This window comes from Phaethon aethereus, assembly GCF_964289735.1.
Source record: "Phaethon aethereus genome assembly, chromosome: 8".
Classification (NCBI taxonomy): Eukaryota; Metazoa; Chordata; class Aves; order Phaethontiformes; family Phaethontidae; genus Phaethon; species Phaethon aethereus.
Window position 1 is genome coordinate 33,734,795 of NC_138584.1, and position 140,642 is coordinate 33,875,436.

The 140,642-nt window shown below is 48.8% G+C and overlaps 6 protein-coding genes across 6 annotated transcripts in view; 3 read left to right on the plus strand and 3 right to left on the minus strand.

The window, feature by feature from the left end:
* Positions 1–4,086: 4,086 nt before the first annotated feature.
* Positions 4,087–56,619, plus strand: SGIP1 (SH3GL interacting endocytic adaptor 1; the record flags this gene model as incomplete). The annotated part of the gene is made up of 25 exons (XM_082003090.1): positions 4,087–4,111; positions 5,609–5,653; positions 22,906–22,969; positions 25,350–25,374; positions 26,851–26,928; positions 28,068–28,124; positions 28,641–28,695; positions 29,288–29,463; positions 32,547–32,558; positions 33,361–33,385; positions 34,029–34,080; positions 35,078–35,163; positions 36,436–36,528; positions 37,548–37,622; positions 39,601–40,056; positions 43,164–43,285; positions 44,137–44,263; positions 47,842–47,901; positions 52,945–53,056; positions 53,470–53,625; positions 54,222–54,354; positions 54,647–54,849; positions 55,435–55,499; positions 56,091–56,255; positions 56,597–56,619. The coding sequence occupies 25 exons, from the start codon at positions 4,087–4,089 to the stop codon at positions 56,617–56,619; spliced, it is 2,490 nt and encodes an 829-aa protein (XP_081859216.1).
* Positions 56,620–63,590: 6,971 nt separating this feature from the next.
* DYNLT5 (dynein light chain Tctex-type family member 5) lies at positions 63,591–65,117 on the plus strand (the record flags this gene model as incomplete). Its single annotated transcript, XM_082003091.1, has 3 exons — positions 63,591–63,656; positions 63,905–64,030; positions 64,914–65,117. The coding sequence occupies 3 exons, from the start codon at positions 63,591–63,593 to the stop codon at positions 65,115–65,117; spliced, it is 396 nt and encodes a 131-aa protein (XP_081859217.1).
* A 1,497-nt stretch (positions 65,118–66,614) lies between these two features.
* Positions 66,615–68,470, minus strand: INSL5 (insulin like 5; the record flags this gene model as incomplete). Its single annotated transcript, XM_082002637.1, has 2 exons — positions 66,615–66,844; positions 68,296–68,470. The coding sequence occupies 2 exons, from the start codon at positions 68,468–68,470 to the stop codon at positions 66,615–66,617; spliced, it is 405 nt and encodes a 134-aa protein (XP_081858763.1).
* A 4,192-nt stretch (positions 68,471–72,662) lies between these two features.
* Positions 72,663–89,748, minus strand: DNAI4 (dynein axonemal intermediate chain 4; the record flags this gene model as incomplete). The annotated part of the gene is made up of 16 exons (XM_082002868.1): positions 72,663–72,924; positions 73,695–73,921; positions 74,577–74,675; positions 75,374–75,495; positions 75,695–75,852; positions 76,935–77,086; positions 78,791–78,877; positions 80,223–80,473; positions 81,762–81,950; positions 82,453–82,611; positions 83,805–83,944; positions 85,327–85,483; positions 85,708–85,817; positions 87,909–88,099; positions 88,956–89,118; positions 89,714–89,748. 16 exons carry the CDS (start codon positions 89,746–89,748, stop codon positions 72,663–72,665), a joined length of 2,502 nt encoding a protein of 833 aa, XP_081858994.1.
* Positions 89,749–110,224: 20,476 nt separating this feature from the next.
* On the plus strand, positions 110,225–129,865 carry MIER1 (MIER1 transcriptional regulator; the record flags this gene model as incomplete). Its single annotated transcript, XM_082003008.1, has 11 exons — positions 110,225–110,323; positions 115,435–115,605; positions 118,032–118,164; positions 120,341–120,405; positions 120,729–120,801; positions 123,961–124,112; positions 124,679–124,760; positions 126,093–126,187; positions 126,713–126,840; positions 128,532–128,671; positions 129,540–129,865. The coding sequence occupies 11 exons, from the start codon at positions 110,225–110,227 to the stop codon at positions 129,863–129,865; spliced, it is 1,464 nt and encodes a 487-aa protein (XP_081859134.1).
* Positions 129,866–135,964: 6,099 nt separating this feature from the next.
* The window catches only part of SLC35D1 (solute carrier family 35 member D1), a gene marked incomplete at both ends in the record, with an annotated part of 8,996 nt that continues 4,318 nt past the window's right edge, over positions 135,965–140,642 (minus strand). The window contains 4 exons of the mRNA XM_082003092.1: positions 135,965–136,073; positions 136,904–136,986; positions 137,623–137,701; positions 138,074–138,141. Coding sequence (XP_081859218.1) covers positions 135,965–136,073; positions 136,904–136,986; positions 137,623–137,701; positions 138,074–138,141 — 339 coding nt within the window. The remainder of the gene's footprint in view (positions 136,074–136,903; positions 136,987–137,622; positions 137,702–138,073; positions 138,142–140,642) is intronic.

Below are 140,642 nucleotides of genomic sequence, written 5' to 3' on the forward strand. Positions count from 1 at the left end.
CCATGCTGAAAGCACGCCCGAGGCTGACGCCCTCAGTGATCAAATCCAAAATAGGCTTAATAATATTTAGGACCAGGCGTGCGGCGCGAAGCGGGGCTGCTGGCTGCAAAACCGCACGCCTGTGGGGCGCATGAGGACTTCCTCAGCGTTCCCAAAAGCCTTCTTTCTAGCAAAAAAACCCCAAACAGTTACCAATATTCCCTCTGCGTCTCTTTTCCGAAGTTTGGTTTGTCCCTTTCAGGCCCAGCAGCGGTGACGCCCGGGTGCGCGCAGAGGGTTCGGGCTCAGAGCATCCCGGGGGCAGCCCCCAGCCGAGCCCCGTCCCGGTCGGGGTGTGGTGCTGGGGCAGGTAATTAGCCTGATTAGCCCCTGATTAGTAGGGGTGTGGGCCAGGAGGGGCTCCTGGTGCAGGAGGGCTGCTGAGAGCAAGAGGCGAAGGCAGCAGAGGAAGGTGGGTTTGGCGTGGGGCAGGCGGAGGTGGGTTTCGGTAAATGGGCGTTTTTGAACGTGGCGCCGATCCGCAGCGATACGGAGCGGGAATCCCGGCCGCGCCGGCAGGAGCAGCTCGCGGGGCTCCCGTCCTGCCTTTGCGCCCCAGGGCGTAGCCTAATTACCTCTGCTTACATGATAGCTATTAAATAAGGCAGAGTTGGCTCCGGCAGCGTAAAATCGCTCTTCGAGCGTGCACGTCGTGCCTCGGCTCCGCCAACGCGCCCATGCTGCTCGGCGGAGGGGCCCTGCTCGGCAAAATGTGAGTTTTTTGGGGGCTGCCGGCTCCGGCACGTGGGTGCGTGTCTCCCGCTGTGCCCCGCGTCCAGCTGGCGCCCGGCGATGGAGGCGGTCGGTCCCGCGAGACGCCGCGCCGGGTTTCAGGGGAGCCGGTGCCCGTTTCCAGCCCCGCCGTGCCGCGGTCGTGATTAGGGGGGTCGCTCGCACCGAGGATGGTTTGGGGTCCCGCGGGGTGCTGCCGCGCTGGCTCTCGGCTTTGGGGGGCGCTCGGCAGGGTGCTGAGCATTTTGCAGGGTGCTCCTCGGGGGCCGGCGGCGGTTGCGTGCCCCCCGGGGCTGTTTCCCTGCGCGCCGGCGAGGGCGGGCGCTGGGGTGAAGGCGAGAGGCAGCACGTGGGGGAGCGTGGGCAGGAGCGGGGCTGGCGAGGCTGGGGGCAGCCGGGGGCACAGCGCACGCCTGCGCGGCGCTCCGCTGCTCTCGCATCCCCGGCGAGCCTCCTCCGCGCCAAAGACGGGCTGTCCGAAGCGCCCGGAGGAGAGCCTGCTGCGCCCAGTCTCTCCGTAAACGCACGATCAGCACGTTTTCCCCAGCGCTGCCGGGAAAGCAGGCAGCCCGTCCGGCTCTCCCGCGCCTCCGAGCACGCACCCCCACCGGGCTACGGCCCTGCGGGCGAGGGCTCGCGCCCCCGGCTCTCCTCGGAGCAGCTCACTGAGATGGAAAGGGCTCGGCAGCTCTTTGTGCATGGGAAAACCCGGGATGAATAGAGCAAAAAAACTAATAGAGCAGAAGGTAACGGGCTTTATTGTGGTGCGAGGAGCAGCTGCGTCCTGAAAGGGGCCCTGCGCCCGGGGATGCCGGTGGGTGCTGCTCCTCTCCCCCTCCCAGGCTGGGGCAGCCCTCGGTCCCCGGTGCTCGCAGCCGGGGTGCTGGCAGCGAGCTCCCCGCGACGGGTGGGAGGGGGCGAGCCGGGGCCGGCTCCCCTGACCTCCGGGGGCTGCTCCGGCCCCGCTCCCGCCGGGGCCGTGTGGGGGCCTGTGCAACGCTCCGGCCGTGCAAAACGCGGCGCGGGGTGGCTGAGCCCGGTAGGGTGGCGGGGCGCAGCCTTTTTCGGTTCAGCTTCGCAGGCCGCGGCGTTTCGGAAAAGACTGCAAGGGCGTTCGAGACCCGGCTGCCGGGCCGATCTGCCTCCGCGTCCTCCTGAACCCACTGGAGACTTGGGCGAGATGCTCCTGGCAGGGCCCGGCGCCTCCCAGCCCCCTGCCCGGGTAGGGAGAAGCCTTTCGAGCAAGGAATCTTGCAAAGATGTCACTTCATCAGAGCCCAAATGGCAGCCTATGTGAGGGGTTGGGTTTGTCTCCAGCTTTCCCGCAGCAAAGCGCAAGCGCTCGCAGCTGGACGCCTCCATCCCGAGGTTTATAACCCCCAGCAAACGCGCGCCGACCTCCAGCGCCCTGCACGGAAGGAGCTGATTTTGTAAGGGAACAGGCAAACGGTTGAACTTTGGGAAGTCGCTTTTGCAGCGCTGCGTGGTGACGGGAGCTGCGAGGCTGCCGGGGGTCCGGCCTCGCCCGCTGTGTTTCCACCCGGCACAGATAAATGGATGAGCTTATTTTTAGTGAAGGTTTAATTACGGTTTAGCGAAAGGGTTGTGGAGCTACGTACGCGGGGACGTAAACAATCCACCGGCTGCTCGTTGCCGCCGGTAATGCAGGGGGGATTTGCCAGGGCCAGATCCCGCGCGGGGATGAGGCTGGCGGATTTGGGCTTTATTTAGCAAATCCCCGGCTGCGCTGCGCCCCGCGCTCCTCGCCCGCCCCGGGGGCACCGTGTCCCCGGCCGGCCGGGCGACGAGCCGGGCTCCTCCGCTCCCGCAGCGTCTGTCACATGTACCTAAAGCATGACTCTGCTCACATGTGAGTAATGCACTCTGGTGACTCATTTTCTGCCTTTTTAAGGTTTTTTTTTTTTTTTTAAGGCCATTGACTCTGTCTATTGATGTTTCCTTGCAGCCTCCTAATGCATATCCTTCAGGAGCTGCCTGAGATTTCCAGCGCTTTTGCTGAGAATCGTCCGTGTGTCAGCCAGCGTGGTTAGAAATTGTTTGGAAGTCCATAAATACCAATTTTTACCTTGAAACGAGAGGGGTTTGCTGGCACACTGCCCTCCCCAGGGAGAGGGGTGTGCTCCAGCAACGACCGGGCTCTCCCTGTGCCTGCTGGCGCTGGGAAGAGCCCGTGCAGGGAGCAGGTTCCTGGTGTCGTTAGTGCGGGGTTAGTTTTGCCCTCGGGGAGATGAGTTTCGGTCTTGCCACATGGCAGGAATTATTTCATAAGGTCGAGACATCCCGCAGAGCCGACCAAAGCCGGAGCTGCGCCGTGGTTGGCAATAACCCACGAGCGTCCCACCCGCGCTAACGTGGTATATGCCGGCGCAACGCCATAACTCGGCACTGAAATGGAGGAATTGGGTGAAGAGAACGTCTTTACCTATTGCCCAGCTTGGGAGGGGGGTTTGCAGGGGAAGCTGCAGCTCCTCTCGCTTGTTTGAGGAATATAAGCCCTGCCGAGGAGCGTGACAAGAGCTGTGGGAGGTGGGCTGCCGGCTCTGTCCCAGCTGGAAGCGGAGCCGCCGGCGTGCGGGACGGCTGGAGCAGCCCTGTGCCCTGCTGTGCAGCAGCTGTATGGATTTCAGAGGATAAGTGTTATTTTGGTGCGTCCAGGAGGGATTTGGGCACGGCAGGCGCGTGCCCATCACCTGTGCGTCCTGCCATGTGTGCCAGCCTGGTTCCTTGGGGTGTTTCGGTCCTGGGGGACAGTGGAGCAACGTGCAGTGCGTTGCGCTCACCCTGGGATTACACATGGATCTCCCGGAGGCACGGGGCACCCTTCCCTGTGACCCTGCTGCCCGAGCTGAGGGTGCAGGCAGCCGAGGTGGGTGGCAGGAGCTCCTTGCGGGGATTAAACCACCCATCTCTTAAATAATGGTGTCCCTCCACTGGGCCTGCTCGGCCGGCGGCGTTTCTCGCCAGCTGGGATGGGTGAGGGCCGGGTACACTCGACATGTAAACGTGGCACTTTGGGACATGGTTGAGTGTTGGCATGGTGGTGTTGGGCTGATGGTTGGACTTGGTTATCTTAAAGGTCTTTTCCAGCCTTAATTATTCTGTGATGCCAGAGACTCTGTTGTGTTTAAGCTCATTTCCCCACTGGTGTATCCAAACCCTTGGAGATGCTTGGCTTTTTGTTTTGGTTTGTGTTTTTTTTTTAAGGCGGGGGGGAGTGGATTTTTTTTTTTAATGGGAAAAATGATGCAGGTATTGCTCTCCCTGCTTCCTGAGAAACGTGCGTGGCTGACTGGGATGGTCCTAAAGATGGAGACGCAGGGTGAGAGGTACAAGTTCAGCTTCCACCACAGGCACAAGGTCCTGCTGAAAAGCCGCGTTCGCGGGAGCTGAAATGGGCTGGTCGTGCCCGGGGGGGCAGCGCTGGGGGGAGGCAGCTCCTCCGCGCGCGCAGGTCGGAGCTGATGCTCGGGGTCCCCGTCTCTGCTGGGCGCTGAGCCGCGGTGGCGGCCTCGGGGACGGTCCCACGCGTGCCCCCCGCCTGGGTGCCCTCAGCCCCCGGGGTGGGGCTGTCCCCGCCGTCCCTTGCGGCGGTGGGTGCCGTTTCACGCCGGGGACGAGAGTCCCGCTCTCGCAGCCGCGCGTGGGGACTACTTCAGTGCAAGCGTAAGGGCTTTTAAAGTACCTTTCCTGCCGGCAGAGAAATAATATAACCGAATTCTCGGCGCTGGTTAAAGCCAATTCTGCCAGAACCTGTTTTGTATCTCCCGTATTTCCTGGTGTAATCCCGGTAACCCCTCCAGCCCCCCCCCCCCCGCCCTTCTAGCCGCCCCGACAAACGGGTTTCCAGCCGGCGAGGGTCGCACACCCCGTCGGGGGGCTGGGTGCCGCGGCTGGCAGGCAGAAACGGGGGGACGTGGCAGCTCGTAGGGCAGCGGTGGCACCAGCCGGGCCGGCTGCGGGGGTGGGAGAGCGGGGGTGCCCCAGGCAGAGGCTGGGGGTCGGCTCCCGCAGCCCCCCCCGGCCTCTCTTTTGTTCCCCGCTCCAGCGGCGCTTCGGCTGCTCTTCGCGTGAAACGAGTTCCCAGGCGCTCTCGGGAGGCGGTTGGGGAGAGATTTCTCCCGCATCATCCTTTCGGAGCTAATTGCTGGCGATGTGACGTCAGCCCGGTGGATTTCTCTCTCGAATGGCTGCGGGAGAGGCGAGGAGGGCCCGGCGCGCGCGGATGTGCACCCGAGCTCGCAGCCCTTGAGCGCGCCGAGCTCGCTCCCGGCGCTCGCTCCCGGAGCGCGCTCCGCTGCCTTCGCCAACCTGGGTTTATCTTTTTAGTTTCCCCCCCCCCCCTTCCCAGCCGGTCTCCCCGCACGCTCCTAATCTGACAGCGCCTGGTAATTAATCTGGCTCCCCCAGCCGCTGCAATAGGATTAGAGGGAGGGGAAGTGCGTCACGAGGTACGAAGAGGGGTTATGCTTTTGGTGAAAGTCCGGGGAGGGGGGGAAGGTTTGAGAAAAATGGGAAATAGGTTGGTGTGTTGCTGGGGGGGTCGTGTCGGGAGCGAGCGCGCATGGGAGGCGGGGCGGGAGGGACCGGCGGCGCCGGGGCCGAGCCCGGCTCGTCCCCCCTTTCTCTCAGCATCCTCCGGTGATCCTGGAGGTGATACAGGCACAGCAGCATCCATGGCCTGCCGCTAGCCTCAGCACTTTTTTTTTCCCTCCTTGTTATTCTGGCAGCTAAGCGAGCTGGGGCTCGGAGGCGTTTGGTTGAAGGGCTTGCGTTAAGCATCTGGTAACTGGGATCGTATTCTCCCGTGTTTTTTCAGGCTCCTTGGAAATTGAGGAATGCAATTCTGCCACCATGATGGAAGGTAGGTGATGATCTGAGCATGTCTTTCGGGATCGCTAGAGTTTTAAAAGCAATGGTGGAGGAAGCAGGATGCACTGAACCTGCGCGTGTGAATCCTTTTTCCTTTTTTTTTTTTTTAAATAAAATAATAATAATAATGAAAATAAAATCCTCCCCTCCCCCTAATCCCAATCAAACCGGAGCACCCTGCCCACTGCCGGCGAGCTGGCAAGCTGGCGGATGGTGATATAATACCAAGCCCATCAGATTATTTGCAATTCCATCCCCGGCCCTGCGTAGGCAGCTCGGGGTATGCAAACGCCCGGTGAACCGGCAGAGCCGCCGGCTCCTCCGGCTGGCGAGGCGGCAGCCCAGGCAGGGAGAGGGAGCCCAGGCTGGGATGGGCTGGTTGGTATTTGGGTCCTTTAACCATGATTTTTTCCCTCTGCTGGGAACCCCGCTTTCTCAGCCTGCCGTGATGCAGAGAGGATGAATTTAGGTGTTATCTGTAGGCACGGGGGCTGGGAAGCCTGTCGATGACTGCTAGATGGGATTCTGTGCTTTTACGTTGTAGCCGTATGGATGAGTATCTTTTCAGTAGGAAACAAGGATATTTGAACTTAAGGTAATTTTTGCTGTGTAGTGTCACCGGTTTGAAGGCGCAGGCTCTGGGGAAGGGGGGGGGGTGGATGTTGGGTTGAGGCTTATTGGAATAAAAAAGGAAATGAGAACGAAATACGGGCTCCAGGCACAAGATACTTCAGGGAGTGTTGTGAGACTCTGCGTCTGATCATGTGTGGGAAAAGCCCCTGGGCATTAAAGAAATTTTAACCTATGTCATTTGTCTCAGCCATATGTAAAGCTGGTTTTTTGTGTGTTAATGCCTTCTGGAGTAAGATGCAGGGAAAGGAAGACTTTTTTTATTTTTTTTTATCAGAATAGATACTTCAGTGCCAACAAGATAAAAATATTCTTTGTTTTTTTCATGGCCCTTTGGCCGAGGCAGAAGGGCCCACCTTGGTGAGGGCTGTGCGGAGCCGCATCCAGCGCCGGGCTCGTGGCGCTGCCGGCATGCTAACCAGGCAGCTGCCTGGCCTTCCCCGAGATGACAGGCAGAAATTGGGCTGTCTGTCAGCGTGTCCCTATAAATCACGGTCTGTGGCCCTGTCCAAATTAACCTAGAAAGATGCCGGGCTCCGTGTAACCGACACTTCTTGTATCAACTTAAAATACTTGCTGAACCTTGGAAATTCGGGTGCTGTAATGGCCATGTGTGAACACACAGGAATTGCTGCTTGCTATTTTTTTGATTCCTTGATGTTAAGAGGATGTTGTGCTGCTGTCCTTTGACATGAGGAAATGCCTTCAACGTCTCCTCTGGTACTGATGATAGTCACAAGCAAAAGAGATCTTACTTTTAGACCATGACATCAAACTCCTCACACCATGTTGACATACATGACACATTGGGAACCAGGCACGCAGCCTGGGCAAGAACGGGTGATTTTTGAGAAGATGTCATTAACAACCGTTTTCTCTCAAAAGTGCCTGTATTTGTGAAGGAATTATTGTAGATAAATTGAAGTTGCCCTGCTGTAATTCTTGGTTTGTGTTATTTAACTAGTCTTGAGGCTGGTTGGGAAGGCGGCTGGGTTTCTTGTCAGTTTGGGGTGGGTTTTTTTTGTTTGGTTGGGTTTTTTTCTTCGAGGATTTTTGCCTTGCTTGTGAAATGCCCGTGATGTGCTGCTGTGCAGGAGCCTTGGCTGGCGCCGTGGCCGAGGCAGGTGGGTGCAGGCAAGGAGCTGGCAGGGGCTGCCCTGCCCACACCGGAGAGGTCGGCCAGGGCTGGGGCAGCCGGCTCATCGGGCTCCGGTGGAGTCAGAATTGCCTTTCGTGAACCAGTCTTGCATTTAGAAAAAAAAAAAATAATAATTGGGGGGGGGGCGGAACAAAACAAGCCAAAAAACCAACCTAGCCATAAAAAGTTTCCCCATTACCTGTGATTTAAACTGCTTAAGATGTCGTTCTCCAACTCGCTAATGCGCATGGGAACCTAGAACGGAAGCGAGAAAATGGCATTAGGAGAAATAATTACTGCTTTTGATGAATTTTTAAACAGTTGGAAGCTCTGTTTGTGGAAGAGTGAAACTGTTGTGACCAATATCCTACTGAACCACTGGCACCTTGCAGAGGTGCTTTATTTTAACAGAAGAATGCTTTCAAGTGCGTGTAGTGTAATTTGATCTGGAACCTTTAAAGCTGCACAAAATACCTATAGTTCCCCGCTGTCAGCATGTCAAAGGGTTTTTAGTATTATTATAATTATTGATTTTGCTTGTCTCACCAAAATGTTGGACACTGTGCTGGAAGCTGGGGGGGGAGCCGGGCTGTGCCAGCCTGGCGTGTGCCGGCGCCCACGGGCAGCCCCCGCACCGCTGGGGTGCGGAGCACGGGGGCTGCCCGGCATCACCCATGGCTGGTGGGATGGCCCTGGCTTGGGTGACATTTTTTGGATCCTCTTCTTTGGAAACGAGACAATTTGGCTCCTCGGGGATGATGCAGGATGTGCAATTTGTACTAGTCTGTCCTGCACCCAGCACGGAATATTTCCTCATTCTCCTGGTAGATGGGGAGAAAAAATGAATATTTTTCATCGTGTGCTTAAAAATCATGACGACATCTCAAAAAAAAAAAAAACAACCAAAAAAAAAACCCACCACCAAACCCAAGTGTGGATGCTGTCTCGAGAAACCCGTCCTTGCTGGGAGAACTGGACGCAGGCCACGCGGTATCTCAGCACCGCGGTCCTGCACCGGTGCTCCTCACCCGTGTTGGGGATGGCTCTGCTGTGCTTGGCCTCGCTCACGCAGGTGGAAGGTAGGAGGTGGGGATGGGGACTGTCAGCTTTGCATTGACAAAAATAACCCGCAGCCCAACGCTTGTGTGTCAGCACTAGAGCTGGGACCCAGGCTGCTGCTGGGGACGTCCCGCCGCATCCTGGAAAGGTCTCTGCGTGTGCAGCTGTCGCTGTGAGAGGGGTTTGCGTGTTCCCTCTGGACAATAACTCACCAGTACTCAGAAATGCGCTGGGCACGTCACTAAGGTAAACATCTGTGCACGAGAACAAGTTTATCTCTTTTTTTTTTTTTTATATCCATCTGTTGCATCCCCAATGCTCTGAAGGTATTTAACACGGCTTAATTAAGTTTTGAAATCACTGCTGCAACGTGTCACTCAAGCCAGAAGCTCTGCGATGTTTGGAAAGCCTAGACAACTGTGTGGCTGGTGGTTACACTGGAGAAGGTCGTTTCTTCTTCTGCAGGAGATGGTACCTGCATTTTTCCACAGCCCAAACCAGACGTTTGCTGGGGAAAAGCTTTCCCAGAGTGGAAATTTCTCTGTAATTCTCTTCTCCAGGCTTTTTTGCACCTGCTTCTACGGAGTTTGGTCACTCCGGGGAACTTCCATGGATGTCCGGTCACATCCAAAATGGCAAAAACTTTCTTGCGTCATCTTTTAGCAACGGTTGTTCCCAAGCCTTATGTTCGTCATGCTGAACCGGTAGTACTGGGACCAGAGGCATCTAATGGCACATAAAAAAGCCTTTTTCTCGATTAGGCAAAAAAATTGGCTTTATTATATTTTAGGCGGTCTCGTTTCGGTGAGTGGTGCACTTAAGTGAGCTTTGTGTCGTCCGTGTGACTTGGCAAGGAAATCACCTGGTAGAAACATTTGGGGTTTATTTGAGAAAGCCAATAGCAGGTTTGAGGCAGTTAACGTAAACTCAGGCATGGATGGCAAAACCGTCCCAGAAAATAGGCGAAGACCACAACACCAGGTTGGGACCCGTATTTTCCCAACGCGTGGTTTGAGCAGTAACCCGTGCCTGAGCCTGGGCTTGCCAAGAGGCTCAGGGCTTGGGCTTGCGGGAACATCTCGGAGCCGTGTCCCGAGATGCAAGGGGGGCTTTGCCAGACCTGCTGGAACTGCTGCCTAACCAGCAGACCTGACGCTGGTGGGGAAACTATTTTTTTTTCGTGAAGGCACGAGAAGATGACGTTTAACCCTTCTGTTCCGCCCTGCGTGGCACGGGGCGATGCTGTGCCCAAGCCAGCGGCTCGGCTGCCCTCGTAGCCCGGGGTGGGCACAGGGCTGGGGATATTTTGCTGCTTCTTAAACTCGAAGACATGCATAAAGCCTTTTTGGGACGCGTTTCGGGGGCTGGTCCCACCCTCCGGCGCTGCCTGCACGGGAGGGCTGAGGTTCCGAGCTGCCGAGGCTGAGGCACGTGAAAATGGGGGGTCGGGAAGCAAAGCGTTCGCAACAGAAATAGCGAGGGGCTCTTTAGCTCCTGGGTTTATGGGTTCAAAAGCCAGGGCTGTGGTTAGCGTGTCCAGCCCAGAGCTGCTCCGGGGACAGCGACGCGCTCCCACGTCGCATCGTGGCGCTTCCCGCGACGTCTCGTGCGCTCTGGGGCAGAGTCCAAAACTGCACCCGAAGGGCATCGACATCAATTTTGAGCGAATTTGTTCAGCGGTCCCGAGGTCAGGCAGGTTGCAGTAGCAACCTCTAGTCTATGGGGGGGGGGGAACAGGGGACGGACCCCAACCCTTTTTGCAGGCGTCTGAACCCTTCCTGCTGAGCTGGTGAGGATTTTTCCAGCTCTAGTTCATTGGCAGCTTGTTTCTCCAGGCTGGAGGAGGGAAGGAATAAATGGCTCCAGCTCAAAACCAACAACCACCCAGCAAAAGGCCCCACCCAAACTCTGGGAATTTGGGAAACGGTTTGGAACGGGGCTGGCGGTACCTGCCAGTTAAAACCCGTACGGTGCCAACGTGGTGGCTGAAGCGGTTGGCGTTGAGGGTTTAAACCGAAACACGAGCGAGGCAGCAAAACCTGCCGTTTGCCTCGCACTGAAAATGATGGGTGGGATGTAGCAGCTGAAGCAAAACCCAAATAGTTGTGTGGTTGTGGGTTTTTTTTTGCGGGGCGGGGGTGGAAAGGATAGAAAATATGGCAAAACTCAACAACTGCCTGTGGCGCAGGTCTGCGAAATGCCTCCTTGGAGTGAGCCCCAGTTTAAAGCGTGCCCTTAGGCATCTCGACCTGGTGCCCAAACGCAGAAATTTGGGCTTCTCTGCCAAGGCAGAAACTTTCTGCATGATTCATTGGCCTTTTTCAAATTTTAAAGACATTTTAGGAAAAAACTACAGGTTAAGTCAAGCGTCTATTCTTTTTGAACCTTCATCCCAGGGTCTTAAGCAGTTAAAGGTGGAAAAACCTGGTCGTGTGTGGAAATACCCTTCCCTAAATGCCGGTGTTCAGGCTGCAAAGCTGTAGGTGGAAAAAATTATGATTTACCCAGCGCTTGTGCCTGGGATCCTGACCCGCTGCCGGGATTGGAGAGGGAGCAACGTGGAGCAAAAAGTGGAAAAGAAGGGGAAGGCAGAGCTCCTGTCCAAACCAGCAATCTTAAACTATTTGGAGGGCCAAAACTTGGCCGAGCTAGAGAGACTTGCAAAGCCACGAAAGATCCGTCTGGCTCTGGAAAGCCGCTGGGCTGCGGTGCTGGCTGCTTCCCCGCTCGGGCTGCGAGCGACGCTTGTGCGCGGTAGCGGTCCCACTGTGCTCGTCCAGTATAGCCCTTTTTTTGCTTATTTTACTTCAAGAAGACAGTATATTCGAGTTGCTGCAGGCTCAGCAGGAAAAAAGCAAAGAGCCGGCCGAAGTGCCGTGTGTTCGCTAGCGGAGCGGGTCGTGCATGTGCAAGGCAGTAGCACAGAGTGTGTGTAGCCTCGGCTATTTGTTTTTAATAATTCAGTTGCAGGCTGCTGTTTCTGGGGGCTTTTGAAGGCTTTTTTTGCTTTATCTGTGTGAATGAAAGAGGAATAAGGTTTGCGGTGGTCACCGTTACTGGGTTGTTGGTTGGGGTTTTTGGGTGGTGGGGGTTTTTTTGGTTTTGGTTTTTTTTTTTTTTTTTGCACTTAAGCCTCGCAGAATGATTGCTTTTAATTTTCAGTTTCGGTTTAGGTGTGTTTTAATTTCATAGATGCTCAGCAGGCAGCTGCCAGTGCCAGCGCCGCTGCCTGGGGTGTGCACGCTTTCTCGGGAGCAGGAGGCATGGAGCGGAGGAACAGACGCGGAGCTCCCACCCCGTCCTGCGAACCCCCATCTCCTCCCTGCACGCCAGTGGGCTTCACCGCGGCGGTGGGAAGGGGAAGTTCCCCACCACGTCCCTATTTACACCAGATTACGTTGTTTGCAACCAGTGTTCCAAAGTATCAGGACTGGAAAATCGTACTTTGCAGCCCGCATTATCTGGGAGCTGCTCCTTACCCGTCGCAGCCTTGGAAAAGCATCCCTGCTTTCTTCACACTTAAATTATTGCTTTTTTTGTATGTGTCTTTTTGGGGTGTTTTTTTTGTTTGTTTTAAGGAGAGTTATTGGAGGGGGGGGAATTCTCTTGAAATCCTCCACCTACATGTTACAGGGAACTTAAAACCTCATCTTGAGATTAATGTCATCACCCGTGGGATGTGTGGAAATAATCTGGCGGGGAGGTTTGGGGCAGGTTGAGCCGAGGAGGACGGGAGGAGCGGGGCCGGCTTGGCAGCTTGCTCTCCATCACCCGGCGGCAGCCGCCTGTTCCCGGAGGATTTTGTACAGCCCCGCAAATATATTCGTTTCCTACAGTCAGTTCTACAGAAATCAGTGAAGATGCCCCTTGTTATCAGAGCCAATTCATCGTAAACGGGTATCAGGCTTTTAAACGCACGCTTGCGTGTCGGTGGGCATTTGGTTAGTTTGTGCTTCCCTTAAATTATCGCCCGGCATCACACCCCCCGCCCGGTGGGAGGGGGGAGACGGGCCGTATCCCGTGCCCCACGCTTCTTGCAGACAGCATCAGCTTCAAGAATAAGCTCGTGTCTAAGACATCAGCCTGGATGTGTGGGTGTTTTGGTTTCTTTTTTTTTTTTTTGGATGGCTTAACCAGAAGCTTTTGTATCAGCTGATAATGAAAATGAACTTGGGTATTATGAGACAGTACAAAAAAAATCTGTATCAAAATACTCCCTAATGATCTGAACCCGCCTCCCCGTGAGCAGGGTCTGGGAAGCCAGTGGATGGATGCAGACCCAGCTCTGCATGTGTCTTGAGGGGGCTTTTTTTTTTTTTTTTTTGATTCATTATTGCTGGGAGCAGCATGATTAAAAATAAAATGATCTTCCCCAGTATTTTGCTGTCAGCAAATAAATTAATAAATACAATGAAAGCGGTCCTGTAGGCACCTCGTTACTGGTGGGGTGTGCTCGGAGCTGGTGGCGTTGATAATATACCTGATAATGAGCTCATCTGGGGCACTTTTAGGTCCCTCATAAGGTGCCCTTCCAAATATCAAAGGGGGACTTAATTTTTCGCGTGGTTTATTGGAGTTTTGCAGGGGTTTGGCCTGGTTTGGGTGTTCGTGCCGAAGATGCAAAAGAAACCCGATAAGTTGCTGCTAATAATGTTAATAATAAGGTCATTTATGCTTCATGTTTACCTGGGGCCCTTGAGCTCCTTCCTGCCGCGTGGGTCCCCTGCGGGGAGACCGGCGGGCGGGAGAAGCTCCGTGGGTTTGGTTAAACGCTGCCTGGAAATGAATTTTTTTTTTTTTTTTCCTTTGGGTCAAGCCTCCTGCTCTTATTTTTAGTTGCGCTGTCGCCGCGCTTAATCACTGCTTTAAAATCCAGGTATTAACTTGACAACGGACCGCGGGAGGGACGGGACGGTTCGAGGAACTGGAAAGCAGCGTCTCGTCACCCTTTATTTCGGGCGTGAATCTTCCTCGTGCGGCGCACGTGGACGCTGCGGGTGTTTTGGGGATGAGCAAGTGAGGCTTCTCCCTGGCAGCTCGCCCGGAGCCGTGCCTCATCCCCGAGGAAGCGGCTCCCCGTGTCACGCAGGTGACAAACCCACCCCCCCACCGGGGAGACGGGGCGTGGGAGCTCGCGGGGGGTCCCACGGGCGCTGGCTGGGTCGCGGGGCGGATTTGGGGCGGCGCGCCGAGGCGAGGATTTTGGTGCGTTTTACCGAGTCCTTACGCTCTGCATAAGTAGTCCAACCGTAAGAATCGGCGTGTTTTCCGTAGAAAACTGTCAAAATGGTTGCTGGGAGTCTGTGGCGTGCAGGGAGGTCGCAGGTTTTAAGGAGATGCCTTTTAAACCCGGGCTGCGAGATGGGACGCGCTGCGGAGCGTGGCTCCAGCCGAGGAGCAGCCGTAGCAGCGGAGGAAAGGAGAGGTTTGCACTGGGATTTTTTTTTTTTTTTGGGGGGGGTGGGTCGAGGGGAAGATAGCAGCATGGGGGCTGCGATGTGCACGGGTGTCCCTGGGTGCGCTGGGTGCAGGGAGCTGCCCCACCAGCCAGCTCGGCGCTGGGGGGGGGCGTGTGGGGGCACGTCGCCTCCCGTTCCCAATGACCAAATAACCCCAAACCCCCGAAAAATAGAAATCTGAGTGTTGCTTGGGAGGGAGAACCCGTCCTGGACAACTTCTTAAACAGCGCAGCAACCTTTAGAAACGCATCTGGTGTTTCTGTGCGCCCGCCAGCCGCGGGTGAAAGCCACAACTGTGCCCGGATTCGATTTCCTGACGATATTGGTGGAGATGTTTGTGTGCCGCACGCCCGGCGTCTCTGGAAGTCGATATTAAAAATCTAATCCCTGGGGAAAGCAGGCGGTGAGCGATCCCTGCAGCTGCTTTACCGAGGTTGCCGGACAACCTGCGGGCAACGATTTGCATCCTTCTGATCTGAAGTAGTCCTCGAGTGCTCGGCTCCGTTGCAGAAGAAAGATGATGCCCTGCGCGTCGTGACGTGTGCTGCCGCCGCCGCCCTTGGTTTCAAGGACAAGCTCCAGCCGCTTGCCCCCAGCTTTGCGTCGGGGCTGGGCGCGGGTCCGTGTGACGAGACAGAAACGTTTGGGCTCCTCGCTGCGCCCAGCTGCAGTGATGCTGGTTTCGCCATGGGGAGAGCCTGGACCTATATTTTATATGGGACATAATTATTACAATAATTATAACAGGCAATATATTTATAATATAGCTGTAATTACAATAATTATTAATATAATGAATATATTCCCGTGGCTCAGGGTGTCCCCCCAGGCGCTGAGGCTGCAGCTGAAGGCTGGGGTCTCAGCCGGCGCCGTGGGCGCGTGTTACCTGAACGCAGTCGTGCCTGCGAAGCAAAGGGGCCAGTCCGAAGCCCAGACGCAGGTTTAACCTCGGGCGCGTTTAAACGAGCCGGCGCGTGCCCCCCCGCTGCAGCGGGCGTGTGCCGAGCGGGGGTTTCGGCCCCCGACTGCTGCGGTCAGGATTTGGGCGGTTTGCAAAGGGAATGAGGTGTGGAGCAAAGGGAAAGACGTGAAGGTCCTGGGAGCCCAAACCGCTCCGGGTACGTGGGGTGGGCGCTCGCCACCCGAAGCGGAAGCGGAGCCGTGCGTGGGGCTGCCGCTCCGGGGCGGGCGGGACACGTGTGCCTGTCAGCCACAAACCCAGAGGTGGCCACTTGGCCACAGGGCTTTCTCTTAAGTTCTTTAGAAGCTGGAGTAGGATATGTGTTTTTCGAAAGGTGCTGAATATCAATTCAAAAACTCCTTAGGCAGAGCTCACTGCAGCCTGTTGGGAGGCTTAATTACCCTCACAGCTGAAAACGTGGCTGAATCGGCCACGGGAGCTTGTATTGCCTCTGTCCGTTGGAGCGCCGAACCCTTCACCGCGTTTCTGTTCCTGGGGTGGGTGCTTGGACCCCAACGCAGCTGCTCCCGACGTGGTTTTGGTGCAGCACTGAATAGACGAAGCTCCCGCAGGTGCCCTCCTCCTCCTCCTCCTCCAGCCTTTCCTCTGCCCCGATTGCTCTCCCATCAGCCCCGCGCCAGCTCTGCCGTCGCCCCAGAAGCATTGTGTGCCGGGGTCGGACGCAGCGGCAGAGCAGGACCGAGCCCAGGCGTGATGGCACCTCTCTGCTCCTCTTTGGCACGTCCCCACTTGATGGGGGGTGGAGGGGCTTGGTTTGGGTACAAAGCCTTTGATCTCCTTGATGATGACCAACGGCACCATCGCTGGACACCCCAGTGGAAGGTGGTGTGTCCCACAGCTCAAAACAACATTATTTACAGAACTCAACAGCCTGGGACCTTGAGCCAGGAGCGACCGCTCCTACGGTAGGAGAAAATGATCCCACACCAGCCACTTGTGATGTTTTAATTTATTCAGACTTAATTTAGGCTTGCAAGTGCTGTTAGTCCTTCAATGTCTTCCAACTGAAATTTCTGATAAGAAGCAAACTTCTCAGCATTTATTTTTATTTAAAAAAAAAAACAAACAACCAAAAAAACCCACAACTGTTGTTGCTCACTTTTGTTTTCAAGTATCTCCTTTCCTGAAAGCCACAGGCAAGAAGCCAACAGTGTTCCGCTCCAGCAGAGCGCCACAGAAGTGGCAGTGAGGCCATCATCCCTTTTTCCTCATTTTCTAACAGGGAGAAACTGTTGTAAGCGTGTGGAAGATTGTAATGCGTGTTTGTGGGACTTTGCTAACCAGATAATATTTTCAATAACTTGGATGTGTAACGGGGTAGAATAAATTCCCCTTAATGCCTGGCTAGTTCGTTATCAAAGATGGCTTTGTTAGCCCCCATGGCAAAGCTAAATGTAGTGGTTTAGTGATGGTTTACACTGGAAGCTATAGGTTTACTGGGATGAAATATTAAGTACAGTGAGACCGTGCAGCCGCGGGGCAGAGCTGGATGTTTTTGCAGCACTGCGTGTCTTCGGGGGGGGGGGGGGGATCAACTGTTTGTCTCAAAAATGACTTTTTATGTATTTTGAGGTAGCAGAGCAAGTAGGCTCCCACGCGTGACTCCCCCAGCCTTTTTGAAGGGGTTTTCCAGCAAATTTTCAGAAAGAGGAATTTCCTGACTGGTTAAAACATAGGCTTGGCTTGTGCGGGGAGAGGAGTAAGTCTAGTCCTCACCCTGGGGAGCAGCTGGGTTTTGGGCCCCCAGCAGTTAAATATCAATCAAAATTATCATCATCTAAAATTTTCAATTCTAGGTAAACCTTCCCATTTGGAACCAAGGCTTGTTCAGAGGTCAGAGGTGTATCACACTGGGGATTTGTGTTCTTGCTGGGAAGACACAGCTGCCCCTTGGCCCCATCTCCAAGGGCCTGGTGGTGGTCCCTTCCTCGAGCGGAGGGCGGTGGTTGCCATCAGTGGGGCTTGAGACGAAAACGGCTGCACTTGGTGCTGTTAAAGCCCAGGGGCTGTTCCTGCTCCCTAAGCCATGGCACCTTCCTCCTTCGTCGGGGCTTTGCCCAAGTGGGAACACGCCGTGGTTGTAGTTGATTTGAAGCAAAATAGTCTACTTTGGCCTCAGGACAGACCCCTTGTTGGAAAGAAGCTGTGGGTTACCTTTTTTTTTTTTTGAGACAGGAGGAGCTGAGCTGCAAGAAACACTTGTTTGTTCGAATTGGTAGGAGTATCTTCGTTGTGTGTTTCCCGGGAGCTATGGTCCCGGCGGGCGTCCCTGTGCCGCGAAGGTTGGGGCATCTTGGCCGATGGAGCAAAGCCCTTGAGCAGGACGGCCCCAGCAGACCCATAGGAGAGGCTGGGGGGGAGCAGCGAACCGCAGCTCTGGCTGGGGAGTGTCTTGTCAGAACGTGTGAAATAGTCTAAATTAGCCCTGCTAGGAAAAGGAAACCTTGAGAACTGAGGGGGAAAATGAACGACGAGTCAACTTGAAATAGAGAGGGGTTTTAGAATTATTTCCTCAAGGGGATAAGAAGGGTAACTTACTGACTGAGCCGACAGGCGTTTGGTAAGAAGACCCAGCATGCATTATTTACGTCACTTTGCGCAGAGGATGGGTGGCTGATGCCAGAAATAAATACCCTCAGCAAGGGGGAAAATGAGCAAACGCAAAGCTATTTGCAATACCAGGAGCCTGGCGAAGCCCACAGCCTTGCCTGGGCTGCCGACTGGCACGAGATCGGGAAATACTGCTTATTTTAACCAGTTAATTATATTACTTATATTAACCAGTGCTGCTGGTTAAAAAGTGCATCTTTACTACAACTTAGTCTACCGTGGTGGCGGAGATGCGCCATTTTAAATTAGGAAAGCAACGGGGTAACCCCGGCGGCGACGGTAGCTTGTGAATTGCCTGTGGTGAGCTTTAATGGCGCCGGGTTTGTGGCTTGAGGCCGCGGGGGGAGCAGCAGAAGACCTCATCCCACGAGAGGTCCGTGCTGCAACCCCCGGCCGCGCCCCGCAGGGCCAGGCTGCCGCAGGAGGAGACCCCTCGGGCTGCCGACGCGGCCCGTGCCGTCGGGGCCCGACCGGTGCCCGACCGCCGCGGCTGCTGGGCCGTCCGCTCGTCCCCGGAGCGACGTCCGCGGTTAGACTCGCGAAGGACGGCGGGTGAAATACTGATGACTCTGTCGCGGCAGCGTGCGGGGGGCTCGGCTCCTCGCCGCGTTATTAAGCCTGCGGAAGCTGAAGGGCCGCTAACGAGCTCTAATGCAAGGGTTGGCGTAGGTAAAGCACTCTAAAGGTTCGGAAGATGTACATGAATTTAATTACACATGAGGTGGGCGAAACCAAAAATAACACGGGCCGAAGCAGCGCGGTTACCGAGGCGTGACTCTTCCGCTGGCGAGGCCGTGGCCGTCGGGAATCCCCGCTCTTGCAGCGGGCCAAACGTGCCCGTTGTCGCCTGAAACGTCACCCGCGCGGCGGCTGGGCCCGAGGTGGGCGCCGGCGGCGTCGAAGCAGGGGACCCCCCTCCCGGGCTGACTCGCAGCGAGCGTTTGAGGCGCTGCTGTCGCGTTGTGCACCCGGGGCTCGATGTGGTTACACCCTCGCTGATTAGGCTTTAATTTACCGTTTGACTTTTTCCGCTGGGTGTGACTCAGGGAATTCAGTCGCTTGGTCTTGCCTTTGGTTTTGCCTTGCCGAGCAAAGGGAGGATTTTTTTATTTATTTTTTTAAGTAAAGCAAGCCGAAACCAAATACGAAGTCCTTCGGCTATGAAACGGCAGCGGGTTTCCACGCCTTTGGACCCAGCGAAGTAATTCAGCAAGAGCACCTGCAGGTTTGTGTGCAGTGGGGAAAAGGGGTTCCTCAAACCGGCTGCAAAAAAAAAAATCCACGCAACCAAAACAAAGGAAAACCCAAACCTAATGGCGATTATCTCTTATTCCCCCCAACTTCCCCTCTTCTTCCTTCTTCCCCCCGGTCCCTGCAGGTACTTCGGTGTTGCGCCTCCGGCACGGCGATAGATAACATTTATCTTCATGCACAGACCCAGCAGAACTAATTTCAATGATATTTTTTTTTTTAGTCATCATAAAAGAGCATTTAAGACAAAGATATTCTCACTGACGTCTCCTGTGTGAGAGGTGTGTTGCTTTTACGCGGCCCATCCTCCCGAGCGAGTGGCTCTCCCTCCAGGGACCCCCTCAATATTTGGGGGTCCAGAAGCAGCAGCCGCTCTCACCGGAGGGCGAGGGACTGGGTTTGGGAGAACAGGGCTACTTTTCTGCTAGAGGTGTTACATCTTCAATACAGAAAATAAGATGTTGGCAGGGTTTTTTAAGAGCAAAGTTCAGAAAGCTTCATAGTGTTAAATACTAATTCATATTTCTCAGATGCCAATTCTTAAGTATACCCGGGGGAGGGGGGAATAAAAGGGTAATAGTAAATAAAAGGTGACTAATGCCCCCCGATTCAGAAAGCTGGTCTTGTCAGAAATGAGATCCTGGCACACAACGGTTAGTGCAGCCTTGCCCTGTGGCTGCTCCGAGTCTTGAGCAGGAGCGTTCAAAGCCGTTTGGCTTGACGAGGACTGACTGCAGCCTGTGAAGTTGTCATACCTTGGCGCGGCCGGTGGCTTTCCCCGCGTTCGGCCTCTGCGGGCAGGGCCGGTTTTGTGACCGTTGGTGCGGTTTTAGGCATTCTCGCCGCCGCGCAGGCGCTACCACACCAACGGCGCTGGGCTGTCGTGCGTGGGGCTCGTTGAGGAGCACCTGCTGAAGGAGGCAGCCGAGATGTCAAAGCCGTCGTACGGGGATTCCTGTAAGTTGATCTTGTACGCTTGGGCGCATTAACATTTCTTCTGTGAGAATTATTGGGATTCTCATAAGGTGGGGAGTCCCCAGGGTGCATGGATGGGGAGGGGGCTAGGAAGGCCACGGCTGCACCTTCTCCACCTACGCTGATGTGAGCTGGGTACCGCCTCACACCCATCTTTACCACTCTGGTACTTCCAGGGGGGCCTGGGACGTCATCCCCAGTTTTCTGGCACCTCTGGTAGCCCTGCAGCTGCTGGGAGTTTGGTGGCTGAAGGCTGTGGCACTGCTGGGCAGAGCTAGCGTGGCTCAAAGGAGATGTGTGCCCAGCGTGACCCGTAGGACCTGTGCAGCAAGGTGGGGTGCCTCAGGGCTGTAGGATGTTCGTGCCACTGGAGACCTGCAAGGGGACAGGTCTGGAGGGGTGAGGAACAGTTGGGGGTCTTGCCCAGGAGCCCCGGAGGTGCTGGGTATGAGCGTGGGGACAGCTGAAGGGGTGGGCTGTGTCTTCGGGTGACGCACACGGTCGTTCGTGCTAGAAGATCACCAGGTCTTCCTGCTGGAAAACGGTTTGGATCTGGCACTTCTTGACTGGGAGAAGTGGAATGGATCTCCATTTGGTGCCCCTTTAGAGAGCATCACCCGAGCGGTGATTTCAGCTCCTCCCCGCTCTGCAAGCCATCCCTTGATGCCCCACGTGGATGTGCTCTATTTTCTTCTTTCCTGCCCGTCTTCCGACTGCCTCACTGCCTCTTCTCTGCTTTCTCTCCCACTTAACATCACCTTTTCTCTTCCAGCAGTAAAACTGTCTTGTCCTGTGAGGTTCCCCTGAACCCGTAGTGTTTCCACGTGTCATTCCCTCTGTGGACAAGGTCTTATTATTGTTATTTTATCAGGATGACTCTTACCAGGACTGGTTTTATGGTGCTTCAGCTCCTGAAACCAACTGAAATGAGACTTGAGGACCAGAGCGTGCAGTCCCCTTTCACGCACAACCCTCAGCTCTGCCCCTGTTAATACCCATCAGGGTATTTTTAACAGCTCTCTGGGCTGGGGTTGACCACATCGAGGGAGACGTGAGCTCCTCTGAGCTGTAACCACCCAAAAGCAGAGACGTCCTGGAAAACCACCGCGTTGTCCCCCACCGAACCACTGAGCTCTCTGGCGTCCCCGTCACGGGGCAGGCAGCCCGTGCCTGGCCCCAGTGCGGGCGGTGGGCTTCGGCAGGGGACCCACTCCCAATGGCTCCCAGCAACCATCTCCGATGGAGGCTTTCATTTTTTTATTCTGTCTTTCCTAAATATCCCGTTTTCCCCTCAGTCGTTACCATTTAAAGCAGATGGTGGGCCTATTATATAACCGAGCAGAAGGCTTCGCTACAAAATTTAGCCAAACCGGGCGCTTCTTCAGATAAGACTAAACAACAACTCATTTCTGAGGGTTTTTCAGCCCTCCCTGTTCTACTTTATGTTTGGAGGATGAAGTTATTCTAGGGGGTGAGATTAATGGAAACCTTCCTCAGTTATTAATAACTCGCTTGAGTCTTGAAGAGGCTGTAGGCAAGCTGAAAGCGTGATGTAGGACAAATGAAGCCATCCGTGCAAGGTCGCAGGATGAGCCCGCGGCGTTCAGCATCGCTCCCAGCTGCTTGTGCTGCCCTTAGCAGCTGGGAGCGTATGGATCCCATAGGCTGGGGTTGTATGGGATCCCGTAAAGGATTCCTTCATCCCTAACCATGTATTTCCTGCTTTGGGCAGAGGAGAGAAGTGCACTGGGTGTGAATTTTTTTTTTTTTTTTCAGGATCAGTCCCTTTGTTTCTGATTTCATGGGGGAAATGTCCAACCAAAAGCTCCATGAGCAACACCAAGGAGAGCTGCTGGAGCCTCTCCTGGTCCGACTCTGGCTGGCTTGGTCCTAGTGTTGGCCCAAAACCCGCCCGGTCATGCGGTATCAAAAGCATGAAGCACCCCCTTCTACTTTGAGAATATTTAAATCCAGCGTGATGTGGTGTGCTGCAGAAATCTCGCATTTGTAGTGCTTGTTGCCCGTTTCAGTCAATGCCCAGAAGATTAGGATGCTCCTGGGAAAAGAGAAGATAACTTCCGTTGAAGGGCATGTTCAAAGCAGGAGGCAGACCAGAGGAACCCAGTCTCCACTAAAAGCATGAACTGTGCTGAGGCACACGCCTCCTGGGACGAGTGCTCCCGTGTTCTTGGGGTGTCCAGAGCCGATTTCGGGGGAGCTGCAGGAGACCTGGCTCTGTCAGGACATCGCTTGCGGTAACCCTGGGGGGTTTTCATTGAATCCCAAACAGCGTTTTTTAAGCAAACTGGTTTTAGCGCAAGAGTAGCTCTGTGCTTCTGGTATGGTGCACGTTGCACGAGCTGTATCCCAGCCGCGGCAACCCCGGCTTAAGGGCTGCGGTTAACCACGGCTGTTTAAAATGCTCCAAAATCTCTCCCTTGCTGTGCTGGCTGCAAGCAGGTATTAAAAAAACCCTCTCCTGGCTAGCTCTGAGGCTGGAAAAGAGGGAGAAACTCATGGAAACCCCCTCTCCTCCATCCGTTTTTAAGAGCGGTGCGGCGGTGGCCGCTGCCTCGGTGGGCTCCGTGGCTGGCCGGGCTCCCCGGGTGTCCCGCGTCCCGGCCGGCGCTCCGCAGGTCGGGAGTCGGCACGGAAGATAAGCACCCTCGCGGTTTCAGCTGGGTATTTTTCACACCGAAGAGGGGTTTCCCCACCGTGCATTAGTACCCACACGCAGCACGGCGAAAGCGTTTATAATTGAGGCAGTAAGCTTAGAAATGTTAACTGTGAAATATGTAGTCACACATGCTGAGAGCAGGTTAATAAGTGTTAAGTGAACAAATAAAAGGCATGAGCAAATGTACGTGCTACCTGCAAAGTCCTGCTGGCAGTCTTGTGGGTTTGGGTCTGTCTTTTTTCTTTTTTTTTTTCTTTTTTTTTTCTTTTTTTTTTCTTTTTTTTTCTTTTTTTTTTCTTTTTTTTTCTTTTTTTTTCTTTTTTTTTTCTTTTTTTTTTTCTTTTTTTTTTCTTTTTTTTTTTCTTTGACCTTATTTATGAATTACAACCAATGAGGGAGTAAGGAACCTTTTGGAGGACCTGTTTGAATATTGCATTCTTATTTATATTCTTTCTATCCACAGGACTGAAAAAACGTACAAGGAAGGCCTTTGGTATACGCAAGAAAGAAAAGGATACCGATTCCACGTAAGTCAATGAGATATACGCCGCATTAATAGATGATGACACTGGGGAGGAGTTGATGCCAGTGTGCCAGGACAGGAAGGAAGCTGCCCCATCACAGGCATTTGTCATCCTTGGATCAAGTCTTGTAACAACAAATACATTTAAGCCGTTTCCCCTCGTACATCCAGAGCCAACAAATAAGGTATTTTCTCGGTGGCGCTGCAGAGATAATAAAGCCGGTTCCCCACGTGTTTGTAATTTACGGCGACGGTTAGCGGTGATCAGGAGAAAATTGCTCCTCTGAGAGATTCAGCGGATTAATCTCTGCCCAAACTACTGCTTTGCCTGTCCGCTGCGATCTTTTTAGATGCAAATTCGCATTGAACAGATAGCTGTGCAGGCAGCGAGGCGGCCGGCGAGCGAAGGGCTGTGTTGGGGCGCGCTGGGGACGGCGGGCGTGCGCGGGGCTCGCAGGGCGCACGCCGCTTTGGCTTTGCTGCGAGAGGTGCTTGTGCTTCCCGGGAGAACATCTGGCGGGGGGTGTCGTGTGTGTCCCCCCCCCAGCTGGCAGGGGATGCTGTTCCCGGGCGCAGAACCGCTGGTGGGGGCCCGAGCCTGTCCCAAAGCAGCCTGCGCAGCCCCTGCGCTGGGGACGGAGCGGAGGAAGGGGGGGGAGCCCCGCTCCCGCACCGTCGTCCCGCCACTTCGTGTCTGGCGCAGCGGGAACCCGATGGGTTTTTTCTTCGTTTCTTTTTTTCCTGAGCTATTTTATGTCTCGGCGGTGGTGGGGGAGGTTTCCCACGCGAAGGGACTCTGTGGGTCTGGCCATGCTCCCGCGGCCGCGGCGAGCCCGGCTGTGCCGGCACCGGCGGGGCTTTGCCCACTGCAAAAGGGGGCCCAAAAATGTGGGGGGACACGGGGCATATCCCGAGAGGGCTGTGCAGCACCGAGGGATTGCTCTGGGGGGGCTTCCCGCTGGGAATGGCGGCTGTCCGTCCACCAGCCAGGTGGGCTGCGGGACAGCCGGGGGCTCCCGCGCCAGCCGCGTATGGCGTCATTTATAATTTATCGGAAGGATGGGCAGGAAACGGGCTGCTTTGCATCTTCCTCTTCTGCCAATGGAAAAATCGATGGAGCCACGTCTGGGTCCTGCCGTTAGCCAGCGCTGGGGTTTCCACGCCCGCTTGCGGCAGCCTGCTTTTCCTGGAGGCTGGGGAAGCCGGTGGCGCGGCGAGATAACGAATCCTGGGGCGTTCGCGATGGTAACGAGCTGGCGGAAAGGCCAGCGTGGGGGAGATGTTGCAATTAGCAAGCAACAGTGATTAGCACGTCATGGGGTCGCCTCGCGGTCACCTCCGCAAAGGGCTCTGGGTGCTCTCTGAATCCCCCGTCGGCAGTCGGAGCGGCGAGGGGCGGTGGGCTCAGACAGACCCTCCGGTCCCCCCCCAGGCCCCGGCGGCGGGCACCGCGGCATGGGGTCCCCGGAGCCGCTGCCTGGCTCCTGGGGAGAGGCGGGATGCGAAGGGCTGGCCGAGGGTCCCCGCAGCCGCCTCGGGGAGGTGACGCGCCCCGCGCGTCGGGGAAGCGGGGAAGCAGAGGGGAGCTCTGTGGCTTCCAAAGAATTTCGAAGATTTCGGAGATGAAACGTGAGATGGGAGGTGGGAGGCAGACGTGTGTGAACCGGCCAAGTTCCAAGGTGTTAAACCGGAGCCGGGTGGGCAGCAGCTCCCCGCAGGGTCTCCGTGACACTGACTTGGACATGAATTTATGCGTTGCCAGAGGTTTGACACACAACTCGGGAGCGAGTGGGAGGTGGAGGAGCCAGTCTGGTTTTCATAAACATATCTGTCTTTTCACTAAATAACATTCTTAGACAGCGTTTACATACGGCTGCTGAGCCTGCCGCGCCGTTTGCTGTGACTGAGGTCCAAATCCCATAAGCAGCTGGGGATTAGGAGCCCTGAGGGATCTCATCAATTTTAAAATCCGTTCAGGAAAGAATTGACTGTGCTTCTGGCAGAAGAAAAAAAATCTCTCAATTACTCTACGTATTATTCCTATTGTCTTCTGCAAGCGGATGCACACCCAGGGGAGGGCTGTGGCCATGGGGTGGACACGAGGAGGAGCCTGCCCGGCTCCTCGGCCGGGAGAGCGTGGTCGCCGGCAGGAACGCTTTGTTTAAAAACAAATACAAATTTTGTCACCTGACAAAATGAGGGCAACGGCGCCGAAACCTTTACGCAGCTCTCGCAGGGCGTGCGTGGCGGGTAATTCGGATTTGCTGACAGTTTAATAATCGAAGCCGTCGCTGCGGCGGATTCGTGAAGAAAAACCGCTTCCACAAGCGAATCGGGTGCGGTTCGGGAGCTAACGCAGTTGCCTTTCTTTCTGTTCTTTGCAGAGGGTCACCAGACAGGGACGGCATCGTAAGTATCGCACGGACCCCGCTCCCGCTTTCCTCTCCTGCCGCGGCCCCTTAGATGCCAATTCCTCCATCAGCATTTTGTGACCCTTCTCTGCCGTTTAATATAGAAAATAAATTTCTGTAAGAAGCTCTCTGACATATAATGACGTATACAATATGTCACATGTGTCAAATAATGACATATGCCAGGTTTTCTACAAAATTAACATAAAGAAAATAACAATACGGAAAGACCTGAGGAGCGCCGTGGGCAGAGGGACCAGGTGTCCTGAGAAAACCCCCGGCTTCGCATCCTCGTTTCCACTCCTGCTAATTGGCTTAGGTCAGGTTTGCTGTACGAAGGGGCAAGGGAAAACTGCCAGAATAGCTGTTTCCAATACCTGTTTTCATTTTCTATATTAAACTGAAAATAAGGAGGTGCTTGGTTTTGAATTATTGCTGCTTTTATTTACGGTGCTGGAAACACGCCTGCTAGATCTGGGTAGCAGTCGGCCCGCGTCTCCTTTAGCCCTTTGATTTCAAGTTTCCAAATAAGTATTTTGGGTTCAGACTGGGACTCTGCTGGTTGTTATTTCTTAAGCAAATCCAGACGTTAGAAGCTCATCTTAAAATAAAAGTGAGAGACCCTTGGGAGGCTCGGCAGGGAGAGCGGTGCTGGGCTGTCTTTTACAAAGCCATACAAAAATTGGGGTGCCAAATTCATCCTTTAGAGAGATCACTTTTTTTTTCCCTACATCTGACCCAAGATCCTTGGCTTTGGGCTCGCCCTGTGCTTGTAAGCCACTTGTTAAGAAATAGGAAATTTAAAAAAAAAAAAAAAAAAGGAGTCTGCAGCTCAGGTAGTGCTTTAACCCGGCTCTATTCAGCAGTAATAAATTAATAAAATGCAGGGAGGAGCCCGGAGCCGTTCCCTCCACCGGCAGAAGTGCTGTGGGCAGCTTTTCTTGGCAGGCGTGGGCGCGGGGACCTCGGGCGAGCGCGGGTGCCCTCGCAGTCGGGCTCCGACTCTCGGTTTCCCGGGCAGCCTCGCTGCTGCAGCGCGGCGCAGGGCAGGGTCTCCGGTGCCCCAGCAAGCTGGAGGATGCAGAAATGCAATTTTTTTTTTTTGGGGGTGTGGGAGCATATAACGAAGCCACTGAATGTACTGGAGGCAGGGGAATTGGATGGAGACGTTTAATCTAACTTTTCCTCTTGCAACACGTTTTCACCGTAACGTTTGCAGCCGCCGGAGCGGCCAAGAGGCAAACGCTCTGACTGCTGAATAGAGCTCCCTTACCTGCCCCCGATAAAAACCACGCTTACCCTAAGGGAGCCACAGCTGAGCCCGCCTCTTCTTACAAAACTCCGCAGCCTGTTTGCTAATTCCTTGTAACTTATTTTTGTGGGTTTTTTTTTTTTAAAAAAAAAGATGAAAAAAACCCCCAACCAGCCAGCAGATACTTTAACCCTTTTTCTGCCAAACCCCAATCCCTTCTAGCCGCCCAGCCCTCATCCCTATGAGCCACCTTGCAATAGCAAACCTGAGAGTGTGCGTGAAGGAGGAAAAAAAAATTCGGTAAGGAAAACAGAGCTCGCTTTACAGCTACCAGGGGGTTGTTAAAAACAGTGAGTAACCTTTGTTTTGAAATCCAGAATACAGGAAAATTAGGTTCAGTCAGGTGGATGTACATGAGTTGAATAGAAACGGGGTCAAATACTGGGGGAACTGGGGCTGGGGAAAAGCAGAAGTCCTGCAGAACTGCACCCAGGGTCTGATTTTTCACCCTTGTGCCGCTAACGAGGCTGCTGTGGTCCTGGGCAGCATCATGAGGACTGGGTGAAATGGGGAGGGCGAGGGTGCTGGTGGCTGATCGAGCCCCCGAGCTGCTGCCGCTGCCCCAGGACGGCGTGTCAGACCCTGGGCGAGGGCGCTGGGGTGGGGGGTGCTACCTCTGGCAGCTGCAGGGAACCGGCTTGTCTAATTTAGGTGCCCAAACTTGAGATCCCAGCCTCCCTCCAGTGGCCAGCAGGCGCTTTGGGCATTTTTTGGGTGCCCAGAGCAGACCACCGAAGAGTCCCGCAGGTGATGGGTGCCCTGAGCCCCTTTCCAAACCAGCCCCGCCTCGGCCCGAAGCAGCAATAACCTGCGCGTGTGGTGCCGGTCTGTCGCGACGCGCGCTGACGCCGCATCCCCGCCGGGTCAGCCCGGGCACCTCACGCTGCTGCGAGCCGGCGTCGCTGCCTGGGGATGCCCGGCTCGCTCTGCGGGCGGCTTGGCTGCCGGGGGACAGAAACCGACTCCTGCTCTCGGCGTGTTCTGGGGAGAGGTGTTCATTTCCCGAAAAACAGCGGTGCGACCCGTGCTCGCTTTGGCACTGGGAGCCCCCGCTGCCACCAGCTCTCCCCAGGGGCTGGAACACCCCATCACACGGAGAAATGGCCATTTCATTTCTCTTCCTTAAGAAATGTTCTATGTTCAACTAAGGAATGTGCCAAAAAAAAAAAAAAAATCTTTCAGCTCTCATTTTCCCTTCGGGAAACGGGAAGGGAATCGGGAATGCTGTCATGTGTCGCTGACGTGCCTGCGCAGGCAGCTGTGGGGGCCGCCTCCCCGCCGCCATACCCGGCGGCACCCCAGTCGTGCCTGTAGGATAGGCTGTCGTCTTCTTTCCTAAATTTAAAACGTGGGAATTTTTCTTTTCCGATGTGTTGCAGAAGAAAACGAACGGAGCCCCCAATGGGTTTTATGCGGAGATCGACTGGGACAGATACGTAAGTGTCCGCGGGGCCGCCCCTCCATCCGGCACCCGCGGGGGACCCGCGCTGCGCTCCCGTCCTGACGTTTGGGCGTTATGGGTGGCTGTGGCCATTTTGGGTGATGTCCGGGCGTTAGCTATGTCCAGATAGGTATTTCATTTCCACGTGTCGATTAGATTGTCTAAAACTGCCTAGAAACCGGGTGGCTCCGGAGAGCGCTGCCCAGGCCTACAGGACGCTGCAGCTGCCCGGAGAAAACCCTGGCTTGCAACTGAGCATCGCAAACATTTTTTTTTTATTTTTTATTTTTTTTGCCAAAATTGAGCGTTGCCAAAATCGATGTGGCACAAGGCTGTGCCAGAGCACGGGTGCCCTTTGCTCCCTGCAGCCCCAGGGGCTGCCGGTGGGCTCGGGCTGCGCCGGACACAGATTCCTGCAGGAGAACGGAGCTGCTCCGGCTCTCCAGGGACAGAATTAGCATTCCTAATGCTTCAGGGTTTGGTTTGGTTTTTTTTTTTGTCCCCTCTTCAGAATTCGCCTGAGCTTGATGAGGAGGGATACAGCATCCGACCTGAGGAACCAGGCTATATCCTTTATTGTTGGCTTTGCCTCTCAACTTACAAACTGTAAGATGAGCTGGGATTCGCAGGCAGGCCACGGACTATTTTTATTGATTTATTATTATTATTTATTTTGCCCCTTTTATTTTCCTTTTGAGCTGTTGCTCCACAGCTAAAATTGGCTCCCAGAGGAAATTACCTGAGGCAGTAGAGCCGAAGGTGATTTTTAATTGCTTGTTTTGCTTGCAGCCTCCTCCTGGCAGCTGGAGGAGGATCAGCGGGCAAGCAGAATTTCTTCCTTCCTCTGCGGCCACCAAAAAATGCCGGCTCTCTGCGGGCGACGGGCCAGGGTGGCCCCGACGGGGAGAAAACCCAGCCACTGATGCAAATCACTGCTGGGCTAAACCAGGGCCGGCTTTCTCGCCCTCAGCACCAGTTGCCCGTTTGGGCACCAAACCCACCAGTTGCGGTGGGGGGGTTTGCCACGCTGCTCCCGCCCCTGGGCGTGCGTGGGAATTTCTGGAACACCTATTTCCCACGCTCCGGGGAGGCTGGAGCCATTGAATGCCCAGGCTCTGCCCTTGCAGCGGCAGGAAACCTTCTTTAACTGTGCTCTACCTACCAAAGGAAAGCACTTCTACTCCTCGAGCGAATCCGAGGAGGAAGAGGAGGCTCACAAGAAGTTCAACATTAAGATCAAGCCTTTGCAGGCTAAAGATGTCCTGAAGAGCGCGGCGACGGTGGACGAGCTGAAGGCATCGATAGGCAACATTGCACTTTCTCCGTCCCCCGTGGTGAGTCCTCGTTGTCGGTCTCTTGCTCCGGTTGTGAAAGCAGCGATGCCCCGCGGGGCTCGCCCCCGGCGGGCACGGGGCTCTTCCTCGGGTGCCGGCGGTTAAGTTTGCATTCGCGTCCTTATTTATAGGGTCTCGTCTGTACAGAGGCCGTAATGTGACTGCAGGTAGCGCTCAGGTGTGTTGCAGTGATGTTTCCAGTTCAAAATGCCTTGAATATTCCCTTTCCTGCTCGTAAAACAGGGCAACTGAGATCAGAATAGCGTATTCCCTTATTTTTCTCCTTTTTTCCTCATTTTTCAATGTGGTCGTCACTCAGGACATAAGTCAGGGGGGACTTGCCCTGATTCCGGGGCAAAAAGAGCATCTGTGGGGTTTTCCACACGGCTGCTATGGGACGTTCTAGGGCCATTTCTTACCCAGGGGGTGAATCTGGCGTTCCTGGAAAGAAAGGTCTCTCCTTAGTCCCTCCCGGTATAAATACCATCACCCTCTGGTTTTCCTGAGGCTTGACAAGATTTCTGTCTTCTCATCCCAATCTGTTCAGCTGTGAAAAGACTTGATTTTTGCCTTTCAGTGGGCTTTAGCATCTTTCCTATGGTTTATAATTACCCCGTATCTGAAGTGTGAATGAATCTCACACTCAAAAGCAGAGAGGAAATAAAATTACTGTGGTTTATTTCTTCTTTCCAAACCAACACGTTGCCGATTTTAATGAAAGGTTCTGGGACAGGTCACTGTCCTCAGAAATACCGAGTCTCTCTGGCACGGCTCTGCTTCCCCCAGATGCTTGGTCCCTTTTCTGGATGCTTTTTGCACGGGGACCAGGGAGTTTCTGGCTGTTGGCATTCAAGGGTTCGAAATGCTGCAGTCGGCTGCTTTGGGAAGCACAAAGAAAAAAAGAAATAAAGGGCAGGAGGGGAAAAACCACCCCCCAAAAAACCAACAAAAACCCCCTCAACTAAAATCAGCAAAATAAAGGGGGGAGTGTTTTGGAGGCTGGCAGTTATTTGCCAAGTAGGTGGATAATTTTGATAGGAGGAAAAAAAAAACCAAACCAGAATTTCTTATTGCGACACCAAGGTAACTTTGGTTAGTGAAGTGATGGCCCCAGCAGTTGGGTGCGGACGTGTGTGTGTGTGTATGTATAACGTAGGAGACAACATTATTTTGGCTGGCGAGAGGAAATAGTGCAACACCTTAAAAATGGGATAGGGAAAGCACTGAGACTGTATTTAAGGGGCCAGGTCTCTGTTTGGTGTGCTCTCCTTCCCTCGCGGCTCTGATTTCCGCAGCCCCGGCCGGCCGCGGGCCCTGCCGCGGCGCTCGCTGCCCCGGGCGCCGCCGGGCAGCCGCCCGTCCCGGCGCGTCGCTGGCGGCTCTGGCACGGCCGCGGCGGAGGTGGGCGGCGGCTGCCCGGCAATTCCGTGCTGCAGCCTGCCGTGTAGGGATTTCGGAGAATCTAGCCAAAAAATGCAAAGCGATGTTGTCTCTAGCAGTAAATAAAGGTCTACTAAGAAATGACGGAAGGGTTATGCGCAGCTCTAGCAGCCCCGGGTTCCCGGATTATTTTTATTCTTACTGATGAAATACTTGAACAGTTTTGCGCCGTTGTGCAAGGACCGTCCGGGAAAGCACCGGTGCGCAGGGCGGGGGCTGGATGAGGGGGTTCTGCGCCCACGGCAGTTCCGTGCTTTGCTGTCCGCGTCCCCGCCCTTGTCCTGGGCCCGTCTCCTCTCCAAAACCAGCTGCAAAGCCCTGCTCCGGTGCCCCGTCCCTGCCGTGCACCGGCCCCCCCCGAGGGAGCCGCGGGGGGGGAGACGCCGCTTCCCCCGGCGCCGTCCCCCGGCGCCATCCCCCCCCGTCCCTTGGGGGTGCAAATGACGGTGCCTTGACTACGGCTCGGTGGAAAAACAGTGGCCAGGCAAAGCTGATGGGCCACAGCCTTAAACTTAAGCGCTGAGGCGTAAAATCGTGCTCCCGACGTTCCTTTTTGTACGGACCCTTCCGAGAAATGGAAGGGCTTGGGAAACGGCCCTTGTCCGGAGCTAGCGGGGTCCGCTCGCGGCGCAGCGGATGCCGCTAACGAAGCCTTTGCGCGGGACGGCTCGGATGCGGGTTTTCGTTCCGATACGTCCCCTCTGACGCCGACCCCGTGTCTGAACGAGGGACAGCCTGGCTGGACGCGCGCGCGACTCCGCTTCGCGGCACGTTTAACGGTTGCGCGCGTGATGCTGCCGGTCATAATACACGTCTTCTGGTTTTGTATCATCCCGTTACAGAAAATATCTTATGTTCTCACTTCCTTTTTTTTTTTAATTTGCCTGCATTCTTTCAGAGGAAAAGTCCGGTAAGAAATACAGAGGTTTTCTTAATCTCTGGTAATTTTTTAACACAATCTTGTGTTCTCTTGCTTGCAGGGTCCATGTTTTGCATATGTCTAGAGCTGAGATATAAAATGCCAATAACAAATCCTCCCATTCTGGAAGGCATGCTGTTTACTATTGTCCTTCTCCCTCGATTTAACTTCGAGAATTCTTTTAAAGTAGGGCTAGGCTGTCTTCGCTTCGGATGCGCGTAGTCTGGGGTTACAGGTTGGGTGAAAAAGCTGGTGGTTTTGGACAAGACGTATGTAAGGGCACAGTTTTATCTGGGCACGCTTTACGTACACCGTTGCACATCGAAAGGTACGAGACAGCAGCAAAGCCCCGCAGCGGTCGGCGGCCGCTGGTGCCGCCGTGTGCAATGGTGACGGCTTCCCCGAGGGGACTGGCCTTCAGGCTCTTCCGAGCCCAAAATGAGGACATTCCCCCGTTCCACGGGGTGTGGGTTCCCTCTGGGGTCTCTCTGGGCGCTGCTCTCCCCTCACCTCGTGCCCCACGGCCGGGGTGACCCCCCAGCCCACGAGAGCAAGGCGTTGCACTCCCAGCGGCGCATGCCGGGGCCGGGGGGCCGCGCGGAGGAGGAAACCCACCCGCCGTGGCCCGTGATGGCGGGGTGCGACGGGCGTGGGGGGGCTTGGGGCGCTGACCTGTTGCTCTCTGACCAGGTGTCTCTTCTCTCTTCCTTCTCGCTGACCGCAGCGGCGCAGCCCGGTAAGCGCCCGCGCTTGCCGCCTCTGCCCCGCCGCTCTGGGGACGGGGGTGCCGGCGGGGCTGAGCCGTGCCGGGGCTGCGTGGCGAGCGCGGGGGAAGCGGAGCGGGGTGCCGGTGCCGCCAGCCGCCCCGTTGTGTGACCCCAGGTGACGGTGGGACCCATGTGACCCTGGTGGGGTCCCCGGTGACGGGTGCCCGCCGCGGTCCGACCTGCATCCTCGCCAAAACAACGCCTTGTTTACATCCTTGTAAAAACTCTCTGGCTTTCACACCCCGGAGAGCCTGCCCTTGGCAGACCGGCAGCGCGCGTGGCCCCGGGGTATCCCCGCCGCCCGTCCCCCTCCGGCGGGGCTCCCGCTCCCCGCTCTGCCACGCAGCCCCCGCGCTCGGGGCAGGGGGGTGGGTGGGTGCCGGCCGTCGCTGAGCGCGGGCACGTGTGCGTTTTGCGGCGAGAGCGAGGATCTAGGTCGCTGAAAAGACATTATTTGGCTTAGATCGGTTTGCGGCCCGCCAGACGCGAGGATTTTGGTCCTACGCCACTTTTCAGGGGGTGCGGGTGCCAGCCACCCCCGCGAGCCACTCGCAGTCAGGACGCGGTGAGGGCGGCACGGCCAGGCGACGGCTTTCCGTGGCTCAAAATCCCTGTGGTGGGGTTTTTCTGCTCCCCGTAGGCTGGGAGTAAACGGGATTTCACAAGGCACGTGCGCAGCCGGGCGTATTTCAGCCGCGTTTCCTCGGGTGACAGTTGCCGTGCCGCCATGTCCCTGTGCATCCCGCTCACCTCCTGTGTTTCTAATTCCAGGGGACGATTAAAAGGAATTTATCCAGTAAGTATGTTCTGCAGCCTTCAGGAGCAGTAATTGGTGCTGGCAACGTGGTGGTGGTGGTATCTGGGGAGGGGAAAGGGGGGGGCTACGTTTGCGTTGAAGTGGTCCTGGCAGAAATTATCGCACCCAGATATCTTCTTCGAGGAAGGCCATATGGGACATCGTAGAATCATGGAATGGGTTGGGTTGGAAGGGACCTTAAAAATCATCTAGTTCCACCCCTCTACCATGGGCAAGGGACACCTTCCCCGAGACCAGGTTGCTCAAAGCCCAACCTGTCCTCAACCCCATCCGTCCTCAACCCCATCCGTCCTCAACCCCATCCGTCCTCAACCCCATCCGTCCTCAACCCCATCCGTCCTCAACCCCATCCGTCCTCAACCCCATCCGTCCTCGGGTACCCTATAGAAATGGTGCAGCTCCCTGGTCTCGCCCTCTGCAGAGGTAAAATCTGAATTAATGCAACGGTCCTTTGCCTGCCAGCACCTCCGCAGCAGGCGTGGGGCGGGACGTGTGCTGTGCTGGTGGCACGCAGGGTGCGAGCCCTCCTGCCCACACCGGCTCCGGGCTGGGGGTGATGCTCGGGGGGGGGGGCCGGGGCGGGGAACAGCGTTAACCCCGTGCTGTCCCTCCTGTGCCGCAGGTGAGGAGATCGCGCGGCCCCGGCGCTCCACGCCGACGCCAGACCCTGCCAGGTCAGTACGGCGTCCGTCGGCGTCGTCATCCCGCGCGGCTACGTTCAGACACATCGCACCAAGGCGGTGTTTAAACGTTTCCGTGGGCAATTGCACATGGGCGTCATGGCTCAGTGGGAAGCATCTGTTTCCACCTCCAGGATTTGATCTTTTTTTCATGTCGAGCTGGGTAGGGCAAGCCCGGAGTAACGCAGTGAATTCGCTGGGCATTTAGGGCTGTACATACGTTGCCGAGCTGCCCCGGCTTGGCTGAGCGAAGGCACCGCTGCCGAAATGCCCCTTTTACACCTTTTACACCTTTTACACCTTTTACACCTTTTACACCTTTTACACCTTTTACACCTTTTACACCTTTTACACCTTTTACACCTTTTACACCTTTTACACCTTTTACACCTTTTACACCTTTTACACCTTTTACACCTTTTACACCTTTTACACCTTTTACACCTTTTACACCTTTTACACCTTTTACACCTTTTACACCTTTTACACCTTTTACACCTTTTACACCTTTTACACCTTTTACACCTTTTACACCTTTTACACCTCGCGAGACGCTTTGTGTTTAGTGTTTAAATAAGCTGAGTAAACGCTCCATGCCACGGGACGCCAGAGGCGTGGGCAGCGTGGGGTCCGTCGGGTCTCCGGGCTCTCTGGGACAGTAAATGAGAACTGGGGGGGGGTGCCCAGGCGGTGACGGCGGGTCCCCCCAGAGCGTGGCCGAACAAAAGCGGGCAGAGCTGAAGCGCCGGATGGCAGCGGCTCCGCTGGTTTCGGACGCGCAGCATCCGTACCCCACGGAGGTGAGGACACGCGCCGCTGGCAGCTGCCTCGAGCCCGACCCGTAGCGAGAGCTGGCGAGTGCGTGCTGCGCGTATACGGTGATTTAGGAAAGCGAACGCTCCCTGAAAATACGCGCGTTGCTGCTCAAAACCTGGCGTCCCGCTACCCACCCGAACCTGACGGTCTTCCTCTGCCTTGTCTCGTCCCGCAGCAAGAAAGCCGGGGAGGACCCCGCTGCGCTGGCACCGCTCTTCGGGCCCCCGCTGGAGTCGGCGTTCGAGGAGCAGAAGCTGGACGGTGGGTGGGGGCTGGCCCCGGCGGCGGTCGCCCCCGGCCGTGCCGTGCCCCGCGGCCGGCGCGCGGCGCCCGGCTCTGCCCGCGAGCGGGGCGGCCCTGGTGACCGGCCCCCGGCCCTCCTCTTGGAGGGGGGAAACCCAAAATTAAAGCAGAGCGTGAAGGGCGGGTAGCTGCGTTACAGGCAGCGTGGGGTTGGGCTTTATACGGGTTATACAGCGACCGAGCGAGCGTCGCAGTCGGGTAGGTAATGATGCGGTCTTGAGACAGATCCTGGAAGAGAGCCGCTAACGAGTAGTAAAAGTACCGACTTTCAAATGAAACACTGGCTTTGCCTGTTCAGCAGGCTCCGCCGACGTACCGGGAAGCGGCGCGCGTGTAGCGGCGGCGGCCGTTCGGTTCCGACCCCGCGGCAACGTTGCAGCATCGCGCTAATCCGGTTGGAGCGGGGTGCGGACGGAGCTGCCTGGCAATGCTTCACAGCTCCCCGGGCCCGCGAAGGTGTCACCTCAGTAATGTCGTTTATTTTCCCCAGAAGCAGCATTCCCCTGGACAGGAGTATAGGGACGCTTTACTCCCCTCCAAGCCCATTTTTTCTTTTTTCTTTTTTTTTTTTATTTAAGTCTTTCCCGAGGCGCAGCAATCCTGCAAGGCTCGTTCTCCCCAAAGAAAAACTCCGTTCACCTGCTGGAGCATTTTTTTTTCCCCGGAGACGGCCGGCTCTGCTGGGCTATCTGCCATTTGTCGCTTAGTTATGCCTTGTAATTAATTTTTTCTAATCAAAACTGTGTTTGTGCGCAGTTCCCGACACGTAAGCGAAGGAAAACAGCACAAAAAGTTTAAATGAACTATAGAGGAGGGTGTTTTCCCCTACAACCTCTGTGAATATAATTGCACCTTTTCATTTCAATACCTGGGGTTTTTTCCGCATATCCTAAAATTCCAGACGATTTTTGCAATTAATGCAATGTTTTGCTTAATGTAATAAGCCTCCAAATACATAAATGGCATTGTTTTGTTTGTCAAGCAGCATGAGTGTCAAACTAATTGCATGTCCCGTTTAAAAATCAGGCAAGCTTGTAATTATCGAACATTACAGAAAAAAACCCTGTCTTTTAATTACCGAGAGCTTTCTGTCACTGTTTAGTTTTCTCTCTTTACGAGCCTCAGACGAACGTGTCTCATCTGCGTGTTTTGGTACTTGTAAGAAAATAGTTTTATCCAATGCCCTTGCATGTGTATTTATTTATTTTTTGATTTTTTTTTTTTTTCCAGCTCCTCTGGATCAGCCTGAGATATGGGGTTCGGTCCAGCCCGCCAACGCAAGCGTAGAGTCCCCAAAGCTACCGCGACCCTTTCCAACTGGAAGTAAGTGACCGTGCAGGTTATCAACCGCCTCCCACCTAAAAATTAATGCCCGTAGAAACCAAATCCAGTCTTTTATTTTTCTCACGCAGACTCCCGGCACTGTGCAATTCCGTAACGCTTTAATCGTAGAGCAAGTTAGAGGGGTTTTTCCTTCCCCCGGCTTGGCTCCAGCTGCAGTGCTCTAGGGGGGAGGCGGGATGGGGGGTGACGAGGGACGGACGGGTGGTCCCCAGGCTGGGAGCGGCGCGGCGCATCCCCCCGGGGAGCCGTGCCCCCGCCACGCGAGCTGGCGGAACGTCCCTGGCCGGGGCGCGCGGCCGCGCGGAGCCGGCGGTTAAGGCTGCTGCTTCCCCCCTCACCAGCCGTTGGCGTGAAAGGGGCTGACGCGCCAAGGGCAAGGCAAGCGCTGGCCGCGGCACGAGCTCGCGAGGGGACCGCGACGCTCGTGGTGCGAATGGCCGCTCGACGGTGCCGAGCCGCATCCCGAGCGGCCGCGGGGCCTCCCCGGCGGCTCCTCCGGGAGGTTCGGACTCGGCTGCTGTTCACATCTGCTTTGCAAAACGGCCCCCATAAAGCAGCGCGGGGTCCATCAGCCCCGGCGTTCCTCCCGCCGTGCCAGCCTCCCGTGTCCGCGCCGGCTGGGCGTGGGAGAGACGCGGAGGCGGATGTGTGCCTGGGAGGCTACAGGTTTTAATTAAAATGGTAATCCAGGTTTTTAAAACATGAGTACAATCTAAGATTTAAAAATAAAAAAGCCCCAAAAAGTTTAAAACAAAAAAAAAACAAAAAAAAACAAAAAACAAAGCAAAACAAAAAAAAAAACACTAAAAAAAACCCCAACGAAAAAGGGCCACCGGTGGTTGCTCGTCGCTTGGCGCAGCACCGTAAACTCCTGGGCTGTGGGGATGCTCCCGCTTGCCCGGCGACCATCCCACGCCTGCTGCGCGCATCCCCAGCGGAGGCGTGCGTGCTCCCGAAACCGCTGCAACGGCGTCTTTCCCTCCCCCCCTCTTTTGCAGCGCCTCCGCCGCTCCCACCGAAAAACATCCCGGCCACGCCGCCGCGCACCGGCTCTCCTCTGACGGTGGCAATAGGTAAAAGCTCGGCGCCGCACCTCCTCGCGCAGCCCCGGCGGACCGATCCGGGGCGGGGGGGGGGGGTCCCCGTGGCTGCATTTCGGACGTGGGTTTGGCCCTTGTGCATCCTCTTTCCTTCGCGTTCGCGGCACTTCAGCGGACGCTGCAGTCGGGGCGATGCCGTAGAAGCGGTGCAGACGCCTCTGACCCCCGAGCCGGGGTCACCCCGGTGAATTAGCACCCTCTCCGCCCCTCGCCTTCGGCGGCGGCCGCTTTCGGGGGCGCGACGCCACGCTACCCTCGCGGTCCCGCTCAAAACTGGGACCGGCTGCAGCGCCGTTGCTGCCTGGCGCGGCACAGCGCGGTCTGCGCCTACGAAATCAGGCGGTACGTGGCACCTACCTGTGTCGGGGGGGCTGGTCCTGCCCTCCCAAATTCCTCCTGCTGTCAGGGAAGCGGGAAGAGCCCCCGCTCGGTCCCGCGGCCGGGGCGCGAAGGGGCAGGGGAGGGGGAATGAGGCGGTACCCGAGGGAAAGGACAGCCCGAAGGAAGGGACTGGGAGACGTTGTTGGACGCAGCCAGAGGGTATAAGGTGCTTATAAGCATATAATTCATGTTGCCGGCAGGGTGCTGCCTGCTGGAGCTGCAGGTTTTGGGGAGGGCGGGCGGTCCCTGGCCCTCGGGCGGGGACGCTGTACGGACGCGCGCACGCAGAGCAGCGCGGGCGTTGTTAACTTCGCCGCGCAGAAACCCCCTGCTCTGAGCTCACCGCTCCGTCCATCAATATTTCGTTCACGCTCCCGCGCCTTGGTCTGTGCCTTGATCCACGCCGCCAGGCCGGCGGTGCCCGCCTGCTTACGCAGATTCATCGACACAAGCAAGCGCGAAGCCCAGCCGCGGGCGACGGCTGGCGTGCGGGGGTCTGGCTTGCCGCACGCTTCAGCCGGTGCATCAAGTGAAGCAACTGGCAGAGGTGTTGGTTTTCCCCCGCCCCCAGTTTTAGCAAAGTTATATTTCATTCCCTAAATGTAGCATCCCAGACGGCTCCCCAAAACGCAGGAGCAGGGGTGGGATGCTGACACGAGGAGCCCGGAGGGCACGGTGGTTTTGGCGGGGGCCACGGGCTCCTGCGCTACGCCTGGTGCTGCGGCCACGCGGCCCGGGTCCGCGCCTCGTCCCGCCGTTCCGTCCGTCCAAAACGGAGTCCCCGAGTTCTGGGCAGCCTTCCTGGCGTTAGAGAGCTGCCAGCTCCCCAGGCTCCAGCCCTCGGGCGAGAAAACAGGCAGGAAAGGAAGGAAGGAGGATCTCCCTCCTCTGGATGTGTAGCATCTTGCCGATGAATCCTGGCTCCGTGTTGGTCGGGAAGTCGGATACGACTGTTGGTGTGTGGTAGCTCGGTTAGCGAGTAGAGCCCTGAACTTCTTTTTCCTGCCGCTGCTTGCAACTGAGATACATCCAGCCTGTCTGCTTTCCTGTACTGCATGCCCAGCACCAGTGTGTGAGCGTCAAGCCAGCATGTTTAAATATATATATTTATATGTATGTGTATCTATATATAGTGGAATGTGCAAGAGAGCTTTAGGTTACCGCTCTGAGTGCGTAAATTTATGATCTGCTGATAATTCAGAGTGATGATAATGACACAACGATGCTGTTTCGACAATCCGCAACGAAGGCTGGGAGCCAGCTGTAAATTTTGGGAGGGCACGGGACCCCTGCGTATGAAAGGAGGGAGGAGGAGGTGCGCTTGGCTCGTGGTGCATGCTCGCTCTCATACAGCGTATGTATTTCAAGCCAGTGTGGTGCATTACACATTGCACGTGACCTGACGTAGAACCTTCCTTGCACATGAATTATATTCCCCGGCAGCTTATAAGAAAACGTGTTTTTAAAGCGTGTCCTCTGGAAAGTAGCTGACGTAGAGCCCCGTAGAGAATAGCACGACTGCAGCTCTCTCGGTTAATGCTAAGTGTAAAATAAACTGCTTTGACCACAGGAGGGGACCAGGCAGCAGCAGAGCTCAAAAGTGACAAACTTCCGTCCATCAATGACTTGGACAGCATTTTTGGCCCCGTGCTATCCCCCAAGTCTGCTGCTGGTAACGCAGAAGACAAGTGGGTCAATTTTTCTGATCAATCCCCGGAAAACGTGACGCCGGAGTTGACACCCCAGGAAAAAGCGGCGTCCCCACCGGTGGCAACGGGCAGCCCGGCTGACGCTCCAGCGGCCGAGCCCTCGCGCCCGCTCCCCTCGCCGCTGCACCTGGAGGAGGTTCACAAGAAGGTTTCTGAGCAGCCCCACCTGAAGGATGATAACTTGGAGCCGGTCGCCTCTCCCAAAGATTTTGGGCTGGGACAAAGAGCGACCCCGCCTCCCCCTCCACCACCCACCTACCGGACGGTGGTCTCGTCGCCTGGACCGGGCGCCAGCAGCGGCACGGGAAGCACCAGTGGTACGTCCTGCGGCGTTGGGTGTGCTTCGGTGTGGCCGTGACCGCATCTGCCGTCCCCTCCTGCCTGGTTGTGCCTGTGCCCAGTGCCCACGCTCCCGCCCAGCCATCTTGTGCTTCAACGTCCAGCGTCTGCCCTCAGCCTCCTGTGTCCTCTCCCCCGCTCCTTGCTGCGTGTCTCGTGGTCAGATGGCTCTGACAGCCTTCCCCCAAAGCTCCCGTGAGCAGCCCTTCCCGCCTCCGCTACGCACGTAACTCCCCACCGCAAGATTTGGCATAGGATTGCTATTGCTGCAGCTCTGTCCTCGGTAGGCTTCAGAGTGAACAGAGGTAGAAACATTTCGGGCAAATAATCTGAACAAGCCTCAGAAGCAGGGGGTTTAAACCTGTTGCAGACAGACAGGTCACTGCCTCCTGTCACCCCTGGGCTGCCGAGACCGAAGGACTGGCCCCTCGAGGTGGCACGGCTCGGAACGGTGCGTGGTCCCTCCTGGCGGCGAGCGCAGGGGTGCCCAGCTGGGGCTGGAGAAACAGCCTCCAGGGTGAACCTCTCACGAGGGCAGAACCCAACACGTTTGTCTGGCTGCCTGGCTTCGCCTGCTTAATTATAAATGTCTGCATGCCCGTTAGGGCAAACGAGCTCGCCGGAGGTCAGCTTGCACCAGCTCTTCCAGACTGCCTGAGAAGGTGCAACCTGATGGTGTTATTTGAGGCCGATCCCAGGCCCAGGGCACTTATTGTACTGGTGCGGCCACGCTGTGCGAATCCTTGTCCCCACCAGCCACCGTCCTGCGTCCACGAACGACTATTTTTGAGAGCATTGTCCCCGCGGAGCCGTGCAGGCGGTGCTGGGAGATGGTGGCTGCGCAGCTCCCCAGCCCCGTGCCCGACCGCCGTGAGCGTGAAAGCTGTGTCATCTGCTTTCGGGGGCTTGCCACCTCTGGGGGGGTGTGGGGAGCATCCCCCCCCACACCGCGTGGCTGTCGCTGCGAGTGTGGCTTCGCTTCAGTGGTGGTGGCTTCTCTGTGCCAGCCTGGCGCGGCGGCTGCGGGGGGGGGTGGCGGGTGGGGGTCCAGCTGCCGGCGGCACTGGTCGGGGCCGGGACTTCTCCGGGAGATCAGCAGCAGGAAACGTGTCTTCCTCCACCGCTCCCCACCCCGGTGCCAACTGAGCAACTGCCTTGCGTGAGCGCAGGTCTGCAGGACGGGGACATGCCGGTGGCTGCGCACGTGGGGACGGATGGAGAAACCCCCCTCGGCCAGGCAGCGCTGCCTCTTTGGGAAGACCGGTGTCTCTTCCCCAGGAATTCTCTCCCGTCTCTGCTCGGGGTGCTTTGCAGCCAGCCGACGCCTCCACCTTACCCAGCCCCACGCAGGACAGCAAGCTGCGGGGAGCCAGAGCGTTGCAACGCGCACGCAAAAGTCACGCACCTCTTCAGAAAGCCGCAGCCCGCGGCGGCCGGTCCGGGTGTGCGGTGAGGATCCGGCACTCCTGCCCTCCCCACCTTTCCGAGGTCCCTGCTGTCACAGCTGGCCCCGGGGACGCCCGGCGTAGGGATGCCGCGGGGCAGAGCCGTCCGGGATGCCCTCCTGCCTTCGCGTCCCGCGGCAGCCCGGGCTCGCGGTGTCACCGCGGCGGGGCCGGGGACCGGCGTCCCAGCGGGCTCCTGACTTGGTGCCGATTTCCGACACGCTGCCACGGTTTCTTGCTGCAGAAAAATATCTAGAGGTACATCGGTCTCCCAGGGACCTGAAACAGCCGAAGAATAAAGCTCCCGGGACGAGCGCTGGCGTCTGGCAGGGCTGTGGCTAGCTGGTGGCCGCTCCTGAGCCGCGGTCAAACGCACCCTCGAAGTCTCCGTCTTGTGACGTTTGTTCGGTGCTGCTAGGTTACCTCCCCTGAATAATTCCTATTTTGTCAGGCTTTTACTGGGATAAGGGAGGAAAAATTCAGATTTTGGTTCCCAAGTTAGGCTTCTAAATAAAAATGGCTTGAATTTCAGAGGTGCGAATGAATGGACAGGATTTACTGCCTTTAAGCAAGCCCAGCTCTTGTCTCGGCCATCTGACGTTTACACCTGAGTCTCATTTCTACAGATGTAGCTTTGGGGTTTCCTTAGTCTGAGCTATCACCCAAAAAGCTTTAGTAAACCGCTTCTTTCATAAGCGGGGGAAAACGAAGCTGAACACATCGCCTTACATTATTGCCGCTGTGAGCAGAACACGCCGCTCTCCAGAGCGGAGCAGGCGGCCGTGCTCCACGAAGACTGGTCGCGAACGCCAGCGCAGCCGTCCTGCGAAACGGGGTCCGCGTCCCCCCCGGCTCCTCTTGGCTCGATGCAAGTCACCAACTTAACGCAGCACCGGTTATTGCTGAACTTACCCCGCAAGGAGTTTCTGTGCGTGGAGAAAAACAGTCTGCTGGGAATCTTCTTAAGTGTCCGCTGAAGCGTCTGTTGTCTGACGGCAAGAAGCCGACCGTGGCGGCGAGGCAGCGGCCGCCGGGGCGCACGTGAACCCCGCCGGTTCACCCTCGCGCTCTGACGCTCTTCCAGAGGGCTGGGAAATGCTTTTTGCTCCCATCAAATCCCATGACCTTGCTCTCCCCCCCTTCCTCTTCTTCGCTCGGACCAAGCTTTGCCCCTCCCGCCAGGACCCCTCCTTCCCACGGCGGGGACTGACCCCGCTGCGCGGCCCCAGGAGCTCGCGGAGCCCCGGGAGCTGCGGCGTCGGCACCGGCTGCTGCAGGGGTTAAACTCGTTCTCGGCACGTCATTTTTCTCCCACCCGTGTCGCTGGTTTTCAGGTAAAGCCGTAAGACTCCGACGACGATGATTTTGCCCAGCGCTGCTGGCCGAGGGGGCCGGGCACGTGGCGCAGCGCGGTGGGCAGCCCCGGCGCGAAACGCGTCGGCGCGAAACGCGTCGGCACAAAACACGTCGGCGCCAGCAATGCCACAAAGGCTCTTCTCGCGGCCAAGGGGAGCTTGTGCCGGGGCGCGCGCGGGCACCCGCGCCGGCTCCCGGGGGAGCCGCCTCTGCTCTGCGCGCGGGGGCCTGGGGGGGCTGCGGGGGCCAGCCTGCGCCACGCTCACGGCTCCCGTTCCTTGCAGGTTCCTCGTCCCCGGCTCGCCCCGGCACGCCGCTGGCCGCCTGCGGCACCCCACCGCCGCCGCCGCCCCGGCCCCCTTCCCGGCCCAAGCTGCCCCCCGGCAAGCCCGCCGTCGCCGACATGGTACGTTCGCGGCTGCGAGCGGGAGCGTGGCGTGCGCGGGGGGTGCGTGTGCCGGCGGGTGGGACGGGTTCGGGGAGCGGAACGAGCGACGAAGAGCAAGTCACCCACGGGCGCTGCCTGGGCTGGTTCAAGTTTTCGATAATTGTTCCCCGAGACAAACTGCGCCTGGAACAGCGGCCGCGGGCACCGCCTGCTCGCCGGTGGGGCCACGCGTGGGCGAGCGGCGGTTCGCCGTTACGGCAAAGGCGGAAAATGGGTGCGAAGAGCGTGCCCGTGGGAAGGGTCCGGCCGTGCCCCGCCACCCGGGGGTGAGGCAGCGTGGGGCCGGCCGGCCCGGGAAGGGCGTCTGGCAGTCCTTGGTGGGGTTCCCCACCGCCGCGCTGTGCCGGCTGGGCTGCCGGGCTCTGCCCTGCCTCTCCGGGCTGCTTCAGGTAAGTCATGGAGAATTTTGTGCATCGATGTTATGGATATGGAATTATCCCCCGAGGATCCGTAAGGACCCAGGGAGCCGCTCCCCGGTGAGCCGGCACGTGGCGGGCGCCGCTGCCGTGCCGATGCCGGCTGCGTTAAAGCCATCCCGCGGCCCCTGGAGCGCCCGTGCGCGGTGCGGGTGGGGAGCTCAGATGCCCAGACCTGCAAGATGGTGGGAGTCGTCTGCCATTTTTCTAGGTCCAGACTAAAATGCCGTCGGTGCTAAAAAAACCTAGAGTTGTTTGGTTTTGCGCTAGCCCGGCGGCGCTGGCCTGGAGGTGCAGAGGGGTACGGCTTCAGGCAAAAGCTTCTGTTTGTTTGATGGGAATGTTGCTGTGCATATTTTCTTTAACCTTTTGTTATTTTATGTTTTTCTACAGTCCAGGCCTTTTAGCCCTCCTATTCACTCATCCAGCCCTCCTCCGATAGCACCTTTAGCCCGTGCTGAAAGTACTTCCTCCATATCTTCCACCAATTCCCTGAGTGCAGCTACCACTCCCACCGTTGGTAAAAACATACAGCACTGCTGTTCTTTCACCTTTCCTACCTCTGAACGTCCTTAAAAGAGTCCTGAAACCTTTTCATTTGCTGGATTGTTCTTCGGGTTTGCATCCCTTAATTCTCATCAGGTTTTTAGAGGCGAAAACGGATTTGGGGGCGGGGGGTGGATCATGAATGTGATGCTGCTAGGGAGGATTTCTGTTTGCGGCGGTTCCAAGTGTTGTGAAAAAACGAACGTTTGGCGAAGGTAGAGGTTATCACCGGGTGAAATATAGTATAAAATGTGCTTATGGTCTGTAAATTTGGTCAAAATAAGTTTGTTTGTTTTTTTTGTGGGGGATGCTTGTACCCTGGAGGGGAGGGGGCTGGAAGCCAGACCTTGAGATCCAGGAGACAACTAATATTAAATCTCTTTGAATGTCTTAAAATCACATTTCCCCTTAAAGCGGTAGCGGGAAAAGGGGTCTTGGAAAAGGCTCTTCCAAACCGTTAGCTTGACGCATCCTAGCCCAGGACAAAGCGCGGCAGTTTTGGAGGAATGTCCTGCAAAACACGGCTGTTGTCAAGCGTCCCAGGTGCCCCCCGGGGCCTGGGACAAGAAAAGCAAATCCAGTCTGGCTGGCAGCTCCCCGGCTCCACGTGCCGGGTCCCCCCCACGCCTCCCTCCTCCGTCCCCTCCGTCCCGGCTGCCGGTGCGCCCTCCTCCACCACCGCTGCCATCCCGCCCGGCTGCCGGCCCCACCGCCCCTTGCTTCCCGCAGCTCCATCTTCTGCCAGGATCATCCCTCCTCCCTTTTTTCTTTTCCTCCCATGTTTTTCTGTGATGAGCACACCTGGTTTGCGCGGCGGGGAAGGAGCTTGGCGGGCCGCGGCTGCCGTAGGCTGGCAGATGGGCTCTGCCGAGGGAGCCGAAACCCCAACCCTCCAAAAAAACAAACCTGGCTGGTGTTTGTGTGTGCTCAGCCGAGGCCCTGGCTGCAGCGTTTCCCACCAGCTATCACCTTCCGAGCCGCGGCGAGCGGCAACATCGCCGCCCCACCGCCACCTCTGATGGCCGGAAGACGATGAGCCGTGCGGCGGCTGCCGTCCCCGCGGTGCCGGTGGCCGCGCGTGCCCACCCAAGCCCTCCCCGTAGGTTCGCTGGAGTCTCCCACCTGCGTCTCCATCCTGTTGTTTGCTTCGCTCTCGAGGTGCCGTAGGTGCTTGTACCTGTTCGCCGGCTGTTGGTCACCGTCACAGCATGCTGCTGAAAAAAAAATGCATCTCAAGCAAGGGGCCAGCCAGCCCCGAGCATCCCCGGTGTGTCGGCTGTCAGTCCTGTCTGTGCCCGCTGTCCTGCAGCTTCGGAAGCGAGCCGCCGGCCACGGGGCTGGTGGTGGCCTCGGCCGGTGCCTGCGGGGCACGGTGGCTGCAGGGTGCCCGGGGCCGTGGTGGTCAACAGGATTTTGGTGGAGGGGAGCAGCCAGGCTGAGGACAGGGACGGTCGTGGGGGCTTCAGGAGGCTGGGAGAAGTGGCTATGAAATGGGGGCTGCGTGCTGCTCCTGCAGGCTGAGCAGGCGATGGCTCCCTTAGGCTCTCCTTTTTAAATTTTTTTTTTTTCCCTCTAACACATGTATTTTTTTTTGAACAAAAATTGCCAATCGGTGTTTTCTCATGACCTACCCGCCCTGAGCAGCTGGGGCTGACACGGCTGCGTGGGAAGCTGTGCTCACTAGCCCCAGCGGCTCCCACCCCCTCTGCGGGGGCTTTCCTTGAAAGAAAGCCAAAACTGGGGCTCCTGGGTCACCCCTTGGCAGGGGAACACTGAACGGGGCAGCCAGGAGGAGCACCCCCAGATTGCCAGCTTTGCACTTCCAGCTCCGTGCAAACCGAGCGGCGGCCGCTGCGTTGCCAGGATTTGGCCCGGGAAAAGGCAAGGCAGCGCAGAGCGGGCAGGGGACGGGCAGGGGCACACGGGCTTCGGGAGCCGCTCCAGGAAAGCCCAAGCACCTCCTCGTTGTCCTCACCGAGGCGGCCGGGGCGAGGGTGGGCCCCGGCGCTGGGCGAGCATCCCTGCAGCGTTCACCTTGCTGCACCGGGCCGCGAGCCCGCGGCGGCGGAGGGAGCGCTCCCGGCTCGCGGGTTTGTGGCGCAGGAAGAGGAGAAGATAAGGTGAAAGGTGCGGGGCTGCGTGGGCAGGGACGGGCAGGTCTGTGGGCACGGCAGCGGGTCGGGGACCACCGGGGGTCCCGTGGGGCTGGCAGGGGTTGGGACACCCTGACCTGGCTGGGGCTGCCCGCAGCCCTCGGCTTGCCGCCCGGTCCGTCTCCACCACGCTCTCCGTCTCTTGTTTCCCGTGGCAAAGTCCAACGGAGTTTGTCCAAGAGCCCGTGGAAGAGTTACTTCATTTATTTGTCCTCCGTGCTGTCCTGGTTTGCTTTTGTGGTGGTCGCATGTGCAGTCTGAATATCGTACTGCAAAGAAAGAAGCTGTTATTTCTGTGTCAGTGCCCCTTCCTTTCTTTCTCTCGTTAAAATCCTTCTCTGTCTTTGTTCGTTGGTGCAGCGCGCTGCTTGGTTTCATTTGGGATTCGTTTTGTCATTCTTTTTTTTTTTTTTAATTTTTATTTCTTTCCTTTGCGTTTCTTCTGCTTGCGTTATCAGAAGACGATGCTTTTATTGACAAACTGCCCGTGTTTCAGAGGCGCTGCGAAACGCCTGCAGGCCCCGTACCGGCAGGTCCCGTACCGGCAGGGCTCTTCCGAGACATCTGGTTTGGGAGCTGGTGGCTACGGGTGCCCCGAGTGCCTGAGCCCCGGCACCCACCGCTCGCAGCACCTTGCGTGACAGTTTCTCAGCGACAAAAAAGAACTGCAAGGTGAAAGGCTCTCGCCTCCTGAATTCAAAAGGGTTGATTTATACAGCTCAAAAAGCGCTTTTTTTTCCTTCTCCTCTATCCCTAGTTATTTCAATAGTACCTGGTGTCTAAGGTGGCTCTTGAGGCGGCGTGAGTGCAGGGAGCTGGTGGTTGTCATGGGAAAGGAAAAATTCCAGCGAGGCATCTCCTGCTCTGTGTGCGTGTGTCTGTTTATCTGCAAGTTTTATGTCCTGAAACGCAACAGAAAATACCGACGTTTCACTGTCGCTTATTTTGCACGCTGGTGCGGCGCGCGGTTGCAGCAGCCCGCCGGGGAAACGCTGCTGCCGCTGCTGTAGCACAGCAGAGACGTCGCCGGAGGCGAAGAGGATAAGGCGCGTTTGCCAAAATCAGCGCAGTTAGAGTACGCTAACGGCGTGCGTGAGCCAAGAAGCCTCTTTCTACTCTAGACAAAAAAAAAAAAAAAAGAGAGAACCCCCCCAAAAATCCTTACCAAGTGGGCAAAAACCACTCTTCCATCTGGGCTTCCATAGCTTCGCTTTCTGCTTTCTGTTTCCTAAGCCAAAACCAGCGTTTAAAAGCCCCCCTTTCCTTGCACGTGAACGGCTTGCAGCGCCCCGTCCCCTCCCCGTAGCGAGATAAATGTCCTGCTCTGTGACTCACACTGTGTCCTTCTCTCTCCCTCTCCTTAACCTTTCCCATCCCGCTTCAACTCCTGGCCATACAGAGAATGAACAGCCTTCCCTCGTTTGGTTTGACAGAGGAAAGTTTTATTTGACTTTCGAAGGTAAGTAGTGCATAGCACACCCGGTAACGACTTGCTCCCCTTGCTCTTGCTCTCTGACTCCCGGGGTTTCCTGCAAAGGCTCCAGTCCGGCGTTCCGCGTGGAATGCTACGGCTACTTAGACGACACCGCAAGTTCGACCAGAATAATTTTGATTTGATTTGTGCTATTTGTCCCGATGATCTGCTTCCCTGTTTATTTATTAAAAAAAAAAAACAAAACAAAAAACAAACCACCAACCCCAAACCAACCAAAACCCAAAAGCATACTCTCGCACCGAGACTGTGGTGAAAACCAGAGAGCGAAACCGCTTGCACTGCCGAGGAACTTGACTCTGTCAACCAGGGCTTCTTTCTACTCTCCCTCGCGAGCTGCTCGTTACCCTGAGCGGGCTGTGGCACAGGGCGGTTAATTAAAACCCAACGGGCGACGGGTTCTCTGCCAAGCCGGGGGCCTCTCCCCACCTCCCATCAGATTTTTCCGTGCCGAGGGCTCGGGCGCGTGCCGGCAGCGCCAGCAAGCGCAGCGGAAATGCCACCGGGTCGGAGGCGTTGCGGGTGTCGGGGTCCCGCGCCGCCGAGGAGGCGCGTTGGGGAGGGTGCAGGGGGAGAGGAGCCCGTTTTGGGGCGGATGGCAGCTTCTCTGGGCAGCGTCACGTCTCGGAGAGGGCAGAGGCACAAGCGCCTGGGCGGCCAGCCCCGCTCCGGGAGCCCGAGGCTTTGGAGGAAGCCTCATCTCGCAGACACCGTGCCAATATTTTTCTTTAAAAAAAGAAAAAGAACAAGAAAAGCAGGGAGGCTTGCCAGCGGCAGGAATAGGTGCTGTAAGCCCCGAAGGAAGCGCTTGGAAGCTGTTGCGGTGCTTGCGGGCAGAGCCGGGCCGGGGCTAGCCGGGGGACGCCGCCGGCACCGGGCACGCCGCAGCGCGGTTCCCGTGGGTCTCGCTCTCCGTGACGCGTGCGCTCCGCGGAGCGGGTCCCCTCCAGCGAGCGGCCGGGACGGCGCTGCCGCCCGCTGAGCGCGGGCTGCTTGTGCGCAGGGAGCAAAGCCCGTCTTGGTGAGCGCAAGGCGGGGATGGAGGTGGTGGCGGCCGGGGGGGTTGGCTGCTTCTTGCCTTTCAATCGGCCGCAGCCGACGGTCCCCGCGCCGACGGCAGCTCCCAGCTTCGACCTGGGAGGGTGCCGGGGAGGAACTGCTTCCTCCCCATCCTCGTTGTCGTTTTGCTGTTTCCAGGAAAAAACCCAGGGAGCCCGGCGCTTTGGGAAGAGCTGAGCATGGCAGGGCAGCGGCTGGCGAGGGCTGTGCCGGCTGGTAGCGGGGTCGAAGCAGCCCCCTCCGAGCGTTATCCCCCCGTCCGCGTCCCCCGGCACCGCGCGTCCCCGCTGACTCCTGCTCCGCGCTTCCTCCTCCTCCTCCTCACCCGGTCTAGCACCAGCACTGCCAGCACGTCTAGCGTTTGGGGGTTCCCTTGGGGTTTTGCCTATTAATGTTTTCGAACGGTGTGTTTGAATTGCCGTGCTTCGTTACGGCAGCCTGCACGGCCCAGAGCAGGGGTGGCTTTGTCCCCTGCTCCTTTCGGCGGCGTGGGGCACGCTGGCCGGCGCAGCGACGGGGCTGCAGGAGCGTGGCACCGGCTCCGGGCTCATCTCGCGTCCCGGGAAGGAGCCGGCGCGCTTCCACGCGCTGTAGTTCCTGACCTATCCCTAAATCTTCGAGTCCAACTTAAAAAAAAAAAAAGTTAAGCTTCAATGCTCATCTCTAGGGAGGTGAAAGGAGATCTGCTGAGTTTGGCATCTGTAACTCAGGGCATGAAACGCCAGAAGAGAAATAATCTTTTCTTTCTGGGCTGGTTTTTTTTTTTTCTTGTGCAAAGATCCATGTATTTGCAGAACGTGGGGTAGTTTGTTCGTGCGTGCAAAGACGCGGTGCCGCTTTGGTGATGCTCCCCTGGATACGCAGGCAGAGCTGTGTACCAGGGACTCAGCTGTCCTTACTCCACCATCTGTATTTTCCACCTCTGTGTAGGGAAGAGTAGGGCGAATGAACCTGGTGTGCTGCTTATGGCTGGATCCAAAGCCCCATAAAGTGGATTTTTTTTTTCCCCTCCAGTATTATCAGGTCATTTGGCCAAAATGAAAAGTTTCTAAAAATAACTTCTGAAGCAGTCACTGAAAAGCCAGATTTTTGGCGGAGGCGTGCCACAGTATGTGCTTTAACTGGACTTGTCTCTCAAGTTTCTGGAGAAGAATTTCAGGGCTTAAAATAGAGAGAGTATACTTTTTACATTAAAATTTTTGTTAAAAAAACTGTTTAGTCACTGAAGCCATTAAGAGAAGAATATATAGGTTCGTGGGGGAAGAGTAGAGGGAACCGAGAACCCTGAATGCCCATTTCATCCACGTGATTTTTATTCAAAGCCAGATCAGAAATGTGGAGGAAGTGTTGTTGCTGTTGCTGTTCAGATGAACTCTGTGCCGATTTCCGAAGGCCACCCGAGCCTGGTGATAGGGATACGCGAGGTGAGCTGCTTCATCCTTGCACGTACGATTTTTTCATTCTGGAGAATGAAGAAGTCTCACACGCGTACAGAGAAACGGGGGAAGAAGCGAGAGGTTGAAAACCAGGGAAAAGGCAGGACAGACGCCTACCCCTCGTGTGATGCTCCGGTGCGGGGTCTCGGCTAAAGCCAGCTGCAGTCGGAGCGTGTACGTTTGGGAGGGTTTTCTTTTTTGTCTCCCAAAGAATAATTATTTTACTGCAGAGGATCGCGGGCTTTGCGGCGGCTGGGTGGCTAACGGCCTTCCCCTCGCCTTCCCGGCCGAGAGAAGCCTGACGTTCCTCTGCTGGGTGATACGCCCCGTTTTCACCCCCTATAGCCACTCGGCATCGATGTTTTTGAATCTCAGCCGTATATCGGGGTGAGAGATGTGATGAGAACATCCCACTTGCCTGCGTTTGGCCGGATTCGATGCGCAGAGGGGGGTCATTGCTCTGGGTGTGGGGAGCGAGGATGCGCTCTCTGCACCCTCCGGTAACCCGGCGGTGGCATCTATGGAAAGAATTTCTAAAAAATATGATGCCTTACCAGTCTGCGATGCTGCCCCGCGGCCCTGCGTGTCCCCTCTGCCGCGTGGCCAGCTACGGCTGCGATAACCCGCGTGCCCGGTGCTTTCGGGGAGCTGCCCGTGCCTTCACGCGCGGCTGGCGCCGACGTGAAGCGTCTTGCTCCTGAAGGGGATGTTCGCAGGGCCCCTGATGCACGGCTCGGGGCTGCGTCCTCAAAGGCGGAAAGCTTGGGCAGCCGCACGCTGCCTCCCCGGCGTCGTTAGGGTAATTAATGTGCGCGCGGCGTGTGCGGGTGAGATGCGCAGTCTGCCCGTCCCGTGCGCTGGGACAGCCGGACACGCTGCGCTTACTGAGCATCGTTATTCCGGGCTGTGGCTGAGACCCGCTTCTTCCCCCGTCTTAAGATGTATGACGAAGAGGGAGACGCGTGGTGACATTAATTTTTCACACCCTTTTAGGCTACATTAGACATTTGCAGGGAAAAGTTCAGCACCGGAGAGGCTCATCTGTGCCTCTAGGAGGGAGCAGCTTTGGTTTTACACGTTAACGCACTGCCCGCATGGATGCATTTGTAAGGCGCAAGGAACCTTCCTCTGCGAACGCCGCGTTTTTTCACGATGAATCCATCAAAACTCAAAGCGTAATTTAAGCGACAGAAGCGCTTTCCCCAGGAGACGTCACGAATCCCGATTTCCTGCACCCAAACTCTATAATTTCCTCGCAGAAAATTTGCAGCGGCAAGGCAGGACCGTGTTGCACGCCGATTGCTTAGAGCCGAGGCAAAAAGCAGCCGGCGACGGGGCAGCGGTGGGAAGCAGCAGATAGAAAAAGAGAGGGGATTCACTTTAAAGCTAGCCCAGGAGGAAAAGCAGGAGCTCACCAGAAGCGTGCCGGGAGCTGGCACAGCTTGCGTGCCCTACACAAAACCCTGGGCTGAGTTCGTAGCCCGTTCCACCTGCCTGATTCAGACCCGGTAAATGAAGGTAACAGAGTAAGGGGGTGTCGGGGTCCCCGGGGAAGCTGCCCCTCCAGAGACCTTTGCCGTTACTTTTTAGTTTGTTTGGGGCAAAATAATCCTCGTGCTTAACCTGATGTACAGACTGTGATATTAAAAAGAAAAAGGTTCCAAAACAGCGTGTAGCAGGAAAACAGATCAGAACGGGTGGTGCCAGGGCAGGGGTGGTGACCTCTTCAGGACTTTTTTGGGTGCCCGGGGGATCAGCACCTTGTACATCAGGTGGGTGACAAGACACTAAACCCTCGGCTGGTTTTTCGGCAGCGTCCCCGGGGGGAGAGCTCTGCTGTGCCAGCAGCCCCCGCTCGCCGTCCTTTTGGTGGTCCCCCGCGCCCAGGGCTTCTGGCGTACGCCTGCGGTGATGCTTTCATCCTCAAACGTTTTCGGAGACGGGCGTTCCTGGCCGGCAAAGGGAAACCTGCGTGTGACCGTGCAGGGCTGAATTATTTTAGAGCCTGGCTAGTGTCCATGGACGCACAGCGCGACCGAAGCAAGCTTTTCCTCTTTTTTTTAATCACCCAAACAAACCGCAGATTGATTGCTTTAGCTTCTGCACCCGGAGTCCCACGTTCTCCCCCCTTGCTCCAGACTGCTGGCAGTTTGCAGATTTGCCGTAGCGTACCGTAGGCTCTGGGGGGTGAGCCGCCGTGCGGGGGGCTTGCCAGGCGCGCCGGGCAGGAGAGGGAGCGTGCCGGGAATTGCAGGGCTCCCCGCAGGCTGGGGTTCCCGCAGGCGGGAGTTCAGGCAGCGTCGTCATCTTCTTTGCTCGCTTTTGGCGGGGGTGGCCAGAAAGATAATTTAAGAATGGTTTTAAAGCCTCATCCAAAGCCTGAGGGGTTTTTTTCTTAGTATTTGCCCATAAAGCTGGGCTGGGGCTCTTGGTGAGCACCCCTTGCCCCGGCCCGGGGGGGAGCGGTGCCGTTTCTCCCTGCACATAAGAAGTGGAGGTTTTTGCGCTGTTGCAGGCTCGTCGCGGGGACCCAGCCCCCTCACCATGGGGGCACAGGACACCCTGCCCGTCGCCGCCGCCTTCACGGAAACCGTCAACGCGTACTTCAAAGGGGCCGACCCGAACAAGTAGGTGCCAACCGACGGGTTCTGGGTGTCGATACGGGGGGTCCTGGGATCGGGACCGGCTTAGGGTGCTGTTGAGGCTTTGGTGAGCATCTCGAGGGACGGGGAGGGAGGAGAGGAGGTGCTCTGGGCTCGGCATGCGCGCGCTGGGGTGCCAGTGCACTGCGCCAGGCGGGGGTCCAGGGTCAGGGTGCTCCTGGGGCGTTCCCATGAGCATCGGTCCCCATCCCAAGGTGGCTGCCAGCCTCGGCTGCTGCTTCAGCTCGCTCTGGTTTAGGACGAGGCTCGTTCCCCCGGCACAGTGGGTGGGAAGTGGGAAGCAGTCACCGCACCCTCCCTGGCGCAAACCCTCTCCTCCTGCTGCGTTTTGAGCCCCCCGTTTCCTCCCGCCTCGGTCTCTGTGTCCGGCGCTGCAGGTGTATCGTGAAGATCACGGGGGAGATGGTGCTGTCGTTTCCAGCGGGCATCACCCGACACTTTGCCAACAACCCCGCTCCGGCGGTGCTCACCTTCCGCGTGCTGAACTACAACAGGCTGGAGCACGTCCTGCCAAACCCCCAGCTCCTCTGCTGGTAAGCCCCCGCCTCGCCAGCATCCCAAAGGAAGGCGAGTTTCCAGAAAAGTAGGGTGCTTTCCAAAAAAATCATGGCCCAAAGGATCTTCCTTGGAAGCCTGCCCTGATTTTGGGAAGGATGCTCTCAAGCCCTTAAATATTTGCCAGGGTACTCCCTCTGAGAGCGGCCCCTTTGCCAGGCAGAGGAGCATCAGCAGCGAGGAGCAAGTGCTTTGATGGGGTTTACTTGTTTTGTGCCTCGCTCTGCTCATGAAGACCTCCTGTGTGCAAAATGAGATGACCTCAAAACGTGTAGACGTGCCGCTTCGGGACATTTAGTGGCCATGGTGGTGTTGGGTTGATGGTTGGACTCCATGATGTTAGAGGTCTTTTCCAACCTGCATGATTCTGTGACCTGCAGCTTGCATCTGCTGCGCCTCCCCGGAGGTGTCTGAGGACAAGCCAGAGGCGCGCGGGAGGGAGGCCATATTTCTCTAAATGTGGGGTTAAATGCGGTCCCAGCTGGCGGCCGGCGCTGCTGTCCTGCATGCTTTGTAGAAAAGCTTTCTTCCGCCAAGGCGGCTTACGCCAAGGGTTAATTCTCCCTCCGTGCAGTGACAACACGCAGAGTGACGCCAACACAAAGGAGTTCTGGGTCAACATGCCAAATCTGATGACTCACCTAAAGAAGGTATCGGAACAGAAACCACAAGCCACCTATTACAATGTGGATATGCTCAAATACCAGGTAGGGTTTTTTTTGTAAGACAAAACTGTGCCAAAAATGTGCGCTTAACTCGTAGACGTAAAAGGCGGCATTTCGCTAGTGCAGAGTGGAGATAGCGTGAGAGGAGGGCATGCTACCCCGCTAGTCCCTTCTGTATGTCCCTAGATTGCCTGATTTTGAGCCCAGTACAAACTTTCTATGAGAATACAAGGTATTGTCTCCTCTGAAACCAAATGCAATTACCGCGTCTGTAAAATGGGATTTCTCCCTTCACCCCTATGGAAACTAAATGTTTTTTCTGTCATTTTGGAAGGTATCTGCCCAGGGTATTCAGTCTACTCCATTAAACCTTGCAGTGAGCTGGCGGTGTGACCCTGCAAGCACTGACCTCCGCATTGACTACAAATACAATACAGAGGCAATGACCACACCGGTAGCTCTAAACAACGTCCAGTTCCTCGTCCCCGTCGACGGAGGAGTAACCAAACTTCAAGCTGTGCTTCCTCCTGCTGTCTGGTAGGAACCGCTCACCCGACACAGAGCTCGTTTGCTATCTCTGCCACGTCCCTGCCCAAAACAGCCATCCTGCCTGCTGGCTGCAGGCACGGCATCGCCCTCGGGACGCCTCTGCGGGCGGGAGCTGGGGGCACGCCGGGGACCCAAACCTGTCCTCCTCTTGCAGGAGGAAGCATGCAGCCCCACCCCGATATTTTTGTTTTCTCGCCGTTCGCACCAGCAAGAGGTCGGAGCTGAACGCAGGCGTGCAGGCAGCAGAACAACAACCCTTATTTTGTGTTTCGGCTGCTTGTATCCGGGGCTCAGAGGGATGCACGGCCGTCGCTGCCGTAGGCACGGGCATGCATGCTTGCGGCGGGGAAGCAGGGCACGGCACGGCCCCGCTGCGTCTTGCCCATCGCTCGTCTGCAATGCAAGAGCGGCATTTTCCTGCTTGGGTCAAAGCCAAGCTCCCGGAATGGCGGCTCTGGAGAGCGGCGCCGGAGCAGCTCCTCCAGCCCACACGGCCTTTAGCAAAATTCAAGCGACTCCTCCGTGATTTCTTGTTTCCTTACAGAAATGCTCTTTTTCTTCATGTGTTTTTAGGAATGCCGAACAGCAAAGGATATTGTGGAAGATCCCTGACATCTCCCAGAAGTCAGAAAATGGAGGTAATCCCGCAAAAGTGCACGTTACTAATTCTGAAGGCTCAGACGCTAACCCGTTTATCGTGCCTGCACACAAGTCTGGGCACACAGGCTCCTGCGGGCGCTTGCCGGGGGAGGATGCTAATTAAAGCTAGGAGCAGAGGGCTTTGAAAAGCCGGGATATGCGCCACTGTTTTGCCAACCTCTCTGGCATCACGGAAGGGTATTAACACACCGGCTTTGGACGCGGTTGTTTGCCAAGTCCTTTGCTCTGTTGACCCTCTCCGCATTTGAAGGCTGAGGCCCCGCATTGCATCCCCGTCGGGGGGACCGCAGCCTCCCACGGGTCACTTTGTGTGTCACCCACGCAGCTCGGCCGCTCTGTACCGCTGGGGAGCCTGAAAAATAAAAATCTGCTGGGAGGAGGAGTGGGTTGACCTCTGCCCACCCCCCCCCGGGGGGGGGATGCTGCTGGCTCAGGTACCACCGTGGGAGTGGGCTTCGCTTGCGCCACTTCGGGCACCTCATGGCCTTGGCCGGCGAACCTGGCCCTGGGATGCGCGGCGGTGCCTCTGCGGGCTTGTAAGGGTCTGCCGCGGGACTTTTAAATTGCAGGTGTGGGGTCGCTACTGGCCCGATTCCAGCTCTCGGAGGGGCCGAGCACCCCGGCCCCCCTGGCCGTGCAGTTCACCAGCGAGGGGAGCACGCTGTCCAGCTGCGACATCGAGCTCGTCGGCGCCGGCTACCGCTTCTCGCTCATCAAGAAGAGGTTTGCGGCAGGTAGGTGCCTCGCCGGCGGCTGCTCTTTGGGATGGCAGTGTCGCTGACGGTCCCCTCCAGCTGTGCTGGGAATTTCATGGGCTTTTTTTCTGCTCGTGGGTCCTGCATGAAAGGCAAGGTCCGGGGTTCTCCAGGAAAAGCTTTTGCCCTGTTGCTGCAGAGAAATAAAAATATTTTTACTTCTGCCCCATTGCTGCATAGGAAGACGAGTATTTTTCCGTGTGCTGCTCGTGCGGGGCAGCAGCGCGGCCATGGGTGCGGGGACCGGCGGAGGTGGGCAGCCATCCCCCGGGAACTGGGGCTGCTCCCTCCCCGCAGCTCATTTCTGATCCCATTTCTAGGTAAATACTTGGCCGATAACTGATGGAAGCTTATGCAAGTCCGTGGAAAATAATACGGAAAATGCCCAAGGACTGCTGTGCGTGGAACGGGTTTTAATTACAGTTTAAGGAAAATGAACTAAATCCTGCTCTCGGGACCTTTCTGTTGGAAGTGTCGACAACTTTCAGCATTTTTTCCTTGGAAAACACCGTCTTGACCAGTCCTACAGTATTTACTTCTAGATGTAACATTGTTAATGGTTTTAAAATGTAATTATTGTATTTGTAAATTGTACTCATTCCAGTAAGGCTGTATTTTGGCAGTTAGACACTTGAGTTTTAGCATTTTACCATTCATGAAATGGATGTAATTTAAACTGTGGTATATAAATTTAATAGTAGTACTGTTGAATGGCACAATGCTTACAGAGGTAGATTACATTTTGTCAATATATACGATTTAAATACAATACTGATAGCTGTTATGAAGGGGGTGCCTCATAAAGAGAGAGTAAAGTAGAACCGACATGCTGATTTACTTTTTCTTCAGTCCTTAGTATGTCTCTCAGTGATGAATAAAAAGCTCTATCTTCAAGTTTAGCCGGTTGAACTCCAGAAAAATATTGCTGTAAATGTGGAGGTTCCTAATACAGTCTCCCAGCAAAAAGCAGAAAAAAATATCAGTATTTACGTCAAATTTCCATTACAGGAAACCTCCATGAACGTGCCCTTGTTCTCTGACAGCCACAGATGAAGCGCCAGGAGCGCCGGCGCTTCTCTTTGCCCCTCGCCCTTACATTTTGCAGTGGCACAGCTAAGGAGATGAGCAGGCAAAGAGGCTGGGTCGCAACTCTGAGCTTACAGCACTGTCCCAAAAAGTTCTTGCTGTTTTTAAGGGCACCTTTTCCGAGCAGTCCCCAGATTTTCGGTTGCATTTCTACGTTCCTTTGCTCGCTTTTTTCCTTTTTTTCCCCCCAATTTTCGAAAGCCCTACGGGTTGAGAAAACGCTTTAAAGACACGCAGCCTTTTCATTTTACCAGCTAGGCAGGAAAGCGTACGTACACAAACAGAGGACAACGGTGGGACAGCCAGCGCTGGCCGGGGCCGGTGCCGGAGCCCGCCTCGCTGGCATCCGGAGCAGCTGTCTCGTGGAGACGGGAAAACACCCAAAAGTGCTAAACTGGAGGCTGCAGGGGAAAAACTGTCCCTCTGTGTTTTCCCTGAGGGGACGCGGGCTCGGAGCCGGGCTCCTGCGCTGCTCCTCTCCGTGCGTCGCCGGCGCAGCGTTTGATTTCTAGGTAATTTTGGAAATTAAACGCAGTTGTTGTTCAGATGCGCGGAGAAGCATAGGAGCATCCGCTGAACGGGGCGCTGGGGACTTTAGAAATGTGTAAGATGACGAATAGTGCTAATTTTACAGTCACAAATGTTGCCAGGATTAAGCTTGTGCGTTTGCGTTGGGAAACTTCAGACTGTGCATGTTGGAAGGTGCTTGCTCACAGAGCAATTTGGAGTGATGTAAGAAAACAGAAATCCGTGCCCATCTTAACAGAAAATTAGGAAATCTGGAGCTATTTCAGCTGTGTGTCCAGACTGACGTACATATGATAGGGTGGCTGAGTTGCGTGCATGCTCACAAAAGGTATCAACACAGAAGTAAAAGCACAATTCAGTTTGCAACTTCATACATCTTTGCAGTTTTTGAAAGTAAACTTGCCAGTACTCCTGGATGGAGCGTTCAATTCCATTAATAATTTTCCCCCTGAAATGGAAATACGTACAAACTGTGTAACCTACCCCTTTCTGACACAGGAATATAGGGCAAAATCTAAGAATCAGTTTTTGCGTAATTGGTTCATGCGGTGTACAATTGTTATAAACTCATTTTTCCAAAAGAGATCTATGTCATAGTCCTGAAAATAAGGATTTTATACTGTAAATATTGCCAGAGCATAGATATTTTACTTTATATTCCATTTGAGAGACAAGGTGTTTACATTAGCATTGGGTTTTTAAATGCTTTTTAAACAAAACAAACCCATAGCCCAAAGCTCCCAAACTTGTCCCATTTGTGCTGTCCCACAAAACGGAGTCACTTTTTCCGGCTGCGTGGCGGTGCTGGGATGCAGCCCCCGTGGCCTGGGTAGAGAGATGAGATTTTACCCTTTCTGGGGCGAATTGCCTGGCAGACCTGACTCACTGTGCCGGCACACTCGCAGCCCCGCGGGGACACGGTCCCCCTCCGGCCGCTGGCAGGTGACACAAAAAAGCTATTCCCAGCCCGCGACACTGGGACCAAAACCAGCGGTTTGGGACAGGTTTTTCCGCATGCTGCCGTTGCCAATTTTTCGCATAGCATTTCGGTTCGCTGGGCGTTTGTTTGCTCAGGAGCGTTGAACTGCAGGTCTCTGCTTTCCCTCCCGGCACGACCGCCCTTCTGGACTCCTTTGCAAGGAGATGCCAGTCCGCGCTGACGGTTTGCTTCTCCTGCCCTGTTTGGTGTCTGAGCAGAGAGGCAGATGCTTATTTTGGTCGGGTGTTTGTCTTCGCGCATGCCGTCCGAGCGCGGCACCCCGGCGTTACCCTGCGTGGGGCGGGGGAACAGACCAGTGGCGTTTCTAAGTCTGAAGTGCCGGAGCCTGGTCTGCTTTCTGCCTGGCTTTGAGAAGCTGTCAGCGGAAAAAAGATCATGGGCAGCAGCTTGGGACGTACCAGACTTAAATTCAGAGCACCAGGTAGGGGCACATATAGGGATGCTTATCCCCAGTTCCAGCTTCTGTAGGAGCGGCGAGAGCCCCAGGCTCCGGAGGGGGTACGGGGGATGCGCTGCCCTGTTGCGTTCAGGGCACTCAAGCTCTGCAGGCTTCACCTCCGCTTTTAGGCAGGAAAACCCACGTATCTTCAGGGAATGCATCTGTTCGGTACTCCCTGCCTGCTAGCGAGGGCAGGTACGTCAGCAGGGCGTTGAAGAGGCAGCGGCGACTCGGTTGCCTGTAGGTCACCCGCGTTTCTAGAGCTCAGCATGGGTGCTCTGCTTCTGAGTCCAGCAGCTCTTTGGCCAAGTCGGGCTGAGGCTGAAAAGGGGGCTCAGCCCTCCGGCACTGCCCAGCACTGGCACCCCTTAACTCAGCAGCACTCGGATCTAACTGTCTGAGTGAAAAAAAGAAGATAAAGGAGGCGTTCAAGTAATAAGTAGGTGTGATGCATGCACAGAAAGGTTTTGGCTTGGTTCCTTCCAAGGACCTGTCCCTTTAGACTGTGTCCTCAGCCACCTCTCTCCCGAGGGATTTTCCTCTGGGGTGCCCGGTAGCCGCCAGCTGCCCACGCCTGCAGGGTCAAGGTGCCCATGGATGGACGGAGAGTGTTTTTCCCCACTTGCAGACTTGGGTCTTTAGTTATTAGGAGCAGGAACTCTTTTTTTTTTTTTTTTTGCAACTTTTCTTCTTCTGTTTGTTGCAAATATTCACGATTCTCAGCCGGCTTATGGTGCTCCTCACAGGAGATGTTTCAGACCAATTTTCTACTTTAGCGATATTTCTTAATAACTATGAAATTGCTCAGTAGTATGAAATACTACCAAATAATAAGCTTTTCATTTGGTGTTTGCATTTGTTCATAAATATCGCTCCCCTGTTATAAAGCTGCTTCTTATTTTTGCTGTAAGGCCGCTGTCCATTAAACTCCTATTCCTGCCCAGCTGGTGTGAGCTCTCAGTGCGTACGTGTGTGGCTTCACTCGCAAAAGCTTTGTCACACGAGCGCGATCTTGTACCGAGGAAGTTACACAACCGCGCGCTCCTCCCGACGCAGGCTGGACTTAAAGATGTTAGTGCTGTTATTCGGTATTTCAGTTAAATTCATTTTGGCTTCAGCACGCCCTTTCAGGATTTATCTGTTAGAGGTTTTTTAAAACACAGGTGGTGGTGGGGGGAAAAAGTTTATGTTAAAATGACATCCCGTTTTGGCCAGGGATGGGGAGAGAAGGCAGTTTCCCAGGCAGGCTGCAGGCACCGGCACACCCTCGCTGCGGGATGCTGTCGGGGTATCCCTCGCGGCAGTGCCCAGGGTTTGGGCTGCATGGGGAACAGCAGAGGAATATGCTGCTTAAACTTACCATTTTGAAGCCACGCACACCTGCAGGCGAGACCCGTCTGCCTTCTCCTTTCAACGTGATCACAGAGACCCGGGGTAGTTGTTCAGCGCCCAGCTGTAAAAATCGGTCAGCTCTTGCGCGGGTGATTATTTTCCCACCGAGATCCCCGCGGAAACCTTGCGGTGCCGCCCGTGCCGCCACACGTCACCCTTGTATTCCTTTAGCTAATTCTGGGTGGTTCAAACCAGCCGGTGATGGCACTCCATGGAACCGCAGCCGCAGAGATTCCTGCGGCACGAGCATCACGTGAAGAGTCACCGCTTCACTTTCTTGCAGCAGAAGCATTTTTCAATGGCTGAGCTGCAATGAAAAGGTGTCATGTTTTTAAACGACGTAAGAGAGAGCCAAACAGCTTTTGCTAAAAAAGTTCAGTCCTCCTCGGACCTCTCCCTTGGTTCTCCGTCTCCTTCGGCAGCGGTGCGGTTCCTGTGCCCGCCAGTTCTGTGTTGCAGAGGAATCCTGCTCCATTTTACCTTTTTTTTGGAAATACGGCCCATGGGTCTGTTTCCCAAATACCCAAAATCTACTTGAAAAAGCCACTTCAATACGCTGAATATGGAGTGATTTTTTTCGCTACCCTTTTGCTGTTTTTATGTGAAAATGTCTTGGTTAAAAACCTTAATTTTGCAGCTTACCACGACCAAAATACATAACATCATCACATTGTACTTCCCCGGTAAGAAATTACTGTCTCAAAGATTTTATTCCATAGCCAGAATTCTTCTTTTCTTCTTTTTCTCACCATTTCCCAAGGAAAATAATTCTTGCAGAGCCGGGGAGTTTTTATGATCATCAGTATTTTAATTCTTATGCCGTTGCAAGGCTAGAAAAAGATCTGCAGAAATACCCCCCCACCTCCTGCGTGACCTCCCCGGTCACTTCGGGAGGGACGTAACGCTGCCAACAGTTGTTCTTGAAAATCGCAGGTGTTAGTGTGACGATGCTCTTCAAAGGTTTGCGCACAGGCAGGACTTCACCGGCCAAGCAGTTTGGGATAAAACACGCCAGGTTTTAGTTCGGAGTATCTTATTCCTCTGTTAGAAATCTCTCTTTCTGGACAGAGCGTGAATCGCTGCAGACATGCCGTCCTGCTGTTGGGTTCGTGATCCACGCGGGAGGGGTTTTCCGCTCCAAAACGCTCTAAGGTTGGTGAAATCACCCCGTTGCTTTGACGGCATAAAACGTATGGAGAGGTTAGTCGTGGCCTGAGAGAGGAATCGAGTCGGGTTGTGGTTTGAAGCTCCGGTCCTGCAGCCGTGGGCTGGTGGGTGGAGGGCACGGGGCGCAGGAGAGCCTCGCCGTGACACCTCTGAACCCAGAGGAAGCCCCAGAAGCGAACTGAATTTTCCCAGGGTATCACCCCGTATCATTTTATGAACTCCCTCATGTATAAAATGTCTATAAATATTTGTGGATCAAGATACACAGGTCTATTTTTAAGATTTAAGTTAAATAAGTTAACTAATGGCTGGCCTTTTTTGCCTAAACGTGCAATGAGATATATTATACCTTTAGTCTACGATGGCCTAGGAACTGCTTAGTCTGTGATGAAAGCTTTGCTGCTTACCTACTGTTCTCAGAGAAAAAGCTGTAAAAGACGTACAGGTTTGTTGCACACGGACTATCGCAGCAAAGCTTTGTATTTGACCGCTGGTAATATGAATGTGTTGTATTGACTTGTCGAAGATAATCATGAAACAACATATTTTAAATGTTACTTGCCTTATAGATTAGAATACGACTATGTGGATATCATTTTTGTAAATAATGTTTTTTATAAATGTCTCTCCTCCATTCTCCCCGTCACCCATTTCACAAAATCTTGAATATGCAATTATTTACCACGCATAAAGTTGCAACAAGTAAATCCCCATGTCAGAACACAGTTTATTCGTTCTATACATAAGAACCACATTAAATACCCGATTGAGTTGCAATTTAAATGTGATTTTTTTTTTTCCCCTCGAAAATAAAGACAAACCGTAAAACGCTGCTTTTTCTGAGCGAGCTTTGCTTGCACGTGCAGGAGCACCCAGAGGAGCCGGGCAGCGGTAACAGGGCCGCCACGTCCCAGGCCCAAAATGTCGTTGCTGCCTGAGCCGCGCCCGGCTTCCCGGCCTGGGGACAGGTTGGGGTTGGCGTGTGGGGACATGTGGAGGTGGAGATGCAGGGAGGCTGTGGGGACCATGGCTGTGAGGGCCTGTGGGAGCTGAGGGGACCCACGGAGACCATGGGGACATATTGGGGATTTAGGGGCCCGTGGGTGCCATGGGGACCTGTGGAGGCCATAGGGACACCTGGGGGCTGTAGGCTATGGGGACATGTGGGGGCCATGGGGGCTGTAGGGACACATGGGGACCTCTGTGGGTCTGTAGGGGCGTGTGGGGACCTGTGGAGGCCATAGGGACACATGGGGTATGTAGGCACATGCGGGAGGCCATGGTGACATGTGGGGACCATGGGGACCTGTGGAGGTTGCAGGGACCCCCCAGTGCCATGTGGACGGAAGGGAGCTGTGGGGACACGTGGGGACACGTGGGGTCTGTGGGGATGCATGGAGGCCACAGGGGCAACGGGGACATCCGGGGACCCGTGGAAGCCATGAGGATTTGCAGGGACCCGCAAAGGCCGTGATGATACGTGGGGGACTTGTGGGGATGTGCGGAAGCCATGGGGACCCCTGGGGTCTTTAGTGGCACATGGGGAGCCGTGGGGACCTGCGTGGGCTATAGGGACACCCAGGCACCCACAGAGCCCGTGGGGACACGGCGGGGGCCGTAGGCACACACAGGACCAGCAGAGGCTGCGTGTGCTGCGGGACACAGGAGGTCTGCGGGGCCACGGAGCCGTGGGGAGGGGGCCATGGCGGCCCGGGCCGGTGACATCCCCTCGGGCTGGGCGCGAATGCACCGGCGCGGCAGCGCGGCGGTACCGGCTGCCGGCGGCCGCGGGGCGGCGCCGGCCACCGCCCTCCCGCCATTTCCGCCTCCCCCTCAGCCGCGGCGGGGGGATGCATGGCGGCGCGGCCGGCGGTGGTTCTCGCTCGGGTAGGTCTCAGGGCCGGGGGCTTCGGGACGGGACGAGGGGGAGCTCCGAGGCACTTTCTTCTTGGCTAATCCGGCGCGGTGGGTTTTCCCTTCAGAAAAGCGAGCTTAACCTCACCGCCTGCCCCTCAGGTGCCCCCCAAGCGTTTCCCGGCGGCGGCGGTGGAGGCTATCTTGAAGGATGTGTTGGGCAGTTACCTGAGGGAGCAGCCCTACGAGCCGACCCGGTGCAGGGACATGGTGAAGGACATCGCTGAGGTACCGCTGCGCTCGAGGCACGAGGTGGCCATTTTGTCCTCGACGGCGTGTCGGGGAGGTGGCTGTCAGGGCGGGGAGGTGGCTGTCAGGGCGGGGAGGTGGCTGTCAGGGCGGGGAGGTGCCCAGACGGAAAAATCAAGCGTAAAACAAATGTGGGAGGAGGCCGTCGGGATGCATCAAGGGTTGGTCTGAGGCAGGTGCAGGCTTATACAAGTTAATGATAAGGTTTGTTCAAGCTCTGACCAAGCACGTGGTTCAGTAAAAATTCCACGCTGAGGTTGCTCTGTCCTGAAATGCCATTAATAAGTTTTAAGTATGTATCAGACCTTTCCAAAATAGGCCAGTTATAGTAGTGGCTGAATTCTGCACCGCGACATGTGCAAGCTCCTTGTCGGTTAAATCCAGTCTTGCTGCTGATGCTGATGAGAAAAGACTGTCCTAAGCCTTCAGCCTTTCGGCTGATTTGGCCCAGAAGAGCTCACCCGCATTAAGAAAGCAATACTGTCTGCTTTTCCTTTCCTTACTCAGCAGGTAACTATGAACACATACGGAGGAGAATATGATATTCACGTACAGTAACTCCTTTTTTAACATCTGTGCTTGCATTTCAGTAGTGCAGCAGGAAGGTGTGCCGCTTTTTAGCAGATGGAAGTGTTGGTTCTCTCGTGAAATGACCGCAGCAGCGTGCATGCCACCCGTCCACAGGGCTGGGGGAGTTTGCAGCAGATGTTTCAAATGCTGCAGTTCAAAGCTTGTCATCAGGATTGTTGCAAAGGCTTGGTACTGGAATGCTTGCACTTGTCTGTCCCAGAAAAACAAATCACTGAGCATCCCCTGTAAAGAGAGCTCACCACTAGGGTCTAAACGTGTTTTTCTCTTGCAGGTTATTAAAGCTCGGGTAAAAGACCTTATGATACCGAGGTACAAGATTGTTGTGGTGACACATATTGGGCAGCTGAATGAGCAGAGCATGCAAATCGGAAGCCGGTGCCTGTGGGATCCTGCGAGTGATACATTTTCGTCGTATGTGTTCAAGAACACTTCGCTGTTTGCTCTTGCAAATGTCTATGCTGTCTATGTTGAATAAGGAGGTAGCTGAGTTTAACAGTAGGAGAAATGAATATTCATCCTAACTCTTCCTCTTTCTGTTGTTGAAAATGGTTGCGAAGGACCAAGGCAACTTTCACCTGTTTTGAAACATGGTTACCGTAAGCCTTTTGGTGGTGAATGTAATAATTTTATTTCCCAGAGCTTTCTCTGGGCAGTGATTCTCTGTGAAATGCCTTTTTGCACCTGATTCTAGCTGCTTTCAGAACTGGCTATCCCTGTAATACTTTTTTCTCCCTGAATTTGCCCTCACTATATGATTCCCCAAGTAGAAACCACAGAGGGACTTTTGGAAAGTAAAACAAAGCAATTTTAAAACCCTCCCTGTAGAGTGGCGTTTGAGGACAGTTAAGCACGTGCCAGGCCTCATGGCCCCGTCTCCGTGCACGCACTGTATTGCAGATGCTGTGTCCACCGAGCCGCAATAGCTCGGTGCTGCAAGTTCTCTTGCCCTGCTTGGGGACGGAGGGGTGCCTCCAAACCAGAGGTGCCCCGGGCGGGCCCTGCAGCAGGAGGGCAGCGGAGAGCGCGGGAGTCAGGAGCTTTGCTTGTCGGGGGCTGGCTGTCCCTGAGCCCCAAGGAAAGCCCTGAGTGCAGAGAAGGTGGTTAGTTCTGCTTGGAGAAGACTAGCTCTGTCCCATCGTGCTTGAAATCAAGTGAAATGTTTGAAAAAAGCTGAAACCTTCAAATTATGTCATGTTTAGAGTACCTAGATCTGACATGTCTGGGCCCTTCTTTTAAAGGTGCTTTAATCTAGCCCCAGAAAAGCTGAATTGGGGTTCTCAGCTGATACCTGCCTATAGGTAAGAGCTCAGAAATACACCTCTGAGCTCAGAGGTGTATTTCTGATCTCCCTGAGTGCAGAATAACTGTCCCCTAGGTAGGACCTCGGGTAGACGTTACTGGAAGCAGCTGGAACAGGAAATAAACCACGGCTACCGCCAGCCCTGTTTAGGGGCCAGTGCTGACTGATCACAGGTCTCCTCTGCTGCAGCCCTTCCCCCTGCTCTGGTGGGGTCTGGCTCACGGGCCCCGCAGCATGACACGCTGCGCAGAGCTATCTGCGCTGCCTCAGCTTTATCATGATTCTGAAGACTGACTTTTTGCTACCCATGTTTCACAGCTGAAACCTGCTGTTGGGTTTTTGTAAGTAAGAGAACAAGCATCTAATAAATTGCATATTTTATTACACTTTATGTGCAAAACTGAAACTAGAACAGTAGTTAGATGGGAAGAAATATTTGTACTCGTGACTAAAAGTTTAAACGCTTTGTGGCATCCAGACAACCCAACCTGAGCTGTCATTGTAGCCGTTTCCTGGTTTGCACTATAGCGCTTAACATTCAGCCTTTACTCCCTCGTATACTGCAAAGAATAAAGGTACAATTAAAGAATACAACAGAAATAATTGTGGTTTATGTCATGATTACAATACATGAAAGCCCTGACATTGAACCTTGTCAGCATCTGCTGCGTTTTAGCACAGGGAACTGATGTCTCTCTCATTGCAGCCGATGCTGCAGCAGGATGTGGTAAGCAGCTTGGCTACTTCGCGCTTTTTTAGCATAGACGTTTTCCTGGTGCGTTGCTCGGTCTCAGGCTTGATGTTGTGGATTTCCTCGCTGTCAGTCTCCGGCCTCTGGTCCCTGTACATCGAGGAGCTGGCATCACCATTCTCTTGTGAGAAAGGCAGGGGATTTTCACTCTCTGTCACATAAAAATTAGAAGCTAAAAACTGGAAGTCATGGAATCATGAGTAGTTCATAATATGTATCTTTACTAGAAAGACAGACCAGCCTACAGCCAGGGAGCTGAAAGCATTGCCCTCCGTGTTTCTGATGTGAAGAAGCAAGATGTACCGGATCACTGACTTCTCACCAAGGCAGTATTAAAATGGATACACAAGGTATGCATTCTGTGATTAACATGTTAAAAAGCTAGTAATTTATGGATTTACATTGAAGAGTGTTCTTTGTAGGAATAGTTGCCTTGTCAGTCTTATACTGATATAATTGCTTCAAAGGGTAAAACGGTGATTTAATGTGTCAGTGGCGCTTGACCAGCCTGTTTAACCTGGAACTGCCTGTGGGTTTCCTGAAATACAGATCTTATGTAAGGCAACAGATAGCCCACAATTTAAAAGTTCCTGGATGTTCCCACTTAAATTACACTTGCGATTCATGTGCACTTTAAATACAGCAGTACAATTGGGTGCTGCCTTGTGGAGTTTACAAAGGTATAGAAGTTATTTCGCTTAGTTCAGCAGTGGGGGTTTCTTCTCCTTTAACAGACTCTCAGGTGGGGTGTTGCAGGTGGCATCGCTTTTCATGTTTGTTTAAAGCTGCTGCTACAATAGGATTTTCAAAAAAGGCAGATGTTACTGCATGGAAAGTGTAGAAAGCCTGTGTTCCTGTCATCTGCCTTATTTTCTTTTTTCCAGTTACTTTAACATACCACAGTATGAATTTCTAGCAGTGCATGTAATGGCTGAATTTTTTGACTGTGCACATTTTTAGAGAGTCAAAACCTGAGCAACCTGCTGTAGTTGAAGATGTCCCTGATCACTGCAGGGGCGTTGGACGAGATGACCAAAGGTCCCTTCCAACCCAAACCATTCTAGAATTCTATATACAACACCATGTAAAGATACTTAAATTGCAGAGTGTATATTTAACATCCTTTAATTATAGTATTCTTAAGTTGTAACAAAGTTTCTGGCTTCTAGTAGGGAAAGTGGTGTGTCCTGCTCAAGACAAATGGTAAAAAACTTGCATTGACTGCAGCAAAGCTTGTCTCTGACATTTAAAGTGTCATGGCATAGAGATTTTCAGTGATAGCCTTGGGCTTAACTCGTGGCTCCTCAGATTGATTTGGAAAATCTTGATCTAAGTAGTTTTTATTTAGCAAAATAGCACACTGAGCGAAGCCAAGCAAGCTGCAAGCAAACAAAAATCGTGAAGTTGCACCACTTGCTGTCTCAAAGCAAAACCCATGCTGTTCATGCTTGAGATGCATGTACTTAGGGGCGCAGCAGAAGCCAAGGGCAGAGCTCTGCCCTTAGCTGCAGCCTGCAGGTGATTTGGCTCTTCCAAATCCCCTCGGAGCTAGGCATGCCGTGTGGGGGGTGACAAGCCTGTAACGCATTCATTAGTACTTACCGAACAGGTAGTGATAATCAGTCAAATGCCTTTTCCACCGAGAGCCACCGCAGGTGAAGACGATGGCTCTGATGAAGTCTCTCCCGCAGAGCTTCACGGTGTTTCCTTCGCCTTTTCCTTCACGTGCCGCAATCAGGAGAGCGAGCAAGGCCAGCGCTGGCAGTGTGCCCCTCATTCTGCAGGCGTGGTGCTGTGAGGCTGGGTGTCGGCAGGGCAGGAGGGATCTGCGAGGCCGAGGTGGGGAGTTCTCCTGAAATTCTCACATTTATACTGGCAGCCCATCCGCTCCACTGAGTATAACAGCTCATTCTGAGGATGACTTAATGTTTGCTAAAAACAAGTTAATCGCTTGTTTCCTGTAATGTTTTAAGTGCTTTAGGATTTGTGCTGGGATTTTGGTCAGGTATTAAAGACTTCTTAAGACTGCCTGACGACTTTACTAGAGGAATACATGTAGTATAACATGTTTATAGGGTACAGGCTTAGATCAATACTGTTAATGTGTATGTTCTGCAAAAACAAAAGGGTGTTTATGACATGATTTGTAGATAATGGGTTTTGTCTCTGTGTGTTTCCCACACAGCTGTGCTACTGCAGCCTGCTGCCCGGTCAAGCCCGTTACCATAGTTTAAGCAACGCTGGGTCTTTTTCTGCTAGTGATCCTAAACTAAAAGGATGAAAAATGTCCAGTGGTGTCCACAGTTGCGTACCTCCTCGTGACCCCTGTCTTGTTCTCTTGCCAACCATCCTCTTGTCAAGCTGGTAACTGTGGGTGCTTCAGAGGAATCTGCCAGCGCCAGGCAGTCACTCATGACAAAATCACATGGTGAGGGGGTTTTTGTGGCAAATGTGGGCATCCAAGCCTGCAAATGCCTTGCTGTGATTCCTGGCATGCTATGTGACAGGATGCGCTCCTGCAGCACGCCGAGCATTTGGGAGCAGTGAATTGTCTGTAACAGACTGTAGAGAGCAATGTAGTTGTCTGACAGCTTGCGGCCATAGGTATTTGCCTCGCAGATACCCAGATGCAGTGAAGTAGCTCCACTGCAGCCGCACGGCTCACGTGGCTCGGCTGCCTCTGGATGTGGCCATTGTCCAAAAAGGCATAGAAAAGCGAGGGAGAGGCTCTAAGCAAAGCACAGAATAATTACAGATCGGCATCCTGGCCGTCCTTTTCCTTTTGGTAAAATCTGAAAGACAGAAGTGGGTTCACTGAAGTGGCATGGAGCAGTGTTACTGTGCTCTGGGAGCAGGGGTTAGTAGATTGGTTACGCTGCCATGGATGTTGTTGGCTGCAGTTGCTCTAAGCTTCTATAAAAAAGTCTTCCCATAAAATGCCTCAAGGAGAAATTGTCAATTATGAGGTCAGAAATTCCATGTTTAAGAACAAAATACATGAGGAGCTCTGGAGATCTTTAACACTTCCTAGCACCACAAGTGTTTTCCAGCACCATAATGTTACAGCTAATTAGTGTACACGATGTGCAGGGTGAATTACGATGTATTACAGCCTTGCCAGAAAGCTTGTTTTTTACCAGTAGCATCAGTAAGTAAACAGTCATGCCCACCGATGGAAAATATATGGTGTATTTTGTCCAGATTTGTAGTAATGATTAACGCATGATTCACCTTAATGGGTGTCTGTCTTTCAAACGCTCAAAGATTAATTTTATGTCAAGGGTAAGCTTGCATGTCCACCGTAAAATGTGCAGAACACAGAAGGAAGTGAATGTTAATGCATCACAAATGATCTTTAACTTCAGTGATGTGTTTAAATGTTGGATGTTTATTGTCAGGCTAATGAGAGAGCCTGAACGTTCTGTATCTATAAAATACATGTCTCGCTCCATGGTCCAGCTGGTGGCTGGCTAGCTGGGTGCTTTTTTCTGTTTCTTCTCATCTGCCCCCAAAAAAGACAAGCAGCAGTGCAGGCCTGAGCAAACATTGCCAGCAGCTTTCTGCTTTCCAGCTGCTGGGGGTGGGCTGGGGGAGGTGACCTCAAAAAACACAGCTCTGGCTTCCAGAGCTGCAAAAGTCAATCCTTGCCTTGGGACCACTGTTACCTCACGTGAGGAGCTTTCAAGAAAGGGTCAGTGTGGAACAGAGTGAATTTAAACTGCAATTTTACATTATCCTAACTTGTCAGGAGTTGAAAAAATCGGTCTCTACTTTCACCTGGTGTGGGGTGTTCCACAGCTCACAGGAGTACCTGATGCCACTCAGAGCTCGGCTTTCCCCCTCAGCGGCAGTTTATGGGATGGCAGGCAAGATGGATGTGATGAAAACTCCATTCATTTATGGTATGATTTCACAGGGAAGATACAGACTACATCTGGTAAAGACTTAGGCTGTATTACGGAGTCGTCTGTACAGGAGGTGATTTTTTTTGCTTTTTTGCTTTTTGAGTAACCCAGGGAGAAAAGACCTTGGAGGGAAAAAAACAAGGAGAAAAACCCCAAGGAGAAAAGACTATGGAGACCTTTCTATTACCTTACCTGTATTATAGGGAAGGCCATCTGTGTATTAATACTGTTTGCCTAATGAGGGGGACTTCCAGAGGAAAATTTACCATTTGAAAGAAGTTTCTCCCCAGTACGGTTTCAAAGAAAAATTTTAATGATTGAAAAGGAATAAACAGTTTATGTTAATACTACAGTAAGTCTTTCTTGCTGTTTGCCAGCTGAGAAGCTGTATTATTTAGCTACTGTTAAATAGCTACAGCAGGACTAATTATGTCATGTAAGGTATCAACCTGTAAAACAAGAGGAAAAAAAAGAGCTGTATGACAGTGTAATTGCAGTGTAAGACATGCAGTGATCCAAAATCCCTGTTTATGAACTGAGAACAGAACTGCTTGTGCAATGAGCATCCAGAAAGCAGGCTAAGGTAGTTTGTATTATGTCAGCTGCTGCTTCTTTGGAATTCTGTTAATACTATGCTTCCTTCTAGCATCATACTTAGCAGCATACAAACATATATCTTGTTTATAAAGGAAATCAATTTTAAAGATGATACATGGATGATGGCTGTACTTGGATGTGATTGCCCCTGAAGTAATTACCTCCCTTTAGCGTTAGTTGTAGAATGGACCCTGTCATGCTAAGCCTTGTGCATACCTAAGCCTAGGAAGACCTTGCTGTTATCAGAAAAGGGAGTGAAAGAAATGGATGATGCTGGAAAGTGGGACTCCCTCTGGCTAATGAGGCTCTGTGACTCAGTTACCAGTTATGCCGCGTGCCCAACGTCTGTGAAATTAAGCACTGATGTTTTTAGTCCTGTTCTGGCGACATACCCAGACAATGATCCCTATGCTTTTATTAACTGAAGAACTCTGCCTAGAGGACTTGGGCTGCTTCGTGGTGATTTGTAGGAAAAAACCCCACAAACACTAATTTGATTTTCTAAGTTTAACAACAATGGCCTCATTTTTAGTTTTTAAGGGAAGTATCTTTTTGCTCTGTGGTTTACAGCACTTGGCAAATGAGGCTGCTAATTGCCAGAATTTCTAAATGCAACGCTGACAATTGTGAATTATTAATGCTTAATACCCTAAGAATGAAGGTTAGGTTAACATCAGTATTTTCATTCTCTCCAGTGTTTTGCACCATGTAACTCAGAAGGGATTTAAAAAAGTACCAGTCCCATTTTACAAATTGGGAACCCAAGTCCGGTAAGCCAAAGCTCCTTGCTGAAAGCCAAAAGGATGAGGGGAGCAGTGTAGTTTGGGGCTGCCGGCCACCTGCAGATAGATCCTGGAGGAGGGATCCACCCGCTGCTGGAGTACCCAGGGTGGCATCAGAATATGGACCAGGCAAGGAGTGGGGCTTTGGTGTAAATTAGCACCAATTTATGCAAAAGTGAACAGGAGGGAATCATGGTTGACATCAGTCAGCTGACACGGAATCTATGCAATGGTACGATTGGAAAGGAACCTAGCGGTAAGGCAAGTCAAATTCTCACATCATCTAGGACAGAAGAACCCTCACTAGGATATGTAATGGCTTCTCAAAGAGTGTAGGCAATACAGAGCCAAAGGGCTAATAGGTTTGCTGACCCCAACAAGGGGAGACTATCTTGTCGGTGGCCAGGAGAGGGCATGTCATTCCTGCCTGTCAGCAGGTGAGGGCTTTCTGCCAAGTGCAGTCACCTGCAGACTGCAGTTAGAGGAAGCTTCACCTTCCTGCCCTTGCCCCTGGTGTCCCTCCCAAATCCAGCTGTGGGGAACCTCTGGAGTTGTGATCAAGTGAAACCTGAAGTTCGATGCTGACTTAACTGTTCCTGAAGGTTCTAGTGGTATGGCGTGCAGAAGAGCAGGAACCACCTCAGGTTTTAATCTGGTTATGGAACTGTATCTGATTCCACCTATTTCAGTATTTATTAGCTATATCTTTAGCAGAAGCCCCTTTCTGAGGAATGAAGTACCAGACAAGCATGGGGGCCTCTGAAGACCACCATCTTTTCCCAGTGAACTGTACCTTATTCCTGTTGGGAGCAGGCAGGTTCTGCAGCTCAAACACGCCGACTTCTCCTTTGCTGTCTCCTACGAGAAGGCAGTTGGTGTTCTTAGCGAAGAGTACAGATGTGAATTTCACTCTTGGGTTGGCAAAGCAAGAGATCACAGGGTTCAAGCTGCAACCCAGCAGAGGCAAGAATTAATAGGTAACATTGCTTTTGTGCGAGTGTACTATCATGTAAACTCTAGCAGGTCTGATAAGTGTTGCATCTTCTACTTTTTATGTTCTAGATTAACTCAAAAACTAAGAAGTGAGGCAGTGTTTTGTTCGGTAAAAATCCCAGTGGCTATTAACTAAGATATCCTGGCTGCCTAAAATCGGTCCTGTTGCCTGATATGGGGGGTGTGTGTGTTAATATTTTTATTATATGAATAGTTTGCTTTTTGCTACCGCAAGATTTGGCCAGCCTCCTACTCCACTGCGGGCTTCTTGCTGTCATTCATACTGAATAGAACAGACCAGCAGTACAAGGCCACAGATTAACTAAGCTGCACATGAGGTGTGCATCTACTTTGCGGTAGTGGAAAAACATGAGAGGTATCTGAACTTCTGACCGTCTTATCTTTATAAAAGATCCAAAGTAGCTTAGTTTTGTTATTTTTCCTTCTAACTATGGCAGTGGTAGAATCTATGATTTCTGCAGGGAAAAAAAGCAGTTTTACCCTTTATCCGTTCTGTGAGGCATCCAGCTCCTCTTATCACAATTCTCTGGTAACTACCATCTGCTTTTACAAAATGAGTATTTCAAAATGCAATACTTCCAATAACTAAGCAATCAAATGGCATGGAGTTGTCATGATCTGATAACTATACTGATTAGGCAATAATGTGTAGCCTTTGTGCCATTAAGTTTCAGAATCTTCTCTGAGAAAAGTACTTACTTACATGCTGACGCTAAGATCCCAAATTTCTACCCTGCTTTCATTTGCTGCTGCAAATATGAAGGCCGATTTTGGAGACCACATAATATCATGAACAAAAGCAGCGGCAGAACTGAAAGTTAAAACAGGCGTCTGTGAATCCTGATGCCACAAAATAATGCTCCAGTCTGCAGAGCAGCTTAGGAACATGTCAGTGCTGAAAGGATTCCAAGCGACTTTGTACACAGGACCCTTGGTGGTTGGGAAGAAACAAAAAAGAACTTTGTGTTATTCTGCAGCTACAGCCTCACAGGATGGTTTTTGATAGCAACCTTTCATGGAAATCCCTGACTGTCCTCTGACCTTAATAGCAAAACCAGCGTTTTGTTATGTGTGTACCCATAGGAAATTAGGATGCAGCAGATGTGATAAAACAGGATGGATTGTAGGAATAAAAAGAATTTGGCTGATTCTGTCCCTTCACCAGTTTTTAGGAGAAGCTGATGCTGAAAGGGCAACTTCTTGGATGAAGCAGAGACTTTAAAAAAAAGAGGTGCTGTTAAAGTTCTGCCATCTTTCTCTCAGAGGTAAGAATATTTAACTGTGGTTTGCAAGACAAACAGATTACTGATTGTTTTCTTAAAATAAAGCCAGAACTAAAGCTTTAAAACAGTTTATAGTACAAGTTTTATTGAATTACTTAAAAAAAATCCTTATAGTATATAAAGTAATCCTGTAAGACTGTGATGGCTTATGCTATGGGAATTCATTCCTAATACAAGAAAAGAAGTTTATGTTTCTTTTGTGGCAGATGTTTTGTTTAGTAAATATAAGCAAAGGAAATACTACATTTGTGAACTTAACTGAACAGTTTCTGCTGTCACTACTTTTTCTATGTATCACTCACCTTATGGCCTCTGTATGTCTCTAGAAACTGCTCATTGCATGAACAAGAACACCGGTGGATATGACCCTCTTCTGTTCCAGCAAGATAAAAATCAGTGTCCTGAAAGAAAGGTAAAAGTAGCCTCAGTTGGATTAGCCTGTTTATCACTCATCCAAAAAAATCTGGATGATTTTGGCAGGGACAGTCCTCTGAAGAACTAAGGCAGAGTTGCCAGGATGTTGTGTGTTGGGCTGCCTGCATGTGTGCTGCAGAGGTTTATGTGCAGTAGATGCAGTGGTGCCGTAATGTATCGGATTTTCTATGTGTGTTCCGTCTCTATGCAGAAATGCGCTGTGATTTTTGACTCCTGAAAATCTTGGACTTTTTGCGATCCACATGGGAAAACACATGAATTCTTCAAGTGCTCTGTGGTCAAAAGATTCAGCCGGATAAAGAGGAGAAGCACAGCCATCTAAGTCCTAGACTTGGGAGATGTTGAACACCCAAATTCTCACTGATTTGACCAACACATAGAGGAAAGCTACCCAAGGATCTGGCCCCAAGCAAATGTGAGTAATGTGGCTAAAATGGTATGGTTGTTCACATACAGGGATTACTTGCTTGGTTGACCGTATCGTCCATTTTGGCTAAAACTGTTACTAGCTAGGAAGCAATTTGTTTCAGAACTAAATATGCTTTAAATACCAGTGCCAAGTCCCAGGCTCATGCATATTAAAGTAGGTCCAGCTCAGGATCTCACTCCTGCTGCATAGTTTTCCTTGATAATCCTTTAGACAGGATGGACTTTCTGAGCCTACCTTTGGATGGAAGTCAAAGCACATTCCAGCTGCCTGTTGAGATATCAGAGCTTCACTTTTCCTTTCTTTCTCACCTGGTAATTTTCTCTTCTTGCTTTCTGTTCTCTTTATTTTCATCAGATCTGTGCAAATAGCAAGAGTTTTTGTCAAACAGGTATGTGACAGTGCTGTGAATAACTCATGCTTCTTTGGAATGCTCAACAGCTCTTAAATGTTTTGTGTATGATAACTGGTATACAGAATGTCACCTGAAATAAAATGAAGCAATTGCAATTTCATGTATTACACCTCTGCAGAAAAGCTGCAGGGGAAAATGCTTACCAGTGCAATCTAGTCTTTTCTGTATAAACCACTCAGTTATTCGACCATCTGCTGAGATACACATTAATTTCTCTTTTTTGCCATCTCCTGTTGCATCTCTGTCCTGTTCCACCCACCTCAGTTGCCATACAGGACCTGTATGTTTATTTGAGGATTCACTGTGACAAAAGATGCACATGATAAATCATATATGAACAAAGACAAAACAGTATATTTGAAAAATATTAACCTTCCACTTTGTAATAAATGTCAAGTCTTATGACAGGAATGTTGTTTAGCTTTTCTTTAAAAAAAAAAAAGGGGGGGGGGAAATCTGATCATTGGCTGTTTTCTCCAGGAAAATTTTTCTTTTATCAAACTTTTTTGATATTTAGTTTCAGGGCACTGTATATGTGCTGACATGCCTTTCATTGATACCTGAATCATGAAATCAATCTGCACCTTGCAGGAGTGTGCCCTAGACCTAGGGAGCTGCCCTTAGGGCCAATGTCTCCCGGATCACCCCTCTCATTTTCTTCTTGATTCCTGCTTCTCCCTCACCTATTCTGATGTTCTTTCTATTTTTGGCAAGTGGAATCAATGAGAAAACACCAAAAACTACCACTGTCCTCCCATAAGGATTTATTTTCTGGGGCAGGATTGTCCTAGTTAGTTAGTACATGGAGTATATAATGATACGCGGTGGTAATTTGCTGCATTTTCTTAAAAAGTCAGAGCACAGTACTCATTTGTTTCACCTTTCCAATGTGGAGACCTCGCTTTGTATGCACAGCAACAGCGCAGAGAGTTTCATACCCCAAAAAAGGACCAGTGGTGTTAAAGTAATGTAAGCATTTATCAGCTGAAATAAGAGCAGAGAGTGATGGCAGTGCAGAGGGAGAATGGCGGTCTCTGAGGATTTGGCTGTATGGGTGTGAATAGGTGGATCGGAAAAGTCTGGCTGGCCCACTCTGGCCCTTCCAGATATTCATGTGCTGTCATCATTTCTTGTGTCTGCAGTTTTGCTCCAGAAACTTCTAGCATTTGAGAGTATTGTTTATGTAGGCATTTCCTGTCAAAACTGGAAGATACTGACAAAAGTCGGAAATGAAAAAAGATTGTGTCACATCCCTGAGCATTCACAAGCATTACCTATCAAGACTGTTGCTATTCCGTCAGCTTCTCAGTTGTGGATATTCTTTTAGTTGTTATTTGCTAAGACGTGACCAAGGTGGGAGGAGATGGGAAATCATAGCCTTACCCGCTGTCTAAAAGTGCGGCGTCATTACAACTCCGTACATTATAGATTGCGACAGAACCATTGTACATTCCAACTGCTAAAAGATTCGGGCTTGCCATAGAAAAATCCAAAGCAGTAACACCATGCTCACATCGGAAAATACGCTCTGGCCACTGACCAGTAGAAAAAATACAAGAAAATTTTAAGTTAGTTTCTTAATTTACCTTGGTCTTCTCAACACTGCCTACTGAATTACCAGGCTCTGCTGGAAAATTCAGGTGCTGATGACCATAGTGACTACTTCTAGACAGAAATTAGTTACTATACTCCAAATGGTTCAGTTTATTTCTTGCTGCAACTGATAAAATTAGGAAAAAATAAAGACTACGCAGAAATATGACACTGTAAAATTAAGTTAGATGGGCCTACTCCAAACCAAATACCTAAAAATCACGTTCCCTAGGATTGAGCTATGTGAGTACAGCATGAGGTTTTTGTTTGATTATTAAAAAAAAAAAAATTTGGAAAATTTCTCCAGTTGTTTTCTATCTTGTAATATGAAAGTAAGTACCTTTCCAATTACAGAAGCTTAGCCAAAGATAAAATGCAATGTAACATACTTCAGGTAATCTATTAACCACTGTTTTCACATAATTCCTCTATGTAACCAAAGAACTGATTCACCTGTGTTATAAGACTTAATCCTTAAAGTCACTGCACTGAGCTCTTGCAATGGGAAACAGTAGAGTGCTAGTTTGCAAAGAACTGTTTTTCAGTGTGCATGCCAGGTCTTATTTTTTAATGTTCAGGACTTGAGGACTATGGTGACGTCAGGGAATCACAGAAATACTTGATTATTGTTGACATGATAAATATGCGTCAAAGACTTGACTCTGCATGATTTAAATTAGTCTAATACACAATTTTGGCCAAGTGAAGTTTGTAGAACAAATCAAACTACAGTTGTGTAATTTGATGGCAATCAGATGGTTTTTACTGTGTCACTTTGTAACTGAGATTTCCAAGATTATTTTTTTAAATGGCTACTTTAAAAAGGATCACTTTTCAGATGGATAGGTAAAGATGTAAATGTTACATCTATGAAATCTACTGTCTTTTTGACAGTATTAGGAGAAGTTAGATTAGATAATTATACTATATACTTTTAATTTTTTTTGCTTTAGCCTAGCAGAATTTTGTGGTACAACAGAAAATGCATTGGAGAGGCTAATCCTTAAACTTAAAATGCAGATGTTCTCTGCAATGAGAGTTTGGTAGTACGGCACAAATGGTCTATAGATTTTTAAAAACAAAGGTAAATGGATTTATTTTCACATTTGATGTCCTCAATACTTTTCCAGTCTAAAAAATAATTTCTGTGCGCCTGGGTCTACCTGCGGTAATAATGAAACAGATTTGCAGTCTTGGGTAGGTCATTCTAGGGATTGGAAGTGGGATACAGAGATCTGCATCGCTAAGTTGCCTAGCATAGACTGGTACTACCTGAGAGTTGTAACCACCTGTTAGTTGTTTCGTGGCCTGTGTGCAATGAGTTTAGTTCCTGTGAACAGATGTCCATGTTACTAAACCACCAGTACAGTCAGCACCTCTGTTGGATATGTCAACTGAGAGGATGGACAGGCACAGAAACCGAACAGCTTCCCACAGGCACTTTCTTTGGGTCAAGATTTAACCACATTGCTAAGGAACTGCAGTTGGAATCCATTTTCCAGAAATGTGTGGTTTGGGCAAGCAAATTCAACCTTTCTGGCTAGGTCTGGCTTTTTGAAACAGGAAGAAGGAAATAAATAAAGCAGAAATAGTACAGCAGAAAAATTCATTGAAGAAAAAGAAAAAACAAACTGGCTGCTCATTACCATGGGGTTCTTCAATGACCAACAGCAAGCCAAGCCCTTCTTCTGTTCTTTAAAATCAAATGCTCCGTAACCAACAGCTAAAAGATCCTAAAAGCACAGATTAACAGATATCTCTCAGTTTAACTTGACATTCAGTTGTATATTTTTAAAAGGCAACTTTCTGCTAACAGTGACTCTCAGTGCAAGATCTGGAAAAATAATGCTCATGTCCTGTGCAAGAACAGAATTTCAGAATTTCTAGAATACTGGAAACTGGTTCAACTGAAAGTGCATTCATAGTCACTGTCAGTTGTGTTTGCGATCCCCCTCCCTAGACATCATAAAAATATGTCTCTTTCCAGAGATGAATATACATTATTCTATAAACATATTTTAATGTGCAGTATTTAATGGAATATGTAATAATACTACTTTTCTCTCCCAAGATTAGCTGTAAAAGGAGCCTCAGTGACCATCTCAAACTTCTAGCTTTTGGCTCTCTACAGTGGAGTCCAATGAATTCTGTTCTTTCTTTTCCATAAGTAGAAGTTAAGAAACAGCTCCCTTAATGTGTTTTCCCAATGCATAACAAGTAGTTTGTAAAACCAACACTTTAAAAGTAGGTATTTGTTTGCCCTATAATTCTAAGACTGAAATCTATAAATGTGTCCAACTTTATAATATCTGGGGATCTGGTGTACTCACAGTGTGAAATGGTCTTTATTTTCTCTTTTTTTTTTTTCCCCTTGAGGCAATCTTACTGGTTTAATGTTTCTCATCCTCACCTCCTTTTTACCTTCCTTCCATTCATTATTTTTGTTGTGGCCATAAGAGAGCTCTGCTGGAAAAACTGAGTCTTACATTACTCTCAAAGTGGAGATGTCTGAGTCATTCTCACCTCCACTGAAATGGAATTAAATAAACTTGGGCCAGCTGCATGTTGTTATGCATCTTATCCTTAAAGTTTGACGAATGCCACTTTCTTGGGAGATTACTGTTAGAAGCAAAGATGTGGTATCTAAACTGTCATGAATAAACTCCATCAATGGTGATAAAGTTTAGTAGTAGGGATTTAAATTTCCATTAATTTTCCATTTCCATTTCCAATTCTATAACAGACCAAGTCTATTATCTTAAAATTGTTGTTCAGGTGACTGCCCATGGTAAACTGGACAAATTAAATGAAATTCTGGACCAATTAAAGCTGTTGTGATACATTTGTATGAAAAGCCTAGCACAGCTGTCCAACCTGTAGAATAATGTAGCAATATTGTTACATGGAAGGACAAAATGCAGAGAGTGGGATGTCAAGACAACCTACCAGACTGTAGGGATGCATCCATCTCTCTGAGATCCCTCCCAACAAAGTACATCAAAGTCAGGAGTTTATTTACACCAACAATTGCTTATACTAGTCTGTAAACAGCTTAGAAGAAGTGATTTGTTAACTCACTGGGTTTACTTTGCTCCAAGCCATACTGCTCACACTGTGACCATTAGTTAAATCACATACATATGACCACAGCCGTTCCAGTCTGGGAGGTGCAATTTCTTCTGGAGTTTTATTTAGATCTGACAGAATTGATGGGTCAACGAATGCTTCCTTCTGCTTTTCCTTATCCTTCTTTTCCTTGTCATGCTTTTCCTGTTTAGCTTCTTTCACGGCTGCTACGGTACCACTACTGTCTGATGTAACATTGGGATCTAAAATGCACAAATACAGTAGAGTCTGAGTAGTAACATTTCACTTATCTAACTCCAGCCATTCACATCAGAAGAAAAATTTGCCCTTTCAGCAAATATTTTGCATTAAAAAAATAGAAGTGAAGATTCAAGGAATTAAAACATCCTAACTTCTAAAACTGTGGCTAAAATGTTGATAGGGACATAGAAGATGGCTGGATCAGACTGTAGTGTGCCAGTTATGCTCCAGGTGATTAATGAGTGGATTTAGCTACCCAGCAACAAGTTAGGAATTTATGTCCATCTCCCTCACTAGGAATGTTTCTAATCTCTCATATTTAAAAATCTGTTTAAAAGGGGATTTTTCCCAAGTTAGATGCCAAATTTTAAAAAGCCACACTTAACGCATTGATGTTGTAACACCGTAGCTAAGTTACATGATGCTGTAATACGTTGCTCATTGCTTGGGAAAATTAAGTGTAGAGCATATTTTTAGACTGCGTTTGTTAAGTATTAAGTATTTTTTGTTTACTCACCCCTTTATTTTTATGGAATGTGCAAATTACGAATTGATCTCAGATTACTGTTAACAAAATAAGAACATGGTAACTGACATATTGTCAGAACAAGAGTCGCCCTGGCCAGTATCGTGCTCCAGCTGTAGCTAGTTCCTGAAGAGTGATAGAATATAACGGGTTCATTGCCTGAGAAACTGAAACTCTCTACGACACAAAGAGGTACAATACAATAAAAGCAGTGTGAATCTGCCTTTCTTTTTTTTTTTATCCCTGTGTTACCTTGGAACTGCTGTAAAAGGTAAAATACTACTTAGCACTTGGGTCCAGGTAATGCCTCTTACAGTTTGCAATGAATGCACTATGTTAGACACTGAACATCTGTCAGGCTAGAACTTCTGTTTACCATCTGTCTTCTTATAAAATAAAAAAAAACCCTGTAAAAGACATTCCAATGCATAAAAATGGTTGGAGAAGTAGCAGAATTAATCTGTATCTTAACTGTCAGGAAACAAGTTTGACTAATATTTTGAGTATGTCTCAGTTTGTGGTGATAAGGGGAGATGAGCCAGCTCAGAACTCATTTATTCAGTTCTTTCACCAAGTATGGTAGGGATGTATGTAAAGGTGAGTGTAAAACTGCAAAGTTCATGTTGACATGAACTCTCCTTTCCTTTGTCTATTTCTTAAATGACTTGTTGTCCGTAAAGACATTCAGTGAGGGTCATAACTCCAATATTTTCAATAGCATGCAAAGCCTTGTGCTGAAGACAGGTAGCCAATAAGAAACAAACCTGTAAGGACAGGAAACTGCCGATAAGCTGCAAGTTTGGGTTGAAAAATATTCTCCATTAGAATCCGCTCCATGAAAAATAAACTCTGATGAAAGTTTTCTGATGTTAATATAGCTTCTGAATGGCATTCCTCCTCTTCGTGGATTCTGGCGATAACAGCACTTTCCGTTATAGAAGAACTTGTGCTGCCTGGCAACAGATAATATGGGAAAAAAAACAATTTTAACATGATAATACTTAGCACATGAAAGTCAAAGGGAGAAGAAGTCTCCTCCTCCCCCACCTGCAACAAGCATGGAAGAATCTATCATACATCAAAATACATCATCAGAAAATACTAATAAAATATTAATTTTTTCTTGCTTTACTTTTGTTTTCTTTTATTGCTCAAATACTCAGTATGATGAGATGCTTCTGGAATTTTTCACGATTGGTGTTTTGCTTCTACTGTCCTAAGTAAGTTAGTACCAGCAAACTTTGTCACTGTTTATCTTTATTTAAGATCATTTATGACAGCATTGTACAGAAAAGGTCTTGGTGCTGACCTGTCCAAGATTCTTCAGCAAATGCTCAAGTGCCAGACAGGCAGACTAAGCATCTTCTTCATGTAGCTTTCACCACACAACACAGTGATATGCATGATTTAGAAGGATGAAAACACAGCAGAAATGTAAACCTGGAAAAATGTTACCTCTGTCAGAAGAGACAGACATAGTCTGATCATCCTCTTCAGTTGTATGAGATTTGCTGCTTTTCCCAGTTGTGGCTCTGCTACCTTCTGCTTTTGACATAGGTTCTATTTCCGATACGTTAAATGAATTGTACGAGTCCCAGGAAGTGACCATCATCCCTAGAAATTAATTACACCGTATAATATAAGTCTCTTGTTTTGGTATGTTATTATAAAGGACTACATCCAGTTGAGCAAAGATGTACTTCTAGTACACTCCCAACAGTTTGGTAGAGGGGCTTTGAAACCAACTGGGGGTCAGACAAGGCTTTAGCAACAGCTGTTGTGTGATTACAGCAGCTGCATTAGGGTCTTCTGGGTGTGTGGCTTCCCTTTAGGAGGGCCATCTCCCAGTGAAACAATGCTCCGTAACCTTGCCTGTGTGTGCTCAGCTTTTCAAACATGGGTTGGAATGAGCTCTGCTGATGCTCAAGGCACACAAAAAAGGGGAAGATATGTTTTCAAATCAGATGAATATCTATTTTACTTCTCCTTTTGATGTATTTTTTTTGCACTCATTTTACATACACTAACAAACACAAAGGAAAAATGTTTGGAACAGCATTCCCCATAGTTTTCTTTGGCCTCCTACACAAAAATATATCCATAGTGAGGCAAAGCTCAGCACGTGCATCTAAAACCTAAATATTCCTTTGTAATTTTTTTGAGGCATTGAGGTTGAACATTTTGTAAAATTGCATCTATCTTGTGAGACTTCCAAGATTTTCTGCTTTCCCCAAGATTTTAAATCTCGTAACGGAGGTTGTCGTCTTTGCGTTTTGGCAAATAGAAATAGAAATCAGCGTCACTGAAAAGTTGAGGAGAAAAAATGGAACTGTGTCCTTTCATATTTCAGGAGCATAGTTGAGTATTAGGTGAAGTTCTGCCTCCTAAGAAGCACTCCCTGCTTGCAAAGTGCTGAGGCAGGAAGGACACAGCAGCTCTCAGCGTAATGACTATTTTATTGCAATGGGTCCAGTGTACCAGCACAAGTGTTCAAATTTTAGGAGGGGCGGAAAAGGCCACCACAAATCACGCTAGCCTGTCTGAAGCTAAAGCTCTGGAAGGGAAAGTTGAGGAAACATCTCGTGCTTAGAGATGAAAGAAAGAAAAAAACCCTCTCGTCAGTATCCTGCCTGTGTGGGGAGTCTTCTGAGGTCCCACGATCTAGCTGTATGCTAGAGTTTTCCCAAATAAATATTTAATAAGTAAACTAAATGTAATAATAAACCCAGCTGCCAAGGGTACAATCTTGCAAATGAGACCCCATTCTTATTAAATACCCTTTCCTATATGTTACGCAGAAAGTTTACCTTTTTCTTCCGTGATGATTTTGTCACATTGCACTTCTTTGTTCTTTGCGGCTCCATTAATGGTTTGCATCATTTTTTCTACAATGCGATCATTACCACATCTGTTTTTGCAAATGTCAACATAAATCCTGTTCCGCTCCCTCAGGGAAAAAAAAAGTGTATATTGATTTGTATATTGACTTTCTGAAAAACATTTGCATTCAACTTCTCAGTGTATTTAACCATAGGTTGAACAGGAGAGGATACTCCATGTCATAAATTTACTGATTGGGGTTTTTTTGATGGCTAGATTTTATTTCACTCTATGTATTGTCTTTCAGCAGCTATTTCTTACCTTGTGATACTGTTCTAAAACAGAAATGGCCTGTAGAGGTAGGCATCGGCAAAACCCTACTCCAACTACCTTTGCACTTTGGTGAATTCAGAGTTCAGCTCTCATCACTCGGGAGTGAAAGGCAGTGCATCCAAGAGACAGAAATGAAACTAGTACATTTCTATCTCTTCCAGCCCTCAGGTTCTGTAGGAATGGTCACTGGGGATTGTGAAACTTTTTCTGTTACTTTGGTTTCAATATTGTAACCGCAGACATAGATTATACCTTGCCTTAGTCCTCCAGCAGGTTGCTGTGCTGAGGAAGAGTCACCATCTGTTCCTATACAGTTGGCAATCTGTGCTGTGTACACCAGCTAGGGCTGATTCATAGGATGCTCCTCCCTCTTTCCCAAAATCACACCAGTGTGATTCACAGACAGTGGGGGTTGCAGTCCTACCATGAACTTTGTGTGTATAAAGTCACTCAGATAAGTTGTTTGACTTGCCAACTGCAGTACACTGCATCTCAGGCTTTGGGGCTTAAATCTACAAAAGCTGTGTGACAAGTCTCTCTGTCATGGCGAGAACTTTGCTGCGTTCTGTCCCAGGCAGCTCCTGGGATTAAGCCAGAAAACTACATGTTGTGTTAACTCCCTACCAAAGTTCATGGTAGTCCAGGAAAGAGACTCTGAAGTGGAAACACAGTAGATGCCACTAAGGGGAGATAGAATATTTTAAAAGACAAGGTCACTTGCGGTAGGGTGAGGTTTCTTCTAGCTAGAAGCACTGTGAAGACCTTCAGAGGAAGCCAAGGCCTGCCTAGTTTGCTTATATCTTTGTTATTAATAAATGATTAGCTGTAAAGCTAACACAAGAATCAGTGCAGAGGTTTGCATTTTCTTAGTTTTCATTAAAATTGTGTAATTCATGTATACCACACTTCTCTGTCTTCTCTTTCCCCCATCCCCTGCTTTTGCTAATCTGCCTTAATTTATCAGTGAAAGAGGGTATGAATTTGATCAACAAGATGGAGTTGCAAGGAATTTAGGCTGTCTTGTCAAAAGAGAGACTCGAGCCCAATATGGCTTTAAACAAAGGTGAAATGACAGATTGTAGTGGTGCGTGAGCAGCCCGTTCAGGACTTTGTGATCAGCGCAATTGGGTGTGCTGAGCAGACTACATGCATGTACACAACTACCAATATACATACAGAACTCTTCCAGCATCTTCTGATTCTACAGACAGCACAACAGATGGCATATCCAACATCCAGATAGTTTCCGTCTCTGTGAGGTAAATATCCACTCTTCTATCTAAGTCTTCTTTTGTCAGTTCTTCTTTTACCTCCTCTTGCCTCACCTGCACATCTGAAAAATTATATGAGGTTAACAGGCGAGACCTTTTCTGCTCTACATTTCAAAGAAGATAAATTAATTCTGGAAGTATTTTCACGACCAGGAGCCAAAACTTGCGAGGCACTGAGTTCCTTTGAAGTGCTGGGCATCTTACATCCACTGACTGCAGAGTCTCACAAATCACAATGCTCCAAAGAACAGTTTAAATCTATAATCATACAGTGTACATTCTTTACCAGATAAGCTAACAGTCGTGTTTCGTCGAGAGCCGAGTTCCAGTATTTCATCTAGTATGGACTCAGTTGTTGATGCGTTTGATATAGAAGTACTGCTGCTTCCATATGTCCTTCAGTAACAAAGAAATAAGCAGAAATAGTACATGAGAGTCCAGATGTCAGTTAGCAAAGCACTACAAAAATAGCAGTGGTGTTATCAGGATAAACCACAGAAGACTGTAAGAGCCCATACAGTGATGCTTGCATTGTAAAAGAAGTCATAGAAGGCTTAGGACAGAAAATAATGTAACATTTGAAAAATACTTAAAAAGGAAGAATTCCTCTGACAGCATATCCTGAGGCATTTACTAGCTGATGGAAAAGAAGCTGTTGAGCTCTCAGATTCACTCTTAGCATATAATAACGTGAAGTGTTGGCTACCTACTCTGTGATAACGCATATCCACAAGTAGCACTGTTCTCAACCAGAATTAAGAACCTTTGGTGCTTTGCATATGTTGAAATGTCTTTGAAATCACAAGAAATTAATCTGAAGGGATTAGCTCGTTAACAAAAATAGATAATGTTCATCGAGTGGATAGCTGTGATAACTAGAAGTAAAACTCAAAACATAGGTACAGTTGGGAGGTTTGTCAGCAGATTTTCTCTTCCTTAAAAGGTAAGAGTGAGCAACTATAAATACATAAAAGGCATTTGAAAAAGACAATTTTTAAGGTTTGTATTTAAAACTAAAGGTAAATAATTTCATTTTGGTTTTGAAATGAAGAGCTTTTGTCTCCAAAAAGGATGCATTTATTTTTCAGGAGATAACTTGTATTTTTAAGTAATTTTTTGTGTGTGTGTGTATTTGCTCCTGGTTAATATCGCTACCTCTAGGAATACCCCTTATGATAGCCACCCTAGGAAACATGACAAAAATATAGTTCTCAAAGAGCAATCTCTTTTTCTCAGAAATCACAATGGCATTAACTTTGACAAAGAAAACAGTAGTTAATGCTTTTCTTTAACTTGTTTTTTTTTTTTCCAGTGCAGACTTTACTAGTTTTCTAGTCCTTTTGAATAAATAAATAGCTGCTTCACTCCATGCAATTTGAATGTGTACACACCATTGGATAAAGTGATGTGGTTCATTATTTTTCCTTTTAAACACAAATAGTTATTTACCTTCTTTTGCATGACTTAATTGAATTTGTCAGCTGGAAGATAAAACGGCTCAAGTCCATTGACTTTGTTTATTCCCTCTGTACTGAAGGTTTGTAAATGAAAGCTAGTAAGTAGTGAAACACATAATTTAGCAGTTTTAACTGAAAAGTTTTTGTATAAGAACATATTTTGAAATGGATGCACATAAACACACAGAGGTAAATTGCTTAAATTAGTTTAAAAGAGAGGATTCTTACTATGTTAAGAATATTTTGATGTTTGAACCGGAAGTCAAGTGTGTAAAAAGGGTTATCTGTACTGAATAAGTATCATTAAAACTGACAAAATACTTCACTCTTCAGTGAAACCAGACCTTTTGTTTCCAAAGAATTTTTCCATACCCACAGCTAAGCAGGTATTGATATATTCCAGTTTTTGAAAAAAACACACTTGGGGAAGGCAGGGAGCATCTGAAGTAGCTAAAGGGAGTATATTAATGAGCTGCAAATGCCCCTTCTCAGCTGTACAGCCTGGCTCAGACAACCAGAACATGACCTCCTCTACCTTTAAGATAGTGTTTTGTCACATATCCATGTACAGGTTCTGTCATAACTTTCTATGCAGGCCTAACCATTACAAAACCTGCATTTTGGACATCTGCATTTCTGAACTGTGAGGTACTTACATCACAATCTCTAAAAATGGTCCATTCTGGTATGTTGCATAAAAAAATGTGGTTTGGGAAGGAGAATTTGAATAGAATTAGAAGTATCGCAGGAATGTGTGCTGCAGTCTGCTTTCACCTGTATGTATTAGCATTTCAGCAGTAGTTCTGACCCAGTCATGAATACTGACAAATTCCATTTATTCTATTTGTTACTATTCCTCAAATTTCAAATCATATCTATTACAGGCATGTTTCTGCATTTTGACAACAGAGTACAATTATTAGCCCTGCACAATTATTCCAGCTCCCAACCTCTCTGAAGAGCAGATGTGTGCCTGCTGCAGGGTAGATACCCTGAGAGACAGGATTTAAGAGGCAGCATATTGACTTACCTTGAGAATGAACCTAAACTAGCATTCACTCCTGATGCCTGATGCATGGAGAAAGAAGAGAGGAAACCAGATCCTGTGGCCCCAAAGTAAGCACTTGATGCCAAGAGCTTTCCCTGCCTGGGTACAACAGTATTTCGATCTGAATGGAAGAGTGGATGGGGTGTCACATCCTTTCCTTCATCATCAAAAACCTGCAGAAATAGTTAAATAATTATAATAGTTTTGCTGTGTTCCCAAAACAAGCGACAGTGATGGCACTTGCAACATTTAGCTCATCAGGAACAAAAAGAAGACCCCAATCCAGGCAGGAACCTGACGGAACAGATAGGTAACCCCTCTCTGCAAATGAAGCCTAATATACACTAGGACAGGGGCAAGGGAGTTTGCACTCCTGCTTTCCCTTTAGGGTTCAACCTTGAGAAGGCTGTCACCTTTGCCTGGGACTTCTTTGGAACTCTATAGAAAAGGCTGCAAAATATCTGGAAAAACTGTGTTTGTCTCACTATCAGAACCACTTCTCCTTCTTGGTCAACCCTGCTATCTTTTCTGGCTTATTTATTCTATAATGACTACCAAGAGTGGCTTATTGACTGTAACTGTTCATGTCAAATTAACAGTACAGCAAAAGCAATGAGGGAAACAATTATGGATCTTTTCTTATTACACTACTCAAAACATTTTATTGTAAGAAGATACTCAGTAAGGTCTTCAAATGACTCTCAGGTTACGTTATAGGAATCTTCTTTAGGTAAAGAGATACAGGTGCTGCAGTCATCATATCTCACATAGATTTGAAAGTAAGTAGTTCTCAGATTAGGAGTACTGTTACTCTGATTTTTTTTTTATTCTTGCAGATTATTTGTGAACACTAATCATCATCACTTCAGAATGGATTAAGCTCTTGGATCATTTCTTTCTCCACAGCTCTTCAACTTCAGACATGCCTTTTCTTTCCTCCTCCCTCTCCCACTTCCTTTCTGACAACTTTTAACAACCGCAATAACTCACATTTAAAACTTTTTAGTAATAGTGTAAATGGCTTCTCACCCGTATGGCATACTTGTTACCCACGAGACACGCCCTGTCCACAGCTTTGCCATCAGAAGTTGTGGATTGGCTCCTGCAACTCGCTGCTCTGTTTGGATAGATGCCACTTATGATGCTCACTCGTCTTTGGCTACCAGAACTTGCTCCTGATCCTTGCCTTACCCTGAAATCAGCCGTACAAGTTCTGTTTCAATCAACAAAATACAAACAATGAAATGCGATCACCAAATTACTTGTCCCGTAACTTTCATGAATGGTTTAAAAGATATAAACTGTTTAGTGAGATAACCCTGAAATAATGTAATTCGTTCAGAAAATCTCCGTTCGGCTTCCGAGGTGGCTTTCTTCAGCGGCGCTAGGAGGAGCGAGCTGGACGGGGGTGGGGGCAATGCCTGCTGTAAAATAGAAGCCTAAAAGACATTTTACTGGTAATCGATTTTCTGGGACTAAGCTTGCAAACGGGAACTGATGTGGCGATAAAGCGGCAACTGCAGCCTGTGAGTGCCTGCGGGGACGGTTACACGGACACGCTGCGGCGCGCTGCCGCCGGCTGCCCGCTCAGACCGGGACACCGGCGGGAGCCCACCCGCGCCTCCCGCCCTCCGGGCCTGCCCCTGCCCGCCGGCCCGCCGTGTCTGCTGCCGCCTGAAGGAGAGCCGCGCCGCAGGCCCCGAGCCGGGACAGCCCTTGCACGGGGCTGCCCGCGGGGAAGACGCTGCCGGGGACCCCCCCGCAGCCCCGGCCAGCGGCCAACTCACAGAGGACGCCGCCGGCCGCCGCCGGGGCCCTGCATGGCGACAACACCCGGCCGGGGCAGCGCGTCGCACGGTAACCATGGCAGCTCGCCCCAAGACGAGGCGCGGGGATTGGCTGCCAAGGACGGCGCCGCCGATAGGTCGGGCAGCGGCGGGCGGGCCGTGCTCTTCCCCGCGTACGCCCGCTTGAGGAGGGTCTCTGTGCCTCACCGCGGGGCCGCGGCGTTCCCGTTCCCGGGCCCCTCTCCGTGCCTGGCGGGGCTGGGCCTGCCGGGCCGCCGAGAGCACGCCTCGCCTCGGGGTGCCCGCCCCCTGCCCAGCCCGGGGCTCCTCCCCTGCCGTCAGGGCCGCGGCAGCCCCCGCTCCCTCTTTGTCACTGAAGCACAAAGGTCCTCGGCGGCCTGGGGAGACGGGAGCTCCCTCCGCCCCACCGTAAAACTCGTCCCCGGTGGCGGGGATCGGGGCAGGTCTGGGCTTTTTGTTCTTTTTTTTTGGGGGGGTGGGGGGAGCGGCCGGATTTTGTTGTTTTTCTCCCCGTCGTTTGCTTGAGTCAGCAAAGTTGCATGCGGGGGCGCTTTGCTTTAAGCATCGCCCCACGGGGATCGTTTTTGAGGATTTAAAATGAGTTTCGTCGGGAAAACTGGTGGCAGAGGAGTGGCTCGTGAGAGAACTGCAGATCGTAAATGATCTGTGCGCCTCTAAAAGGGGGGAGAACAGGCGCGGGCTCAGCCCCCTGCCCCAGGCCAGCCGAGACCCGAGCGGGGGGCAGAGCAGACGCAGGCTGTCCCACCGAGACGGGGGCAGGCGGGCTTTTCCACGGTGTTTATCAAGCTGTAGTGTCCTCGCCTTTAAGGACAGCTGTAATGCCAGACTTTTGGATCAGGAGCTCGTCCCCTTTGCCCTGCAGGACTGTGCTTGTCCTTGCACCAGCCCTAGGACAGAGCTGAGCTCCGGCAGTGAGACAGCTGGGGCAAGTTTTAGGGAAAAGAGGAAGAATTAGGACTGGACGTCCGTTTTGTCTTTTTTTTTTTTCTTTTTTTTTTTTTCCCTTTTACGTAGGACCAACCTAGCCTTGTTGGCATTATCCCACCCTAGGGTGTCACACACAGCAGGAGCCCCGGGCGCGGCTCAAGAGCTGTTCCCTGCGGACCTCTCTCCATGCCTCGCCGTCGGTGAGACAGCTCCCAACGCCTCTGCGGCTCACCGCGTGAGTACGACTGCCGGCTCAGGTGCCAGCGGCACCGAAGCCGACGTGCGGCGCGGGGCGTCTGCTTTTAAAGCCGATCCTGCCGACGAGTAAATGGCCGCGGTTGCTCCCGGGGCCGTGAGGGGCCGCGGCGGGCGGGAGCGGAGCGCGGCCCGACGCCTCAGCACTGACAGGGCGGGGGCGGGGCCTGCGCCCTGAGTGACAGGCGGGGGGGCGCCCAGCAGGCTTCCCGCGCGCCGCGGGGAGGGCGGTGGCGGAGGAGCTGTGCGCGGTGACGTAGTGTGCGGCGTGCGCCCTCCCTCTGCCCGCCCTCTCCCGCCGCTCCCCGGCCCCGCCGCCGCGCAGACCGCGACCCGCCGGCGCTGCTTCCTCCGCCGCGGCGGCGATGTGACCCCTCCCCGGCACCCTCCCGCCCCGCCCGCCGCCGCTCACCGGCTCGCCGTCCCGCCCGCGCAGCGACCATGGCGGAGGTGAGACCGCGGTGGCGGGGCGGGGGCCTGCCGGGGAACTTGTTGCGCGGGGCCGCGGCCGGGCGGAGCGTCCCACAAGTTAGTTGTGGGGCCGGGGAGGCCGCGCAGGCCCCGGGGCGCCGACCCGCTCCCCCAGCCCAGGCGTCCTCGCCCGTTCCCCTCCAGGGCCTACTGCCCCGGGACGGGGAGCCTCGCCCCGGGGCGCCGGGCCCGCCTCGGCGGCGGCGGGGCGCGGGCGGGACCCGAGCGCGGCCCGGGTGGGGGAGCTGGAAGCGGCGCCTCCCACCCGAGGGCGGCACCGGGAGGTGGTTGCCGCTGGGCAGGGGTCTGTGCCTCGTCGCGGGCCGGGGAGCCAGGGCTTTACCGACGGCAGCCCTCTCGGAGGGGTGGAGGTTTTAGAGCTAGAGAGGAGCCCTCGGCTCAGCGGGGGACGGCGTACTGCTCTTGAGCAGCGAGGGTGGGGGAGAGGGCAGGGGAGCAGGGCCTCTGTCTTCCTTGGGATGGGGTTCATCTTTGGGAGGGGGGAGTGGAAAGTGGGGTAGCCTTACCGGTTGTGGCATGAGGGGGTGTAATCCCTTTGGGGTGGAGAGGGATAGGCTCCTACCGTCTATCCCAACGTGAAAGAACCGTTTCTCCTGGGTTTTGATCGAAGCACCATTGCTCCAGGATAAAACGTGTTTTTATTTTCTGTAAACATATTTTTGTCATCGTTAAGACAAAGGGGAGTTGGCTTTATAGATAGAAGGACAGCCCTTACAGTCTCCTGGGAGGGAGACCTTTCTTCTGCAAAAGGGGGAAGAACTGTTATGGGGAGTTGCAGGAAATGGGGAAAAGGCTTATTGATCTCTTTTTTTCTGTGGGAGGCACAGAGAGAGATGTGTTTGATGATTGAGGTGTGCATTTGTCCATCCCGATAGGATCTGGAAGAGCAGCTCTTTTGCTTCTTAGGAGGCAAGTTAGGACAGATGAATAGATACTTCATTCAGTTTACTTCAAATTATCCTCAGATTCAATCTTAAGGTAATTTGCTGCTTGAACAGTGTTGACAAATGAATTGGAAATGCTTATTTGAAAGGTATGCTATTAAAAAAAATAAAATGTCTTCTGTGGGACAGGCGTTTCTTCCAGCCAGACTGGAGGGAGTTGGAGGTATCGGGGTTATAATATTTTACAGATGAGATTTCTTCCCTCTTCCCTTGAAATTGCTGAATACGTGTGACTTTTTACTTAAATTTATTTTATCTTTCCCTCCAAATGAAAACTGTAATGAAGCATTCTTTGTATTACTGGTACGAAATGTACTAATCTAATCTTAGAAGTTAAACGAATCTGCCTGTCTGGTTTTTTCTGTGTCTTGAGAGGCAGAGAACCACAGGTCTGATCCCTTAGTAATTTCTTGCCAAAAAAATGTGGCTATTAAACTCCTGTCATCTGTAAAGTTGGAGAGACATATTTGGGCCCATGCTGATCTAGGCTTCACACTATTCAGGATCTTTGTCTCAAGTTTCAGCAATTGCTTGTAAGTTTTGTTAATTAAACACAGCATTGTTGTGAAATACTCGTGCTAGCTCTCTTCTGGTGGGATCTGAAGTTCGCCATATTGCTAAAGAGCCACAGGCAGTACGCTGAATTACTTCCTATTCTGTATTGTCACGTACTTATATTGACGTTACAGCAGTGATAGCATTGAGAGTTGTAGGAGATTCGTGCTGCAGAGAGCAATAAAAAGTCAGTGGGTTATGGAGGTCAGGCAGGTTTTGTTTTTCACTTTATGGATGTTGTTCCAACGGGTGAGGATTTTATTAAGTGTTGGTCTTGATATTTTACTAAGAAGGGAAGAGGGTTTTTTTTCCTTCCCTCAGCATTTTGCTTTTCTGAAGACAAGCTAAGATGAATTCTTTGTCCTATTTTGGCTTCCTTATTTCAGGTTAAGGGGCAGGAGCAGCATAAAGGGGCTGGGAAAGCTTTGATCCACCTGTGGGATGAGTTCAGTAGCACAGGGGTGGCAGCAGCAATGTAGGCTTGGCTGACGTTTGTTCACAGCCGTTGAATTGTGCAGACAACTGTTTGCATGGCTACACTGTGTTCTGGACCAGGAAACGATCAGAATTAAAAAAAAAAAACCAAAACTTTCAGTGATTTAAGCTAGGAGCAACATCCTGAATATGGTTCCTAGCACAACTGAGGAAATATATAGGGGAGAGGGTGGGAAGTCTCCTTAACATGGCATCGCCACCAAAGCTCTGGTATCAACCATCTGCCTAGAGGAACTGAAGACGACTGCCGCTACATGGTGGTGTGCTGGTTATGCTGGAGGAGGGGTGCGTCCCGAAAGCAGTGCACTGCATAATGCTATGTTGGGAGCGAGCGAGGGAAGACTGATAATTCAGGCAGCCTTAGGACTTGCCTGTCTCAGCAGACAAAGGGCCAAGGACCAGCCAGCATTTGAAAATGTGGGTGGAAAGTAGGGCTGCTCTTGTGCCTCTTGCCCTCTTCCCCACCCCTCCCCAGTGGAAAATCTTATGCTGGCTCTTCTGAAGGAATGCACAGGAACTCATCTTTCAGTCAGGAGGAATCCTAAAACGTTACATTCTAGAGAATCTGCCAGGCTTTAATGCTAGAGATGCAAACCTGAAAAAATAAACAATATAAATATGAAACTTTTTGAATTTGACAGGAAAGTGCTTCAGATAGAAGCTCTGAGCCTGTTTAGTGAGCATATGAGTCCAGAAAGTGAAACTAGATTAACAAAAAACGCTGTTTCACTTTTGTAGAAGCTTACCAGTTTGAATACAGAACAGTAAAAAAAAAAAAAAAAAGGATTTTTGAATATATGTTAAACTAGTTTTAGATTTGGGATTAATAACCTGTGTTAGGGTTTCATTTAACTTTGAAGCATGATCACGTGATTGTTTTGAGTCCCAATATTCCAACACATTAGAAGTCATAAATCACAAAGAAAACACCTCTAACTTAAGATGAGCTCAAGCTTTGTGAATATTACCATATCATGCATTAAGCTACTTATTTAGTCTTTGTGGTGGAGTGAATGCTGATACATACACATTTTTTTCCAAATACAAGTATTTTAATGTCTCTTGAGAAGAAAAGATTTTTGACTGAAAAGCTTGATTAGTAGTTGAAAGAGAATGTTTTGTGTTTGTTCAGCCATTATAGTGTTTGAATAAAATGTAAGTGAGAATGAAATCTCTTAGCTGGGGTCAGACTTTTGTGTTGAAAAGATAGGCAGCTAAATACCTACTGTAATTTCCAGAAGCGCTGAGTTCCTGCTGTTACTTTATTTTATTCTATGAGGGGATGCAGCAGTCAGGTTGCAACAGGCACTCGCCAGGATACTAAACAGGCAAAACTAATGGGAAAATGATGGGGGAGGGGGGGGTTGGTGTTTGGGGTTTTGTGTTTTTTGTTTATTTGGGGTTTTTTTACTAAGTTGCTGAAGAATAAGAGAAGTACTAGGGCTGCTGTATGGGAAGGAGTGTGGTCATGTTTGGTCAGAGGTGGGGTGGGAGATGTAGGGATAGTACCTCTGATTTTGGTTGGCGTAGCTTGGTTTAAATTTCAAGCTGATTTTAATGATGGGTTGAAGGGGATGGACAACAGTTCCTAGCTGCCTGAAAAGGAAGATCCTGCTCCTCCTGCTGCTTTTGCATAGATGCTTCCTGAACTTATACTGTGGGTTGCTTCAGCTCGCTGGCTTAGAAAGAAGTGAAAAGCTCCCTGCAGGGTAACCAGTTGTGTCAGCTAATGGAAAGATCCAACAGAGACAAGAGCTGGTGTGAGGGATGGCATGGGACAGCAGAACCAGTTGTGGGGATCTGCAGGAGGATGACGTATTCCTCCTTCCAAAAATGTCAAGCTATGAGATTGACTCAGCTTCTCCTCACAGTATCCTTCTCTTGTGCAGCTCTGACAGCTTACTGTTGCTGAAAAATATGGTCCTGTTTCTCCCAGCACTTGAACAGACAGTTGACCAATATGTCAGCTCCTAGTGTTTCTTGCCCTCAGTGAAGTTAGTCAGCTTTCTGACCTGCTGGAATAAGAACTTAAGTTTTTCCTTCTATAGAGTGAATTTCTGTGGGGTTCAATTTTTGAATTGGCACCCTAAGGTGTTAGGCAAGTATGGGAAGAAGCAGGAGCATGCGTGTCTTGGAGAGGAGCAGGACCGCTTCTTTTCTGGTATCAGTGGACGATTAAACTGACTCAACCCCATTTCTTTGAGTGTCCTTTAATGTTGTTTGGATTTCTGAAAGGTTAGTTGCTTTTGACCAGAAAATCAGTTTATTAACATTGTGTGGCATTGCTTTAAGAAGTCACCTGTACATTCATAATGTCTGGTGAAATTTTCCTTTTTTCTGAATGTTATGCTTGTTTTCACTTGAAGAGTTTTAAACTTTGTGAGTTTAACAGAATCCTATATATCATATGCAGCTTGAAACAACTTCAGGAGGTAATGTTTAAGAAATACATGATCTAATAACCTTTTTTACATTCTCAATCTTTGTATTTCTATTAAGCTATGCTGTTACTTTAAAACAATATGCATGAATTCCTCCCCTGTAGGAAGCAGTAGTAAAGTTAACACAATCACTAATGTGTTTGCAAATTGAGATGTTTTAACAGTCAGGGAGGACAGAGCTTTTGAGTAATGTCTGGATACAAAATAAGGTCAAAATAGATTAAATCAAGGTTTCCTGCTGACTGATCTAAATCATGATTAAAATTGGTGATTCACATCAGTCCATCCTGTTGAGCACATTTGTTTTTTTCCTCATTTCATCTTTAATTGGTTTTTTTTGTTGTTTAATTTTGGAACAGTTTTTGTAGTATACTTCAGAGAGGTATATGTGAAGCTCATGCAGATCTGGGAATTCTGTTTTCTCACTTCCTTGGTGAGAGTATAAACTCGGAATTGGTTGGTTATAGTCACTGATTGTATTCCCTCAGTTTTTCTGACAAGCTATTGAAGGGAAGACAATAGCATTTAGCATTATGCATTTCTAATCTTGGACAAGTGGGATTTTTTTCTCTCGTAATAGAAGAGTTTTGTGGACTTTTGTGTGTGTGATAGAATATTCTGTTTCTGAGCTTACTGCTTGGGACTTAGAGTTCTTTCTAATACAGGATTTTAGGTAGACTGTGGAATTGTTGAAAAGTTCAGTTACTGTTTGAGCGCTTTTTCCTGGCTAGAAGCTCCAGTCTGTATTAATATTTCACTGCTAATCCATTCATGTCACAAATTGTTTTCTTGTGGTGCTTGGCTTGTGACTGTATCCGATTTAATCTGAAATCCTACAGTACAATCTGATCACTCCACAGACTTCCAATTTTTCTTAGTAAGAAATGTCAGGATATGACAAAAAGTTGAGGCTGATGCTGTAATTTATAGACAGAAATGAACAATAAATAGTAAGAAAATGTCCAGTTGAAAGCGTGTGCTTCAGATAAGACAGAGGTGGTATTCTGATCTGTTGTGCTCGTACTTCATAACACTCGTTGAAAATGGAAGTTCTCTTGATGAAGTTCTAGTGAGCATCATGTCCTGTCTACCTGAACAAGTCCTGTCAACCAAGACATTCCCCTTTGGCTGCAGCTTCCTCCCCCTAGCAGTCTTCCTCAGTTAGCCTTATAGCATCAGCTCTCATCTAGTTTTTTTGATCACAGAATCAATCATTAAGGTTGGAAAAGACCTTTAAGATCACCAAGTCCAACCATGATGACTCTGGTCCTTTAGGTAAATCACTGTACATTGGTTCTTGAGCAGGATTGACTACGTGGGATGCAATTGGTGGTTCCTGGTTCCAGTCATCTGCTCAAAGGAGAACAAGAATCAATTCCACTTTATTGTAAATATGTTAGCGTGTGAGTTCAGCAGCAGCATGGTCATGAGCATTGGACAGAAGCTGCTTTTACCACCCTAAAGTGTGCTCCCTCTTCTCTTGACTTGGAGCCCTGAAAAATGTAACTACATCTGCTCTTCAGTACTTCCTGCAGAGGTCTGTGCTCACCTTGGGTGTGAGTGTTCAGACTGGACAGGTAGTTAGTGCCTCTAGTTCAGAGTTCTGATTAGCGGTGATCAGAAGCTGCCCTAACAGTCTTATGCCATCGTTGTCTGTCCTGCCGTGTCCTCCCCCTGGACTTTCAAGGTGCTATTTTCTCTTGCTGAAGGCTACTCCTTCTACAGTGTGGCAGAAAGGAAATTGTGGCAGCATCACTCTTGAGAAGCCTGTAAGTTCGTACAGATTCACTTTGGGTGCACCATCACTTTGTTGGCTCCTGCTGTGGCATGATAACCTCTGACAGAAGTGTGGCGCAGATAGCAGGCTGGAGAAAGTTAAATCACCCCAGGGAGAGTCATCACCCAACATCCTTCAGCCTTCTGTGTTCCCTTGAATCACTGCTGCTTTTTTTTTTTTTTTGAGAAGTAGCATCTACTTTTGTTAGAGGTGCAGTTGAAATGCCTTTCTATTTAAGAATTATCACTAGTATTTACAATATTGAAGATGTGCCCAGGTGATACAGTGACTTCACTGCAAAAACTCACTTAAAAATGCTAAGGAAGGCTGCGGTTTGCTTCCCCTGATGTGTGCTGCTGCAGATTTAGGGAGCCCTGTTGCAAACCAAATGTCTGAAAGACCCACATTAACAGTATCTCCTGTGAAATACTGTGTATTATCTGCTTCCCTTTCCTGGTGAAGAGATTTAAGTAGATTGATACAGGACTGAGTCAGCTGTGTTAAAACCCAACCTGTAGTTCTTGCTGGAGTTCTTGCTGGTTAAGCACTCTGAAACCAATCAGGCAGTTTCTCCAGAAAAACTGAGTCGGAGTCTTTTTAGGTTTTTTTTGTTGTTGTTGGGGTTTTTTTTGTTGTTGTTGGGGGTTTTTTTTGTTGTGTAGTAATAAATAGAACCAAACCTTACCCAATATTCTTCTCGGAAGAAGCAGGCGAGGAGAGGGAAGTGAGCAAATAAGTAGTTTTTCAGGGCTACTTGCAGAATGTCAAAACTGAGGAGGATGAGATAGGGAAGGGACCTCAGGAGGTTTCTGGTCCAGCCTTCCTCTCACAGCAGGGTCTGCTTTGATGTCAGACCTGCTTGCTCAGGGCTGGCACCAGTCTGGTCTTGAAAACCTCCAGGGAAGGAGACTGGGCAATCTGTTCTAATGTGTGGCAGCCCTCACGGCGGGGGGTGGGGGAGCAAATTGACTTTATAAACTCTTAAGTGGAACCAAGTCTAGGAAGGGAATGGCCAAGTCAGGTGACCTTTGCTAAGGTGGTATTTTCAAGGCTTAGATGTACACGTTTGAGATCTGCCAGCTAAAACGTTGCACTTGATCTTTGTGTTCTGGAAATAAAGAATTTTCTCATTTAGCAACCAAATTAAAAAAAAAAATCCATGTATATGAAAGCTTCTGTTTCATATGCAGAAGGGCTTGGATGTTACTGTAGTTTTGGCTATAGAAGTGTTCACATGTAAAAACATTAAATGAGGGGCAGGACTCTTTGCGGGGGTTTTGGGTTGGGGTTTTTTTTTTTCTTTCTTCTTGCTTCAATATGTTGCTCTTTTCTTCCCAAGGTAAAAATGAGGCAAACCATCCTCTGGCTCTTAGGTTATTTTGATATACAACGGCAGGGAGAGAGGGACAGGCTGGAACTGTAAGCCTTCCACTGAAATTCCTGTTTATAAAAAGGGACATGTGCCCTCTTGAGTAAAGGATGTTCTTCGCCATTTTAACTAGTCGTTTTCTCCAGGCCATCATTTAACTTAACTCACTGGAGAGTTTATTAAATGGCTGCCACAGTCACTTCTTCAGATTTCAGCAGCTCAGGCATGGGTCTTACAAAATTTTTTTAGCTGATGAGCTCCTGTTCTCAAATAATTTGGACTTCACGGTGTAGAAAGTTAGTTTCTAAACCTTGTGTATTCAAAACTTCAGTTTTCATGCAGTCTTTGAATATTATTCATCTAACTGTATATCTGTATTTTGGGAATAAATGTGACTTATGAACAGAATACATATTACTACTTGCCTATCAGTAATTTACTTTTAATTAGTATTCTTAGTGAAATGTAGCTTTAGGATGCATGTATATGTCGCTTCAGCATCACTTGTGAGGTAATTACATGTATTCTCTACTCAGTGCTCATGCTTCATTCTTTGTGTTGTTATAAAATAGGTAACACTGCTGTATTTTAAAGGTTTGGTTGCCTGTTGATATTGAAGTTTTCGGTGCCCCAAATGTTGCTAAAGCAAGCCAGTGCAACTCAGATGTTAACTTTGGCATTTTCCTGTAGCAGCGTTCAACAGAGCTGAGTAACTGCTTGATGAATTTGTCAGGCTTATTGCTATCAATATAGACAAAAATTAATGTTAGTTTTTAAATGTTTTATGTAACATTTAAGGAGCTAGTAAAGATTACTGTGTAAAGTTGAACAGAATTATGTATTTTTCATTGTAGACATTGCAGTCACTGCTAATTTTAAGATGTTTTGTTATTAATCGATTAATATTAAACAGCATGAAAGATGTTAGCAATTACAACAGTAGTTTTGTAGGTAGCAGTGGAACTGTGTAGTGTCCTGGCAGCTCTGTTCAGGTGTTCTTTGCAGGCTGTTAGGAGACGTGTAAAGTGAAAACTCAGTGCATTACTTCCACAGCTTTCACATTTTGGACTATCCCATCTCATTCCAGTCCAAGCAGCTTTGAAGCATTGGAATAAGACGCAAAGATTTCCTGCTAGCCTGCAGAAATGTGCATTGCCTGGAAGCATACCTCTGCTTCTGAAGGAGTGGGTTCAAAAATAAGCTGTGCAAAACTTATGTCTCCAGAAGCCTTAAATAAACCTGTCCTGATGACAATTCAGTTTTGCTTTTACCATTTAACTTCCACCACAAATTACAGTAATACAGACATCCCAAAGTCCAGCAAGTTTTTGTTGTCAGAGTAACACTGTATTTTTCTGTGTCTGATACGTGTCTGCTAGGTTCATCACTTGACAGTCCAAAGGTGTCTGAAAGAGAGTGGCCAATTTCAGTTCCATTTATTCCCATATCCGTACACTGGAGAGTGTACTTGATATGATCTTTTGACTCAGTTCTTGCTGCAAGTGTCACTAACCTTCTGAAAACACTACTTTGCATGTCTTTTCCGAGACTCCTAAAGATACATGTGGAATAAAAATAATGACAGATTCTTTCAGTGCCACCCAAGCCTGATGTTTTGTTGCTCAATGTCTTTTCTTTTTTCTCTTTACCATAAGGTTCATACTCTTCATATCTCAGAACAGTATTTCGTTCAAGTTGCTCATCTGGACCATTAACAAATGTGCTCAACGCTGTATCCATACAGCAGGACTCCCTTGGTCACTTGAGTTTTTCCTAGTTGTCCATGAGATAGGAGTTCATCGATGATTTTTCATTCTTTTGAATCCACAACAAAGATTCACTGTTGTCTCTTCTGATGGTGTTATGCATAGAACAATTTGAGCGTGTCAACCGTATATTGTAAAGTATCCCATAGTTTTTCTCTGTTGGGCCTTGGATACCATTAGCTTTTTATAGGTAGCAGCTCGTTGTTCCCATGAGTGCCCTTGAGGCAAAAAAGTGCTTTGTACTTCTCTGAATTGCTACAGCAGAAAATGAAAAGCCACTGAAGAACAGGGGTATCATTTTTCACAGGAATTGCTGTTATATTGACATACCATAGCTTAGGACTTAAGATCTGATGATACCCATGTAGCCATATGATCTTTAACTACTGCCAGGAAATTTTCATAAGCAAATGCCCTCAAAGCCATCTGTTCTACCCTGGCCAGAGTCGTGATTACTTGGAGGCAAGGAAATAGGACTGAATAATCAAGAATTGTAGTAATTGTCTTGAAGCAACTCTTTAATCACAGGATGCTCTTAACCTAATGTGTAACGCTAACAGATTGTCACTGAAAGGGTTACTCCTGATCTCCTGCCACACACCCTTCTCCATGTGTCTAGCTTCAAACGCACTGTCTAGATGGTTTGCCATGTGTCTGGCAATTGCAAAGGCCCAAGATGAAGTGCTTTGGCTCACTGATAGGATGAAAAACTAGTGTTAGTTGTGGTGTTTTTTAGTGACTAGTTTGCTGAACCAGCGCATGCTGTACCTTCCTGATTGCTGGACCTGGCACAAGTGGCAGAAGTACATGGAGTGGTGGGCAGAGGTCAGACTACTACTTTTGGCAGCTGCTGGCCATTAGTGTAGATGAGATGTAATGTGACACTGCATCTAGCTAGAAATAGAAGGTGGAAAATGGTTGGTGGTGCATCGCTTAGACTAGAAACGTATGAAATGCAAAGATGATAATCCACAAACTAGGACAGACTAGGTAGATAAGGTAGGCAAAGCTTAGAAGAAAGGAATAGAAACCCAGAGGCTGTTTTCCTAAAAGCTACCTATGAAGTCTGTGTCAAAGAACGAACTAGAACCTCTCAAGGACTGTATCCATTCTGGGAAGTAGCCTGACATGGACTCAATGTTTCTGGAGGTGTTTGGGTTTTTACAGATTTTCTGGTTTGGGGGTTGTATTTTTTTTCCTTCCATAGTCTAGGATTGTACTGGGTATATATTTAGGAGTTGTTTTAAGAGTCATGGGGGTCATTCAGAATTCTAAAGGCATTGCAATATTCTAGCAATGCTTTTGAAGCTATAGGGGAGGTGATTGTATTAGCAGTATTTCAGCCTACAGGGAAGACCGTTTGCTTGCTTGAGCTGCTATGCCTTCTCCATACTATTTCAGAATACTGAAAGGTGAACTTTGTTTCTTAAAGTGTGCTTGACTTTTATAAGATCTTTTTGTGCCCCTCTATGGTTTTGTGTCCACGCTCATCAGGAAAACATTTCATTGTCGTGGGCTCCACTGCAATATGTATCAGAGCATTTAGTTACAGAATTGTTGCAGCTGGAAGGAACGTCTGGAGATAATCAAGACCAAACCATTGCTCAAAGTGGGGTCGGCTAGAGCAGGTTGCCCAGGACCTTTGCCAGTCTGGGTTTGTATACCTCTAGTGTAGACACCACAACCTCTCTAGGCAACGTGTTCCCATGTTTCATCACTCTTACAGTGAAAAAAGCTTTTCCTTATGTTTAAATGTATTTCAGTTTGTGCCCCTTGACTCTTGTCACTGGATGCCATTGAGAAGAGTCTGGCCCAGTCTTCTGTACACCTTTCCATCAGATTTTTATGCAGACACATCAGATCCTCTTGAGCCATCTCTCCAGGCTGAGCAGCCCAGGCTCTCTCAGCATCTCCTCCTATGGCAGATAATCCAGTCCCGCAGTCACCTTTGTGGCCCCTTGCTGGAGTTGCTTCATTCTATCCATGTCTCTGTTGAAATTGGAGAGCCCAGCACTGGACACAGTACAGCTCTGCAGAGAAGGACCAGGGGGTCCTGGTGGACACAGCGTTGGCTGAGAGCCAGCTGTGTGCTCCTGTGACAAAGAAGTCCCCCAGCGCCCTGGGCTGTGTTCAGAGCACTGCCAGCAGGTTGAGGGAGGTGATCCTGCCCCTCTGCTCAGTCCAGGGCTGAGTTCCCCCCAGGACAAGAGAGACATAGATGGACTGGAGTGAGTCCAACAAAGGCTGCAAAGATGCGGGAGGGGCTGGAGCACCTGAGAGATGAGCAAGGGCTGGGAGAGCTGGGGCTGTTCAGCCTGGAGAGGAGAGGGCTCAGGAGGGTCTAATGGAGGGGTAGAGGTGAGGGAGCCAGACTGCTCTCAGTGGTGCCCAGGGGCAGGACAAGAGACAATGGGCTCACATTGAAAATCGTGAACTTCTAGTTAAATGGAAGAAAAAAACTTTTAAAAATGTATTTTAAGGGTGATCAGAAACTAGATCAGGTTGTCCAGGGAGGTTGGGGAGTCTCCAACCCTGGGCGTGTATAAAGCCCGACTGGATGAGATCCTGAACAGCCTGTTACAGGTGACCCTGCTTTGAGCATAGGGTTGAACCAGGACAATCTCCAGGCATGCCTTGCAATGCCAGCTGTTTTAGGAATATTATATTCCAGATGTGGTTTCAGCAGCGCTGGTTGCTCTTCTTAATGCAACACGGGATGCTGTTGGCCTTCTTTGTCACAAGGGCACATTGCTCACTTGTGTTCAACTCAAGTGCCCACCAGGACCTCCAGGTCATTCTCTACAAAGCTACTTTCCAACTGGTTGGAACCCAGCCTGTACTGGTGCCTGTAGTAGGAGGTTATTCCTCCACATTGAAAGACTTTGCCTTTCTGTGGTTGAACTCCATGAGATTTCTGATGGCCTGTTTGTGCAGCCTGTTGAGATCCCTCTGACTGGCAGGTGGATACCTGCTGTATCCACCACTCCTCCCAGTGTTGTTTTGGCTGCAAACAGGCTGAGGGTACACTCTGTCCTGTTGTCCAGGTCCCTAATGAAGATGCTGGATGGTATTAGCCCTAGCCTCTGGCCCCATCACTGACATCCAGCTGGACTTTGCTGTTTGTCCCAACTCTTTGAGCTGGGCTGTTTAGCAAGTTCATGTGTATCCCTGCATGTCCAGGCTGTGCTTCATCAGTTTTTCTGTGAGGGTGTTACGGGACGTGGCGTGGAAAGCCTTGCTGGTGTGAAGACAAGCAGCATTCCCTACACTCCCCACATCCGCCATGCCAGTCGTTTCATCAAGGGAGGCTCTCGGGCTGCTCAGGCATGATTTCCCTTTTGTAAATCCACACTGCCTGCTCCCATTGCCTCCTGGTCCTTCGTGTGTTGGGAAATGGTTTCCAGGAGGGTTTGCTCCATTGCCTGCCTGGGGCTGGGGGTGAGGCAGTCCAGCCTGTAGTTCTCTGGATGCCTATCCTTGAAGAGGGGAAGTCTTTTCCATCCGGAAAACTTGTAAACAGTGCCAGAAACTTCAAGTGGGACTGAAACAACAGGCTCCAACAGGCTCCATTATATATAAATCACATAAAATATCTATGCATGTGCACATGTACATAAAACCATACAAGGTATATATGAATTCGAAGGATGCTGTTTGGCTTCAGGGCAGAGGTTAGAGCAGACCCTGTTCTGCTTGTTGAGGATTTCAACATAGGAAACCTGCTCTTCTGAATTGAGGTGGAGAGCTGGTTCTTCCCCCTTCGCGCAAGGCCCATGGACCAACAGGCCTCCTACAAGTCTTTCTGGCTGTTGGCAAATCCTTAACGCTGGCTGAAAGCAAAGCTGTGCTTTGGGGTTGGGGTTTTTTTCCCTGTGAGAGCAGAGCTGCTGCTGTTACACCATGCTAGATTCTGTTTGCTTGAACTCATGCTATCCTTAATTCATGGTAAAGTGAATGCTACCTTTCCCTCAGAACCCCCTAACCTATTGGGTGGTGCTGTAAAGAAAGCAGCATCTAACCTATTTTTGCTCTTCCACAAGTGCTCTTGTGCTTCGAGTCAGCTATTTTTCTGGACACAAACATAATTATACCATGAGCCTCTTCTCACAGACCTACCTGATTTCTTCAGTTTTGGAGGCCCAGTTCCCTGATGCTCCTGTTATCCCAGGTTTATATGCTCTTTTTTCTTCTTTCCTTTTCTTCTGACTTGAGGCCTTTCCCCAGAACTTTCCTTCCCAACTTGGGCTGGGGTAAGCAGGTGAATCAGCAAGGAGAGGCTCCACGTGTCCCATGCATGGGCCAGCCAGAATTTGTCAGTGGATTACCACCTCGAAGTCAAGACCAACACTGCTGATTTATAAATGCATAAGCTGTTTCCCAACTGAGACCCCCATCTTGAAATGCCTCTGTTACATCAACAAATAACTGGGGAGGTGGGAGGTGGTTATTTACCCTTAACAATAGTGTTAGTACTAGGTTAGAAGAGAAACTGGCTCTAACTGGTTAGAGAGTAAGTGCAGGTTCTATCTTGGAAAGAGGGTTGTGGTTTTTTTGTCAGCAGGAGTGTTGGCTTGTGTAAAAGCCTTCCAAAAATTATGCATTTTAATGGTTGGGCAGAAAGAACAGTTTTAAGATGGCATTTGCAGAATTTATTGTTTTCTAAGCAACATGTTTTATCCCTCAGAGCAGATTATCTTCAGGGCTTTCCAGGACATTAAATCTACCTCTCTGTTTCTATGAGGGCAGAGTCATTTCTGGAATAATCTTTCATCATAAGTCATGGGGATACTTTTTCCCTTCTCATCTTTACCAGCTCTGGTTCTGCTTTCCTCTTTCCATCTCAGAGCAACTCGGTATTCAAGTCACTTGATTTTGGTGAGAGCAGTCTATGTTGTAATGATGAGTCAGTATTTGGATGCATGTTACGCTGATACTACTGTACTAGGTCAATACTTCGTCAGAAGGGGAGCCTGGGATTCCAGAGGCCCTTGCAGGAGGATGGGGTCTCCACAGCTTGCTTCCTGGTCCTGCTTGAGGCTGGATATATTTGCAAGGGACTTGCATTGTGTTTGCAATACCCTGGCGGAGGCTGCCACGGAACGAGGACGGGAGAGCTGCACCTTGACTTCTGCAGAACCCGCAGACCGTACAGCAGCGTCTCTGCCTGGTGAATTGCTCACCCTTGCTGTTTCGCTTTTACTAGATTGTTGCAGTTAATATATGCAGTTTAGCTTCAGTTAGGCTTCTGTATGTTATGCCCTCTTTGGGCGATAAAGATTCCTCTTGCTGTTAGTGGTGGCTACAATCTGCATTTGCAATGTTTATTTCGTTCATATTTCTTATGAGAGAATTGTTAAGGATTTATTATTTTATTGTAAAACTTTCTAAGATACTTCCTAGTGATGTTTGTCTTTCCCTTATTTGTCTACCTTTCAGCATTGTCTGCCAGAAATAGTTTGAATTTGTTTGATTTCCCACTTGTGATTCCGGCAATGAATACACTAAGACTTTGTTAATTTGCACTAATAATTGTGCGTTACCTAGTATGCATTACCCAGTTTTGCAAGTTTATCAGACAAACAAAGCATACCAAATAGAGATCAGTCATAGCTGGCTGATTTTGATATTTAACTTTAGCTCAGTATACCTTAATAAGACTGTACACTGCAATTTTTTAAGATAATCTTTGCCAAGAAAGATTTTTAAACTGTAGTCAGTAAGGAAGCTTCCTATGGCATTGTGCGACATTTTGCAAACATGTTTTTAGTGCTTACCCGCTTGACATGAGTTTCAGTGTAATTGTGGAGATATGATTTCTCTTGGCTTTTTGTGCAGTACTACCTTTTAAAGCTAATACTGCCTAAAAAGCTGTTTCTTGCAAGTCAGCAGTGATAACTGCATGTAAACTAAAAACATATTTGGCTGTTAATAAGTATGATAAAAATAGACCGTAGTGTCTCCACCTGAGGACAGTGTATATATTCTATATTTTCTTTAGGCTGTACAATATTAGGAGAGCAAACTTCTTGTCTATTGTATTTTCTATCGACCCTTCAGGCAAATATTCAAGATATGTTTTTACTGCTGGATACTGCTTTCTGCTTGACACAGGCAAATATATTTTGAGTATTCATTTGTACAATATAGACTCTCGTAAAATGTAGTCAGACATGTAAGTGAATTTTGGTCATTGATTCCTAAGAAGGTGTATTTCTTCTCACTTTGAAGAGCTGCTAGTATGAAAGAATTTTATGATTACACAGAATTTTTTAGATTTTAGTTTTTGCTTTACTACATAGCTAGGTCAGGTGTTTTGGGTGGAAGTGGTTTGTGCAAGTGACCACTTGGCCTTATGAGATGAAGTCAAGGAGAAGGAAGATGCTTTAGAAAATCTTGGAACAATAGTACAAGTTTTCACTTAAGTTTAAATTTACCATTTTCTAGCATAGTATCTTGTTTTAATTTTGCATATAATTCTGGGTGCACAGATTTTGCAATTCTAGTAGGAGTACAGTCTAGGTCTATTATTACACATACACGAAAGTATCTATCATGAATGTGCAAATTGCAGTTTTCCAAATTATTTCTTGGCCAAATGCAGGCAGTTTTTCATGAAGACAGCATTGTATGTTATGTAATGTAACAATGTCCATGATACCAAACAAATTCTCAGTTTCCAGAATGTGGCAGGGAAAGGGGTACTGCAGCTCTCTGAAGTAAAAAGTCACTCTTCCTAACTTTGAAAAAAACACTTCATTAGGTCCGTTGCTGAAAATAGTTGAAATGTTTGCTTGAATTTTCAAAACAAATGACATTTGCATGTCTGACATGCAAGTTTCATCCCAAGAGGTTGAAGATTGGCAAAGATCTAAGCAAGGGAAGGCAAAATTTTACGAAAGATGACATTTGTTCTGATGATAAATGTAAGGTTACCAAATATGGTAGGCCAAAGAATGACTCTGTTACATAAAGATTGTCGTGGAAGTCTTTTTTTCGGTATTTCAAAAAATATATTTGTTTTGTAGTCTGTGATCATATTAATTTGTGTTATAAATGTACTTGAAAAGAAAGTCTGGCTTGCAAAATAATTTTTGTTGGGTTTTTCCTTTCTCACGGCTGGGTTAGACATAAAGATTAAATTGCTTTTTCCTTTTGCTCTATGAGGAATTCTCATTGTGATTTATGATTACCTTTTAAAAGTGTGTACCTTAATTTAAATAGAACGGGGAATTTATGTATTGCATAGCATGCAGTTTCAAATAGGAAGGAAAATTTTTCTTAAACTGTGCTTCCACTGCCAATGTAATCTGGCATATACCTTAGTTGTGGAAAAGGGGATTTAGTACATGAAGTTAGATCAGAGCTGGATCTGTTAAAAAATTACCTTTCACTACTGTTAGTTTTCAGTTTAGTATCGGTATAAAGGAAGACTTGGAAATGAGCAGGTAGAGATGGAGAGAAAGTAATGTTGCCCCATCTGGCAGTAGCACTGATTTATGCCATAATAAGCTGATTGTGGAATTGTAATACTATTTTCAGAATGAATTGTTTTGCTTTATATCTTCATCAGCTCAATTATTGCGTCACAAAATGGGCAGTTCTTCCAATAATTCATGCTGAAATAGTGCAGCAATATTGATACATAAAGGAGAAAATGAATACTATTTACCTTAAATTGCTTCAGCATATTTGTGGTGCTTTATTTGTAAATATATTATTTGCAGTGACTTGCTTTGTATCAGATGAATTATTGAATTGAGTTTGTACAGGTTCAACATAGAAAAAATAATTTCCTGTGTTTTCTTTTTTAGCCTTCTGTTGAATCTTCAAGCCCAGGTAAATATTTTTAATATTTCCTAAACTTGTGAGGGAAGAGGGCACCCTTGAAAAACTACTTTTGCTGGTCTCTTCCAGTTAGTAATCTAAGCATATAATTTGATGAATAGGTTGGCGGCAGCACTGGTTTACATAGTCACTGCTTTCTTCCAGCCTGTACCAGCACAGGTTTCTAAATGGTAAAATACACTGGGGAAATGTGATTCTTGTCTTTGCAAAAGCTGCACGAACACATGTTCGGGAATGCTGACATCCTAAGGAGCACAATGTGAGCGAGTGCTGGGAGCATGCCATGGAGACTACCCAGCGATATTACCATCCCTGTAGGCATGGCTACCCGTCGGTGTTAAATATAGAGTCAAAAGTTAAGGCACTGTGTGCTCTCAATTAATAGATACACCGTTGCTGTATGTTTTTATGCGCAGTAGCCTCAAGAACAAAGGCAGCAAGAAAAACAGTATTTTTTTTACCTCATTGGATTACTAAAAATGAGGGGTTTCATGACTTCTGTTTATAAAGCTGGTTATTTTCTGATATTCCAGTATCCCAGAGCTACTGGCTACCTAATAGTCAGCCTAAGTGTAAATTGTTAATATCGGGGCGGGGGGGTGGGTGTTTGCTTTGGTATGACTGTACTTACTGTTATTTATTTCCAAGGTTTTTGGCATCCTACTAGTGGAAAAGCTTTCCAGTAGTTACTTTAGCTGTACTGCCGTTGTCTCTTGAGCTCTTACTTCTTTCAGAGAAGCAATCAATTGCTTTAACACTTCAAACTACAAAGTATAGTTAACCCTTATAGTCAGCTCCTGCCTCTTGCATCCTTACTGTGGATACACTCCTCAAGCTTTGGAAAATGAAATTTAAATTGTCCACAGAGACAAGTGGAAAAATGTTAGCAGAGTTAGAATTAGAAATCGGGTATTGCTGAATTATATAAAAATGCTGCATCTGCCAAACCATTCATCCATTCATTTATTTTTCATTGTCATAAAATATAACCAGACTTCTTTACAAAGAACCGTGAAAAAACTGCATGGGGAAAAATAACTAAGGATTCTGCATCATAAATAAAATCTGCATAACTGTGAAGCTTACTTTAAGCTTAAATTTTGGAAAAGTCATTAGACTGTCTTTGTAGTTGTAAACAAGAAAGCTTGCAAAGTATCAAGGAAACAACTGCCCTGAGTTTATGAGTATTTCTGCTCCCAGTAGAACTCTTGATTCAGACAGGTTTATCATTATTTAGGAATTAAGTCTCCAAAAACGGAACATTTTACAAACATTTAACTAGGAACCCAATGTCCAGGTATATAATACTTTGAGAACTGGCTGGTTAAACAGTATCTCCTGGTTCTTTTTTCCATTATCTCTTACCACCCAAAGGACAGCTTTCAGTGTCCTCTGAATAATGAGATTGGCTTTCCCCAAGATAAATGATTGAGGTGTTTTGAAGATATTTTAATTTCTCAGCATAATTTGAGTATTAAAATGTCACCAAAATAAAAAACTAAGCTCTGTGAGGCCATGATCTAACTTAAAACATTCTTTAAAATGTTTTCTATTAGGAGGTTCAGCAACATCTGATGACCATGAGTTTGATCCATCAGCTGATATGCTGGTGCATGACTTTGATGATGAACGGACATTAGAAGAGGAGGAAATGATGGAAGGAGAAACAAACTTCAGTTCTGAAATAGAGGATCTTAACAGGGTAGGTAGCCTTAAGTAGTCGTAAAACATAACCACAGCCCACAGTCTCACACAAAACGTATGCAGGTTTTTCCCCGTATATTTTGAATTTTGGAAAAAAACACCCCTAAAACACTAACAGACAAATAATATAGATTGGACAAAAGGGGCTAAATTGAATTTGCAGTTCTTAAAACTTGGGAAAAGGAATTGGTACATAAATACTTAATAATGTATAACACTGTGCTTGTTTAGTTTCTTTTTGCATATATGTGCTGGTATAGGATTTGTATTTTAGAGCTAATATAAGTTAAAATACGCTCTGACTAAACTTGTGTTGTTATTTCCTAAAGCACTTGATTAGTGCATATAGATTTTGATTTTTTTTTTTAAATCCCATAATTTTGCACTTCTTTTGCATTTTTATACAAACATTTGTATAATACTTCAGTGGAGCATATAGCAGTATCTTCATTTTTAAGGTAGAGGAAATGGAGATGCAGATGAAATGATTGGCTCAAAGCAAAGAGTTGTCAGCAGGGCTGGGATCAGAGCTCACAATTACTGTTAATAGTGATAAATACATCTTAAAATGTGTATCTTCTGAAATAATTGCATATAAGATTTATTTGGCATTTTGAGGTTATGCTGTCACTTAATATATTGTCTTAAATTACTTCTTGGGCAGGAGTAATATTCTTAAATTACAAACTAGGTTCATTATAAATGCAAAGTAATTTAGATACTGTCTGTGGCCTCATTGGCTGAAATGGCTTCCAGACAGATCATTAATGATTCTCAGATGCGTATTGGATGTACAAATCCTATTTAGTATAAGTGATTATGCCAATATGACTTTAAATTAATTTAGTGCATTTAAACTACATTTCGGGTGTAAATGATAATTTCTTTCTGGTAATTTCAGGTTTGATATTACATGGTAAACGTAGAGATAAATAAATAGTTTGTGAATCTAAATGTGCTTCATCTAGTTTAAATGAGAAATTAATCTCCACATGTATGTCATGTGGTTTTTAAGTTGAACATAAGTTTTTGCCCTCTCCTATTTTGTGAAGAGTCGACATCTGGTTGTGTAACTCTATCACCACATTACAATGCTGTGTTTATAACTGTATCTCAGCAGCCAGTTTATTCCCTCATACCTTGGTTGTCGGGGCTGCAAGTTCGTAGTTTCTCCATGTGTCAGCTCTTTTGTGATCAGGACCGTGAGCCACGTGGTATAACGTAGATTCATGTTGCTCTATGTGCTACTTTTCTCTGCAGGAGGCTTCTGCGGACTGGCAGAGAATCTTATGGTCAGTTAGTACACGTATTGCAGGTCAGGCTTTTACTGAGTTTCAGATGCTTCCATGCCAGGATCTTGCTAGAGTCTTGTGACTACTTTTAGTTGTGGCATAGCAGGCCGCACATCAAGGCTTACTTTTACCTCTTTTTTAGTCATGGATGATAGGCAATCTAAATCTCAAAACTATTGTCAAGACAAGTGGTATCCTGTCTTTTTCTTTCCCCCAATATTTACATGTGTTACTTCAGATTTCCCCCAGGCTGTGAATGTGCCTGATTTACTAGTTCAGCTCCTTCAGAAATGAGGTGGCAGTCAGGTTTTGCAAAAGCATTTTTCAACCTTAATGGTTTCACTCCTGACTGTCATGAAAATTACGCCTTCCTCTAGGGTACGAATCTTTTCTACGCTTTGGTTGAAACTCTGATGAACCTGTAACGTGTTAGTACCTGAGGTTGAGCAGCATCCTGCATATGCTACTGCCATGTATACATTTTTGTCTAAATGGCAGTAGCATATCTGTGTCTGGAGACCTGAAGTTGCCCTCTATGCTGCTGTAGTACAGGAAAAAATACAGTTCCCTGCGAGCAGAGCAGTACCTGAAGGGCATCAGGAGTATTAGATTTGGTGGTTCTCAGTGATATTTCTTGAAAGGTAAGAGTTTTTCTTGGGCAGGAAAGCTATTAGCAAGGTGGTGCAGCAGACTATCCTTGACCACATCCAGGCATGTGTTCAGTAGTACTGTTTTTGTACGTAGGAGCATCTATACCAGATGTAACCAAAGTCCTGGCTAACCGGTATTCCTTCTTCAGCAGCTGGAGAGAGAGTGCTCAGGAAGGTGTGCCTGGGATGAGGCACATCTCTGGGCGTCCTGGGCATATGCTGACACTGCAGTTTTCCAAAACATGGCAAACTTGGCAGTGTAGTTTTGGTAGTAGGAAACTGCATTCATCTTGGAAATAGTAAATAACCAGGCCCCAGCAAGTTGCAGAAACTCAACTTCCTCCTATTCTTAGCTAAGCTGACTGTACAAAGCATCAGCTGGAGGCAGAGTGACATGGAGGATTTGACGAGTGTGAGGCCAAGTTCTTCACCACTGTGCTGCCCTGTCTGTTCTGTGGGCAGAGCACTGCTGGGTGGTGTGTGTTGGCTTCCTGGGTGCCTCTAGAAAGTGGTGAGCATTGCCAGAGTGCTGTGTGTGGTGCCTCCCTGCATTACTTACAGATTTTTAAGTTTTTGACTCCCTTCCTTTTTGCATTTGTTGTTCCATATAATCACTTGGTTCTCCTTTTGGGGTCCCCCTTTTCAGGGAGGGCTCTTGGGTTTTCTTAGGGTTATGTACCGGCGTCCTCTTGTCTTTACATGAGAGAACCATACATGGAAGCATGCAGTGTTTCTCTCAAATACTCTTCCAGCCTCTAGCAGGGTGCAGTTCAGGCATGTTGTCTCTTTGTCTGTAATGCCTGTCAGTCTTATTTTTCCTCCCTCTGTGGATTTGTCCATTTTATTTTTAACCTCTGTAAACTTGGTGTCCATGAGGCACATGGCAGTGCTGTGCAGTTCATTTAGTGTGAGAAACACGTTTGGTTTTTCAGACCTGTTCTGTTTTCATTTCGGTGGTTGTGCCTGAGCTCTGCAATTACAGAGTGTACAGTCATTTATATTTACCTTCTCTGCACTGCTTATGATACAGTTCTCTGTTATATCAGTCCCTCCCACTTACCTCTGCTCCAGACACAGGAGTTATAATTCATTTGTTATTAAACGTCTTCCACATAAGAAATTTCTATGTCTTTGATAAGACTTGTTACTTTCTTAACCTTTCCTGTTTTTGCAATATCCTGAAACAACACAGAAATCATGATTTGTGTTTTATCTTGGAGTGTTGCTGACCCTTGGGGCTTTTTGAAATGTAATGGACTATCTGAAGCTAAGAGGCTCTACCTAAGAAAAATGTTGTAAATACAATACCCCTTTCCTAGGTAACATATAGTAGTATTCCTGTTACATTGTTCACACATGCTTACAAATAGTAGTAAAAGGTCTTTTTAATTCTCAGCCTGTGTCTACAAATGGGATAGTGGTGAGGAGCGCTTAATGAAAGTATATTGCTTTCCACAATGTACCAGAGAACATTTATTTGGATAATTATGAATAGGATTTTTCTGATAGCTGTACTGTCAGGTTTTAATTAAGATCACAGTCCTGTCGTGTTGTCTGTGTCAGTAAAATATTAATTCCCCACTTCAAAGAGTTCTTTCCGTAAAATGATACGATAGGGACCAAGAAGTCAAGAGGGAAGGTAAGGACGGTTAGGTCCATATGGTCTGCATCTACTGTGTATATAGCTTAACCAAAGAGTAGACCGGTATGTGGTAGAATGGCTTAGTTCTTTGAAGTAAAATAAAATTCAATGCAATAAAATACACAGGCAACGAGTACTGATAACCGCTGTGTTACTCTGACTTTTATACAGCAGAACTAACTACACTTGCCTTTTGTAGTTGGTATTGTTAGTATGTTTCCAGCACCTAGACATGTGTTGATCGGTGAAGGCCCTTCGGAAAGCAGTTCACTGGAGGAAGTCTAAAGTCAGCTGATAACTAAAAAAATCTGATTATTGGCTGAGATGTACATTACATACTAAGAAGAAATATTTAGAGCAGGCAGACACCTCTAAATAATAAAGGATTTGTTCATGTGAGAGAGATCATTTTAGAATGCTCTCTGGAAGTTTCTGCTCTGAAAAATCTCGTTAGAGATGCCATATACTGCCCCTGAAGGCTGGATACTGAGGTGTTGAAAGTAATAAAGTAATTTGCAGATCCGTCAATTAATCATTTTTTATTAATAAAGTGAATGCAATTGATAACAGTTTGGGAGCCACTAAATTTGAGAACCGACTGTATCATTTGCAATGTTTCTTCAGAGTGGACCAGCATTCTAAATATAAAGATTTTTAAATTGCATGTAATTTAGCAGATTTGCTTCCAACTGTGGATGGTTTTGTAGACAACTTGCTTGAAAGTATATGAATCTGTAAACATTACTGCTATCTTTACCTGGATATCACGTGATCCTGAATATAAGGTCACCCCTTACTCCCATCCAATACCTTATTTTTTGTTTTGCCCAGAAAGGGGAGAGGCACAGACAGACGGAGAGGTGTGGTTTTGGTGTAACTGTGTATTCAAAGCCAGGGTTGCAGAACTATGTAGAACTGTCTCTGTAGTGCAACTCCCTGAATGAAGGTTAAACTCCATGTTCAAGCCAGGTACTGCAAGTTCTGGTCCTTATTCTGCTGAATTGTTGGAGACATTGCAAAAATGACTGCCTTGCACTAGGACAAGTTCCTGCCTGCAAGGGAATACCTATATATATACATATATATATACATAAAAGGACTGTGTTCACTCTGCGTACTGCAGCGGTATGGTGTAACCAGACATAACCTGCCACATCACAGTGCTTGTGTTTTGGCCAAATAGTAGTAGACAAATACCAAGGGAGGGGTGGGGTATACAGCCCTTTGGTGCCCTTTTAATGAGTTTTATGGCACCTTTGAGAGATTGGTGGTATGCGAGGTCTGCTGTAAATTTATAAAGGATTAGGAAATAGTTCCACTGCGTAACACCCCATATTTTTCTTAGGAGTCGAAACTTCTAATTTTGACTGTCCATTCATTGTGGAGTGGCCATTCCTAGTACACCTGATCATCATCTGTCTGTTTTTGCTGTTATGTTTAAAATGCACACCTTTAAGCTGTAGAGCAGATGTGGGATGTGAAATATTTTTGTTAACATCTCCAACTTTGTTTGGATGTTTATCAGGAAAGTGATATGCCAATCCAGGAGCTACTTAGCCGTTACGGCTATGATGGTACCATTCCACTCCAAGAAGATGATGATGATGAAGATGATGAAGAGGAGGAGGAAGAGGGAGAAGATGATGATGATGTTGATAATGATGACAACAGTGGCTGTAGTGGTGGTGAAAACAAAGTAAGTGTTTACACTAATTTGAAACTGATTTTCATATAGCTTTTCTGTACTAGACAACCACTTAAGATGCCAGATCATGGCAGAAGTAATTCATAATACAGCTGATTTCAGATGCTTTGTGTACTGAACTCTAATGTTTATTCTTAATTAGCCATCTGCATTTCTCTTCATTGCTCTTAATGTCATCTCTATCATTCCAAACTGTTGCTGCGGCAAATTAGGGTGCATGTATACATACAGCATCATAGCTGAATACTTGTCTTAAGATGAAAAGCTGATCTACTGAAACTGGACAGTGAATTGTGGAATTGAATTAAGTGTGTCTCTGACTATTGGAGATGGCTGCAAATTTTCTAGCTTTAGCATTTTAAATTGTATTTTTTCAGCCTGGCAGCCCTGGTTGTCCTTAAATTGCTAACGGAATCTAATGCTTCAAATATCTTTGCAGAATGTATAGTTTTGAACTTAGCATCTTTAAAATCGTGTTCTGTGTTCTCTTAAAATAAACTTTCTGCTTTTAGAAGAGCCTTTTCTACTTGTGTATGTCATACATATTTGTAACAATCCTGTCCTGTCATGGGCCCAGCTGTAACTTCCCCATTACTGGTGGCATTCAGAGTTGCGTCCTGAATTCCATTAAAATATGAAACCCTTTGTATTGCCAGTAACAAAAAAGCTTAGGCATTAATGGAAGTTGCATTACCTAATCTGGCTTTAAAAAGGGTGCATTTTCTTCTTTGATATCTTACCCATTTCAGAATCTCTAGAATGCAACACAGAGATGAGGAATGATATATCTGATTCAGAAAATGAAGTTCTTAGGATTTACAAACTCCCTTGACAGATGCTGTAAAAGGTTGCTCTTTGTATGGGTTGAATACTTCAAAAAGAAAGATACGTCCCAAAAGGTTCAAGAAGCTGGAGAGGGGGAGAAGTTTACATAACATGAAGCATGCAAAATTAAAACAAGACACAGAAGTGCTTTATTTTGTTGTGCATGATGGTGTTCCTGAAGTCTCACTTTCTTCTTGTGTCCTTGCTTCTTAATTACTTCCTGACACAACCTCCATCTTCTGTGTTCTCATGGCCGCCTCTGTAGTTCTCCAGCTCCATTACTAGCTGATTTAAAATACTGCCTGTCTTTTCTTTTAAATGGATAAAATCTCAATGCCTGCGGCTGCTGTCAGTGGAAAGAGGAGTCAGCTTTGTCCCTCTGTAGGGCACTAACACTTTGTAGCGTGCTGCAGGAGCAAGTGCATTGCTGCCCGGCAGCAGTGAGGGTTCGCAGCCTGGCACTGTAAACACAGCCAATGGCTTAGCCTAATTGCAGGCTTGGCACTGTGGCTGAATTGAATGTAAGTGTTCGCCTACTCTACCCCAGTTTTGATAGGGTTGGAACAAAGGTGGTGGGGAGGACTGGGCACAAAGAGAGCTAGCTAACCTGTTAGGATTGTTTGCCTCGGGGTACAAGAATGAGGCTTCTGAAATGCTTGCGTGCTCTTAGCAGAGAGGCAGTAAAATGCATCTGTGGGGGTGGAATAATTTTATAAATCATTCAAGCTTTCTCTGCAAGTGCTCATCTTTCTACAGCTTATTTAGCTATACTGCACTTAGCTGTTTTCTATTTTTAATCTGCTTTAAGCTGCACATGTGATAATACTCGGGTTGCTGGTAAAGGTACACGTAAACATGTGCTGTGCCTCATGCTTCTGTGTTAGAACTAGCAAGTGTGAGTGCTTACAAAGTAGTCATAAAACACATAAAATATATTGGGAACGTGCATTGAAATAGAAAACACTGATATATTTTTAACCTTTCTAATTTTAATTTTCCTTAATTGTAATAATTCCCGTAGTTGTGGTTTATCTTCTAATAAAGCAACTTGTTCTAATTTTTGGTCTTTTAATGACTCAATGTACGTACTCGAGTCTACTGATATGCTATTCCTGTGGAGTTGAAGCACACTCTTGACATTATTTTTTATGGAAGGTACCATTTCCATTGGATTGAAAAAATATAGCCAGTAAACAATTCCTCCCCTTTTTAATCTAAAATTCATAAGGAAGGGTTTTAAAGACCTAAGTAAAATTTAAAGTTAAATGAAATTAAATTAAAACCTCAAGGATTTGCTTGACTGCTTAAAAAAAACTAGGTGTGATATTTAATTGTGGTTCATATTTCTGATTTGTATGTTAGAGTCCGAGTGCTAAATTGATCTGCTTAAAAACCTGGTCAATAAATAATATATTGAGTTTACACATTTGTTGTGGCTCAGTCTGGACAGACCACAATCTATACAGTCATTTCAAGTCAGATAAAATATATTTGGGTTTGATATACTGACAATTTTGGAAAAAATATTGCCAAAATAGTGGTTGTCACACACAAGGGATAGCTGATCTCCTGTTCGCTTTTTTATATTTAAGGAGGAGACCATAAAAGATTCGTCTGGTCAGGAAGATGAGACACAGTCATCTAATGACGACCCAGCACCATCTGTTGCTTCTCAAGATCCACAGGAGATAATTCGCCCTCGTCGATGTAAATATTTTGATACAAGTATGTGCGGTTTAGTACTAAGCACGGTAATCTCAATATGATTGACCTTTGGTTAAGAAATGCTTGAGTTAACATAGTATTCTGCTTCTGAAATACGCATGTTGATACCTATAAACATTTGTTTGTTCTCCTCCATAACACTGCTTTTGATTATCCATATGCTCAAAATAATAGGCAACAAAAGAGTCCTGTTTTTAGCTGAATGCTGAATCTTCTCTGCAGATAAGAGACCCTCTATACGGACAGTAGATATTCTCCTTTAAAGAAAGGATTACCTTTGTGGAAAAAATTCAGTTTCTACAGTTTTGAAACAGCAGGCTCTCAAGACAGTGTAATTCCTTTCATGACACTACTCCGAGTGTGGTAACAGTCCAGTGTATGATTCTGCAAACTGGTTTGTGTGGATGTGCCCTTCAGAAAAATTTTATTGTACGTGGAATCCAGGTGGGGTAAATGACTTGTTTCGTATGGTAGTACCTTACCATCGTAGTTTCAGCTGCCAGTTCATACTAAGGACATAGGTAAAAATATTTGCAAGTAGGAAATGAACTGTTCCAACTAGGTAATGGGTGCGCAGTGCGTGATTATCATGACAAGGCCCAGTGACACCAGTTTATGTACTCATTCAAAGAAAGTGAGAGTCCAACTAAAGGAGAAAGTAAAAACTGAAAATCACTAGAAATAGAGCCCCAGTTTTCTTCAAGATCGCTAACACAGAAAACAAAAGCAATGACATCTGAAAAAGGCCAATAGATTGTTAAACCTGAAATAATGAAGGGGGAGATAACGATGAAGAAGACTTGGTTCAAGAATTCCATATTTGATACCTGCATTGTGGACTGATTATTTTCTCTCTTGTTTTGTTTAAAACTTGGTTTCGCATCCATTTGAGACTGTTGAGCTAGTGTTATGTAGCTGTCCCTTTAGTCAGCTCTCATTTCTGTGGCAATCTTACTTAATGGGATCTGAACCTTTTAGTATTGGACTATCAGAAGGGCCATTTGGACAACAGATATTTTACCTTTCTTTGATGGAAGTGACTGTGACTGCTGTTTAAATTCCTACTGTTCTATGTTTTAACAAACAAAAGTTAAAGCAGAGGTTCCTTATGATACCCTATACTTGATACTTACTAGCCGTGACATTGTAGAAATGCCATGTTCTAATCTGTAGTTTATTTTAATCCAAAAGTGCCAAGTAACCTCAGCGTTTAGCTGCATAGAGGATTGCACATATCCTAAATGAACTCTATTTTTTAAACATAACATTAACATAATGCAGGAGGATTGCATTAGGTTTTGGGGTTTTTTTACAATGTTCAGCTGTGTATAGAATGTAAGTTAACATACAGATAATTTTAGTGCTGATATTGTCACATGCTGTACATAAACCTGATACTGCAGTTGCTTTCAGTACATTGTGAAAGGCAACTAACCTATATCATAAAGAGCTTAAAATTTTTGTCAGTCCTTATCTGAACTAATCTATTTTAAATGCTGCTGTGCATCCAAGCCTATTAAATCCCACTAAGACTGAGAAAAGCACACTTCCAGATTTCTTGCACCTTGTGCTTTAGACTACCTTAACTTCAGTGACAGCTGCTGTAAGGGAAAAAGAACAGCAGTAACTAAGCTAGGAGCTCATTGAAAATGGTATTGAAACCCACATGTGGATGCTGAACATCCACAGAAAAATACTTTCAGGAAATAACTGTTTGTAGTAAATCTGGATGTGGATCATGTCAACTGCTTCAAAGCTGGGTGACGGAAAGCAAATTTTAGTTAGGTAGTAGTAAAATTTACGGATGTATTAATTTGTGCCTTAACCTTGCAGAACCTGTTGTGTATCTGAATCCATTCTAAATGTGAACATTGGGTGGGTCATTTTTTAAAGTTGACAATACTGAAACATTCCGTATTGTCACCAAAACTGCCACTTGCACTTACGTGGCGTTAGGTAAGGTGGCAGTGAGGCAGAGCAGGGATGGTGTGCGGCTGGAGGCTGGTGTGCGGAGAGGCTGGGCTCACGTGCCCCTGTCACCCTCTGCAGTGCTCCCAGGAGCCGGCTGTGATGTCCCAGGGCCCCTCGCTCAGCCTGCTTTGCTGGAGGCTGGCGTTGGCATACACGGACCCCATCATAGCTCATTTTGTGTAAATGTTTGAACAATTTCTTGTAGATAGTGAAATAGAAGAGGAATCTGAAGAAGATGAAGATTATATTCCCTCAGAAGACTGGAAAAAGGTACATAGAAAGTGCTGTTAAAAAAGCCTGTATTTCATGAATAATGAGTTGATCTGTTACCTAGTAACTCTGAGCTCTATAGATCACCCAAATCGTCTCCAGTTTTTCCCCATAAATATAAGAGTTTTGATAGTAAGAAGTGTTAAAGACCTCCCCAAGTAGTCGAAAATCTATTTCCGTATAGTGCCTGTTAACTGTATTTTCAGATTTTGATCAAGGAAAGTTTTAAGGGGTAAAAAAAGATGTCATCATTCTCTTGTTTGCTAACAAAGAACATCATGGCTGTGGTTGCTTAACTTCTTGTTCCTTTTATTTCAAAACAGGAAATCATGGTAGGATCTATGTTTCAAGCTGAAATTCCAGCTGGCATATGCAAATACAAGGAGAATGAAAAAGGTGAGAGTTAGCACTATTACCATTATCATTATGTTTGAGATTATTTTCTAATGGAGAGAAATAAAAGATTTGGTTGATGTCATGTGCCTTGCAAAAGAAGAGTGGCTTCAAGTGAAAAACAGAACCATCATCTCAAACTAGAGTTCATCCTGTACTTCACCATCAGAGCCTGAGTCTTGGAAGGGGAAAAGAAAGATTATATTGCTGGCCTATTGCCTGTTGAACCCTTGTATTCTAATTTGGTAATGTACACAAGCTTTCCATGTAGCTTATGTTAACCTCTTCACCTAGTATATTTAGTTTATGTAAAACAAAATAGATAATAAAGAAATTGTGTTGCTGGAATTGGATTAACACATTAAAAGAGGAAAAATGGTACCAGCGGCTTTGATTTTCACGTTTTGTAACTCTTCAAACAGTATTAAAGATCCTCTTGTTCTACTTTTGGGGTTTTTTTTCCAGGAACTTTTTACTTCCTCGCAACCAGAGCCTTTGGCTGCATGCTATCAATATAATCAAGTCAGGGAAGGTAGACCCAGTTTAAACCTGGCTGTGACCTTAGAAGCAGCAGATTTTCCTGCTTGTTCAGCCCTTTGCTAAGAATTTGTTTACACTGCAGGTCGGTTTGAGACTGCGGCTTTAGTAGTTTTATATAAGTTAGTTTTTAAACTAACCAGCACAAAGCTCAGTGCTTTCCTAGAATGCGAATATAAACTCAAGTAGTAGCAGTTGTCTTGCTTCGAGCTCCAGGTTGCAGGAGCTACGCTGTAGCCCGGTCTAGCTAGAAACTGTCTAAAAAGAGCATCAGTCCTGCTATTGACTTAGAGCAGGCTCACGCTGAAGCTGACACATTCTGTCAGCTCTGGACTTCATAGCCAGAGAGGCTGAAGAGAATGTCATTTAAAACTACATAAGAAGTCAGGAGCTTCCATTAAAAACAGAAAATGGCAAATTAGAAAACAGCTGTGTTTTATCTGTGAAGTTGTTGCTCTTTGCACGCTTTCCTGCTTCTGTCTGTCTGTATTTGCCTGAGATGCAGTAAATTATGCTTTACTGGTCAGTCACCTGCTTTTCCTGGTATTTACTCAGCTCTAAATGGCTTCTGCCCTCCAATAATAAAAAAGATATAGCTGCTTTGTGCATTGCAGTAACCTAAATAAAACAGTTTTTCATAGTCTTGCGCACTACTCTTTCCAGAACAGAGAACCTACGTCATGGGCAAAAACCATCAAGGGGAAAAGTTCGGGCAATTCTAGTTTTATATACCAGTGGGGTTTTATATCTTCTGCCACTTCTTTCCTTTCTGCTGTGTTTTGGATGCAATCTTTGACAGGACTCCAACTGGTATATTAATGAAGCTTAAAAAGTTAAAAAACAAATGTCTGAGACTATGTATTTAGTACTTTCATGTACATATCACACCATCTTAGTTGTTCTCTAATGAAGGGGAAATTCTAGTTGTAGAATTCCCAAACATTAAGAAGGCTAGTCCTTTCATATCCAGTCCCATAAGCAAAAGCACAAAAATGCTAGAACTCTTAAGAATAACCACATTGCTTTTCAGAATGTGTCCTGACATGCTGTTGTGAGGAAAGAACATCCATGTAATAATCTAATCTATTAAGCTAATTACAGTGGACTGGCGCTCCAAGAAGTACGCCTGGAGACCAAATCAGCTGCTACTAAACAACTTCAGGTTACAAAAAATCTACAATATTAAAATACATGTTTTTAGAAGGCTTGGACTTGAAAATCAAAGGATAGCTCTGAAAACTGAAAGGTGCTGAAGCTGCTTTGGGACCTCCTGACTGCTGTCGTTCATGAACATTGCAGTGTACTTCGCTTTCATCCATAAGAGTGGCTGAGAAACAATTATCAGTTATCTCCTGAAAAGAGTTGTTGCTTCTGCTGGATTTTGTATCCCAAGATACCTAGAATCTTTTTCTTAAATGAGCAACCAAACATCAGATAAGGACTAGCTTTTGTCTACTTTCATGTGAAAAATATTTTTTTTTTCAAGTGGAGATGCACCTAGCTGCTACTCTGACCTTTCCACCTGCACAGAACGCTACCGTATCTTCCCTTCCTGTGCTGACCAAGTGTTCATTCCTTCTTTCTCTTGTTGAGTTAAGGTCGAAGGTGCTCACCGAGCTAATGGAATCAATGTTGAAGTTACTTTCTTGGTGGTTTTTGTAAGTTTATCTTTCACTGAGGGCTGAGACATAAGCAAGGTCTGGATACTTTCCTGATTCTGTTTTTTAATAACCTGAATTTTACTTTATTTTGCTGTACTAGTATTTTAATCTTGTAAAGCTTGTAGGTTCCTCAGAATAAAAATGAGAGATAATTCAGAGGATATATCATTTGGCTATGTTCCTCCCATTAATTTTGATTTACTATGGCCTCCCTGGTCTGAAAGCTCATGCGAAAGCTCTGAAAAAACAGTAGAGATTTGGTAGTATTAAAATTAAGCTATCTTTACCTGAATATTTTGGTTTAGGAAGTATTTCTTGGAAGTAGTAGGAAGGTCTTAGCAAAGTTTCCTTTCAGGAGCTGTTTGACTTCAGAATGTCTGGCATCAGGGTGTCATCCTCCCTGGAGAAGTAGTGGACCGTGTTGCTGGCTTTTGCCAGCCATCTTAGCTGAGACTTCTATATTTAGTGGTCCAGCTACCTGGTAGTGGTTTTTAGCACCATTTTTGGTGGTGTGCTTTTTGGTATTACATGACTGATCCTAATAATTTTGCAAGAAAACAGATATATAGTTAGTTTCTGAAATAGTTTTCTGTGTCTGCTGACTGCCATCAGCAAAACTGTGCTGCTTAGGGGAAAGGCACGCTGGATGGTGTCAGGCAGTTCTGCTACCGTGTGATTTCAGTGGCTTCAGGAGGAGGACAGGGAAAGTGGAGTTTCATAAATGGGTCCTCAAATCTGGAGTACTGATTATGCCAGAGATTTGAAGGCAATACAAGGTATATTATCCTAGTCATTTGGATCACTGCATTTGTGAGACTATCTTTTACCTGTCCTTGTGTGTCTTCTGGATTAATGTTGGTGCCCTAAAGACCTTCCAGGGTTTCATAATCACTAGCTTTATAAGAGAGAATCAACTTGTATATTGTGTTTTAGCTTGTTTTTCTTTTTCCTGTGATTAATTCAGTGTATGAAAATGATGACCAGCTGCTGTGGAATCCTGACTTCTTACCAGAAGATAAGGTGATCGAGTTCCTAAATGAAGCGTCAAGGCGTACAGGTGATGAGAAAGGCCTAGATGCAATTCCAGAAGGATCACATATTAAAGACAATGAGCAGGTATATAGGAATAATTAGGGTTTGTAGTTTAATATTGCAGCATTAATATCTCTTTATTTTATTTTACTCCTAAGAATTAAAATTGCTTTTGAAACAGCTTTATTATTCCATGCAGAAGTAGAAAAGTCATGGGGTTTCTTCCTCTCAACAAATATTAAACTGTTAAGTTAGGCCTAACTTTGCTTGATGTATCAGTGCACTGTTTTAGATAGAAATGATTGTGTATGAATGGGTTCTGCTCTTTCAGTTACAGATTTTTTTTTTTTAAGCTATGTGAGTGCATACTTATATTTTTCTTCATGCAAAAAAACCCCATCAACTTTACAAATGCATGCAGTGGATGAAAATGTTAAAATACTTTACCTGGACATATATACTTGGTTATGTAGTTAAAGATTTGGAAATTTAAACAGAGGAAATATGTTTTTGTACTCTCTTAAATTATATTACAGTCATTCAAAGAGTTTTCTTAATAGGTATTGGTGATTTACTAAGTATGCTTCTGTGGCACAACATAAATTGAGTGGTATCTAGAATGTTAAATGTGTGTCTTTTCATCTTTCCAGGCTTTGTATGAACTGGTTAAGTGCAATTTTGATACTGAAGAATCATTACGAAGGCTGAGATTTAACGTAAAAGCAGCCAGAGGTGAGCATACACTGAAAGTTGAGTTTATGCTGTTGAACCCTCATTTTATTTGTTACACAGGTATTGAGGTTTGCTGTCAGCAGACTGAGCTAGACTGCCTGTAAGCCTTAAATATCAGCGCCCATTTAAATGCAACCTTCAGTGAATCTCGTCTCGCTCTCTGAGAGAATGAAATTAGCAGATGTAGTATAAACAGGTACATGCTCAAAGAGGGCATGTAAACTAACTTCCTGTCTGTAGAGCTTGATATTTGTATCTGTGACTTTAATAAGAAGCTAAAATTTAAAATTACTTCTTAGCAGCTGAGTTGTGCATTTCTTGGGCGTTTTATTCTTTTTTCTTCTAGACCTTTTCAGTCATCAAAGTTAACGGAACAAACATAAAATGAAATAACTCACAATTCTAAATGAAGGAGAATGAGCATCTAAATCTTTTATTTTTAAAAAGTACAACGCTAAAAAGGCCTTGGCCTCGAAGATGCTTTTGGAGCCTTAAGCATTTCCTGTTTTGGTATTGATCTTTATACTCAAAGGAACAAGAAACTAAGAGACGGCGCAAGTTATTTTCCTTGCACATTGATCTGTTGGTTCTGCTTTCAAACATGTAGCCTCTCCAGAGTTTACTGTGCAAATCACAAGACAAGAATGATCAAGTAGAGAAGATTAGTTTGTTCTCCCACTGTTTTAATCCTTATTTATTCGTGACCTTAAGAATCAATAAGGCCAAATTATATTAAGTTCTTAGAAGTGTGGCCTGAAAGTTATTAGGGGTTTATTCTGGCTTCAGTGGGGCCAAGATTTCCCACCCAATAGCATGAGCAGCACAGTCTCTTTTTCTACCTAATAGCCTCACTGCTGGCTCTTGCCAGCAGCGAAGAAGATGCTGTTCCTCATTCCTTTTCCCTTGCTTCTTCCAAATACCAGCAATCAGTTTGAGTCCATAGTGTGAACTCCTTCGTGCTGTGTCCTGGCTTGAAGGATACCTGCTTCCTGTGGTTCTGGGGGCAGGATGGTCAGACCAAGTTTCTAAGACCTTCTTCCTCTTTCTGCTGCCTAGTTATTTCCCCCATGCGGCAGGGCTGGAGTTACGGACATTTAAAACAGTCCCTACGACTAGCTGCTTAAGGCAGCGAAGTTTCCCACCTACTCATTAGAAGGGAGAATTTTCATTTTTGTACTGGAAAGTGAAATTTCCGGAGGTGGTTCTCATTTAGTCAGCAGATGGTGTAAGAAACTCGAATACCACATATGTTTTCTGTCACTTAAGTTCTCTTTTATTGTCCATATGCTTTTTTTTGTTAAGTATTTTCTTTATTGCATTTCCTTGCTGTAGAAGAATTATCCGTTTGGACAGAAGAAGAATGTAGGAACTTTGAACAAGGACTGAAAGTCTATGGCAAGGATTTTCACGTGATTCAGGCAAATAAGGTAAACACTGATTTTAAGTGTAGTTCTCACTTTTTTTTTTTTTTTAAGTAATGTAGTTGTAAATAAATTAGTCTCCTCAATTTCCTTCACAAATTACCATATTTACTACTTTTAATTTTTACTACACATATGTAATAAAATTGGTTTGTCAAAGTCCAGAATCCTCTGTAAATATGGCTATGAACACTAAGTTCAGGAAAGTGCAAAAATCCTGCTGTGCATACATATGGGAAGATCTGCATCCCTAGAGCCTTATTCTGGTCTTTAATAGACTGGTGAGACAGGCTTGAATATTTCTGCTGAAGCTCTTGCTTGCAGCACTTCATGATATCTTCAGTATTCTTAGAAACACTATGAAACTTGGCAGTTTTTGGGTCTCTGAAATTTTGTGTCAATCGTTTCCACTATTTCCTATGTTGTATAAAGAAGCATTGACTTTGCATTTCACACCTTTTGATTTAAATGGTAGTTTTTGCCAAAAATGTATTTAAATTCATCAAAATTTGCATGGCACATATTTCCTAGGTACGAACAAGATCAGTTGGTGAGTGTGTAGCATTTTATTACATGTGGAAGAAATCAGAGCGTTATGATTTCTTTGCGCAGCAGACCCGATTTGGAAAGAAGAAATACAATCTTCATCCTGGTGTAACGTAAGATGTGCATTATTTTTATGTGCTTTTACGTGTTGGATCTAAATCTCTATTTTATACTGCTCTAATCTGAAATGGTATGACAACCTAGGGATTCCATAGTCCCAATTTGCAGCAGGAAAACAGCCCAGGTGTAAGAAAAGCTTACTAGTGCGTGTAATGTAGTTCCTAAAATACATTTATTTGGAATAAGGCAAACAATTTGCATTGAACAGCTTTTTAATTTAGTTTGTTTTCTGTTTAAATGTTTCACAAATGTAACATTTCTGCAAATATGTGGAATTTTTTAAATGCTTGTTTTTCTTTAAATATGTTTTACACAAAGGCGTTAGTCACAAGTTTCGGGTGGGATTTGTGGTACATACTGTAGTATACTCTGGAAATGTATTGTTTGGCAGCAATTCCGGCCAACACAGTATCCTATACTGGGGCTTTTTTGGGTGCATATAGCTCCTCTCCCCATTCACGTCTGTGCTAGGCAAAGAAGGAAATGTCTGTGCATAGCTGTGTGTTTTCCTCCCTCAAATCTCAGCAAGTGAGCCAACATATTCTTCTGCCCTTCATTCCAATGCTATGATTTTAGTATCCCACTCTTTCCGCGGACGTTCTCCAAGTCTTTTTACTATTATTTTTTCTTCCTCTTTGTTCCTGGCTTCTCTGTTGATCCTTCTTTTTACTATTATCGTTTCTTTAAATATCTTAGAACTGTGTGTTGGACCACTGAAGTGAACTTGCCATGTGACATTAAGAGTTGCCGTCTGTGGCTTTGTAGACTGTTTGTAAAGCTACTTTGTAAAGCAGCTTCTCTGTAGAAGCACCCAGAGCTGCGGGATTTTCTTAACCAGTTGTCAGGGACTGTCTGTCTCCTCCTCTTCTTCAATCTCTTCCCCACCCCCCCCCCCATTTTTGCCCAAATTAGTAGACATTTTGGGTTGTTAATCACTTAAAACATTCTCTGATTCTTTTGCAGTTGACTGCATATGGTGATCAGGAGAAGTGTCATTAAGGATTGTACTTGTGTATTCCCGAATGCTTTTGCAGATAGATGTGGGAATTTAGGGTGCAGTATCACTTCCAGAATAATTATGTGTGAGGATATACTGTTTCTGGAGTTAATCCAGACTAATACCATACGTACAAGGGCTTTACCAACCAGCTTTGTTTGTTTAAACCTTTCATAAGAGATTTACTATTAGTGACCTAAATTGTAGGACTGTAATAGATTTCGGATATGGAAACATCTTATCTTTAACTCCAAAGGTTTTCATTTGCTTTTAACTTCACCCCTTTTGAGGTTGCATGTGCACAAAACGCACTGCCGCAGCAAATTGCAAGAGCTTAGTATGAACCTGCCTGAGAGCAGCACCTTGAAAACACAGTCCACAACATCACAGCATATTGAAGTTTCAGCTTGTGTATGATCTTATGGGACTTAGCATAAGCACAGGCTGAATTTATATAAGCTGGCTGCCCTGAATGGTCAAGAAATATGTAGTTGCCATGGTCAAACTATACATGGGCCAGTTAACACAGGAGATGTTATGTCGTTAACTTTGCAAGATAAGCCTGTGTGTTGCAGAAGATGTAAAATGTGAATTGGACACACTTGCAGTATATGTATATTTTGTACAAATAACACCAATCCTTTACACAGCAAGGGCAATGCTGAATGTGCTGTTTCTGTTGTGTAGAGATTATATGGACCGTCTCCTGGATGAGAGTGAAAGTGCTGCTTCCAGTAGAGCTCCGTCCCCTCCTCCTACAACTTCCAACAGCAGCACCAGCCAGTCTGAGAGGGAAGACAGCACAACCAGCAACAGTAATCAGAATGGTAAGTGCATGCCCTGTCCCTCCTAAACAGAGTTGCCAGATCATCGCAGATGACAAGCCAAATGAGAAGTTTAGCTTGCCGCTCGAAAAACAAGTCCATTTTAGTTTTAAATATTTTCCAAGGTGTTAGCAGCTTTAAGTTCAAAACGTTTTTTAAAAAAGCTACGTTTGCATTTAGCCAGTGGTCACATACTGAAGATAAATCTCCACTAGAACTTTCCTTTTAAATGTGAACAATCTGTCATTGCCTTCCCCCTGCCAGTGTAGTGTTGTGCTAACTTTGTGAGGAGTCCCGTGCAGGATATTTAAAACAACTGAGATGGGAACTGGGCTATCAGGCAGCACACTAGTGCTTCTCTGGTACTTGGCTCAGGAGCAGCGTTAGCTATCCTTACCAGACGTGGGGCATTGAAGGGCAGTTAGGAATGGGAGAAGAGCCAGGGCACGGCCACTCGTGAAGGAAGAAAACCTCAAAAGCAAGGGACAGCCATTCTGAAGGAGCTGAAGTGAAAGCAGTAGCCAGAGGAGCAAGGAGCTTGGGGGCTGAATCAGATTGTGAAAATCGGGTGGAAGCTGCAGAAACTGCTTGAGTGAGGACAGTTCACACGCGGCTTGTACAGTTATGGGATTCCAGGACATTTTCTTGGGTGCTGTTGCTTTTAAGGCCTTCCATAACCTCCAGTGTGATAGGTCTGTCATTTGTATGCCAATATATCACTCGTTCATCACGCAGTGAAGGTAGGGAGGATGATACTGGCTTTTTAGTTCAATGGGACTAGTTAGACTTCTGCTTTATTGCCCTATCACAGGTTGTTCTGTTACTGCTTACACTTCTATTCTCTTTCTTACGGTATGTCTCTGTAACGCAGGGGTGTCTGCTAATGGGCCAGGTGAGATACCAAATAAAGATGAAGCAAAAATTGAAGGATTGCATGTAAATGGACCGACCAGCGGCAAGAAAACACCTCACACGGATCTGGATACAAATGGGTATGAACCTGAAAACCTTTCCATTGACCCAAAACTTGCTCATTCAGCTTCAAGAAATGAAAACGATTTTGAAGAAAAAAGTGAAAGACCTCTAAAAAGAAGAAGAATTAACAGCAGTGAAAAAGAGAGTCCAGGTTCTTCAGAGTTCTTCCAAGAAGCAAACTCTCATGGGAAGCTTGAAGAACTAGAAACTTTGGATGACTGAATACTGGGAGCTGATTTTCTTCCTTGGAGTAAATTTTGGGTGTCTAAAATTTTCAGGGTTGATGGGTTACCTTACAAAATCCCGTTCCGTAAAACAATCTGCTGAGATTTTTTTCTAATACCTTCTAGGTGGCTCCTAAGATCTGATTATTCGTTTTTTTCAGTGCTGAAAAGCAGTAGGAGAATATTCCCTTTCTCAGAGCTGGCAACTGTAGTTCTGGAAACTCCAAGGCTCTTAAAAAATATTTGAGAAACAAATCCCAGCCTAACACATAGAGAAACTTCTGTGTGTAATTGCACCATTTAAGCATTGTACAAGTGAACAAAGCATCCTATTTGAAGCAGGGGGCTGGTTCGAATGTTGCAGGAAGTTAAAGTGAAATACGGAATGCCAAGACACGCATCAGAGTAGGCACAGAGACTTCCACTCATGCTAGCAAGAGAAAAGTGTCATCCCATTGTTAAGGAACCCTTATGAATCCTGAAAGTTATGAGCACAACTATTTTTATATATAGAAGTTTTAAAAGGTAAATAAATAAACCAGGTCAGGTTTGTATATGTAAAATTGTTGACATCAATGATGTCTTTCCATATTCTTTATCTGGGCTAAAGAAATACATTCTGTATTTTTCCAGATTTCTTTGTAGCCTTTGAAAGATTTTTACAGTACTTATGTCTTGATTGAACTGTCCTTTCTTAAAACAAAAGCTTGTATAATTTTCTTAACTTGTACAGTTGGTAAACTTTTATGAGAGAATTGATATCCTGAGTCTAATGTCAGCTTCGTTTTATTTTGCTGAAGTCTTTTCTAAAAAAAAAAAAACCCAACAAAAAAACCCCAGACCAAACCAATTGACTTAAAAAATGCTTATTAGTCACCAACATGTTATTTTCTTCTCAGAAAACAGTAAACAATTAACATCAAGAATGGTTAGAAGTCATTTGATTTTGAAAACATGATTTTTCTTACTCCTGTTTTGTGGCAAATAGTGATGCTAAGAATTTTTTAAGCCTGATGCTTGTGTTGCACACATTTTCTTGCTTTCGTTACACGTGTTCTCATTTTATTCTGAGCTCAGATAAATTTCACGTCAGCCAAATGCTTAAGTTTACTCAAACTTGTTTGCCGAGATCAGGTGTTAAGATTATCCATCGGTTTATTTCCAGACTATCTGTCACCTTCCCTGTTTCACTGAGCAGAGGACGGGTAGGAAATGGCTCAAGCGCGGCTGGCTGTACAGGTTAGAAGTGGACGTGCAGCTGGCGACTTGGTGCCTGACCTTGAATTTCTGAGAACTAGCAGACCTTACATGGGTTGGTCTTTCAGTGGGAGCAGAAACACCACATACACGTACTTGGTACAGTGTATACACATATATACAGTCAGTATATAGGGATTCACCTGTGCAAGGAGTGAGAATAGGTATGGATACTTAAGATTAAAGTGAGGGAAACGAAAATTCTTTATAAGTGCGTGTAGAGGGGGTGATGCTCACCATCCCACTAGCATAATTTGACGGTTGTTGAAGGTAGGGTTTACATCCATGAAATAGAGAGATTTTTAATACCGGTGTTTTGGGTTTTTTTCTTTTTTTTTAAGCCACAGCTACACATCTACTGTATTAAAAATAGGAAAAATTGTTCATTTGTATAATTTATAGTCTTACCTCCTCCTCTGGTGGCTTACAGGTGTGCTGTTAATTTTTAATTGGTTATTTTTGCTTAAAGTTTATGAGTCTTTATGATTCCAATTTTAAATGTACGGTCCTGTGGTTTGAAACTAATGTATCAACCTAAAAAACCCCAACTGCTAAGGGTTTTGTTTGTTTTGTTTTGTTTTCTTCTTCAACTACGTGTACTTGGACTTTATGGTCATGAATGAGCCAAATCTTCTGGATGGGGCCTGGCTCCATCACCATGGTGAGTTACGGGCGTGTGTTGACCTGCTGTTCCCAGACATGTTGTGAAGGATCCGTGCTGACTCGTTCAGCTGACGTGCGGAGAAGGTTGACATCTGCCTAGAATTAGACAGCGGTTTACGTGGAGAGGTGCATCGGTAAGGTTTGTTAACGTACAGCCTGCTTTAATCAATTAATTGAGTGCTTTAGTAAGAGATTGCTGTTAACTTTACAATCCGGTTTATTAATGGAAACCCAAAGTATTACAGCCTTATATCAAAGATGGTCTTGAGACGGTTTCAGACTGAGGGTAGTGCAGTGCTTCTAAGAGTCTTTGCAACTAGAGTCCTATTTTCAGTTTTATTTTTATGCATTTTTGTTTGCAAGTTGGAAATACTTCCAAAAATCTATAGGCAAGTTTATAAGTAAATTGTCTCAGGCTTGTGTGTGAAATACATTCCTGTATATTTTCAGGAATGTTGCTTTGTTTTTTATCTTACCTTTTTTTGGTGATACGTAGAAGGGACCTGACATTCCGTAATCAACAAATATGTAACGCTCAGCTAGACTTTAAGAATATTTAAGTATAATTTACATTTTGTTATTCTGGTGTTTTATACAATACTTTGTTCATGTTCTTCAAAATGCAGCCACTATAACTTGATAAGTCATTGCACTACTAAAGCTATTTAAAATTCTAGAAATATAGTAACCTTGGTTTCATTTAAAAAACCTTCAGTACAGTTTGGAGCCCAGAAGTGTTTGAACGTGTTTCCAAACTGCGTTGAAAAGACCACAAGCTGGGTCTGTTTTTCAAGCACTGCTGTGCTGGGTTCAGCTGGAGGGTCCTGGATTCATGAAGTGCTTTAAGATCTCAGCCTGAACCGAGAATCCAGTTCAACAGAATAAATCCTTGCCGGGCTTTCTTAAAGGATTCAGTGTGATATTAAGAAAGCAACCAACCACACACACACACAGACTTTACACATTAGTTCTATACATTTTTCCACACATAGTAATTTTGCACTGTTAGTAATTCCCTTCTCTTATCCCTGCTCCCTGTCTGCAATTCTGAAAAAGCTTATTAAAATATTTTTGTAAACATACTGTCTGCATAAAAAAATTCCTGAGTTTTTTTGGTCAAAACAGCAGGTAGAGTACTTCTGCTTCCAGAGGATGCGACAATCCCCTCCTGTTGTAGCAGTGTGGTTGTGACTCCGTTACTGCTGCGGGGATAAACCACAGGAACAAAACACCCTTCCCTGACTAAACGCTGAACCGTTTCTTTCATTCCCCTAACACAGGGATGCTCTCGCACCCTTCTCCTGGAACGCTTTCCCAGGGCAGGCACAGACCAGAGCTGCTGGAGGGGCCGTGGGTCAGCCCGGGGAGAAGCGGGCATCCTGCACGCTTTAATGTAAAGGCAGCAGCACATAAAGGAGGACGGCGAAGCGAGCAAGCGTGGTGCTGCCTCCGAGGGCAGCCAGGACCAGGGTTACAACTGAATAAAAAGGTAATTTTTATTTCTTAGCCTGAGGCTTGGTAAGTCCCTCCCAGCAAGCCCCCGAGCGCCAGGCATGAGGTTTAGCAAAACACTAGGGGGGTCGGGTTGTGGGTTTTTTTCCTCTTGGGATCTTTTCCCTCCTCAAAAGAATTTCTAAAGCTGAAAACCGAACAGCCCTCCCTCCCCCTCTCTCTCCACACATACCAGAAGGGATGACAGTGGGGGAGCCCAGCTGCACCCTGTTTTTTTGGGCCTCTGCAGCTTCATCGTCTCCAGTCTTCTCTTGTCGCTCCGGGCAGAAGGCAAGAGCAGGCGAGGCAGGAGGAGGGAAGGGCATTGGTTTATTTGAAGCCAGTACAAAAATACATAGGCACATAGAATCATTTTTTGCTATCAATCATCACTGACTGACATATAAAGCCTGCCATACATTCAAATAAAAAGGTCACCCTTTTAATCACTAAAATGGTCATTTTGTAAATAGATTCTATATAGAAAAAATTTTAGTCGATTAATAGCATAGAAAATACTGTTGTAGGAACTCTGTCTGCTTTCCCAGTGTATACAATACCATCCAGACCCTGGCACTGAAGTGTGCCTGGTTACAAGCAAAATAAGCTTTAAAAATATTTTACCTTTTGGACAATAAATCTAACCAGTAGATTCAAAAAATAAACAAAAAAAAATATCACAACTTTGACAGAATCGACATCCTGACTGCAAATGCCTCAGCACAGTGAAGTTACAAAGCAAACGTGGCAAAAAGTGATTTCCAAATATTTCTGTTCAAGTGAGCAAGACAGATGCGCAAGCCTGGCCGGAGGATGGGGCTTTGGTCCGGCACGGCACCACTAACGGCACGCGCCAGAGCGGATGGACGCTGCAGGGACCAGGGGCAGCCCAGGACTGGGGTCTGCCAGCCCCAACACCGCTGGGTTGCTGGGAACCAGTAACTCCATCCAGAGCTGGTCTGGGAGCAGCTCTGGGAAATTTTTTCATTTTTTCCAATTCTCCAGGAGTGGGGAGCCTCACTGAAGGGCAGCCTGGGTGCGAAGACCTGGGCCCCGGCACAGCTGGCCAGACGATTCCGGGGATGGGATTTTGGAGCAGGCGGCAGCTTTGCCAGCACCCTTACAGAAATTCTCGGTCAGTTATAAAAACTTCAGTGTTAAGCAGTTTCGCCAAACAGCAGTTACATTTTTAGCAAACATCTTCCAGAAAGTAACCAAGAAAACAGCTTCTACAGCTGGCTTAGTTTGTAAGATGTATACAAAAAACCTCTTAAATACGGAGTTTTATGAACAATTTTTTTTAACTGAAATTACAAACAATCCTTTTTAAACCAAAAGACATTCCAAGGAGAGACCTAGAAAGAAGTGCTGTGTGAAGACAACCTTTAAAAATCAGTTAACAACGCCTGACATATTAAAACCCCCGTTCTTTTAACGGGTCACATACCAAAGGCGACTTACTATGTTAAAAAAACCAAACTGCGGGCCAGGGCTCAGCCAAAGCCGCTGTGCTGGTGCTGCCATGCGGGCACACGCCACAGGGGCTCGGCGCCGCGGGGACGAGCGGCAGCGCTCGCAGAGCCACCCACCCCGCCGGCCCCGACAGGCACGAGGGCGACCGGCGAGTTTCCTACTGACTCGCCAAACCACCACGATTGCCACCCCCGGCGCCCGCCCCGTGCTGGACTGGGGAGGGGGCTGCAGGGGCGGGAGGGGTGGCCTGTGCTTCACAGCTGATTTTCTGGAGCCAGGGAGGAGGCTCCGCGTCCCGGGTGGGATGACGGCAGCTCTCCCCGTTGGAGCCAAAACCCACCAGCCCCGGCACGGCCAGCAGCCGGGGGCACACCCCGCTTGGCTTTCCCCAATCCAAAGGTTTCTGACCCCGGGGTGGGCCGCGGGAGGCTGCCGGCCCTGCCCAGCTCACCGCTGGCGGGTAAAACCTTCACGTCGGGAACGTCCCTGAGCCTCGTAAAAGCAGCCTCGGGTGGAAGGAGAGGGGCCAATGTTTGCAGGGCTCTTGGAAACCAAGGAGAGGAAACCCAGCTTTAGAAGTGGGCTAACGTTAAAAAAAACACAAACCCAGGCCAACGAACAAATGTAAGTTCAGCGAGCACGGAGCATCCAACAACGGGGCTTTGGCCCAAAGTGGGAGCGTCCTGCAGGAGCGGCTTTGCCGGGGTTCCCCTCACCCCAACGCCGCAGCTCCGCTCCCCCAGGGCCAGGGGGGCTTCACCTGCCCCTCGGGGCCGGGTACCACGGTCTCACCTTCCTGCAGCAGCTCGTGGCCGAGGGGCCGGGCTGGGGGAGGCCCGGGGCAGAGCCAGCCCCCGCATCCGTCCCCGGTAGCCGCTCCGAGACCAGACGCAGCCGAGGACGCGCAGGGCAGGGCCCCGGGAGCTGACGCAGGCCTCCGCCATCCAAACGCGTACGCCGCTTGCGCCGGTCGCTACTGCCAAATCTCAGCGTGATTAGAAAACCATTAATTCCTCACGATCAGACTTAATTAGACGTATTCTTCACCGTGCAGTCAGTTATCTTCCCAATAATTTGTAAAGGCAGCAATCTAGGTTGTGCAAATTAAGAGCATCGCCGCTGCTCCGTGGCAGATGTCCCGGATTCCTTCCCGCATTCTGCCCGTGATCAGCTCAACAGAAATAGGTCGCTTCCAAAAAAAGCACTTCCCTGGTCACACAGAGCTTTTTCCTTTAATATCCATCTTGATGCCAGCTTCAGACTGCTTGCTCGTTTGCTCCTCCGTGAAAGTGATGTAGGAGTACACCAGGCTTCCAGCAATACTGCAAAACAGGGTCAGGGACGAGGAGGAGACACCCCAACTCAGAGCCACAGGAGCGACTGCGCGCTCGCCGCGCGCTCCGGCACGCCGACGGCTGGTGTCACTCCTGCGCCCTTTGCGCCAGCACCTTTAATAGCTATATAGACCTGGCCTGGGCAGACACAAACACCACTTGCCGAAGTCAAAACCACGCGTATGCCGGTGGTCGAGGATGCATTGCAAGCATCGATTTGCAAGAAAATTCTCTGTTTTCCTCCTAAGATCAGGTATTTTGTTTAATTTGTACCCAAACGCTTGCGAGCCTCGGTCCCTAGCCTAGTGCTGGACCTGCTCCATCCCTGAAGGAACCCTGCTGAGGGCCAGGAGAAGAACAAGGAGACTTTTTTCACCACACAGAAATACACCCCAGACCAGAAAGGAGACTTTTTCAAAAGCTGTGCTAAAATTCCAGGCAAAAGAAACCAAAACACACTTTCTTTTGCTACCTTAATTATATAATTTGGGTACGCAACTCTGCGAACAACTTCATTTTGCTGCTAAAATACGCTCGTGCGTTCTCCTGGCTTTAAAACAACGCGAGTCTGTCTGGGGCTCCCCACGGGGAGCTGTAAGCGGGGACCGAGCGGCGCTGCCGGCGGCACAGGGCTCACACCGGGCTGCGAGACGTGGGTCAGCGCCGCGCCGGCTCCTCTGCTGCGGCACGAATACCAATCCCGTGGGGTTTTTTTTGGTTTTTAATTGAAAGAAGCATTTAGCCCGCCAAACCATCTCAGTTTCATGGCAATTGTCACTTGCAGAGCATAAGTAACTGCAAAAGCCCAACGTTCTTACCTGATATTTAGACCAATGAAGTTCGTCCATGTAAAAATATAGTCTCCTCCAAAAAACATCCCAATATAGGTTATTAAAATATTCTGCAAAGGAACAAGATTTGAGGAACAAGAGCACAAGTTTCTACGTAGCCTGAGACAAGCCCATGCTCCACGCATTAAAGCGACATGGAAACGGGAAGCCCCGGACGCAGACGGTGTGAAATGGGCAAGCGGTGGCAATACCGGACGCCAAGTGGCTGGTTTGGGAGCTGCCGAGAAACGCGCCCGGACCGCCGGGCTGCGATGCTCCCCCTCGACCCCAGACCAGCCTCAGCCACCCACCGCCGGGCTATAAACCCAGAATAACGCCCAGGAGCGCCCGTCTGGTTTTGTAGCAACGGGGCTCGTTGGGCCAAGGTGACCCGGAGGATCGTGGCTGTTTCTGGGCGTTTCGCACGTCATTAGCCCCGAGGAAGCCAAATGCACGAACCACCGTCGGCATCGCGCGTGGCTGCTTGCTGCAGCTGCCGTGCGAACATGCACAGAGTATCTCTCTACTCCAGGCAGCGGAAAAAAAATAAATAATAAATAAAAAAAATAATCCCACCGGAGCCACCCTCCCCTCCATGCAGTGCTAAAAACAGCTAAAGCCGCCGATTATTACGGGCCCCAAGCAGCGATCGCGGCAGTGCTCCTGGCCGGGCGGCGGCCCCGGGAGCGGGGAAAGCACTTACTTACCTTAATGCAGCCAACTATTGTAGTTGTAAGAGCGGAATTATACTGCGTGCAAAGAACCGTGGAGTACATCAAAATAAACCTGCAGGAGGAAGAGCTGACATCAGGCTCCAGAACGCGCGTCGGGCACTGCCATTCACCTCTGCAATCTCTCCCCCTCTTTTCAAGAGTGGTTAAATAACCACGCGGTGGTATAAATACACCACCGCTTTTTTTGGCTAAACCTGCACTGAAGCAGGGTAGGAAATAACTTCCAGCTGCCGTAGGTCTCAGAAACGGTGGCCCGATCAGGAGTAAGGATTTATTGCTATTTTTTATCCCAGAATGGCTCAGGCCACCAAACTGCGCTACTTCTGGAACAGAGACGCCTCCCCTGTGCCCAACCGCCGGTTTCATGGGTGCACCCCAGCCCTCGGAGGCAGGCAGCACCCGCCGCGGCGGCGGGCATCCTTACCCCATTACACACGACAGCGTAAACTGCACGACGAAGAGCGTGTCTGCCCAGCCCTGGTACTCCATCGCCTGCAAGAAACACACCCCGGCCCTTAGAGGAGGAAGAAGCGCAGCAATTCACAGCAAGACAAAAAATAAACCCCTGATGTCGGCTTTCACGTCACAGCAGGAAAACAAAACAAAACGGAGCCCCGTGTGACATCCTGGGGCTGCGGGAAGGCTGGTTGTCCCCGTCAGCATCGCCCCCGGCCCCCAGCACGCCCTGGAAAAAGCACCGACTAACAGTCCTGCAAGCGGGAGGAACCAGGGAAGGCATTTCCCAGCCGGCCCTCATCCAGAATCACCCTCCCGAGAGCCCTGTGCCGCGGCTGCGCTCGCCCACGTCTTGTGCATGGAAGCTGCCGGCAGCCGCGGGCGCCGCCGAGGCCCCGGGGCTCGCGGCGAGGCAACCCCAGCGAGACAGCCCTGCTGCCGCCACCCTCGGCGACAGCCCTCCGGGCTTCCCGTGTCTGCAAGGGACGTGGAAAGGTTTCGTAATTTCCGGGGGGAAGCTCAGAAAAGCCCTCGCCGGGCACCGGGGTGAGCAGAGCAGCCTGCGCCACTCGGAGACGGTGCTGCCAGAATGGCTAAGGGCGCTCCGGATTTCATGGTAGGGCTTCTTTTGCTGTCTGTTTGGGTTGGTTTTGTTTGTTTTTTTTAAAGTTACACTTCCTGCAGCCGGACCCACATCTTTGCCCGCTGCAGGTCTGGGGATGACTCCAGCAGCAGGAGACGATCCGCGGCGGGGACGGGGAGGGTGCCAGAGGGTGGTGCTGCTGGCCAGGCTGGGGACACGGGTGGGAAGGAACCTCACGCAGATCAACCAGGAGAAGTGCAAAGTCCTGTCCCTGGGGGGGAACAGCCCCAGGCACCGGGACATGCTGGGGGCAGCCGGCGAGCAGCTCTGCAGAACAGCCCCGGGGTCCCGGCGGACCCCTCGCTGACCACGAGCCAGCAACGTGCCCTTGCGAAGGAGGGGGACGGTGTCCTGCGCTGCGCTGCACCACGCGTGGCCAGCAGGTCGAGGGAGGGGACCTTCCCCTCTGCTCAGCGCTGGTGAGGCCGCTCCCGAGTGCTGGGTCCGGTGCTGGGCTCCCCAGCGCAGGAGAGACATCGACATACTGGGGCAGTCCAGCAAAAAGCCACCAAGATGAAGGGACGGGAGCATCTCTCCTGCGAGCAGAGGCCGAGGGAGCTGGGGAGGATGCTGAGAGGAGGGAGCCAGGCTCTGCCGGTGGTGCCCAGTGACAGGACCAGGGGCCACGGGCACACACGGAGACGCAGGAGGGTCCCCCTGAACTTTTCCAGTGCGAGGGTGACCGAGCGCTGGCACGGGTTGCCCAGGGGGGTGGTGGAGTCTCCACCCTTGGAGATACCCAGCACCCGTCTGGACACGGTCCTGGGCCACCCGCTCAGGACCAGATGAGCTGCGCAGGTCGCTGCCAGCCTCAGCCAGGCTGCGATGCGGCGAGGGGGCGAGGGCAGAACAGGGTGATGGCTGGTGCCCCCGCCTGCCCTCCCAGCGGGACAGGGACTGGCACGGGGGAGAGGAGGGCTGCCAAGCGCCCGGGGACCCGGCCAGGCGGCTGGGACGGTACTTTCCAACAGGGAGGCGGAACGCCAGCCCGGGGGGACCTTCCTGCAGGCAGTCCATCCCCTTCGTCCCCGGGAGCTCCTTGCGGAGCTTTGCTCACCACCGTCAGCACGCCCGCTTCTGCCCCTCGCCAAGCGTGGCGTGACAAGGCATCGTTACCTTTGATGCTTGTTAACGAGCTACAAGATTTAACACATCCACAAGCGCGAGTATGGTGGGAGGCTTTCCTATGCGAACCCCTCTCCCCAGCACGGCCCCCCACGATGCAGCCCCCCAGCCCCTGCCCGGTGAGCCGTCCCTGCCAGACGCATCCAGCTGCACGCCCTTCACAAGAAGGTTTTTCATCAGGCTGCAAACGTGGAGTTTCCTGGCAGCAGCCCCAACAGAGTGCATCTTTGTCTGCCTCTGGCTGCCAGAAGCTCGGCTGGGGAAAAAGAAGTTTATTCAAGGAAAAAAAAAAAAAAAAAAAAGATTTCTTCACAGGCTGCACAGAGGCTGCACAGGGCAACGTTTTGCTCTCCATCCACCAGCTCCTGCTTATAAATGAGCACTTTATCCCCAGATGTATCCCCAATCCGCCCTTTGTGAAGGGCAGGGTCTGAGCTACCCTCACCCCGTGCGGTCGCTTCTCCTCGCTAATGGCAGCTCATTAAGCTCAGCCACTGCTTACCGTATCTGTCAGCAGGGCATTAAGCTCCTAAGGAGAAAAAAGCCGCTGGGCTCTGCCTGCCTGGGCACAGCTGGGGGGGACAGGGGTGTCTGCCGGGGCCGCCGGCACCCACAGCAGTCACCCACGGGGGTCTGGGTGGGCAACACCTCCAGCCTTCGACATTTGCCTTCCCTGCCCACGGAGAGGGACGCCCGTTCGCGCGGGTGCGAAAAGCGAGTGCTCTTGCTCAGAAGAGCCGATCGGGTGTGGAGCCGCACCGAAGCCAGT